Source organism: Ceratotherium simum, chromosome 13 (assembly GCF_057802395.1).
Source record: "Ceratotherium simum simum isolate JZ-2026a chromosome 13, ASM5780239v1, whole genome shotgun sequence".
In the NCBI taxonomy this organism is placed as follows: domain Eukaryota; kingdom Metazoa; phylum Chordata; class Mammalia; order Perissodactyla; family Rhinocerotidae; genus Ceratotherium; species Ceratotherium simum.
The window spans coordinates 32969678-33090253 of record NC_141912.1 but is presented as its reverse complement, the minus strand read 5'-3'; the positions used below and the strand labels follow the sequence as shown (position 1 = coordinate 33090253).

At 52.0% G+C, this 120576-nt stretch overlaps 16 protein-coding genes and 1 non-coding gene across 47 annotated transcripts; 9 read left to right on the top strand and 8 right to left on the bottom strand.

The window, feature by feature from the left end:
* Positions 1-2614: 2614 nt before the first annotated feature.
* Positions 2615-8044, top strand: CLIC1 (CLIC family member 1). The gene is made up of 6 exons (XM_004424349.3): positions 2615-2939; positions 5031-5140; positions 5340-5465; positions 5595-5701; positions 6533-6714; positions 7716-8044. The coding sequence occupies exons 1-6, from the start codon at positions 2904-2906 to the stop codon at positions 7875-7877; spliced, it is 723 nt and encodes a 240-aa protein (XP_004424406.1). The 5' UTR covers positions 2615-2903; the 3' UTR covers positions 7878-8044.
* Positions 8045-8401: 357 nt separating this feature from the next.
* On the top strand, positions 8402-11720 carry DDAH2 (DDAH family member 2, ADMA-independent). Of its 5 annotated transcripts, none has more exons than XM_087438366.1 (8): positions 8402-8609; positions 8997-9057; positions 9455-9813; positions 9931-10030; positions 10158-10231; positions 10407-10526; positions 11063-11212; positions 11402-11720. In XM_087438366.1, the coding sequence occupies exons 3-8, from the start codon at positions 9517-9519 to the stop codon at positions 11516-11518; spliced, it is 858 nt and encodes a 285-aa protein (XP_087294492.1). In that variant the 5' UTR covers positions 8402-8609; positions 8997-9057; positions 9455-9516; the 3' UTR covers positions 11519-11720. The 5 variants fall into 5 exon arrangements, with proteins under 5 accessions (XP_087294492.1, XP_087294491.1, XP_087294493.1 ...); XM_087438365.1 differs by having other exon boundaries at positions 9451-9813; XM_087438367.1 differs by lacking the exon at positions 8997-9057.
* A 325-nt stretch (positions 11721-12045) lies between these two features.
* Positions 12046-15870, bottom strand: MPIG6B (megakaryocyte and platelet inhibitory receptor G6b). Of its 3 annotated transcripts, none has more exons than XM_087438369.1 (6): positions 15199-15870; positions 14707-15051; positions 14450-14549; positions 14043-14083; positions 13830-13928; positions 12046-13701 (listed from the first exon to the last, which is right to left on the bottom strand). In XM_087438369.1, exons 1-5 carry the CDS (start codon positions 15257-15259, stop codon positions 13858-13860), a joined length of 618 nt encoding a protein of 205 aa, XP_087294495.1. In that variant the 5' UTR covers positions 15260-15870; the 3' UTR covers positions 12046-13701; positions 13830-13857. The 3 variants fall into 3 exon arrangements, with proteins under 3 accessions (XP_087294495.1, XP_087294494.1, XP_087294496.1); XM_087438368.1 differs by having other exon boundaries at positions 13830-13909; XM_087438370.1 differs by lacking the exon at positions 14450-14549.
* A 435-nt stretch (positions 15871-16305) lies between these two features.
* LY6G6C (lymphocyte antigen 6 family member G6C) lies at positions 16306-19482 on the top strand. Its single transcript, XM_004424356.3, has 3 exons — positions 16306-16670; positions 18060-18170; positions 18641-19482. Exons 1-3 carry the CDS (start codon positions 16472-16474, stop codon positions 18850-18852), a joined length of 522 nt encoding a protein of 173 aa, XP_004424413.2. The 5' UTR covers positions 16306-16471; the 3' UTR covers positions 18853-19482.
* An 86-nt stretch (positions 19483-19568) lies between these two features.
* On the bottom strand, positions 19569-29232 carry LY6G6F (lymphocyte antigen 6 family member G6F). 2 transcript variants are annotated; one of them, XM_087438362.1, is made up of 6 exons: positions 29160-29217; positions 28331-28660; positions 27985-28248; positions 26840-26995; positions 21518-21649; positions 19569-20424 (listed from the first exon to the last, which is right to left on the bottom strand). In XM_087438362.1, the coding sequence occupies exons 1-6, from the start codon at positions 29215-29217 to the stop codon at positions 20198-20200; spliced, it is 1167 nt and encodes a 388-aa protein (XP_087294488.1). In that variant the 3' UTR covers positions 19569-20197. The 2 variants fall into 2 exon arrangements, with proteins under 2 accessions (XP_087294488.1, XP_087294489.1); XM_087438363.1 differs by lacking the exons at positions 19569-20424; positions 21518-21649 and adding exons at positions 26449-26473; positions 26601-26667 and having other exon boundaries at positions 29160-29232.
* Positions 22965-24918, top strand: LOC106800913 (lymphocyte antigen 6G6e-like). The gene is made up of 3 exons (XM_014782993.2): positions 22965-23479; positions 24226-24351; positions 24478-24918. Exons 1-3 carry the CDS (start codon positions 23428-23430, stop codon positions 24699-24701), a joined length of 402 nt encoding a protein of 133 aa, XP_014638479.1. The 5' UTR covers positions 22965-23427; the 3' UTR covers positions 24702-24918.
* A 1822-nt stretch (positions 29233-31054) lies between the features above and the next one.
* Positions 31055-44525, top strand: ABHD16A (abhydrolase domain containing 16A, phospholipase). Of its 2 annotated transcripts, XM_004424359.3 has the most exons (20): positions 31055-31241; positions 32242-32298; positions 33011-33077; positions 33321-33407; positions 36001-36086; positions 37749-37822; positions 38009-38131; positions 39532-39646; positions 39744-39845; positions 40811-40874; positions 41310-41359; positions 41746-41869; positions 42353-42457; positions 42692-42755; positions 43168-43224; positions 43365-43427; positions 43581-43657; positions 43741-43839; positions 43939-43985; positions 44193-44525. In XM_004424359.3, the coding sequence occupies exons 1-20, from the start codon at positions 31110-31112 to the stop codon at positions 44274-44276; spliced, it is 1677 nt and encodes a 558-aa protein (XP_004424416.1). In that variant the 5' UTR covers positions 31055-31109; the 3' UTR covers positions 44277-44525. The 2 variants fall into 2 exon arrangements, with proteins under 2 accessions (XP_004424416.1, XP_087294481.1); XM_087438355.1 differs by lacking the exon at positions 31055-31241 and having other exon boundaries at positions 32243-32298; positions 37930-38131.
* A 4325-nt stretch (positions 44526-48850) lies between these two features.
* LY6G5C (lymphocyte antigen 6 family member G5C) lies at positions 48851-53025 on the top strand. Its single transcript, XM_004424360.3, has 3 exons — positions 48851-49056; positions 50435-50602; positions 52862-53025. The coding sequence occupies exons 1-3, from the start codon at positions 48939-48941 to the stop codon at positions 53023-53025; spliced, it is 450 nt and encodes a 149-aa protein (XP_004424417.1). The 5' UTR covers positions 48851-48938.
* A 178-nt stretch (positions 53026-53203) lies between these two features.
* On the bottom strand, positions 53204-57961 carry LY6G5B (lymphocyte antigen 6 family member G5B). 2 transcript variants are annotated; one of them, XM_004424361.3, is made up of 3 exons: positions 57181-57961; positions 56928-57056; positions 53204-56644 (listed from the first exon to the last, which is right to left on the bottom strand). In XM_004424361.3, the coding sequence occupies exons 1-3, from the start codon at positions 57236-57238 to the stop codon at positions 56244-56246; spliced, it is 588 nt and encodes a 195-aa protein (XP_004424418.2). In that variant the 5' UTR covers positions 57239-57961; the 3' UTR covers positions 53204-56243. The 2 variants fall into 2 exon arrangements, with proteins under 2 accessions (XP_004424418.2, XP_087294479.1); XM_087438353.1 differs by having other exon boundaries at positions 56928-56999.
* Positions 57962-58101: 140 nt separating this feature from the next.
* Positions 58102-62466, bottom strand: CSNK2B (casein kinase 2 beta). Of its 2 annotated transcripts, none has more exons than XM_004424363.3 (7): positions 62298-62466; positions 61604-61686; positions 60547-60649; positions 59856-59971; positions 59331-59406; positions 58996-59185; positions 58102-58335 (listed from the first exon to the last, which is right to left on the bottom strand). In XM_004424363.3, exons 2-7 carry the CDS (start codon positions 61673-61675, stop codon positions 58245-58247), a joined length of 648 nt encoding a protein of 215 aa, XP_004424420.1. In that variant the 5' UTR covers positions 61676-61686; positions 62298-62466; the 3' UTR covers positions 58102-58244. The 2 variants fall into 2 exon arrangements, with proteins under 2 accessions (XP_004424420.1, XP_087294478.1); XM_087438352.1 differs by lacking the exon at positions 62298-62466 and adding an exon at positions 62018-62111.
* Positions 62467-62652: 186 nt separating this feature from the next.
* On the top strand, positions 62653-65868 carry GPANK1 (G-patch domain and ankyrin repeats 1). Of its 3 annotated transcripts, none has more exons than XM_014782965.2 (4): positions 62653-62932; positions 63490-63729; positions 64001-64703; positions 65233-65868. In XM_014782965.2, the coding sequence occupies exons 3-4, from the start codon at positions 64093-64095 to the stop codon at positions 65675-65677; spliced, it is 1056 nt and encodes a 351-aa protein (XP_014638451.1). In that variant the 5' UTR covers positions 62653-62932; positions 63490-63729; positions 64001-64092; the 3' UTR covers positions 65678-65868. The 3 variants fall into 3 exon arrangements, with proteins under 3 accessions (XP_014638451.1, XP_014638450.1, XP_087294475.1); XM_014782964.2 differs by having other exon boundaries at positions 62654-62932; positions 63998-64703; XM_087438349.1 differs by having other exon boundaries at positions 62654-63133; positions 63998-64703.
* A 916-nt stretch (positions 65869-66784) lies between these two features.
* On the top strand, positions 66785-69387 carry C13H6orf47 (chromosome 13 C6orf47 homolog). The gene has a single exon (XM_004424365.3). The coding sequence runs from the start codon at positions 67728-67730 to the stop codon at positions 68616-68618; it is 891 nt and encodes a 296-aa protein (XP_004424422.1). The 5' UTR covers positions 66785-67727; the 3' UTR covers positions 68619-69387.
* On the bottom strand, positions 69131-73952 carry APOM (apolipoprotein M). 3 transcript variants are annotated; one of them, XM_087438351.1, is made up of 7 exons: positions 71641-73952; positions 71093-71247; positions 70731-70804; positions 70538-70636; positions 70260-70358; positions 69801-69869; positions 69648-69710 (listed from the first exon to the last, which is right to left on the bottom strand). In XM_087438351.1, exons 1-6 carry the CDS (start codon positions 71752-71754, stop codon positions 69844-69846), a joined length of 567 nt encoding a protein of 188 aa, XP_087294477.1. In that variant the 5' UTR covers positions 71755-73952; the 3' UTR covers positions 69648-69710; positions 69801-69843. The 3 variants fall into 3 exon arrangements, with proteins under 3 accessions (XP_087294476.1, XP_087294477.1, XP_004424424.1); XM_087438350.1 differs by lacking the exon at positions 69801-69869 and having other exon boundaries at positions 69131-69710; XM_004424367.3 differs by lacking the exon at positions 69648-69710 and having other exon boundaries at positions 69738-69869.
* Positions 73953-74338: 386 nt separating this feature from the next.
* BAG6 (BAG cochaperone 6) lies at positions 74339-85399 on the top strand. Of its 15 annotated transcripts, XM_087438333.1 has the most exons (26): positions 74339-74418; positions 74890-75010; positions 76143-76260; positions 76376-76572; positions 76810-76863; positions 77025-77099; positions 77730-77968; positions 78487-78616; positions 79343-79540; positions 79737-79989; positions 80335-80412; positions 80525-80632; positions 80755-80867; positions 80978-81065; positions 81271-81554; positions 81990-82269; positions 82438-82607; positions 82794-82847; positions 82976-83078; positions 83170-83294; positions 83467-83613; positions 83714-83773; positions 83886-84029; positions 84114-84221; positions 84767-84913; positions 85215-85399. In XM_087438333.1, exons 2-26 carry the CDS (start codon positions 74903-74905, stop codon positions 85308-85310), a joined length of 3477 nt encoding a protein of 1158 aa, XP_087294459.1. In that variant the 5' UTR covers positions 74339-74418; positions 74890-74902; the 3' UTR covers positions 85311-85399. The 15 variants fall into 15 exon arrangements, with proteins under 15 accessions (XP_087294459.1, XP_087294460.1, XP_087294461.1 ...); XM_087438334.1 differs by lacking the exon at positions 74339-74418 and having other exon boundaries at positions 74896-75010; positions 80981-81065; XM_087438335.1 differs by lacking the exons at positions 74339-74418; positions 76810-76863 and having other exon boundaries at positions 74896-75010.
* Positions 85400-86566: 1167 nt separating this feature from the next.
* PRRC2A (proline rich coiled-coil 2A) lies at positions 86567-102661 on the bottom strand. 2 transcript variants are annotated; one of them, XM_087438332.1, is made up of 31 exons: positions 102355-102661; positions 99727-99901; positions 99044-99221; positions 98581-98680; positions 98203-98275; positions 97721-97864; positions 97408-97559; positions 97136-97215; positions 96852-96994; positions 96448-96538; positions 96115-96331; positions 95211-95685; positions 94569-94756; positions 94035-94332; positions 93426-93636; positions 91369-93234; positions 90731-91002; positions 90397-90527; positions 90012-90141; positions 89817-89902; positions 89381-89614; positions 89104-89244; positions 88913-88984; positions 88626-88793; positions 88356-88438; positions 87967-88177; positions 87776-87874; positions 87424-87636; positions 87217-87311; positions 87026-87116; positions 86567-86906 (listed from the first exon to the last, which is right to left on the bottom strand). In XM_087438332.1, the coding sequence occupies exons 2-31, from the start codon at positions 99836-99838 to the stop codon at positions 86766-86768; spliced, it is 6495 nt and encodes a 2164-aa protein (XP_087294458.1). In that variant the 5' UTR covers positions 99839-99901; positions 102355-102661; the 3' UTR covers positions 86567-86765. The 2 variants fall into 2 exon arrangements, with proteins under 2 accessions (XP_087294458.1, XP_087294457.1); XM_087438331.1 differs by lacking the exon at positions 102355-102661 and adding an exon at positions 101994-102154.
* LOC147915674 (small nucleolar RNA SNORA38) lies at positions 99412-99542 on the bottom strand. The gene has a single exon (XR_015554204.1). It is a non-coding gene; the product is annotated as a small nucleolar RNA SNORA38 (small nucleolar RNA).
* A 4053-nt stretch (positions 102662-106714) lies between the features above and the next one.
* On the bottom strand, positions 106715-108546 carry AIF1 (allograft inflammatory factor 1). 2 transcript variants are annotated; one of them, XM_004424369.3, is made up of 6 exons: positions 108398-108546; positions 108147-108208; positions 107993-108059; positions 107584-107625; positions 107226-107388; positions 106715-106919 (listed from the first exon to the last, which is right to left on the bottom strand). In XM_004424369.3, exons 1-6 carry the CDS (start codon positions 108420-108422, stop codon positions 106835-106837), a joined length of 444 nt encoding a protein of 147 aa, XP_004424426.1. In that variant the 5' UTR covers positions 108423-108546; the 3' UTR covers positions 106715-106834. The 2 variants fall into 2 exon arrangements, with proteins under 2 accessions (XP_004424426.1, XP_087294480.1); XM_087438354.1 differs by lacking the exon at positions 107584-107625.
* Between the last annotated feature and the right edge of the window lie 12030 nt (positions 108547-120576).

The window sequence follows — 120576 nt, the reverse complement described above, 5'->3', positions numbered from 1 at the left end:
TTTTGGAGGGAGGAGATAAGCAACATTAATTCAACCCCTGCCAACAACTCTTAAGTTAATATTTGTACCCTCTGAGTTAATATTTATAAAGAGCTTAGAACAGTGCCTGACAAATAGTAAGAGCTACGTGTTTTAAAGAAATAAGCAGAAATAAGAAGCGAGACTCTTATCTCAGCCCTCCTTTGCCTGTTTCCTGAGTGCAAGAAATAAGGGCACTACCAGCCCTAATTTATAATTTCTACCTCCCAAGAGGAGGTGGAAGCATTTAGAATTACACCGAATTCTGGCAGAGAGAAGTAGACCCTGACAAGAACACCTACATCCCTATTGGGATATACCCATACCTCTCTGCGCGGTGTACACTCCTCCCCCCCAAAGACGGAGGCTTGTCATTCACTCATTCAGCAACTGTTTAGTGCCTACTCTGGGCCAGGTGGTGAACTCAAAGTAGTGAACATAATTAAGTCCAGGCTCCATGAAGCTTACTTTTGAGTATATGTGTGAGAGGAGGAGAAGCGAGGAGATTGTGACAGAGACAGAAATAAAAAAATATATACTCAGAAAAACAGATCCCTTAAAATACATCTTCCTCCCCAGCTTTGTTCTGGGTACCCTGATGGGGAGATTCCACCCAAGAGGTTAGGAAAGATGGTGGGGGTAACCTGGCTGTGCTAAAAAATGATTGGAAAATTCCCTCTAGCAAGAAAGGTGGGGGAGCAAGTTAAGGGTAAGTTAATGGTTACCCTTGGCAAATTGTTGAGCAGTGGAGCTATGGAAACCTGGAGGAGGCCAGTGACAGCTCTAAGGAGTGTCAGGGAGGGACACACCTTCCAGTCTGGGGTGGGAAGAGATTAGGGACTGGTTTACCAAGCTGAGAAAGGGGAGAGAGTGGAAAGAGAAGCCTGCCTACTGGGGAAGGAAAGAGGTGATATTGAGATAGGGGAAAAGCAGGGGCAAGGAGATGAGAGGGAGGGAAACTTCCCTGATGCAGGATTTGGGGGTGCAGCCCCTGGCTTCAAATCCATAGGGCACTGCTGGATGGTACCAGGAGAGGGCAGCATTACTTGTCTTCTGGGAAATGAAGGAAAAATACCTTGTGGGTAGCCAAGCCAGCCAGCCAAAGTCAATATTGATGATCAAGGCAGCTCCAGCTATAAAGCTGTAGGAGGGAAAAAAGAGGCCGGGGAGAAGCTGCCAAACCTGTTTGAGCTCAGGGCTGGCCCTATTTGCCTGAGGCTTCTCCTAGAGGGGGGATCTTTGTGGGGCAGATTCTCTGGTGGACACTGACCAGCTGGAGCAAAAGAGGACCCCAGGAAGTAGGGCTGCTTTGACCTCCCTTCCTCATTTTGTGTGCAGATTTTGAGGGTCACCCATGGAAGAGATTCCCCCCACCACACACATACTCGTGGAACCATTCTATGTCCTTATAGGATGTTACAATCCAGGGGAGCAAACACCAAATATATCCCATCTCTGGGCAGGAGAGAGATAGGCCTTCCCCCAGCGGGGAGAAAACCCACAGAAGAGGAAGCATGAGAGGAAACCACTAACTGCTGGTTTCCAGCAGCACAACTAGTCACTCTACCCCACTCCTCCCCCAAGTCTCTCCCTTTTTTTTTTTAAGTTTCAAGCCCTGTTTTGCTCCTGTGTCCATGCACTCTACCATGCTTTTCTGGAACTGGAAGTCTCTTGTTAGATAGAGGGTTGTGAGGAAGAAAGAGAAGGGATGGTTGGATAGATGAGAGAATCAAGATGTGGAGGCTAGAATATGTCCAATTTGGAGGCCATATTCTTGGCCTATTTTTCAGATCATGAAGAGTTTGATAGAACCTCCAATATCAAGGTTACTGGGGAGGGAGAGAGTTACTCTTCCTCTGTCCTCCCTACTTATTCATTTGTGTACCTAAGGACTCCACTCACACTATTCTGTTTTATCTGCCCTTTCTGCCTTGATAGGACAGCTACCACCACCCCCTAGAATCAGTGTAGCTCTATCCTGGGGCTACCGTAACCCCACCCTTCCACCCCATCTCCAAGGCAACCAGTCAGTAAGAAAAGGGCAAGGGGCACAGGAAGGGGCCCTGGATGGGGGGTAGAAGTGGAAGCATTAAAACTGACCAGGCTGAGGGGGGGGGGGGCAGGCTAGGGGCCCTAGCAATGAGGCCCCTTGGCTCAGCTTCCTGTTTCTCTAGCCCGCTGCCTGCTTGTTTCTCTTCCCATCCCTTGCCCTACCTTTCACCACTCTCTTCCCCCAATCCCAGCTTCCACTTCCAAGTCCCTCTCCTGGACGATGATCAATCCAGAATTTGGACTGGAGTCCGGAAGGAAAACAGAAAAAGGAATAAACAACCACCTTTCCGTTCTAAAATTCCCTCTCTGGATCCTCCTGGGTGTGCCCAAGCTGTTGGTATCAAGTTTCTAGCGTGAGGGTGGAGTGGGAGTGTCCTCTGACTAATGAATCAGAGAAACTGAGGCAGAAAAAAAGTCCTGTGTTCAAAGAGACTGGCTGAGAAATAAGGAGGTCCCCAGGATTCCCTCCCCTTATCACTCCCCTCCCCATCCTCTGGGAGACCTGAGGATCTCCCCTCCGGACCCACTCCCTAGATCGTCGGGTCCCGCCCCCCTCCTGTCCCCTCCCCAGGTTCAGGGCGGGGCCGGTCCGTGAGTCAGCGGCTCCCTGATCCAGCCCGGGAGGGGACAGAGCTGGACGAGCTGGGTGTGGGGTACGCTGGGCTGGTAGAGAGGCCGTGTCCGGAGTGAGCGGGTCTGATCGTGCTTGTATTTTGTTGAAGGGACAGCCCTAGGTTTAGGGGAGAGAATCCCTGCCTGTGAGACCCGCCCTCCCTGGCCCCGGCCCCTCCCAATTCCCCCAGCGACAGCCGCTTCCTGGACCGGTCGCAACCATGGCTGAACAACCTCAGGTCGAATTGTTCGTGAAGGTAAGAACACCTTCTCCCTTCTAGGCCACCCTCTGGGTTCCTGGAAGGCAACTCTCTCCTTTCCCCAAGCTCCAGCCTGAACTCCCCAGTCCCTTCCTTCCTGGACCCCCACTCCCAACTCCACGTGCAATCTTTGGTGTGCGTGTGTTGGGGGGGTGGTTTCGGAAGAGGAAGACAATTGACGTGTGTACGCGTAATGACAATTCTAGGCTCAACCCTGAAAAGTTTGTAAAAGTGCAAGTTTCCGGCAGTCTAAAGGACTGGAAGGTAGAGAAAAGGGAGGGTTCCCAGGAGTTGGGAAGATTGACTGGGGTGGGGGTGGGGGGACAAGCTGATGGAAGGACAGAGAGAGAAGAGGACAGCAGGAGCCCAACAGGGTTTGGGAGAGACAGAAGGAAACATTGGACATGTAGCCCTACGAGGGGTGTAGTGGGGGAGACTTGGAGAAGTGTGTGTGTGTGTGTGCGCGCGCGCGGCGGGGAGGTTTCAAGGAAGAGGGTGTGGTAGGGAGGCCAGGGAGGTCAATTGGGAAGAATTGGTGGGGTGGAAGGAGCCAGGGGAGTGGGAGTAGAGCTCAAGAAGCAGGGCTGGAGAGGTGACAGATCGAGACCGCGTGTCCGGGCACCTGGGAAAGCGAAAGAAAGGGAGGTGGCGAGGAGATGAGAGTTTGGCTGTAGCTACCATGAGGAGAGGTGGGGAGAAGATCAGGAGGAGGAGAGCTGGATTAGGGTTTGGGCGTTGTAGAAACAGGAGAAAAAGAGTCGCCCCAACTCTCTCCTTTCTGTGTGGATGTGGATGAGGAGAGGTGGTCCCATGGCTTTTGGCTATCAAAACCCAGCAGCAGCCTTTGCTGTTTCTGCCCGGCTCCCCTCCCCGATAGCTGCATTCTCTCCACTCATCTCTGCGCCTCTCCCTCCCTCCCTCCCTCTGGCGGCCTCCCCCTCTGTCTATGTCTCCTTGTTTGCACGTTCTCCCCACTCCTCACTTTCCTGCTTCCTTTCTCTCCACTTCTCCCCTTTTGTTCCGTCTTTGTGTGTTCCTGTCCCTTTCTCCCTCTCCTTGATGCTCGGGCTTCTGCCTTTCCCTCTCCCTGCACCCAGCCAAGTACAGCCCAGCCTTCCCTGGGTCCGCCCCCCTAGGTGTGGTCCCCACCTCACTCTCACACTCGCCTCAAGGGCTATTATATTTTTACTCCTGGGTGAGGCTGTGCTGCAGAGATTCTGGCCTAGGGTCCTGTGTGAGGATTATCTGGAGCCAGGAGACTTGGCTGGGAGACCCCTGCAGGCAGACAGTGTCAGGGGAAGAGGGAGGTGGCTTTTCGCTGCCCAGGCCTCAGCCTCACAGGTCCCTGCCCCCACTCCTTGCCAGGAAGGAAGCTGCTGAGGCCGAGACACAGTGAGATGAATCACCCTCAGCCTAGGGGGAGGTGTCCCTGAGGGGATGAGGTCACCGCTTGCCAATTAGAGGGCAGCCCCCCTCTGTAAGGGCCTCCACATCTCTAGGGCGAGGCTCTGAGCCCCTTGACTCCCCTCCCAGCTGCCAGAAACAGGTTGGGTGGAGGTATAGAGAACCAGAACTCTAGCTTCCAAAACCTGCCCCACCTCTCCTGTCCTCAGGCTCGACTCCATTCAGAAACCCAGGAATCCAAGCCTCTAACCTACACTCTGGCCTCACCAAAGTCCCTCTCTAGGGATGATTTCGTGGGTTGATGTAAGAATTAGATGAATTTTTGTATGTAAAGTGCTTAGAATAGCACATAGAAAACGAACTACATTACTGTTAGTCTTCCCTCTCTAGGGTCCAGATCTTCCAAGTTATCCAAAACTCCTTCCCTCTGTCTACCTCCCACCTGTCCTCAACTCTCTGGGGAACCAGAAGCCTACCTTTGCAGAAAATGTTCCCGTTGATCTGCCCTAGGTTTGACCCAGATCCCAGGGTGGAGAGTGGAGTTCTGGGGGGAGCTTTTAGTGGTGAGACTGAGTGTGTGTCATGACTAGGCAGAAAACAGGTCTGGGAGTAGGAGATGCAGAGAATGGCCTGGGGACAGGTGAGGTGCACCAGGCCTAACTTTGGGTGGGGGTTGCTTTTCAGGCTGGCAGTGATGGCGCCAAGATTGGGAATTGCCCCTTCTCCCAGAGACTGTTCATGGTGCTCTGGCTCAAGGGAGTCACCTTCAACGTCACCACCGTTGACACCAAGAGGTGGGCCCATTTCTGTTCCTCTAAACACTCCTTGTGCACACACATGTGCATGCACACACTGTCACCCACCCAAGTCCTTTCATCCTGCACCTTTTTCCCCTCCACCTGGAGCCCCTTCCTCTTCCCACATTCCTCCATCTCCCCTTTCTGGTTCTCCCTGACCACCTTTTCCTGTCCTGATGCCTGGCCTCTTCTCCAGGCGGACTGAGACGGTACAGAAGCTGTGCCCAGGAGGGCAGCTCCCATTCCTGCTGTACGGTACCGAAGTGCACACAGACACCAACAAGATTGAGGAATTTCTGGAAGCAGTGCTGTCCCCTCCCAGGTATAAGGGCACCCGGGGAAAGAAAGAGGTTGAAGAAATGGAAAACAGAGATGATAGTGGGGCCGGGGCAGGGAAGCTGAGACTTCTCCCAGGAAGATATCTTATCCTGCTTCTCCCATTGGCTCTCAGGTACCCCAAGCTGGCAGCTCTGAACCCTGAATCCAACACAGCTGGGCTGGATGTATTTGCCAAATTTTCTGCCTACATCAAGAATTCAAACCCAGCGCTCAATGATAGTGAGTCTTGTGGGTTGGAGGCCTGGGTCCTAGGAGGAGTGGGGAAGATCCAGGGATTGGGAAGGCATTAGGGGCACTTGGAAATTCAGGTATCAGGGAGATGGAGCAGATGTCAGCAAACCTTCACCACCACCACCACCCCACACCACCTCATTTTTGCTTAACCCCCATATTTCCTTGCATTCTCATTGGCCGTGACTTTTAAGCTTCTCTCATTTGTTCCCTAGCTTCTCCTGCGCCAGTGGGTACATTAGTGGGATTGGCTGCTGGCCTGTTTTCTGGAAGAATAGGGTTGTGCTTAAGAACAATGACTCTAGATCCAGACTACCTGAGTACAAATCCTACTAGCTGTGTGACTTTGGGTAATTCATTTAACCTCTCTGTAAATCCATTTCCAGGTCTATAAAACGAGGATAACAGGGGGCCGGCCCCTTGGTATAGTAGTTAAGTTCAGTGCGTTCCACCTTGGCAGCCTGGGTTCAGATCCCGGGAGTGGACCTACACCACTCATCAGCCACACTGTGGTCACCACCCACATATAAAAAAGTAAAGGAAGATTGGCACAGATGTTAGCTCAGGGCGAATCTTCCTCAGCAAAAAAGAAAAAAAAAATGAGGATAACAATACCTATTTCATGGGTTGATGTGAGAATTAAATGAGTTTTTGTATGTAAAATGCTTAGAATAACACATAGAAAACTGACTACATTAGTGTTAGCTATTATTATTTTGGACTGGCCTCACCATTAGTATTCACCCCCCTCCCTTTGGGCCTTCTTGGACTATGCCGATCTTCTCCTGATGTTCTGACCAATTCCCCTCTCTTGCACAGATCTGGAGAAGGGGCTCCTGAAAGCCCTGAAAGTTTTAGACAATTACTTGACATCCCCCCTCCCAGAAGAAGTGGATGAGACCAGTGCTGAGGATGAGGGCATCTCTCAGAGGAAGTTTCTGGATGGCAATGAGCTCACTCTGGCTGACTGCAACCTGTTGCCAAAGCTCCACATAGTACAGGTGGGTAGTCATTGTGCGAGGAGAGGATGGCTACTGGGATGGCTCTTTAAGGAGGTCCTGCACAGGCTTCCCATGACAACCACTCCAAAGGTGGTTTCTTTCTTAGGGTGGTTTTCAATAGCAGACACCACCTCCTTCCTTCTCTGCAGTCATTGCTGGCAAGACCACTGCTTGAGAGAATTACATTCCATGATATAAGCCATGGGTGCAAACAGATTGGCCGAGAATGTAACATCCCAGTATTACTTTCAAGAATTCTCTTCCCGTCTCCATCACTGGCAAATCTACAGATCAGACAGAGCAGGCTTTTCCTAAAACCAAAGCTTTAACTCTCTTTATAGCTTCAGTCTCCACTTCCTCTTGTGGAAGATGAAAACTGCTGGTTCCCATGTTTTTGTCAATAGCCTCAAAGCTACAGTTTAGTTTGTGAACCACGGGCCCAATGTCAGTCTCCCACAGAATTGTGTACTGAACATCTGTGTCCTAGGTACTGGAAGACAGAAAGATATAAGGTGATTGGTCTTTGCCCTCAGAGGATTTGAAATCTAGCTGAGAAGATAAAACATTCACATGAAAGTTAATAACACATGATTAAAAGCCAAGTGAAAAATAGAGACAAAAGTCGCTGTGGAAATTCAAGAAAAGAATTTTATGGTTTGTGGATTACATCTCAATAAAATCAAGAGGAGAAAAGTAGCACCATGGAATGGGGTGGTCTGAGAAGGGGCTGGTTGTAAATGGCTAGGGTTTCAGTAAGTGGAGAGGAAAGGTGAATACGTTACAAGACAGTGAAGAGTTAAGGAATTTGATTGGAGAAGATGATTCATATAGGAGATAAGAATCATAGGAAGAGAAGCCAGATAGTGGAGGTTCTTGAATGCCTGGGCAAGAAGGCTGGATTTTATCACGTAGGCCTTGGGAGAAGGAAAAGATCAACAGTGTGGCAGCCAGTGTGGCTTCCCTGAGGCTAACATGTCCGTCGTCCCTACCCCCCCCCCCAGGTGGTATGTAAGAAGTACCGGGGATTCTCCATCCCCGAGGCCTTCCGGGGAGTGCATCGGTACTTGCGCAATGCCTATGCTCGTGAAGAGTTCGCTTCTACCTGTCCAGATGATGAGGAGATCGAGCTGGCCTACGAGCAAGTGGCCAAGGCCCTCAAATAAGCCCCTCCTGGGGGCTCCCTACCCCCTCCAATTTCTCCACATGGCTACCCAATGGACACACTCCAAAATGGCCAGTGGACAGAGAATCCTGGAGCACTTGTGCAGGGCTGGCTGGGGGAGGAGGGATCTGGGTGAGATTTTTATTGTGGGGTGGGGTGGGTAGGACAATGTATTTCAGTAATAAAATACAGAATGAAAACCTAGTGTCGTTTTTACACAAAGAGGACTTGAAGTGTGGGTAACAAGGAATGTAGGGTCAGTGACCTTGAGCTCAGGGCAGAAGCCAGGAATTTAGGAGAGAGGTGCTTGTGGTGGGGCTGCCATTTTTAGTGCCGGTCCACCATAGCGCTGTTTTTACATCCATGTCGCATTTGCAGTCCAGCCGCCAGGGCCAGCCAGATCTGGGTGGGCCTGGGCAGCGCTCGCGGGGCGGGGCCGAGTTTAGAGAAGGGGGACGCAGTCCCTGTGGAGTGGGCGCGGCATAGCGGGGCGGAGTGGGTGTGACCTCGAGGAGCCCCGCCCCGTCCCGCTTAGACAATGCCCCGGAGCCGCCAGACCGTCGCGCCCCCGCCCCACCGTAGTACTTGAGCTCGCCTACCCAGGGACCCCACAAAGCCAAAGCTCCAGTCCCCGAGGCTTGAAGGCTAGGACTCTTCTCCACCAACTCTGTCCTCAGGGGGTGGGGCCCCAGCCAAAATCACAGAGCGACAGGAGTGGGGGTGGCCGCTGGAGGTGAGTCTGGGGTGGGAGGTGTCCCCTGGACCGCGTAGAGGCCGGAGTTTGGGGGTGCCGGGCCCGTGCCTGAACCAGACAGAGTGCGTGGGTCGACATTTGGGTGCGGAGCTGAGTGGCATGGACTTTGGGGAAGGTGGACCGGGAGACCAGGGAACCGGGTCCTGGAGCCCGAAGTAGCGCCCGTTCCCCGGAACCACGCCCCCCGTTTCCCCGCCTCTCGGATTTCGTTTTAGACCTCTCCCAGTCCTCCGGGACTCGGTCTGGTTTATACTGGGTCGCGCTACGGGCAGATTGACCGGCCGGGGTGGAGAGAGGATGTTTAACTCCTTAGTCTCTAACTCCTCCCTCCTTGCCCCTCTCTCTCTTTCTCGTTCGGACATCCAGGACTTCCATCCCCCAGGCCCTGACTCTCCCCCCAGCTGTCTCCTCCTGTCCCATAACCCCTGTGGGTCCCTCGCCGCACATCGGGTCCCTACGGCAGCGAGCAGCTGAGGGTTAAGGGGGCGGGGCCGCTGCATTTTTGGGGAGTGAGCGCATCCTAGCGGCTGCCAAGAGGGGCGCCCGGCAGGGACCTCATTAAGCCCCCAAGCAGGGGCAACAGGTGTTTCGGAGATGAGGGATCCTGGACTTGTTCCTCGGACTCTCTCTAAAGAAGCAGACCCGCGAGGGTGCGGGGTGGAGTGGGGTCGGCAGGAGAGGAGGTCTGGAGGGGGTGGGGCGGAATGGGAGGGGCGCCTGGAGATGGCTGGAGGAAGACCCGGGCTTTCTTAACCACCCCCCTACGCCCTTCTCTGCATGTCTCTTTCTCTGCCTCCCTCCTTTCTGTCTCTTCTCCCAGACAGGTGAAGTAAAAAGAGAAAACTAAGAAATCAGCGCGGCCGGAGGGGGCGTCTGTGTGAATGGGATGGGGACGCCGGGGGAGGGGCTGGGCCGCTGCTCCCATGCCCTGATCCGGGGGGTCCCGGAGAGCCTGGCGTCGGGGGAGGGTGCAGGGGCTGGCCTCCCGGCTCTGGACCTGGCCAAAGCTCAGAGGGAGCACGGAGTGCTGGGGGGTAAACTGAGGCAGCGATTGGGGCTGCAGCTGCTAGAACTGCCTCCTGAAGAGTCGCTGCCGCTGGGACCGCTGCTCGGTGACACCGCCGTGATCCAAGGGGACACGGCCCTAATCACGCGGCCCTGGAGCCCCGCCCGCAGGCCGGAGGTGAGCGCCAGGGCGCGGATGAGGGTAGGGGAAATGGAGGATCTGGACGTCCGCGGCTTTAGGGAAGAATTGAGGGTGGGAATGTCTGAACTCTGCTCTCTCTTCTTCTGCTCTAAGGTCGATGGAGTTCGCAAAGCCCTCCAGGACCTGGGGCTCCGAATTGTGGAGATGGGGGACGAGAACGCGACGCTGGACGGCACTGATGTTCTCTTCACCGGTGAGGCTGCGGTGCCTGCATCCCTGGGGCTTGGCACATGGAAGCAGAGTTAGGGAGACTGGGCCATCTCGGGCCTAGTTTCTAACTCATTCCCGCCCTCAAACCTCCGCGGCCTTCCTGGGCTCAGGCCGGGAGTTTTTCGTAGGCCTCTCCAAGTGGACCAATCACCGAGGAGCTGAGATCGTGGCGGACACGTTCAGGGTGAGGAGCGGGGACCAGCGTTGGGCGGGGTGAGCGGGGAGCGGATGGGGGTCGGAGGGGCGGGGCGGGGGCTGAGGGGGGGGGGCTGCGGAGGGGGGGGCAGAGAGCAGCCTGTGTTTGAGGGTATCCCCTCGCCCCTCCCGCGTCCCTGAATACTTTCCCTTGTTCCCCCTAGGACTTCGCCGTCTCCACAGTGCCGGTCTCGAGCCCCTCCCACCTGCGCGGCCTCTGCGGCATGGGGGGACCCCGCACTGTGGTGGCGGGTAGCAGCGATGCTGCGCAAAAGGCTGTCAGGGTGAGGAGGGGCGGGGCTTGGAGAGGACAGTTGGAGCGCGGCCCAGGAAAATGGGCGTGGCTCCGGGCCGGCGACGCAGGGAGCTGGGAAGCTGGGAAGCTCAGAAAATTAGCTCCAGCCCCTGCCCTCACGGAGCTGTCCGTCTAGTGTGAAAACACGTGAGAAAACGAGAAGTTACTATAGCAGGACAGGGAGCCGGGAGACTGCAGAACAGGAGTGATTAACACCGTCTTCCTGAGTTTCAAGAAACTCCCCAAAGGTGGCATCTAAGCTGTGACTTAAAGGATGGGACTGACAGGTGGGGGCTGGAGAAGGGGTGAAGAGGGTTACAGATGGAAAGAACTGCATTTGAGTCCAAGGTAGAAATTAGCAAAGGTACTAAAGTGCTTAGAACGGTGCCTGACACATAGTAAGCTCTATGTGCTTGCTGTCATTATTCCACAAAGTATTCTACTGCCCTTAGGGGCGGTAAGGCAGCCAGACTCAGTTGAAGACCAGCTCTGAGACTTGAATGCTTCCTCTTTCCTCTCCCCCAGGCAATGGCAGTGTTGACGGATCACCCCTATGCTTCCCTGACCCTCCCAGATGACGCTGCCGCTGACTGTCTCTTTCTGCGTCCTGGGCTGCCGGGTGTGCCCCCTTTCCTCCTGCACCGTGGAGGCGGAGACCTGCCCAACAGCCAGGAGGTGAGAGAAAGCAGGAGCCCCACCACCAACAACAACCAGAGAAAGGAGTCTCAGGCCTTCCTAGTGGGAGGAAGGAGGAGTACCTTCTCTAGAAGCCTGGGTGGGGCCACTCTAGGCTGGCTAGAAGCGGGGCCTGGCTGTGGCCTCGGGGTCTGACTCCGCTCTTCGCACTCCATGTCCTCCCTGCAGGCACTGCAGAAGCTCTCTGATGTCACCCTGGTACCTGTGTCCTGCTCGGAACTGGAGAAGGCAGGCGCTGGGCTCAGCTCCCTCTGCCTGGTGCTCAGTACACGCCCCCACAGCTGAGGGCCTGGCCTTGGGGTCCTGACTGGCCAGGGGTAGGGCAGCATAGGGAGCAGAAGGGGAAGGAAGGTTACATAGATGCCGGTGAATAGGTGGTAGTGGGGAGAGAGCCCCAAGATGGGGGGAGGACATAGTGTGGGAAAAACCATAGATGCCCTGAGTCAGTCCTTCCCCAGAGCTAATAAAATAGAACTGACCTTTTAGACTGGGCTGTGGCTGGTGTCTTTACTGAGGCAGAGGGACTGGGGCAAGGCTGAAACCTGAGGTTGGGGTCCGTGGTGGGAAGGAGATCTCTTTCATTCAATAACCTCTTATTAGGCACTTACTGACTCATGGCCCAGCCCTGTCATAGGTGCTTGGGCACTAGATAGACAGGATAGAATTTCTATTGTGGGAAACATGTACAGGCAAAGAGAGAATATTTGTGGATTGCTCACTGGATTTATCTAAATGTCAGATGATTCTGAGACTGGTACATTACCAGCCGACCTGTAGTTGATAGAGAGAAAGAAATGACACTTCCAGGGACATTCATTTTCATTCACTCATTTACTGAGGCTTAGCAGTGATATAAAAAGGGTCAGTCTCCTGATATCAGGGAACTCACAGTACATGAAAATTTCTTACAAATTGAAATAGAGGTCGTGATGGAACAATTCACAGGACACTGTTGCTATGAGAGAAATAAGGGCATCAAAATGTATGCAGGGTGGGCAAAGAGGGTATGGCTTCCCAGAAAAGGCTACACTTGAACTGAGGCCTGAGGATAAATAAGAATTAGCCAGGAAGGTAGTGGGGAGGAGGGAAAAGCATAACTCAGGAAGAAAGAATTGCACTGGGCAAAGGTATAGCTGGGGCCTGGGGAGAACTTCTCCAAGGCTGGCATGTTGTGTGCATGTGGAGAGACAGAGATAAGCCTGGAGAGTAGACAGAGAGCACTGTAGCACCTTGTACCCAAAACCAAGGTCCATGGGCCCAGAGCTGAAGGTTAAGGAAAGAAATACTTCAGTTCTGAAATACAGGCTGTCAAGAGAAGGTGAGCATTTGGGGAGGATCTCTCTGGCTTCATGGAGGAGGGCAAGGGCAGGATGAGGTGACACTACGGGTAACCCAAAGAGGAAATGAGGAGAGTACATTCAGGTGGTGGCACTAGGCGTGAAGAAGGGTGTGGATTTGACAGTGACATTAAAATAAAGACAGAACTTGGTTCATTGTGTGGGAGTGAGAGGAAGGACATCTGCATGACTCTCAGTTTCTGGCTTGGGCAACTGGGTTGATCAAGAGAAAATGCAGAGGAGGATTAAGTGAGTGGCTTGGAAGATGATAATGAGTTGGGTTCCGGATGTGCTATATGCAAAATGCCTAGGGCCAGCCAGGCAGGGATGTCTGAGGGACAGTTTAGAAATCCCTTAACTGAGATCTGAGCTGGAGAGAGTTCTGGGTGTCATTTGCAGCCGTGAGGACTGAGGACTGGCTGTGGATGACAGCTTCCCAGAAGAGGAGGAAGGCAGATAAAGAAAAGGACAAACCTAGAATGGGTGCAAGGGAGCAAAGAAGAGGAGTCCAGAAGGAAGACACCAGCATAAAAGAAAAACAGAGCTTAAAGAAGAGAGTAATCAAAGGCCAAGCCAGATGTATGCTAAAAAATGGCTACTGGTTGTGGCCATTAGGACATCACTGACCGCTTCATGGAGAGCAGATGAGCAATGGGAGTGGAGTGAAGGAGAAGAAAATGGAAGAGACAAGTGTAGGCCCTTGGTTCAAAGAACTTGACTGTGGAGGGAAGGGAAGAGACTGGGCAACTATCTAGGAGTTGATGTCTTAAGATGGGGAGACAGGGCTTGATCGGGTTTAGGGAGAACACCGCTGGTGGAGGAGACATGGAAGTTATAGGAGAGATGGAGGTAAGGAAGGAGCAAGATCAGTGGCAGAGATAGCCTGGAACCCAGGCCTCCTGACTCCCAGTCTAGTGCTCATTTCTACCCCATGGCGCCTTTCCCAGGTGAGGGGCCAAGAAGGAGATGGGAGTTATGGAGAGCTGGGAGCCCCCCGCTTGTGAGATTTGGAGTAAGGGCTTCCCTTCAAACGACAACCGCATAAATGGTGGAGGCATCACTGGAGACCACTGGGGACAACCGGCAGGGCCTTCTGAGGGCCGTATGATCCAGGTCTGCGTAGAGCAGGCTCTGAGAGGTGGGGAGGAAGGCAGGAGGGTCTCAGAAGTCTGACTCCCTTGGAGATCCAGGCCTCTGTCTTTCTTGGTCCACTTTCCTCAGGGATTCTGGCCAGCCCCTTCCCATCACCAAGCCCTTACCGGCTCCTGATCCAGATCCCCTGCAATCTTAGGCTCCTCCTCCTTTACTGGCCTCTGGGGCTCGGCTTTCACGAGTGGAGCTACGTGGGGGGGACAGAGCTGAAGGATTAAGAGAAGACCAACTTGTCTGCTCCCAGCAAGGGCTCAGACTCAGGAATTGAGGGGTGGGGAATGCGCGGGTAGGAAAAGGAAAATGGGGTGACGTTGTCTCACCAAATCTGGGTAGTGGTCCAGGCGGGTGCGGGGGCGAGCGCCTGTAAGGGAAGTATAAGAGTCTTTGTGAGAGCCACCAATCTTGTCTCGCTTGTTCTCGGCCGCGGACCGCGCCAACCACAACCCAGGAACTTACAGGCTCTGGCCCGCAAAACAACTTAGGCTCCACCCCCACAGATAGTTCCGCCCACGCTCAGATCCTGCTGCCCCCTCTAGCTTCACTTCCCTAGCCAAGGCTCCACCCACCAGCCTGTGGCCTCGCCCCCAAATTCTGACCTCCAGCATTCTTCTTCAAACCACACTCCGGGGCTCCAGATACCTACAAGTTTTCTCTCCGAAGGTTCTGGTCCTGTCCCTGCCGCCTCTGGTCACGACCCCTCAAGCCAGACCCCGCCCCTCGTGCTCACCTGCACAGCCACCAGACCACGCCCAACGCTCCGAGTCCCAGCACCAGCCCAGCGCCCAGCAGCGGGATCACGAACTGGGGATACACGGATCCTGGGGGAACTGTGGAGGGATGGTGGTGGATGTCGAGGTCAGGAGTGCGAGGACAGGGAGCTAGCTCTCCCGCTGAGGAACCCCCAGCCAAGGCCGTCTTCCCTCCCTCCCGGGAATGTGTGTCTGTCTGAGTTAAGTCCTTCTCTGCGCGAAGGCCTCGACCTACCTTGGGTAGGCCCCGGAGCCCTGCAATCGGCCCCGTCTCCCAGCACGTGAAGTGCCGTACGGCTCTCGTTGTCGTGGCCCTTGCAGTAAAAGGTGCCCGAGTCCCCAGCGCTCAGCAGCAGCTCCAGCCGCCGGATACCAGGGTCCAGGGCACGTAGGCGGCCAGCAAAGGGCTGGACGGGCGACACAGTGGGGGTCCCGCTCGACGAGGCCCACAGGATCCGGCGGCGTCCTTTGGACAGACCCTTGCAGGCCGGGAAGCTAGGCGCCCAGGTCCAGCGGATAGGATGCGAGACGCTTCCGCAGGAGAGATGCACCCGGTCCCCGGGGCGGCCGTCCAGTGAAGCTAGGGGAGGCCGGGGGCAGTGGTTAGAGCAAGTCCACAGAGGGAGGCGACCGCGCACTCCTGTGCCCCCCCCAAAAAGCCACGGTCGCCCCCTCCCCCTGCCTCAGTCTTTCCTGGCCCATCCGGACTTTCCTAGGGATGGCTTACCCGTGGGGTCCCCCTGGGCCCTCGACAGCAGCAGCGGTAACAGCTGCAAAACCAGAGCCATTGCTGGGATGTGGTGGGGAGAGGAGGCAAGTGAATCAGCTGAGGAGACAGGAGGGAAACTGGGGGAGGGCGGGCAGGAGTCTGGGGGCTCTGATAAGAGCTGGGCGGGGCCACCAGCGGCCCGGATCCCTCTGGCTCACAGCCCTCAAACAATGCTCACTTAAAACTCATGCTCGGCCCTTTACACAAACACTTTCGCATACTTTAAGCTCCCTCGTACTTGGACTCCTGCAGCGGAGCAGTGGGCAGGAGCATCATAAAGTCTGGAGCCCGGCTGTCTGAGTTTCAATTCTGATGTCGCCATCTACTAGCTGCGTAGTGTCGGCGAGTTGCTTAATTCCTCTGAGCCTGTTTGCTCATCTGTAAAATGGGGATAAAAGCACCTACCTCATAGAGTATTGTGAGAACTAAATGAAGTAATACGTAAATGGCATAGAACAATGTCTGACACATAGGAGCTCTAAGTGCTTCTCATCATTATTACTATTTCTATTCTTATTTTAGCTTCTACCTCACCTCCCTGTGCCCATGCTGTCCCTCCAGGCCTGCAGTGCCCCACCCAAACTGGCTGGTTTCGGCTGGGGAGGCGCTTTGGAGCAGGTGCACGCCTCCACACCCAGGACTTCATCTGCCCTCACTGGACTGGAGCAACTGAGGCCAGGCCAAGCCCAAGTGGAGCCAGGGCAAGGGCCAGAGAACCTTCAGGGGGCCTAAGGCAGCCCTTCCTTAGCAGGCAGCCTCTGCCCATGCCTCTGCTGCTATGACATCACAGAAACCCTTGGTGACATCACAAATCCTACTCTTTCATCCTGTGCTGAGCATGGGTTGGGAAGACCAAGTGAGGGCTGAATACAGATTAATTTGGCCCCTTCCATCCTCAATTTCTGCCCACATGCCCCTACCAATGCCCCCCAGGGACCCAAATTTGGCAATCAGCTTGGGTCACACCCCGTTGTCCATTTCCCAGGAACCAGCAGCCACTACCAAGGCCACTGCAACATCACAGGGGCCTTTGGTGATGCTTCCTCAGAGGACTGGGCAGGCAGGGCTGTCAGCTGGGAGCCAGGAGGGGTGTCTTGGCCTGAAACCAAGAACCCAAATGGAGTTGGTCACTAGTGCCCTCCCCTACCTCTCTCTCCCATCCCCATTCCCCCACCCAGTCCTGCTTAGCCCCTCCCTACCCCTGGTCTTTTCCTCTGGTCCTGCTGTGTAAATGGGGAAGGAGGGGCCACCAGAGGCAAGGAAGGGAGGGACTATTGGGAATATAAATTCCAAAAAGGTCACTCAACTCTCAGAGCCAGATCCCCGAAAATCTGCTCTATCAGCTGCTGCATTTGCTACCATTATCAGGACCCTCACCATGAAAGGCCTTCTGCTGCTCCCCCTGTCTTCTCTGCTCTGCTGGGTCTCAGGTGAGCACCTAGGGGCCCCAAGGACCTGGTTCACCTGGTCAGGACTTTTACACCCTGCCTCACCCACTGCCCTGCACTACTCACGACTCAGGATCCCAAGCACCCCTGGCCCCAACAGGCTCAGCAATCTTGTGCCTCCAGGACCAGGCCTCCCTGTGACAGGGTTCTTGCTCCATTTCTCAAGGACTCATGTCTCCATCCTTCAGACTCCTCCCCACCTCCAAGACCCCCTCTTCTAACCTGCCAGGGCTCCAAGTCCCCTCTTCCCCACTCCAACTTCTTGGAAAATCTGATATCCAGTTCCCTTGCCAGCCCCACTCCAAAACTCTCCAGGATCCAGCGTACCTGCTTTCTCCTCTCACTACCTGTACTCAGCAGGGTGTCCTCCCAGAAACCTAGGCATCCAACCTGGGGCTTCTTTTGCACTCCACCCTCCCCATATACTCCATCAGGGACTTTGTGCTCAGTCCCTCAAGCAGTGGCCTTTCGTAGCTCCCCCCTCCTCCTCCCTGGGGTGCATACCGCTAGGGACACAAGCTTTCTGGAGGGTTCCAGTGACCTCTTAGAGCCTCCCAGGGAACCAAAGAGATTTCCCAGCCTTCTAGGGAGGGAATGCTAGGGCTGCTCACCTCCAGGGTGAGGTGGGTTTCACTGAGGTGCAGTGGCCAGGGTCCTCCACCCTTGGACCAAACCCCTCCTTCACCAAACCTTGAATGAGCTGAGGCAGGAATTTTGGGGGTGCCACCTTCTGCACCCACCCTCTCCATTTTGGTAAGATGCCCAGACGGAATCTGATGATTTGTCTCCCAGATGTTATTCCTTTCCGTCAGAGAGCTGCTGGAGTGAGAGGATTCCATTCAGGTCTGGTTCCTCTTCCCATGCTCTTGGCAGCCCCAGGAGGTGAAGACTAAACTGCTAAAGCTGACCACAGGTGGCTTTCTTGCCAGCCTCAAGTTCCAAGCCATTTCTGCAAGTGTTGTAACCTCTATGATTTTTATTTTTAATATTTCTTCCTGTTCCAAGTCTCCATCTGTGACCTCTTCTGAATTCCTTCATCTTCTCCCCCGCCTCCTCCGTTCTTTCCCCACAGTACTCTCACATTCCATCTATCACCAGCCCTCTGTTTTTCTGGTAGTTCTGCCTTTCTTGACTCATTCCCAAATGGGGTGGAGTAAAGGAAGATATTTAGGGTATGGGCCACTCACAGAGCAGCAACTCCACCCTCACCCACTTCTACTTTTTCTGTATCACTCACCTGCTCTGTCCCTACCAGGCCAAACAGGTCAGAACACCTACTTGATTTGCTCTTCTCCACCCTACCCCCCAGCTTGGCTAGTCTCCAGGTGAGTCAGACACCCCATCACCTCAGCCTGACTTGTGTCTTCCCAGCGGACATTCGCTGTCACTCCTGCTACAAGGTCCCTGTGCTGGGCTGTGTGGACCGGCAGTCCTGCCGCCTGGAACCAGGACAACAATGCCTGACAACAAATGTGTACCTTGGTAACATCCTCGTCATTAGTGGGGAGAGGGGACCAGTGGGAGACTGTGTGGCTGGGGCTGAGGCCTAGCTGGGGCTAAGACAGATGGAACAGAGAATTACAGAAATGATAATATTTGGCCAAGGATAATATGCACCAGGCACCATTCTATATCTTTACATGGATTGTTGCAATTAATGTTCATGACAACCCTATGATGTGGGTGCTATTATTACACTGAGGAAACAGCCTCAGAAAGAAAGTAACAGGTCCAAGGCCTCACAGTGAGCAAGTGATAGGACCAGAATTGGGGTGAGGGGGCGGGGTAAGGAAGTACAGGAGGAAGACTAGCCTGAGAAGAGATAAAGAAGGGGAGGGCCGGGGCAGAGCTGGGAAGGAAGAAAGCCTGGGTGGGTGCATGGGCTGGGGAGGTGGACACAGGCCTGCCAGGTGCCCATCCTGGCTGACCCCATGGCCCACTCCTACCCGCAGGTAAGATGTGGGTTTTCTCCAACCTTCGCTGTGGCACACCAGAAGAGCCCTGTCGGGAGGCCTTCAACCAAACCAGCCACAAGCTGGGCCTGACCTATAACACCACCTGCTGCAACAAGGACAACTGCAATAGCCTGGCCCCCCGGCCCACCCCGGCCCTGGCCCTTGTCCTGACCTCCTTGGCTGGGCTTGGCCTCTGGCTGCTGCACTGAGACTTACTCCATGGCTGCCCCTCCTCCCACCTGCCTCACCCTGAGCCTCTCTCCCTGTGTCTTCGTATCCCCTGGCTTCCCACAAGTTTCTCCCTAGCTCCCTTTGCACTGAAAAGCATTTCTCCAGACCCATCACATTTCTTTAATTAGACAGTGGTCTCCCTCTCCATCCTTCCACTCCACACCCTCCAGTCTGCTTTTCCCAAGTCCCTTCCCATTTCCCCCCAGACCACTCCAGATCCTCCATTGGCCCCTAGAAGGGCTCCCCAGTTTGCCTCCCACACTCTACTGTGCCCTAGTTGGGGAGGGATTGGAATCTGGGCCTGAAATGGACCTTCTGTCCTGTCCCTAATGAAGGCTCCCAGAAGGGACCTGATGACCTCACTGTATGGGGCTGATTCCCCAAACTCTGGCTCCCATACGTACCCCATCCCCATGCCCACCTCTTTCCATTTTGAGTAATAAATGTCTGTGTCTGATTAATTGTGTGTTTATTGTCAGAGGCCCCGTCCCAGGAAGTAGCACGCTCAGCTCCTTCCCTCATCCAAGAATCCTTCAGGGAGTTTCCCTGGCAGGCAGAGCTGAGGCAAATGGAGAAACAGGTTTTTCAGGCCTCCTGCATCCTCCTCTCCAGTGTCTGGGGGTGGCACACAGGTCCCAGTGTTTGGAGAAACAATCCTTATCACAAATTTAGGCCACATCTCTGATGTACTTCCAAGAAGGCGGTGCAGCCTGGCTTGAGGGCTCCCCAGAAACGGTAGGCGAGTTGCATGGGGATAGGACCTGGGACCCTCTTTCCAGGCCTCAGTCCCTCAGGTTAGAGTCAGAGGCCTCCCCCATCCTGGTTACTAAGTGGACCACCAAACAACCCTCTTATCACAGTGCTTACATTTCCTTTCTCAATTCAAAATAGCCATATTGGGAGCCAAGTTACAAATGGCAGAAAGGGGAACAAACCCAGACAACTAGGCTCATTGGTCCTGGTGACCCCCACTCAGCCCAGAGCCTGTTCCCCTCAGTGATCCTCTCTGCTAAGGAAGATTCTCCCTAGCAACAGGATCCAGGAGTCACTTAGGGCAGATTCTCCACTGTCCTTTGGGGTTTAGTTGGTTAAGAAGTATACCGTGTTACTAAGTCCACTGAGGCTTGATAACCTCCAAACTAGAGCCTGGATGCCCCCATATTACTCCTTCAGCTCTCCCATCAACAAAAGATAGATGGAATTGTCCAGTCAGCTCTAGACTTGTCAATAGACTTTAATGGTTCACAGAAGAGTGTTTGTCTTCTCACCTCAAATCTCCTTTGTTCCCTTGCTCTCTTGCTCCCTTCCCTTCCCCTACTCCCACTACCCTCTCCACAGTTCTGGCATGAGCCAGGCTAGGGCGGTGGCTGCTGCGGCCAAGATGCACGCCGGGGCCCCAGTGCTCGCTGCCACAGCTTTGTTGCACAGGTCTCCGACGCAGCAGTCCCTGTGGGTTGTGTAAGTCACGTCTCCCACCAACTCTGTTTTCACTTGATTGCAATGATGGGCCGCCACGCAGGCTGGATGGTGATGAATCACAGTCACTGAGGCTGAGAGAGAGAATGAGACTGGGGTGTTGGACTCCTAGCTTGAGGATTTGCCTTCTGAGATAGAGTGCATGTGATTTCAAGGACCCCAAAGGGATTCTCTGCCCCCTCCAAAAACACCTCCCTGAAACCAAGTGATCGAAGTTAATACATTGACATTGCGAACCCCCAATGCGATGCATTGAAAAGAACCAACATCCCTTCTGTGGCATTCTTGCCCAAAACTCATGACTTCAATCTAATCATGAGAAAATATCAGATAAAGCCAAACTAAGGGACACTCTTCTTTTTTTGTGTGAGGAAGATCAGCCCTGAGCTAACATCCATGCCAATTCTCCTCTTTTTGCTGAGGCCGCCAGCAGCGGAGAGCGCGCACTTAACCGCTAGTGCCATGGGGCAGGCCCCTGAGGGATATTCTATAAAATAACTTATCAGGACTCTTCAAAAGCAGCAAGGTCAAGGAAAAAAAACAAAGACTGACAACTTTCACAGATTGGAGGAGACTAAGAAGACATGGGATCTTGGTTTGGGTCCTGGACCAGAAAAAGGACGTGAGTGGAACAACTGGCTAAATTGAAGAAGGTCTGTAGATTAGTTATTAGTATTATACCAATGTTATTTTCTGATTTTGATAATTACACTAAGGTTATGTGAGATGTTAATGTTAGAGGAAGCTGAGTGGAGGATATATAGGAACCCTCTGTACTATTTTTGCAACTTTTCTGTCAATCTAAAATTATTTCAAAATAAAAAATTAAAACATACACACATACTTCCTTATTCCTTAGCTGATGCCTGGAAGTTGAAGTTTGATTTAATATTTTGGACACTGCCTTCAAGAGACAGAGCTTTTCCTACCATTTGTGACTGAATGAGCCTATGAGATGAGACAGAGAGAAAGAGAGGGAGAGAGAGAGAGAGTAGGAAGGGGAGGGAGGTGGGACCACACAGACAGCGGGCTTCTGAAGGGCTCAGTGCCAGGAGCCAGAAGGGGCTACAGACTGCTCTACTCTGACAGCGGCACCATCTGCCCAGAGCCAGACTGAGCCTGGAAGGTTCTGGAAGCAGGGAAGGGCTGAGGGAAGAGGGGACTCACGGTTTCCAGATGGCTTGCTCCAGGGTTTGTGCTCCAGGAAGCCACAGTGTTCACCCTCACCACAGGTGGTCTCGGTCTCTTTGCAGGAGCTGCTGGGGCCTCCACCGCAGTCATAGCACCGCATGCGGTTTCCTGGCAGGAGAGAGAGGGCGCTGGACCTGGGCTCTCAGGGGAACCAGCTGGCAGAGGCGAAGGAGCCTGTGTGAGAGCCACCTGGGCTGCCTCCTTACCCAAGGCAGTCTCCAGCAGGGTGCCAAGCAGCATTCTGACAAGGAGGGGCTTCATTGTGTCTGCCTGTGTCAGTAGCACCTCTCCCTCCCACCCACCCCCCTCCCTGGCCCTGCTCTGCCAGCCTTATATCCCCCTCACCTTGGGCTTTATAGGGCAATAAAAAGGGAGGAAAGAGTCTCCCCCAGCGGGCACTGGGGGCCCCAATGGGGACAGAAAGGGGCCCCCAAGGGAGACAGAGCTCTCAGCATCCTCTGGAGTCCCCAAACTCCTCCATCCTCAGCAGTGGTTCTAAAACTGTGACCCTAGAATCCTGGGGGTCCCTAAGACCCTTTCAAAGGGTCCTCAATGATCTTCCTTTTCCAACTACATATCTGTGTGAGGCTGGAGTTTCTTCATGTACTTCAACCAAAACAACATATCTCAACAGACTGAATGCAGAAGCAGGTATGAAAAACCAGCCATCTCCTATTAAGCTTGACATTAAATAGATTCCCCAAAATGTAAAGCAATACCACTCTTCTCACTGTGTTGTTAGGAAAGAAGTCATTTTTCACAAAATTATGTTTTGTTAACATGCAATAGGTTTATTATTTTTATTTTTAAATGAACCTATTTAAAATGTTCTCTTTTGTTTCTAACACTACCGTATAGTAAATATTGATATGACTCACACAAAGAAAACCCTCTTGGGGTTTTCAGTCATTTTTAAGAATGTAAAGAGGTCCTGAGATAAAAAAAGTTTTGGAAAACTGCTGCTCCATGGATCCCTGTGTCTCCTCTGTCCCACCCCACCCTCACCCCCAGTCTTACTCCTTCTGGTACATTCCTGCCCTGATTCCCCAGATGTGGCTCTCCTCCTCCCCAATCTGTTAAACTCCAGTCTTCCAGACTCTACCATCCCCCCTAAATCTTATCCCTGCATTCCTTCCTAGTATTTCTGACCCCCCTCACCACCCCCCCCTGCCCTGGTGGAAACACATCCGGCCCTCTGTCCCCACCCATGATTCTTTCCTCCAAGGTAGTAAAGCTGGGAGGGATAATTATGGGGTAGGAATGTTGAGGCTTGAGGGAATCAAAGGGATCTGAAGTTGGGTGGGGTCCTCCCTTACGCAGCTGGGCTTTGTTTGCATGTGGTGCGTGGGTGGGTGGGAGGGAATATTGTTGATTCCACACTCAAACTTCACACTTAACCACCACCTCACACAGATCTGGGCTAGGGCTGTTTAGGAGGGTGACCTTGAGAGACTTAAAGGCACAGAGGGGGAAAAGACAGCAAAAACAAAGACAGGGAGAGAGTTGAGAGAGCAGAGAACAGCTTGAGACAAGTGGAGGGAGGGCGAGGAGTAGGAGGGAAGGTGACAGACACAACTCAGGAGCGGCAGATGCAGCTAAGAGTAACAGAGACAGACACTGAGAGAACAGAGAAGACCCTTAAGGCAAGAGCAGACTCAAGTAGGGGGCAGGGAGGATGTGAGAGATGCGGGGCACAGGAGCAGAGGGCCAGGGCCCTGTGGCTCAGGCTGGTGAATCTGGTCCCCATTCTGCCTCCCAGATTCACTCCCTAGGTGTGTTTGTTTACTGGTCCCTCCCTGTCTGGCTCTGATGCTCCAACTCTCCAACTCTCAGGTTCTAGGGGTGCAGATCACATTCCCTCAGACTCCAGAATCCCGGGCTCAGCCATGGGCTCTTCCAGCACCTTCCTCTGCATCCTGTTTCTCTGTGGGGCACTGGGTAAGGGTGAGCTGGGGAATCTTGGGGACCCCTACAGGCGCCTGCCCAGAGCCCAGCCCTAGGGGAAGGCGCTGGGGCAGGGGCTTGTGGAGGAGCCTGAAGGCTGGTGGGGAGAGGAGACTGAGAGATGCCAAGAAGAGAGTTCTGGGAGCTTTAGAAAGAAGAGCTACTGGGAATGGCCTTGGGCCAGCCTGATCAGGTGCAACAGGAAAAGTTTCCTTTCAAGGGCGTTTGAGAATAACTGTCTCTTCCTTGCAGCATCTTTGACAAGCCTCTGTCTCCTGTCCCTTGTCTCACCTCTTGCTTCTTTGCTGGGCCCCTTCGTCAATGTCAGTTCCTATTTTCTCATCTGTCTCTGGCACCATCTGCTTAACTTCTTCACTGCTTCCCCACACCCCCACCCCCCACCCCCCACCCCCTGGCTTTTTTATGTCATTCTCTATGATCATCTCTGAATCTCTTGGCTTCTGTTCACATCTGTGCATCTCACAATTCCTGTATCTCTCTTGCCTCTGTGTCTTTCTCTTTTCCTGAATTGTCTCCCCTCTCCTCTCTGTCTCTTTTTTTCTACTTCTGTGTGTCCTTCTCCTTCCACTTCATTGCTTCCCTCTCTCCACTCTCCCCACTTTGTGTGTCACCTCGCTCTGTGAATCCGTGTCCCGTGAATCCCTGTCCCGAATCTGGACTTGGCCTCTCACCCGACCTGTTTGCCCTTCCTCTCTGCTCCATCTCCACCGACCCCACAGATCTCACCACTTCCCCTGCCCAGGGGTGGCTCCGCTGTTACACCTGCAGCTTCGCCAAACCCTGCTACCCTGTTCCCACTGATTGTCAGGATGATGAAGCATGTGGCATCAGTATTGGCACCTCAGGTAGGACTCTGGTCCAATGGCCCTTCTCCAGGTCGTTCCCCGCCTCCATCCATCCTGCATTTCCTGCTGCCCATGGCCCCTGCCTCCTTCCCGCCCCTGCCTCAGCATTCCCCTTTTGTCCCACAGAGCAGAGTGAGATCATTGAGCAGAAAGGCTGCCTCCCAAGGACTGGGTGCCCTCTGCCAGGCCATGCCACCTACTGGTCACGCTCCTACGCTCTGTGGTACCATTGCTGTGAGCAGGACCTGTGCAAGTTGGCCACCACACTGCAGTGGCTCCCCACCCCCCTCCTCACCACTCTGTTCCTCCTTGTGGCCAGCTTCACCTGGGGAGGCCACCTCCTCCACTAGCCTCTCAAGATCTGCAGCCCTCAACCCAGGACTCCTCCGCCATCACTACGGCCCTGGAAACATCTGCACAGACACTTTTGAGATACGCCCAAGAACCTGTTTTTGTACAGAGACCTCACATCCCCGGCCCAGCACCTTCACAGACCCCTCCCAAGACCTGACTCCTATGGGTACCCCTCCCGCCCCTACAGGCGCCTGCCCAGAGCCCAGCCTCATTAAGAACACTTGTTTGATGTCTTTTGTCTTTTCTAGATGCCTGTTGCTGATGCCCTGTCTCAGCCCCAGGTCTCTGGCAAGGCAGGCATATGATGGAGCTGTGGGTCTCAGGCAAAGGGATTGAAGGGGCACCAGGTATGGTGAGGAGGAGAGTCTTGCTAGGAAAGATTAATTTGGTAGGTCAGGAACTCAGGAAGGAGGGCTTGGGGAACTATGAAGAGTAAATTTAATAAAAGTGCTATCTGAGAGTCTGGTAACACTGCTGTGTGTGTGTGTGTGTGTGTGCGCTCTCTAAAACCAAACTAGAGCTGCTTGGTGAGTTGGGCTGCGGTGCTGGAAGCTGAACCACAACTCTCACCTCATTCCCTAGTTGTGTCATTTGCGTCCTTCTTGCCAATAGCTTAGCTTAAGCCACTACAGCGTGAAGGCTTTAGGCGAGACTTCGGAGAAAGCCTTTCTCCAGTGAGGCACAAGCTTGAGCAGATACACAAAAGGGCGCCTGGTGGAGTTGCTTGTGAGGGTGTGGCTGGAGTCCAGCTCATTTCTGCCTGAGACTGCAGAATGAACGAGTTAGGAGCATCAATGCCCCCTCCTGCTTCACCAGCCCAGACTTGTCCATGGTTCACAGACACGCAGGGCCTGATTACACACCCTACTGGGAAATCCGCCCACCCCCTGCTGTGGACACTCGCTCTGCACAGGGAGACAGTGTGTGACTCCAGGGGCTCCCGGGATGTCAGGGTGACAAAAAACTGCTCACTGCTCTGGATGCCACGATGGGGTACCTAGGATAAGAGGGTGCCCCGTGGTAGTGGCTGAGCCCAGGTACCCCCATCCTGACTCAGTTCCCTCTCCTTTCATCTGAGGATGTCTGGGGTCTGACTAAAGGTACTTGTTCTTTCTCAACTTCTCTTCATTGTAAGGATGAGAAGGGGTCGGGGCGGGACGTCTGGCTTAATTCAGAGGCAACTTAAGTCTTCTTTCCATTCTCTCTGTCCCTCAATCTTCCCACTGTGTGCTTCCATTTTTCTGTCTCTTTCTGTCCACCTCTTCCCTTACTCTGATTTGAGTCCCTTCCCTTCTGTTTTCTTCAGTTTCCCCCATTTGTCCTGTGGTTCCCCCATAACTGTTTCTCCACCATTGCTCAAGTCTCTGGATCCCTCTGTTTCCTCTCTGCCCATCCCCACCCTCCTCATCCCCTGCCAGCTTCATCAGGTTCCCCTCAATCCCAAGGTACTGTGGGCTCAGGGCCACCCCCCACTGGCTGCTACAAGACAGGAGACCACACCTTTCATAGGTGACATCACTGAATAATGTTTCTCCTTTCCTTCGGCCCCACCCCCACCCCCAACACACACACACACACACACACACACACACACACACATAGAGCTTGGTGACTGGACACCAGCTGGACTATGAAGTAGTACTCTCAGCCCCTTCCCCCTTGCCAAGGTTTTTCAGGGAGTCCTTCAGGTGCCAGATGGCCAGAGAGACAGCAGGTCACACTTCCCAGCAGATGTCACTGAGATCATCTGGTCTTGGGGGCAGGTGGCCTTTTGCGAAGCAGAAAGACAGATTAAAGATATTTCCATTCTCCACCTCCTCAGGAACCAGCACCCCATCCCCACCCCAACCCCAGTCCCCCTGGGATTTATGCCTCGCCCCCTAGTTGTTGCTCACCTCAGATGGGCCAAATGAATGTTCTCATAGACCTGGACTTGGGGTTTGAACTGAAGAATCGAGGCATCTGGGAAGAAGGAGCCATATGGGGTGCGGCAGAGAAGTCATCAGATAACTCAGAGCTATATTCCTTACCACCCTCCTCCCCGAGAGAGGACAGAGTGTAGAGGCAAGATGTGAGCCCAACCCTCTCCCTCGCACCCACATGCTCTTTTTCCCTCTGGGAGGGAGGGACTCACCTCTGCACTGAGCCCTCTGGACCCTCCGCCTCCAGAGCATGATGCTGAGGACCAGGATGGCAATCCCTTGGCCCACTGTGAGCAACAGCATCAGGATCCAGGACACACTCCAGCCCGTGGAAGGGGCACAGAGGGCAGGGGAGGCATCCATGGAGGCTGCAGTAAGGTCAAGACAAAAGGGATAAGGAGGGAGGCAGTGAGGGGGTCTGTCTCTGTGCCCCAAAGAGAGGCTTCCTCCCATAGCCTGGTGGGCTCTTCCAAAAGACTTCATAAGCTTCCTCGCCCCCAATATCCACCACCCCACTTTGCCCCCTTCCAGGCCTCTCACCCTGACTCCACGAGCCAACATCAATAGAGAATGGCAATCCTCCCCTGCCCATACATGGACAGCTAACTCCAGAGCAGACCACCAGCCATAACTGTGATTTTTCCTCATACCCTTCATAGTAATCCACCCTTTCAAGAAAAAAATAAAGTGCCTTCCATTTATTCATTCTTTCATTCATTCACTCCATAAGCATTCGCTGAGTGTCCACCACATGCCAGGCACCATATTAGGTGCTGCGGGTATAGACAGAAATAAGACCCAGTCACTGCCCACTAACCGGCCTTTGCTTACCAACATAATGGCCATTTGCTCTTCCCTCCTGCCTTACAAATGAGTTATTCTACATCCAGTAGCATTCTTTCTCTGAATAATAGACTTTTTATTGTAAAACATTTATATTTTTTTCTCCTGCCTTCACTATCAATGGGCCATTATAACATCATTGCATATATCCTTTCTTCAAAAGACAACTCCCTCAGCAATAATTCCTATTTTCTTCCTCTCTGCTATGGGATATGCCACAAAAACCATACATTACCCTATTTCTAAACAATGGTATATTCCACCAGAATCCTTCTCCCTCTTGGCTGATTGTCTATTCCCTCAGATAGCTGGCTTACACAACCTCCTTCTCTGTTATGGATTTAGTCAATGAGAAAAAAGCCCTCCTCCTACAGGCGATGGTCTGCTCCTTAAGAAATCACCCACCTTGACCTGGCCAATAACAGATTCTCCTCCTATCTCACCTCCTCCCCTAGGCAGCAGGTGCAGGATGTGCCAGAGGCAACATCCCTTCCCATATCCTCCCTCAGTTTACCTGCCAGGCTAAAGCTGACCCCTTTGTTCTGAGACATGAGGCAGCGGATGATTCTTGGTCTACGGCCCTTGGGCTCAGGAAGCTCCTCCCCAGGACACACCAAGAGCAGGGCAGCCCCATCGCCCCAGAAGGACTGTACATGGCCCTTCACAGGACCCTTCCCTTCCAGCCAGGTCACAGAGTCCAGGCGTCTGGCGGGGACCACAGAGCACAGGAGGACAGAGCAGGGGGATCCATCTGCAGCCCTCGCAGATAACTGGGATCCTGTGGGGAGAGAGGGACCCCTTAGTTCTTTGCCTGGGCTTCCCAGCCCCTAGTGGCCCCTGGTTTGCATGCTCCCACTCACCTCTGAGCACGGAGACATCATACACCCTCCAGTTCTGGTACCTGTGTTGCTGACCCAGCACAGCACACCAGTACCGCCCGGCGTCGCCCTCCTTGGAACCTTCCAGCCACAAAGAGTAGTTCCCCAGCAGTTTGAGCCGGGATTCCCTTCTGGGCTTCCCAGGGCCTGGGACTGGCCTGGACACTTGGACTTGGGCCACCAGGGCAGTGGAGGAGGCTGCTGCAGGGCTGCGGAACCAGGACAGGAGTTCGTCCCCATGCAGGGTGGGTGGTGCGGGACATGGCAGCTCCATTGCCTCCCCCAAGGCCACATAGATGGCCTGGATGCTGTCTGTGGGGAGAGGGTTATGTGAGGCCAGAGACCTCCATCAGATCAACAACCCTCCACTCATCCTCCAACCCCTGGCTTCCTCCCCTTCTGAGGTCCCCCAGCACTGCCTGGCTGAGCACATTTCTCAAGTGAGAGCTACAAAAAAGTGAAGTGGAGAAAAGAAGGTAGGGGCTTTCCTCCCCTCTCCCCCAGTGAATGAGGAAATCTGAGGGCAAGAGAAAAAGGGCTGGAATAGTCACCAAATGCCTGTATCTCTTACTCTTGCTTCTCCTTTTCTGGAAGCATTTACTTATCCGTTCTTATGTTCTAAAGGAAACTGTACATGACCTGGACCTTGATTGTCTCTGGGTCTTCCCCAGTATTAGAGGCAGGGGGAGGTCAGCTGGGGTAAATTTATCTTCTTGAGTCAGATGCCTTCCCCAGGCTCTGAAGGAGAAACAGCAGCAGTCCCTCCCGGCCTCGCGAATAGCTGACGAATCCCCCACCTCCTGCTCCTTACCTGCAGCAGCCTGAGGGGGCCCACATAGGAACAGAAGGAGGAGGAATAAGACCGCCATGGGGAGAGCTTGCCAAGTTCTCTTGCCCAGGACCTGATGTCCCCAGGGAGGAAACAGAGCCCAGATAAAGGCCCACACTCCCTGGTCTGGAGTGACATGGGCTTCTGGAGGGGATGGGAATGCTGGGGAGATAAAGCCCAGCTGCATGTCTACTGGGGAAAAAGTGACCACAACCTTTCTGTCCTGAGGGGGAAAAGACCCAGTCCAGGCAGTTCTGAAGACGACCTCCTCGCCCTTCTGACTCCTCCTCAGCTGAGGGACTCAGATCAAAGACCTTCCATGCTATGACGCCTGCGCAGAAGGGTCATGGCTGTCCACTTCCTGTCAGTCTAGAAGTACATTCTCTCTTCTTTCCTCCACCCCTAAGAGATGCTGGCCATGAAGGAAGTAGCTGAGTCTTCATGTTGGTCTCCTTGGAACCCAGCAGGAGACTGCACATCCAGTCAGTACTCCATAAATGATTTAGAATGACTTTCCCTGTGGCTGCCTGTCACACCACAGACCTCTCCAGAGCCCCTGATGAGTGTATTAAGTTATTACTCAAGGATAAGGATAACAGGGGCTTGAAGAATTCACTGATTCATCCCTTTGCCCCAGGCAGGACTCTCAAGGCACATCTTCACGTAGCTCTAATAGTTTTTAATGTTATTTATTTTTAAAGGCTATTTATTTTTAAAATTGTTTTTGATGAAATATTCCATGCATACCAAAGACTGTATCTAATGTACCACTGTATAACAGCTAAATAAACTGTAGTATATTCACACAATGGAACACTCGACAGCACCGAGCATGCACAAACCACAACGACAAGCAACAAGGTTGAATCTCACAAACATAACGAGTGAAAGAAGCCAGAAACAAAGGGTACGTATTGTATGATTCCATTTATACAAAGTACAAAAATAGGCAAAACTAATCTATTAGGTTAGAAATTAAAATAGTGGTTACCCTTAGTGGGGCACGTAGCTACTGGTAGTGATTCGGAGAGGGTCTTCTAGATGTGGTAATGATGCGTTCTTGGTCTGGGTGCTGATTACATGGATAATTCAGTTGGTACACTTTTCTATACATGTGTTTACTGCAATAAAAAGCTAAAGAGTTTATGTATTATGTAGGTGTAAAGTACAGAGAAAAAGAAAAACCTGTATATCTATGAAGAAACAGAATACATATTACCATTTCAGTCAAAGATCCTCTGTGCTGTGCAACACTATTCTAAATTTGCTCTTTATCTTTTACTTATCATTCAATTTTATGTGTTTTTGAATTATATACAATGCTGTCATGTTGTATGTCATCTTCTGTGGCTTTCTTTTTTCCACTCAACATTATGGTTTTGAGATTTGTCCATGCTTAAGAGCGATAATTCATCCATTTTCTTTTTACCAGTATTTCACACATCGTAACAATACTGAGTCTTTCTATCCATGACTATGGTGTAGCTTTCCATTTATTCAAGCTTTCGTGTATCTCTTTCAAAACTTTTGTAATTTTCTTCATATAATCTTGTATTTTTGTTAGATGTATTCCCAGACACCTTACCACCTTTTTTGTTGCTCTTGTCAAGTGCTCCTAATCTTACTACTCGTTACTGTCGCTCGAGAGTCTGCCGATATTAAGAGATAGAAGAAAAAAAAAGATTTAAATGTGCCTGATAATTTTCTAACGCTCCGCGTTCCAAACGCCTTCAACTAATTTCTGACCATCGCTGTACCCGTAGGCCCAACTGCGCGAAACCCTTCTCAAGAAGCGCTGAAAATGCCTCGACTCGGCACGGGGCGGAGCCGGTACGTGCTGACGTCAAGGGCACGCAACACCTTAGAGGCCAGGGGAGGGCGGGGCCCGCGGGGGGACCTGCTGCTGGAAGAGCAGCGGCCCGAGCGGGGGTCATGGCGAAGCTGCTGAGCTGCGTCCTAGGCCCCCGGCTCTACAAAATCTACCGGGAAAGGGACTCTGAAAGGGCCCCGTCCAGCGTCCCTGAGACTCCAACTTCAGTCACTACTTCCCCTTCCAGCTCCTGGGTGAGTCCAGTTCTCCCCTGGTCAGAAACATGGTACGGCCCAAACCCCTTTGCGGCCTTTGCTCCCCAGAAGCCCCCATTACTGGAAATCGGGGGAGCCCGCTTGTCAAGCCAGTTGTCCGCAAAGTCTGCGCTCTTTGTGCTTCCTGGGTTAAAGTCACGACTAGGGACCGGCCGCTCCTTTATCGCTGTTTGCCACCGCCTTCTCATTCCGACTACCACTCCTTGCTTTTTCGTCTCTCGACCCCCAACCCTGTCTGTCGTGATTCCTGCCGGTCCCAGTTGATTCAAGTCCTGGAAGAGACACTGCGCGGATTCGGGAGCTGGATGATTTTGCCGTCCAGCTCGCTATTTCTTCTTACTGTGCCTCCCCGGTTCCGTTTTATCTTCCCTCTACCCTGGCCTTGAATTTCAAAATGACTTCTTCAACATATCATGTGTCCGCCACACCTCACCCCACCCCTCAACTTACCCTGGAGACCCCAGTGTCTTTGCATTCATAAAAGCTGGGAGTGGTGGTAGGCTGTGCCCCTGAATTCTCTTCCTTTTTCTCAGTCGTCTCAAATTATGTTTACTGTCCCCTACAAACTGCCCACCCCCAGCCACATTCTCTTCCATAATCAACCTATTCTTATTTCTGATGCTCCTCTTTCCCTCTTAAAGTTGTTATGGTGTCTTTCCTTTCTTCTCTAACCCCTCTCCCCATATGCAGTTGCCCACAACCCGTTTGAAACTGGGTTGTGAAAAAGGAGCAAAAGTAATCCAATGCTGCTTTCACTTTTGTTTCCAAGTCCAGCCCCCTGTGTTTGTTTTCATGGTCTAGGGTGGGAAATCATGTTTGGAGTGGGGCTGGGGAAGAGGGCTTCTTTGAGAGCCAGGGATGTCTCAGTAGAGATAGCTTTGGAGGCTAGAACCAGAGGATACACATCAGGGCTTCCAAAAGGGAAGGGGAAGGACTTATCAATTGCCAGGGTCCTTAATGCAGCCATCTGTTTTGGCAGGAAACGTACTATCAGCCCCGTGCCCTGGAGAAACATGCCGACAGCATCCTGGCGCTGGTATGTCTGCCCTAGCATCTAGGACTACTGCATCTTTTCAGACCCAGCTGCCCTCTTGAACTTTCTCCTCCCCAGCCTGGGAGAAGGCAGCAGCCCCGGGGAGGGGGATGCTCTGGGCTCTGCAGCAGACCGCTACAACACACAAACATGGACATGCTCTCGTGCACGCATACCTGGCACTCCTTTTTGGCATGTGCATCGCTTTCTCTGGGGCAGCCTGAGCCATGAGGACAAAGTGTTTACTCTTGGGACCATCCGCAGGTGCTGAGTCCTGCAGTCCCCAGTGACCTGTCCTCCCTGGCAACTAACCTCTTTGGCTGCAGAGACAGCTGTTCTCTCTGGCAGGGTTCCTGTGGTGACGTTTGTGCATCTCTTGGGGACCAGGCCAGGGGCTGTCCTGAGCAGGGCTGATTGAAAAGGCTTGATTAACTTGAGCAGAAAGAGAGACTGGCTATTACATGTGATGAAATTATGTCTGGAGATGATAAGAAGAAGAAAATAGTCCTGTACGTAGTTTTCCCAGCCTCTGTTATGCTCTGACACGTTGCCTTTCAACAAATATTGAGCACCTACTGTGTGCATGATGTCATGCACAGAATAGGTACTTGATATGATACCCCTCCGGTTATCCACTTTGCTCAGAACCTAGGCCTGGAAATGGCAGACCTCTGTGTGTGTGTATTGATTGCTTGTCCCTGTCTCTCTGCTGCAGGCTTCAGTGTTCTGGTCCATCTCTTATTACTCCTCTCCCTTCGCCTTCTTCTACTTATACAGGAAAGGTCAGTGTGGTTTCAAAGGTGGTGGGACAAGAAATGGGCAGGTTGTTGGCAGATGAGCCGACCCCCTAACGAGGAAAGGGGACCTGTGAGGATGGCTTGGCTTCCCTCTTCCATCAGGCATCTTCTTCCTCAGAGGGCGTGGCTGTCACAAGAGAGGGTGTGGGGTGGAGGATGGGGCTGAACTGGGAAGAGGAGCTGAGGGGCATTGGGGAAAGCTTCTCACATAGTCCTCTCCCCTCCTAGGTTACTTGAGTTTGTCCAAAGTGGTGCCATTTTCTCACTATGCTGGGACATTGCTACTGCTGCTGGCAGGCGTGGCCTGCCTCCGAGGTAGGTGGAGACGGAGCCTGGTTTGGATCTATCCATCATTGGGTAAATATTTATTAAGTACCTTCTGCAAATACCATTTTGTGTTGGGCTCTGAGGGGGAATAATTGAGAGTGGTCAAGGCATGATGTTTTCCTTAAAGGGCTTGAGTTGTAAATATGAAAAGATAAGTTGCAGAAAAGTTTGCTATTATCTGGAAGAGATGCATATACCCTACAATAATTCCGTATATAGCCATATATGTATGTTTCTAATAATCCTAAACTGGAAACAACTCCATAGCCACGAAGGGTAGTAGGAAGGATAAGTACATTGCGGGGTAGAGTCCTACAATGGAACACAATACAGCAACTCAAAGGAACAAACTAGAGCTACACTCAGCAATGCAGATGAATCTCACAAACTTAATGTTGAATGAAGGAAGCTGACCACCAAATAATTTATGCAGTATTTCCATTTATATGAAGTTCAAAAGGGATGCATATAGGGGCTGGCCCCGTGGCGTAGCGGTTAAGTGCGTGTGCTCGCTGCTGGTGGCCCGGGTTCGGATCCCGGGCACACACCCTCACACCGCTTGTCAGGCCGTGCTACGGCAGCATCCCACATAAAGTGCAGTAAGATCGGCACGGATGTTAGCTCAGGGCCAGTCTTCCTCAGCAAAAAAAAAAACAGAGGAGGATTGGCGTGGATGTTAGCTCAGGGCTGATCTTCCTCACAAAAGGGATGCATATATAAGTGGCAAAACACTAAAGAAAAGCTCGGGCATGGTTGTCTTGAAATTCAGGATAGTGATTACCTGGAAGGGGGAGGGAACAGCATGGGGAGAACTCTTGGTGGGAGGTGACTTTGTTCTCTTTCTTGACCTGGGTGATGTCACGTGAATGTTTGCTTTATATTTTTTAAACTGAATGTATGTTTTATGTACATATGTTATATCTCACAATTAAAAAATGAAGAGACAAACCAAATCATTGTCCCCTGGCGGGTGCACATGATGAAAACAGGGTGGGGGGATGCTTTGAGAAGGAGGTGGTGGGGTCGGGAGCTGGTGGCTGCAGTTGAGTCTAGTTCAGGGGGAGGACCTTCTGCCTCCTGATCTCCACGGGGCTGGGCTCCCTCCTCAGAGAGACCTTCTCTGACCACCCCATCTAAAAGTAGCTCCCACTACTCCGTTTTGTCTCAATATTTTATTTTATTTATTTTTAATTTGGAAAAAAACTAAATACAGAAAAATCTAGAGAAAAAATATCAAAAAGAACTAAAATGCTTAGGTTTTGTGATATATGCTTCAAATACCTGTTGTCAAGAAAATACTAAATAAAGCATTACAGATAGAGTGGGTGTTTCCATTGGAACCTTCCCCAGTCCCATGTTCCTCTTCCCCCAGAAGTAACCATTGTCATCTGGTGTGGTGTTTTTCTGGTCCATATTTATATACTTTTATGAAATATATACCTCATTTCATCAAATCTAAGCTGCTATGAATTGTAAAATGCATACTGATTTCAGAGTTTTCAAATGTGAAAAAAAATCTGCATCTTAGAATCTATGAAATATGGTAAGTATAAACAATATGTAGCATTTTTTTGTACATTTTACATTTTTGGCGCAAATAGCATCGCTCTATGCAAATTATTCTTCAGCTTGCTTCATTGTTTGGGGGCTCTGCCGTTGATGATACATAGCATTCTGGTTCATTTTGGTTTTATTTTCTTTATAGCACTTACCCCTCTCTAAAATTTTCTTGTTTACTTGTTTATTGTCTTTCTCTAGCCCCACCCCCCACCTCACCCAAAGTGCCAGCTGTCTGACAGCTGGGACCTGTGTGTCTCGTTTCCTACTGTCTCTCTCAGGTTAGAACAGTGCCTGGCACATGACACCTGTCGGGTCAGTGGAATCAGAGAAGTCAGGGTTTGAGACTCCTGGGCAGGGAAGGGAGAGCGGGGCCAAGTGAAGAGAGAATAGAGCTCAGTGTTGAGAATGGCTCTCCTTTCAGAGAGAGAAGTAGAACGGAGGCAGGAAGGAGCAGTCCGGGAATTGGAAGGAGACAATGATGGACCCAGGAAGCAGAGGAAAAAGGAATCTCAAGGATTCTTCGAGGAAGGGTGCTAAGTGGCACAGAGGACGGAGGAAGGGTACTCAGATTCAGTAAGGATGTAATTATGGGGCAAAAGCAAGAGGCTGTGGAACCAGGTGGCAGGAGTTAGAACATGCAGAAGAGAGAGAAGCAAGCACTGGAAAAGGGTGGCCGCAAAAAGAAGTGAAACCCAATGTTCCCAAGGGTGAATAGTGAGGTTTTGTGACAGTGTTTTAAGACTGGGGAGAATGAACATTGTGGAGAGTGGAAGGTCGATAGTCTATAAAGAAACAAAAGGAAGAAACTTAGGGAGGGAAGAATGCTGTAGCCAGTTGCTGGATGTGGAGGAAGGGGGTCTGCTCAGGTCTCCTATTTCCCCAGATCCTGGGCCCTCCCTTCCTATTCCTCTCACTTCTCCTTCCAGGGCCTTCTCCTTGCCCACCTCCAATTCTCTTCCTAAAACCTACTCATCTTGCTTGTTAGTTTTCCTAACACTGTTTCCTATCCTCTCTCCTCCAGGCATTGGCCGCTGGACCAACCCCCAGTACCGGCAGTTCATCACCATCTTGGAGGCAACACATAGGAACCAGTCCGCAGAGAACAAGGTGGGAGTTTCCAGGAAAGGTGCCAGACAGGTGCCCTGGCAGCAGCTTCCTCGGCTGTCTCCCCAGGGCACTGGACACCAGCTTCTGCCAGGGGGAGGAGGTGTGCTTTGCCACCCACCACACTAGGTGTTTGCTTGCACATTGCTGTGTCCCTTCTTCCCTCCACAAGTGAACTGTCTGCCCGAGGGATTTTCTCTCCCTACCACTTCTGATGGAATATTCATCTAGAACAATTCACCACCCCTCCACCCTCCATCCACAAGAATTGTCTAGACATAGGAACATTCCACAATGTTTCTTAGATGGGGATTTTCTCTCTATCACAGCAGCTCAGTTCTGTAAATGTTTGTTTATTTTCACTGTGTGCCTTGAACACCATGCTAGTTTTGTTTGGGGATGGGACAAGATGAACAAGTATGTCCACTCGTGTGCCCGGGAGCACAGTGTGGTGCCAGGAGGGAGAAAAGCCAGGGCACAGTGTTCTTGGATTTGGGCCAGCCCAGGCAGTGCTGCAGTGTGATTATCTTTGAGAAGGGGCTTTGGGGCCCTATAAAGCTCTTTTCTGTCACAGAGGGGTTTCTGGGATCAAACAGCTATGACCACTATCATCATATTCCTGGTTGCTCCACACTGCCATTTATGGAGCTATGTAATGATGCTCTACCACACCACTGTCTGAGGCGTTTTGCATACACCCTTTCTAATCCTCACAACAACCACGTGAGGTTGCATTATTACCCTCCAGTATACATCTGAGGAAACAGAGGCAAAAAGAGGTTAAGTGACCCCGGCAGAGTCACAGAGCAAGGAAGTGGCTGAGTCTGGATTTGAGTCCAGGTCTGAACAAAGTCTGCCTGAAATTTGCTTTTCTTCATTTTGTTTTGTTTTGCCATTTACGTTTTTGTACAATTTTTCTATTGCTCTCTCTTAGTCAAGTTATTTTTGAAAATGTCAAAAGAATTTCTATGACAGAAAATAAAAAACAACTCTCAAAATAGAGTGCTGGGAGCTCTGGGCGTGGGGGAAGGAATACAGCAGAGCATAAGACACCGCTCCCACCGCCCTCGAAAGGCATTGACTCCATGGGGTGACCAGAGGCACAGATGGTCTGGGTGGCATCACCGGCCCATGGCTGCAGGAGTTGAGGGAAGGGAGGTGGCTGTGAGGATGGAACAGTCAGAGAGGGCTTCATTCAAGAGGTGCCCCTCGTGCAAAGGAACCACTTCCCTCCTTCCCTCTCACCCAACCTTGAGACAGTCATTGTGATCCTCCAAGACAGCATCATGTAAAGGACCCAGGTGAGGAAGGGAGTGTGACCAGCCAATACTTCCCCCACCTCCTCCCTCAGAAGCACCAGCACTTCCAGCCACCTCTTCTGGGGGTGGGTCAGTCTTAGATTTTGGAAAAGCAAAGAGTGTTGGGTTCCTCTTCTGGAAGAAGGCAGACAGGCCAGTCTTGATACCTGATAGGTTGTCCTCTCTTGCCTGATTTTTCTGGCCATGTCAGAGCTTTCCATCTGAGAACTGAGAGGGTTTTTGTCTTCCTGTGATGTGTGGGGGCCAGTCCCCTGGATGATGAGGGTGTCGAGGGTGGGTAGGAGGGCCTCCCCGCTTATCAATTCCCCTTTTCATCCCCTCCTCTCTCTCTCCCTGCCCACCACAGAGGCAGCTCGCCAAGTACAACTTTGACTTCAGGAGCTGGCCAGTTGACTTCCACTGGGAAGAACCCAGCAGCCGGTGAGGCCCCAGTTCTTTTGCTCCATCCCTGCTCTGCCCTATCCTCAGCCTCCATCCCCCTCTCAGGCCCCAGTGCCTGCCTTCCAGCGCCCTCTCCTCGTTCCTAGACCCCACCGTCCTCCGGACCTCAGATGTCCAGCTTGCTGCTCCTGACCCCATCCTCCCCTGCATCTTTCCATTCCTCAGGAAGGAGTCCCGAGGGGGCCCTTCCCGCCGGGGCGTGGCCCTGCTTCGCCCAGAGCCCCTGCACCGGGGGACAGCAGACACTCTCCTCAACCGGGTTAAGAAGCTGCCTTGTCAGATCACCAGGTGGGAAGTAGCAGGGAGGAGAGGCCAGCTGGGGCGGAGGGGACATGGGCCAAGGTCTCTGGGACTGGGGGCTCCATTGTAAGACAGCTGTCATTTGTTGGGCCTAGTACGAGGTACTTTGTATGTTTGTGGCAGAATTGTTTTTATCCACATTTATGTGTGAAGAAAAGAGGCTCATAGAGGTCCAGAGTCTCACAGGTGGTGAATGAAGAGCTGGGATATTAACACAGTTCTGTCTGACACAAAAGCTCGTTCGATGAGGCTGAGAGGGAGGAATGAGGCTGGGGGTGCAGAGGGGACGCATAGCCTTAGCTGGAGCAGGGTCTTGTGGTAGCTGTGTGCCTGTCCTGGCCCCTCTGCTCCTTGGTTATTCCACCTTGAGTGAGCTACAATTTCTGCATCCATAAATAAGCCGCTTCATAGGCTTGGTGAGATTAAGTAGGGTAACATAATCTGAAGGGCTTTCACCTTGCCTGGGGGTGTGAGAGCACATGGCAAAGCCCAAGTAAATGGTAGTTGTGGGTACGGTGATGTTAGAAGTCACAGCAGTAACCATTCGTATCCTACTCTGGAGCAGATGCTGTGGGAATTTTCTATTGCTGGGGGCTAGGAAGCAGGTTCTAGAATACCAAGGAAGTGGGTGGACTTAGTGGTCGGTTGTTGACAGTGTGCTGATGGGTCAGAGGGGCAAGCCACATTTGGGGTTTTCAGGGGGATGCTGGATGGGGTTGGACAATGTTGTGCTGGGGACAAATCCTACTTCGAGATTAACTGGAAGTGGTCAGTCGTCTTTTTCAGGAACAGCACCTACCACATCTTATCTGTCTAGATTAGTGCATTTATTCAGTAAATATTTATTAAGCCCCTGCTTTGCACCAGGCTCTGGGCACCTACTGCGTTGCAGATATCAGGCATATCACAGTGAACAAACAGCCAGGTCCCTGCCCCAGGGAGTTTACAGTCTAGTTTGGTGTCTTTCAAGCTACAGATCTTGACCCATTAGTGAATTTGAAATCAATTTAGTGAATTATAACTGTCATTGTTTTAAAAGTATTATTTATTTGGGGACTTTAAATAAGTTGTATTTATACATTAACAGAATCGTATTTGATGATAACTTTGCTTTTACTTATTGTATATAGAAAGTATTATCTCATAAAACTTCCGGTATTATATGTGCATATGTGTGTACAGGGCCACAGTATCTTACAAAGGTTGCAGTAAAAAAAGTTTGAAGAACACCACCCTGGTACATACATTATTTCAGTAAGTCCTAAAAGAGGAAAAGGAAGCTGTGAAAGTCAAGGCTGAGGCAGGCCCCAGAGTCTATGAGTGCTAGGGCTGGGCGGTCCCTGGGCCCCACTGGGGTTGAAGGTTCCTTAACCCCACATTCCCCACAGCTACCTGGTGGCACAGACCCTGGGGCGCCGGATGCTATACCCGGGCTCTGTGTACCTGCTCCAGAAGGCCCTCATGCCTGTGCTGCTGCAGGGCCAGGCCCGGCTAGTGGAAGAGGTGAGGCTCCCTTGCCCCCGTCCCCGACGGCCCTTCTCTCCCTGAGGGATGTGGCCCTCTGCCCCTCACACCTGGGCATTGCATCTCTCTCCCTCAGTGTAACGGGCGCCGGGCAAAGCTGCTGGCCTGTGACGGCAACGAGATTGACACCATGTTTGTGGACCGGCGGGGGACAGCTGAGCCCCAGGGACAGAAGCTGGTGAGAGGGAACAGGGTGCCCAGAAGTAGAATGTGGGGAGGGCAGTGGAGGTTCTGGGGATCCCAATTCTATAGCAGCCCTAAGGAAGCACAGCTGGGGATAATCTCACCTCCCAGCTCCACCAAAGACCTATTGGTGTAGGGAAACAGATGAAGAAGTAGGAGTTGACATTCAAGGACCAAAAAGTAATCATTGTAATAGTCACCACCTAGATGGCACTTACCATGTGCAAGGCATATATTGAACCTCACAACAACCCTGTAAGATAGGTACTATTTATATTAGCCCATTTTACAGGTGATGAAACTGAGGCACAGAATAACTTTCCCAGATCACACAGTTAGTAAGTGGTAGTAGAGCTGGGATTTGAGCCCAGGCCACCTGGCTCCAAAGTCCCCCAAAGCAGCCCTAGAAAGGCCCTAAGCCGGCAGTCTAGGGAGCTGGGTTCTAGTCTGGCTCTGCCTGACTGCTATGAGAGTCCATCCAAGTCCCACCGTCTCTGAGCTTTGGCTTGGGGCACCATGGAATTAGAGTTTATCTGACGATAAGAGTGGAGCCCAGAGAGGGAGAGGAAAGCGATTGGCATACCACACCAAAGAAACAGTCACAGAAAAAAGAGACCCCAAACTAGACAGGAAAAACATATCCATAATGCCATTCCTGAGAGATACCCACCTGGTGGTCACCCAAGGAAAAATGGATACTGTGCTGGGTGGTTGAGCAATTCAACTCGAATCATGCCTCTTCCTCTGAGGGCCCAGTTTGTTAATAAGCATTTGCATCCACTCTGCTCCTCATCTTATGGACCTTGTGTAATGAGAAGTTTCCATTCCCCTGGGAGAGAACAGGAACGTGCCCGTTCCTCTTCCCTGCAAAGCTCCCACAGGCCACCCTCCCTGCCACAAGGGGGCTCTTCAGTCCCAATGTGGCTCCTTCCCAGCCCTTTCTCCTGCCTCCTTCCCTAGGTGATCTGCTGTGAGGGGAACGCGGGCTTCTATGAGGTGGGCTGCGTCTCTACGCCTCTGGAAGGTAGGCCTGTGGCTCAGCCCTCTTATCTCTGCCCCTTGGAATGGAATGTCCCCACTTTCCCACATTGATATGACCTCCCTGGGCCTGACCATTTTCTCACCTCAAAGGTAAGGTTTGAGACCCTCACCTTTGGGGAAAAGTCCCCTCCCCATTTGCTTTGCTGACCTTACATCCCCTCCCCGTGGGCTGTGCCCCTAACCTAATTATGCTTTTCATTCTGCCCGCCCCCACCCCCAACCCAACCCCCGAAATCACATCTCTCCCTTCTGCTGCCACAGAACCTCTCGTGTCATCTCCCCATTCTGGGATGGCTTTGAGTTATTTCCCTCTGAGTTGGGGGGTGGTAAGAACCCCAGTGTCCTGCTGCTCCTTCCCCCAGGGCTGGGGAGTGGGTGTGTGGGCCATGAGGTCATAGCTCCTCCTCCTGTGTTACAGCTGGATATTCAGTCCTGGGCTGGAATCATCCAGGCTTTGCTGGAAGCACGGTGAGACCCTCTCTGGAATCCCTTCCTTTTCTTGAATTATGGTCTGTCTCCCTTTGGTCAGCCACTGAGTGAGGGAAAGGGGTGTGTATTTCTGTGGGGGCTCCCACTCACCTGGGACCTGAGTGCCAAGGGCAGGGTAGCCACGCCCCCTCCTCAAACAGGTGGGGGGGTGGGGGTGGATGGCAGGAGGGAGGAGGTGGATCTTACTGTAAACAGCTGGCTTCTGGAGAGAACAGTCCCTCCCACGGCCCTTTTCTTCCTTTTCTTCTACACCTCCTGTCTGTTGCAGAGTAGCTGCAGGAAGGGTCCATGCTGGGAGGGTTTCGGTGGCCAGTGAGCTGGCTTTTGGCACTGACCCCTTCCTGCCTTTGCCCTTCCTCCTGCAGGGGGTGCCATTCCCACAGAATGAGGCCAATGCCATGGATGTAGTGGTCCAGTTTGCCATCCACCGCTTGGGCTTCCAGCCCCAGGACATCATCATCTATGCCTGGTCCATCGGCGGCTTCACTGGTACCAGCCTCCCTCCTGTCCCCACTATAGGCACATTCATGGCACCCCTCCTCAAGGAGAGGTAGGGAAATGCCCTGGTGGCCCAGGAGTGGGGCGGAGACTTAAGGAAAGAGAGGATGGAGGTGGGATCTCTGAGTGGGTCTGAAAGAATGTATCCTATTTGTATACACTTCACACTTCTTGTATACACTTCACACTTCCTTCCACCCTTGTCCCTGATTATTAAAAGAAGCAGACCAGGGTTCTGGGGTGAGGAGATCAGGGAAGTGAATGTTTCCTCTGCGTATTGTCTTCAGTGCACTTCGATGTTCTTTCTCCATCCTCTCCAGATAGTGCTCTGGCCGAATGAAGTGAGGGGTTAAGAAGAGACCTGAGGCTAACCTAGTAGGGAGGATGGGGTCAGCCTATGGGGTCAGTGGGATGAGGGGGGGTGGTGGGCAGGAGCTCCTCAGTTCTCACCCTTCTTCCTTGTCCTGGTACTAGCCACGTGGGCAGCCATGTCCTACCCAGACATTAGTGCCGTGATCCTGGATGCCTCCTTTGATGACCTGGTGCCTTTGGCCTTGAAGGTCATGCCAGACAGCTGGAGTGAGTGCAGCTCCCAGGCCTGCCCATCCAGGGAAGGGGTGGGCTGGAACTGGGAGCTGTTGTAACTGGAGATGGTTCCTTTTCCGTGGGTGGGGAGTGGGTCTCCTTATTGTTGAGAAGCAGGAGGATTTCCCTGTCTGGGGGCCTCAGTTTTCTCTCTCCATGAACAATGGGGACCTTTGTGTTGGGCAAGGGCTTTGTCTCTGCCATCCCTTCACTTTTGTCCCGCTCTAGGGGGCCTGGTGACCAGGACTGTGAGGCAGCATCTCAATCTAAACAATGCGGAGCAGCTGTGCAGGTGAGGACAGGCCAGCGTCCAGCATATAACCCCCTTTCCCCCGCCTCGCCCCCCATAAAGGCTCTGCTGGGTGTTCAAACGCTGAAATTAGTACTAAAGTGCAAGTTGGTAAATAGTCACTGCCCCTGCCACCACCCCAGCTGGCCCAACCCTGCCCAGGTTCCCCGGGACCCATGATCTGGCAACCAAATGGTTAATGCCTGGCACAGCAGGGATCTCCCAGCAAGGCCTGACTGAGCAATGCCCAGTCTTAAATATTCTGACTCTCACCCCTGGGTGAAGGGCTAGCCCATGGGGCCTTGCTACAGCAGGGGTGAAAATGCAGCCTGGGGTGGGGGTTGCAGGGGTGGGCTGGCCAGTTGTCACCTGTCTCCCTCTGAGCTCTCCCTCCCCACTATGCTGTCCTCTGAAGGTACCAGGGCCCTGTGCTGCTGATCCGCAGAACCAAGGACGAGATCATCACCACCACGTGAGTGCTGGGAACCTCTGCCCTCCTGGATCCCAGAGAGAGCTAGGAACTTGCCCCTCCCACCTCTGCCCACAGAAGCCCAGGTATCCAGACCCTTCCTCCCCAACCTCCAGCCCCCCAGTGTATATTCTCACCCCCAGGGTTCCTGAGGACATCATGTCCAACCGAGGCAATGACCTCCTCCTGAAGCTTCTGCAGCATCGGTGAGAGCCAGTGTGTGTGTGTGTGTGTGTGTGTATACACACATGTGTACACAAGTGTACTGATACCAGCACAGGGAGGGAGAGGAGGAGGTGCAGGGATGAGGAGTGAAGAGAATTGGGTCTTGACCTCTAGTCCTGGCACTCCCTCTGTAGGTATCCCCGTGTGATGGCGGATGAGGGTCTTCAAGTGGTGAGGCAGTGGCTGGAGGCCTCCTCACAGCTGGAGGAAGGTGAAATGGGATCTGGTGAGGCCTTTGGGTGGGGGCCTGGGAAGCCAGGTTGCTGACGGACCCTCATCTTTCTCCCTGACCAGCCTCAATTTACAGTCGATGGGACGTGGAGGAGGATTGGTGTCTGTCAGTCCTCCGCTCCTACCAGGCAGAACATGGGCCTGACTTCCCCTGGAGTGTGGGTAAGGAGGCCCTGGGGCAGCAGATGGGATTGGGAAGAGCCCAGGAAAGGGATGAATACTCAGCTGCGTGGCCCGTGTTTGAGTGCCTCTTCTCTGCAGGGGAGGACATGAGTGTAGATGGAAGGCGGCAGCTGGCTTTGTTTCTGGTGAGTTCAGGAGTGGGGAGCAGGAAGGGGGTTGCCTGAATGGCCAAGAGGTGCATGTGGGGCTTGGGGACAGGGGATACCCTGTAAGCATTGGAAGTAGCAGCTTTTACAGAGTGGATGGTGGGTTCAGAGGGTGTGTGGTGGTGTCTGGTGGCTGCCGCTCACTGCAGTGCTCTGTACCCTACCTGTTCTGCCCTCTTTCCTCAGGCTCAGAAGCATCTGCAGAACTTTGAGGCCACACACTGCACCCCTTTCCCAGCCCAGAACTTCCAGATGCCCTGGCACCTCTAGGGACCATACTGGGACTCATTCTGGAAGAATGGGATGGGAGGAGACATGAGGAAGGACCCTCTTATTTGTGATTCTCAGTGTTCATGTTGCTGTTTATAGTTTGTGGAAAGTGGGGGATCATCCCCCTTCTCACTGTTCCTCTTGCACGTTTCCCCTCATCCATCTGGCAGTACCTAACCTTCCCCGACACACACCCTGCATTAAATGAATGGATTATTCCTAATAATTAATAAAAAGGTATTTTTTCTACCGGCTGGCTAACTGTGTGACTTCCCAAGTGTCCAGGGAGCCAGAGGCTGGTAGTGGGGAGATGAAGCCCCAAAGGGCTGTGCTTTGGGAGACCCCAACTCCAGATAGCCAGTTTAACCTTCCCCATCTCTGCTGTCCCCCCAGGCCTACAGCCCCCAACCTGAGCTGTCCTCCTGCGATGGGTCTCCAAGCCTCAGCCTTGCCTGGCATGCCTCGTATCAGGCTATCACCACTGTGCAGCCTCCCTAGCCCCTGCCTCAGTCCTTCCAGCATTTAACCCCCCAGGAGCCCATGGCTGCCCTCTCTTGCTTTCAACTCATAAGCTTTGTTGTTTACAAAGTGCTCTGTAGTACCTGATTTCACCTTCTCAGCTCTTCTACCCATTTGCACGTCTAACCTGCATGGTTTCACCATCAGTACCCCTGATGTTTGTTGCTCAGCTCTTGCTATTCCAATGGGAGTGAGGAACGCCCTGCTCCCTGTGTCTTATGCAGCAAACCCTGCACACCCCCTCACCATGTCATCAAGTCTCTCTCCTCATTCCCCTTTTACAGTTCAACACACACAGGGCCTGCCAGGGACTGAGGGCTGAGTGCCAAGGACTCATGTCCTCCCAGAGCCACATTTTGCCTCTTTGGACAGCTGTTAGAAGAAAATCCTTAGGTTGAACCTGAGGAAATTGGTTCCCTGTAATTTCTGTTTTATTTCCAATCCTTGGACCTCATGGAACAGAATGAGTCCCTCTCCCACCTATTAGCTGCCTGGCCACCTTCCCTTGGAAATCTCTTTTGCAGGTGAAACATCCCCTGGTTTACCACCCTTGGTCCACTGATTTGAACAAGATGCTTAATGTGGGCAACAATGTTCTGATGTCCTAGATACAGTATCTGGCTAATTTCAATGTCTCCTCCAACCCCAGTGCATGAAGCTTCTCTGCAATCCCCAGGGCAGAGGCTGTCCGCCCCCACGAGCTCAGCAGCTCCTTAAAAGGGAGCCATACTGAGTCTCTGCTGGAAGGGGTGATCTAGGACTTGTCAGGTAATATGACACCTGATATTTGAGTTTAAAAGAGAGGAAGTGGCCACAGCTCCAAAATGCTCCACTGTTAGCAAATACTGCAGAGCTGATACTGGCACTGTCCCAGGGGGCAAACAGGGTGGGGCGTGTGGAGCATGAAGCTGTGCGACCAGCTGCATGGTTCTGAACCTCACCCTCCCAGATCCACCAGGACAGTTAATCCCCTGGAAACCAAGTCTTTGTTTACCCCTGGAACCTCCTTAAATGCAAATAGGGGGACCCAGCTCCACCTCCCACACCCTGGAGACAAATGACCCTCCCTTCCTGGCCAGGTGCCGTTAGGAACTCTGCTGACTTGCTTCTACCGCCACTTCCCCTTCCCCCTTTTTCCTGCACATACTTATCCAGAACAGTGGATGCCATAAGAGACCTTGCATACCTGAAGTGGGTGGGGAGAAAGGAGGCTCCACATGTGCATTCTGGACCACCCCACCCATGGGCCTCAGTCTACCCCCTCAGATTACTCCCCACCTGATAAAGCTCACAGCAGCTGTGTTGGTTTTCAGAACCACCCCCTACCCCAGGGTGGGACCAGCTCCCTGTCCACTCATTCTGTATAGCAGGCCTCCAGAAGTCTCAGGGGAAGACCAGCTGTGATGCAGACCTCACAGCTGCTGGGGCTCTGGACCTTGCTGTACTGGGCACCAGGTGAGGCCTGGACAACCAGGCGTCTCCAAGGAGCTGGGCAAACTGGGAGAGGATGGAGGCTGGGAGAAAGGAGAGTTAGCGTCTGAGCAGGAAACCTGGCAAGAAGAGGTGGGCCCCGGTCTGGGCCATCCTTTATTTTACCCTATCTCACTGGCCCAGGCTCCGCCCTGCGCTGCTCCCAGTGTGAGGTGCTGGGCTCGACTCTTGGGCTGCCCGTCGGGTTGAGGGTTTGCTCCACGCCTCTGGAAGGCGCATCTGTTTCCCGCACAGCTGTCGCAAGTGAGTGAGGGCCCCAGAGTCGGGAGAGGCCAGGCGTCAGGGATAGCCAGGATCCATGGATCCGTGGATCCATCCATCCATCTATCCAATCATCAAGCCACCCTTGCTCCCTCAGGAACCCAGTCATTCATTTTTTCATTTATATTCGAGTTAAAGATCCCCTCTATAGTTTCTTTCGGGACTGCGGTCTCGGGCCACTTCCGCCGCTCAACTTGGCTCTCGCCCAGACCTATTATCTATAGCTCCGCCCCTCGTTTGCCCCGCCCCATTCCACTAACTAGCATTCTGTCCTCAGGCCCGACCTCCTTTGTGTCGTTCGGCTGCTTACTCCCAGGTATCCCTTGTCCCGGGGGAGGAGCATTCAGCGTGATATCGTCATCGCTGCTGTCACCATGGCGACTGTTGCAACGCCCCGCCTCTTCACCCCAGGAAAGCCTCTGAGGAGCCGTCACCATGGCAACGAACTCTCGAGGCGCCCCGCTGCGCTGGCCGCACCCTGCCGCGCGGACAGGGCAGGAGCGAAAGGAAACAAGGGCGGGATTAATTACCCTGAGGCCACGTCCCCTCCGAGGATGTCCCTGCCCCAAAATACCACCGCGTCTTCCCTCCTGCTACCCTCAGGGCCATGGGCGCTGTAACTCCACAGCAAGTCGTCCCGGACCTCTCAGGGCGACCCCTTCAGGGAGCCCAGCCTCAGCCACCCACAACCCCCTAGCCCTTGGCCTTTTAGTTGCGGTTACATTCAAGAGAGAGGTTCAGAGGGCGCTGAGAGATTCCCTTCTGCCTCCCCTTTGCCCTCTTCGCCTCAAGAGGAGCCCCCGCCCTCTGATTCATTGTGTCTATCACCCTGTCATTCATTCAGCAGACATTTATGTCGGTGCCAGGCGCTCCTCCCCAGTTCTCCATTACTCTGCCTTTTCTCTAATACAATTTTCTTATTTCATTCATCCCAAGGTCCTTGGGGGGCGCGCATTGGCGTGCTTTTCCTCTCCTGTTTCTTCTTTCCCGGCCTTCTTTCTTGGCGCGTGTCTCCGTCCGTTTCTTCCCATCTTCCCCATCAGTATTGAGACCAGATGATTCTTGGATAGTCTGGGATGGTAGCAGGGAACCCTCCTGCAGGACCCCGCCCCTAAACTCCAGACCGGACATCGGAGCAGATGGTTCCTTCCCGGACGCCGAGAATTTCCCATAGCCCACCGACCCTTAAAGTAAAAACCCTGAGTCTCTCACAGACAGACTGACCTAGCGAGGTGCGGACAGAGCGGGCAAGGGGGGTAACCCAGCAGGCCCCCATTGGAGGAAGTGGGCGGAGCACCTGGGGCCGCTCATTGGTTGGTTGGCGGTCTCCGGAATCCCGGCCTGGGAGGGATGATGGCGCCACAGCGCCACCTTCCGGGGAAGCCGCGTAGTGCTCTGGGTGTCCGCTGGGGCCGGATGCCTGGGTCCCAACGCCGGGCACGCCTTTCCCAGGTTGCCTCCCCGCCGCCCGGCGGAGAGCTGAGCTTGGGCTGGGGGCCGCCGCCGCGTCCTGCCCGGAGCTCTGAGGTGCAGTCAGGCGCGGAGAGCGAGAACACAGAGCTGGAGCCTGTGGGCGCCGGAGATCAGACCCACTGACCTGCAGCTGAGCTTAGGCTGGGCGGGGAAAAAGGGGGCGTAGGGAAAAGCGCTGGCATCCCGGACCCCACAGGAAGCGCTGGACTGAGTCACTCTGGACGCAGGTGGCCTCGCTTGTCGATTTCTGACAGTCCACGTCTTTCCCATCTTGGAAAATAGTATCAAGCACCCTCTTGTGCAAGCCTATCCCCCTTCCTCACCCCACACTTCAGTCGAACTCCAAATCTGTCCAATCTTCCTTCTAAATGTATCTCAAATTCATTCACTTCTTGGCTTCCCTGCGTCTCTTCTGCTAGACCAGGCCGCCATCTTGTGACTAGACTCAGGAATAGCTTCCTAACTGGTTTCCTGGCCTCAGTAATCTTTTATGGACAGAAATCTGATCATGTTAATCCTCTGCTGAAATCCTTTGGTCAGTGGTTTCCACTGCCCAGGTGCTCTGGGAAGCACTCTGCCCCCTACCCTCCCCCTCATCGTTGCTTGTTGACTTATCTCTCCCACTAGACTGTGTGCTCTGTGAGGGCAGGGACTTTGTACAATCAGGGACCAACACCTGATGCAGTGATTCAATAAACATCTGTTGAATGAACATGAAAGTTCCCCCCTCATTCCCTTGCTGCTGGGCTCCTGTGCCCAAGCCAGGATGTAAGGCCCCAGAGTGGCTGTGGGTGAGGACACTCTGTCCCTGGCTGTTCTGGCATTGATTTCCACCCCAAACGGGTGTTGCCTCTCTCCTTCCTCTTGGCCAACTTCTCTTCCACCAATATAAGCCAAACTGGAGGCTAGTGAGCACTCATGCATTTTATGGCAGGCCCTGCAGGTAGCCGGAGTCTGGGGCCCCTGGGCCTCCACAGCACCCCTGAAGCCCAGTACTTGGTCCTCTTAGTGCTGGTCATGATGAGCTTGGTGTTTGGTAAGTGGATCTAAGGGGTGAGAAGGGTCTTGTGGTTTGCTGGATGTACCAAGTGTCTGGGTACATCTTCCCAGGATGCTCAGGTAAACCCAGGCAGGAGGAAAGATGGGATGGGTGGGCTTGGTGGGATAATGCCTGGGAATTGATAACGGACTGATGTTCACTCTGAGGGAGATTTCTAGTGACCACCCCAGGGCTGTCTCACTCAACAGCAATGACTTGAATGGAGATACTGATTGGAGATACTTGAATGGAAGTAATGAAAGAGATACTTGAGGGGCAGGCCCAGTGGCGCAAGTGGTTAAGTGTGCGCGCTCCGCTGCGGCAGCCCAGGGTTCGCAGGTTCGGATCCCGGGCGCGCACGGACGCACCGCTTGTTAAGCCATGCGGTGGCGGCGTCCCATATAAAGTAGAGGAAGATGGGCATGGGTTAGCTCAGGGCCAGTCTTCCTCAAGGAAAAAGGGGAGGATTGGCATCAGATGTTAGCTCAGGGCTAGTCCTCCTCACAAAAAAAAAAAAAAAAAAAAAAAAAGATACTTGAACAGAGATTTGAAGATTCAAATCTGAGGGCAACACAGAATAGAGAGGGTTCAGGGAACATGTTAGATGACAGCACTAGGATCCACAGGGTAGAACAAGGCTGAATCCAGACTGATAATCTCCTCACTTTGCTGCAAACAGGACATAGAAACAGGATTCAAAGTGTTTGTTCAGTATCTGCCTCATGCCCAGTGCTCTGCTGGGTCTGAGGAGTCATTAACGTGTGGTCGGGGCCTGGGACCAGGAAGAGGGAGATGTATGTACATGTAGTTGGGGAGGGCTTTGATGGACAGAGTTTACTATGAGTCTGTTCAGTGATAGGACCACCAAAGAAGGTGGCCCTGGGCTGCTTAAAGTCTCCTGTCTGCACAAAACAGAGATTCTTCCTGACCTGTGCCGATGCACTCTTTTTTTCACTCCTGAACGTTACTGATTAAGAAAGCATATTCAAAAGAGAGTCCAGCGGGTGGGGGACTGTGAAACCAAGTCCCAGAGGAAGAACTGTCCGAACAGGGCTGCTCAAAGCTGGAATGGGCTGCCTCGGCCTGACTTTTGAACTTAGAGGCTTGCAGAGTGCTGGGCACATGTTAGTCCCTCAAATACATGTTGAATGAATGAATGAATGAATGAGTTCCTCATTTTAGGAGGTATAAGAGCAGAGAATGGGGATTTTTAACGAGGACTGAAGCTTCTGATGGAAGATTAAGCCAGATAGTTTTAAAGAACTGGTGATTTTATGGTTTTCTAAGATGGGGAGGTAGGAAGAGAACAGTGGGGTTGAACAGCCTGGAAATTAGGTGGACGGAGGTTTGGGGTCAGTGCCTCTATGTGTTTTAGGTAAGTTTGATCTTGTCAATCAAGAACCCCCTCATCCAGCTCAGTCCCCCAAATACCTGCGCTGCTATCGGTGTCTCTTGGAGACCAAGGAGTTGGGGTGCCTTCTGGGATCTGACATCTGCCTCGTCCCGCCTGGCAGCGGCTGCAGGACTCTCTTCATAAAGAACAGTAAGCTGCCTTTTCCCATCTGTCTTTGGCCCAGTGCTACTCCCGAACTGAGTATCTACAGCTTTCTAAGCTGCACCCCAAGTCTGGTTCCCACAACACTATGATACTGTTCATCACTGTCTCTCTCTTTCCTTTCCTTCAGAGCCGCTCTCTGTCTCCACTTCCGCCCCGCTTCCCTCTTCAGTCCACAGCTGACTGGCTTCCACTCTCCTCACAGCACCCAGCCTTATAGGGGACCCTCGAGGTCACCAGATCCACTGGCCTTTCCTCAGGCTGCCTCTCCCCATCTGTCAGCAGTCGTTCCTGCCAGCACCACTCTTCTCCATCTTCCACTGCTTCTTCCTAGTCTCCTTTGCTGCGTCTTCTCTTATTCCCCTTGACCTCTAACGGTTCGTGTTCACCAAAGTTTGGGCCTTAGCTGTCTTCCCACTTCACTCTCCCCAGAGAATTTTTTTTTTTTTTGTGAGGAAGATCAGCCCCCGAGCTAACATCCATTCCAATCCTCCTCTTTTTGCTGAGGAAGACTGGCCCTGGGCTAACATCTGTGCCCATATTCCTCTACCTTATATGGGACGCCGCCACAGCATCGCCTGACAAGTGGTGCATCGGTGTGCGCCTGGGAGCCAAACTCGGGCCACCAGCAGCGGAGCGCGCACACTTACCTGCTATGCCGTGGGGCCGGCCCCTCCCCAGAGAATTTTGTCTGCTTCCTTGGCTTCAACCAGCAGCCACATACTGCTTTCTCCTGAATCTGAATGTGAGGCCAAACTGTCATGTCACATTGCCCTCTGGACATCTCCACCTCATTTTCAACTTGCCAAAAATTGACCACAGCAGACCTGTTCTTCAGGTCTGCTCTCCCATCTGATCCCTCACCTTTTTCTTTCTTTTTTTTTTTTTTAATTTAATTTAATTTATTTATTTTTCCCCCAAAGCCCCAGTAGATAGTTGTATGTCATAGTTGCACATCCTTCTAGTTGCTGTATGTGGGACGCAGCCTCAGCATGGCCAGAGAAGCGGTGCATCGGTGCGCGCCCGGGATCCGAACCCGGGCCGCCAGCAGCGGAGCGCTCGCACTTAACTGCTAAGCCGCAGGGCCAGCCCTCCCTCACCTTTTTCAAGTTAACAAACACATAACACATACTGTGTGACAGGCACTGTTCTAAGCACTTACAACCCTCTGAGGTAGGTATTATTATTATCCCCATTTTACAAGGAGGAAACAGAGGCACAGAAAGGTCAATACCTTGCCCAATCTTCTAGAGGCTGAGCCGCCATCTGTGGTGGCTCCAGAGATGGTGCTCTTAAAAACCACTGCACGAAGCTGCCTTTGTTCAAATCCTTTCATTACACTTTTTAAATGGCTGATGGGCATAGACATGGGTCAATATCAGAGTATTCAAGGGTGTCTGAGAAAAGCCTCCCTCCCACTCCTGGCCCAATCCACAGATCCAGGCATGAACAACAAAACCACTCTCTTTCCTTTCTTAATTACCCTCTCTGTGATCTTTTGTGCACATCCCACCCTATACAAATATGCTGTTTACTCCTTTCTCACCTCTTTTTTCCCCCCACAGACAGTAGCATACAACTGTAAACACTGTTCTGCACCTGCTTTTTAAACTTAACACTTATGGGAGGTTAATGTTTCCATATCAGTGTGTAAACAGCTTCCTTGTTCTGTTGACTGCTGCTTAGTACTCCGCGGCACGGGCACATCAGAGCTGATTGATCCATCCCATCCGAAGCTGATGGACCTTTACGTTGCTTCTAATTTTTCTCTCGCTCAAGCAGGGCAGTAGTGAACATCCCTGCACATGGGCACAAAGATTTTTTTCCCTTCTAATATATATAATGGCAGCAGAGATATCATCTCTTACTTTTTGGTCCATAAAATAAACAACAAACCCCTCCTCTCTACAATCCGGCCTTCAACACATCTACCAACTTTTTCTTACATGGTCCTGCCCGAAGTGCTGGTTTGCTCCACTTTGCTCCACAAGTCCCAAGTCAGCCCCCTCTGTCACTATATTTCAAATGCATCTTTCCCACCAACCTTCCACGGGAAACTTCCGCAGAGTTCATGGCTGGTGACTCCCTGGTACTCCCTGCCCCTGCCCAGTGCCAGGGATCTTTGCATTTTGGGGGTCCAGGGCAGGATGTAGGGGCAGTGATGATAAGTTCTTGTGGGGTGAGGGGATGGGAGGGTTTGGGGCTTTGCCTGGGCAAATATCACAGGTTGCTGCTGTCCCTCCCCAGGCAGTGGTTCTGACATCATGGTGAGTGACTGTCGCAGCAAGGAGCAGCTGAGTGATTGCTCCTATACCCGCCCTTCTCCGGTGTTTGGCTTCTGGATATTCTCTCAATGCTGCTTCCTGGATTTCTGCAATAACCCACAGAACAGAGCGTTCTATATTCCCTAGAATGTCTGCAGAGATCTTTGGAGTAAAATCCTGCCAGGTTCCAGCCATCCTCCTGATCTCCACCTGGGCTCAGCCAGGACAACTTCCAGTCCCTCCCAGCAGCTCTCCCTGCCTCCCTCAAGTTACCGGACCCCAGCCCCATCTGCCCCTTGGTTGATGCCCCTCAACATCCCTACTCTCACTCTGCCCCCCTCCTCTAGAATTCTCTGGAGTTTTCCCTTCAAGTCCTCACAGTCCGACATCTTTCCTCCTCTCTGCTCCCACCTTTAGGCTGCTGCTTTGTTCTGTTTTGCTACTTCTCCCTTTCTCTCACCACAGTCTTCTCTCACCCCTACTTCCCAGATGTTCCTCCAAAATAAACTGGTGTATAAATGGTATGGTTTGTTGCTCTCTTCTCACAGAGGTGGAGGCTGAGGGAGGTGGTCCTGCCTTACTGCCCCATCATGGGCGCAGGTAAGGGGCTCCCAGATCTGCTGAGCTCTGCTCCTGCCCTGCCTCAGCGTCTCTGATTCAGTTCCAGAGCTGTGTGGGGATTGGAGGGGAGGCCCATGAGGGGGTGTGTTGGTGGGAGTAGAGTGTAAAAGGCCCAGGCCCAGGGAGGAGGGAGTGGGGAAGGATGCTCTGTGGAAGAGATGGCAGGCCTAGAGGAGCCCTGGCCTCTGATCCACGGCTCTGCTTCCCTCTTCATGGGCCGTGGCAAGTTACTCCTCAATTTTGGACCTTGGGTTTCTCAGCCTCTGAGGCTGTCTTCCAGTTTGACCTGCTAACGCTGTATAAACCTGGGCTTTTCTATCTTATACTGAAGTCACAGGTCATGGGGAAAGGTGGGCCCGGCAAGAGGGGGATACGCTGAAGGTTTATACCTCTTTGTACCTCAAACTGCCTCATGACCTAAAAATTAATATTGGTGTCTCCCAATGGCCAGAGCACAGTCCATTCAAGGGGCCACGGAGATCTGTTAATATGTGTGCAGAATGCTGTGTAGCTAAGAGTAAATACTGCATGATGCCATTTATACAAGCACACAGACAAAATTCGTCTAAGCTGCTACAACTCAGGACAGCGGCTACCCCTGAGAGTTGGGGGGAGTGCCTGGGAGGGGACATGAAGGCAGCTTTGGGTGCTGATAAATGCCTTTATGCTGACTTGGGGACTGGTAACACAGGTGTATAGTTAATAAAAAACCATCTTAAGATATGTGTGAGCTTCTGTATGTTTTGCCAAAAAGGTTTAAAAATAAATAGACCACATCTGTGTGCGCTTGTTTCTTTGCCAAAAAGGTTTAAAAATAAATAGACCACATCTGTGTGCGCTTGTTTCTAAGGCACATCTTTTTGAGGCCCTAACTTCCACCTGTGCACATACATTTACATGCATTCTCTCAATCCCATGAGGCACTATCCCTACTTAAAGGCGACCAAAGTGAGGCTGAGAGAGACCAACTTACCCAAGTGCCAGAGGAGCTGGGATTGGGCCTCACAGCCACAGGCTGCACTACTTTCCAGAAAAAGGTTTCATAACCCCAGCACTGGGTTGCAAGATTTGCAAGGAGGGACACCTGGCTGCACCCATCTGCGAGTCCTGGTGCTTAACTCCAGGCCTGGCACAGGGCAGTGTGTCGTGTTTACTGAATGTATGGGAAAGGTTGAGTTATGGATATTCATTATTGCTCTCTATGTGCTTGCAATCTTTCAAACATAAAATATATATTTTTTTGTGTGAGAAAGATCAGCCCTGAGCTAACATCCGTGCTAATCCTCCTCTTTTTGCTGAGGAAGACCAGCTCTGAGCTAACATCTATTGCAAATACTCCTCCCCCTTTTTTTTTTCTCCCAAAGCCCCAGTAGATAGTTGTATGTCATAGCTGCACATCCTTCTAGTTGCTGTATGTGGGACGCGGCCTCAGCGTGGCCGGAGAAGCAGTGCGTCGGTGTGCGCCCGGGGATCCGAACCTGGGCCACCAGTAGCGGAGTGTGCGCACTTAACCGCTAAGCCACGGGGCCAGCCCCTAAACATAAAATATTAAAATGAAAGATCCAACCACTGCAGCCCCACCTGTACTCTCTGCATTTCCCCCACCACCTAGGCCCCCATAGAAGGAGGGGGTCCTGGGTGCCAGGATCCTGAAAATAACTGAGGATGGGCAGAAACCCAAGCCCCTCAGGATCACGTGGCTCTGAGATGCAGACCTGGGTCCTCTGGTTTGCTCCTGAGTCTTCCTAGTTTAAAGCGAGTTTTCTCTCCTCTCTTAGATAGAAAAACCTGACATCACCTAGGTTTAACTTTCTAGGTTTTGTAGGATATGTTTAAGGCTGGAAGGAGTCACAATCTCCATGCTTTGATCTCTAGCTGAGCAGATGGTGGAACGGATGCCAGCCCTTTGGGACAAGCCATGAGGAACTCACAAAGGCCAAGTGGATTGGGCAGGTCTCTGAACGCCACACCTAATTAACTTTCTTTAACCTGCCTACACCTGCCCACACCTGAGTCTGAGCCCATAAACGACGTGACACAGACTTAGCCCAGTCCATTTATTGTGGAGGGAAACCGAGGGACATGGAACAGAGCAGAACAGACCCTCTCCTCTCCTCTCCCCAGGCAGCTATGGAAGTGGGGAAGTGCCTCAGTGATGTGAAGTGGGGCTGAGGAGGCAAGAGACTGGGACAAGAGATGAGAGGATGCAGCAGGAGACCAGGGTGGGAGTGGGGGTGGTGGAGATAGTAGGGCAGGGACATCAGAGTGCTAAGTTAGGAAACCTGCATAGAAGTCTACCCCTCATCCTTCTTGCTGCAAGTTCAGTCTGGCATTGGATCTTAGAGATAGACATAGGATAGGATATGGAGCTAGATCTGAATGGAGGTAGCAGGTGACCAGATAAGAGGGGTTTGGGAAGAGGATGGGGGTTGGGGGGTGGTGTGGAACACTCAGATGATGGGAAAGGGATGAGGAAACCACTATGCCTTTCCCAGGTCAGCCTGGGCAGAATCTGCACTTGAGATTCTTTTCTAGGAGGAAGAAAGAAGAGCACTGGAGGCAGTGCCAACTGGTTTCTGGGGAAGAAATTAAATCAAAGCCCTATAGATACTGGAAGTACCATGGAAAGGAGACCTAAGAAATTCTAGGCCAGAGAATGTGGGTGTTCTGAGAGGGCAGTGTAGGATGCTTGAGTGTTAGGGGAGAGATGCTGGAACAGAGTAGAATCCGGGAAGGGTAAGGTGTCAGGGTCCAGCCCGAGGAAGAACCAAAAGTCCTGAATTGCTGAGAAACAAGTATATGTGGCGCAGCTCAGCAATAGGCAAGCCCAGGTTCAGGGGCAGGGCGGCCAGGGGGTCCAGGCCTTCAGGTTCCTTCTCAGCATGGAAGCTGGGCAGGGGCAGCGAGAGGTTCAGGGCCTGGTAGAACTGCTGGATCTGGGACTCCGACAGAGGTAGGGCCAGGGACCTGTCAGGGGGCTCAGGCAGGGAGCTCTGGAGCTGGGGGCTGGACCAGGAGTTGCAGTAATCATACTGGCAACATTGGGCCTGGTACCAGTACTCCGGGAAGTAGGTATTGCGTTTTTCTTGGCAGCGGTAAGAATTGTACTGTCCACAGCCTCGGATGAAGAAGCGGACCTTGGTATCTGGAAGAGAGGGAACAGCTAATAACCCCAGCTGCTTCCCACAGTCCCCCAAACTAGCATCCCTACCACTGAGTCTCCTCATCCCTCCCCTAGACCCGAATTCCATCCCAGGCTCCTCCAGAAGAGGCCAGAAAAATTAGCTTAGTTGGACCCCCAGAACCCTCCTTCCAAGATCCTCCCCTTTTCTTCTTGTACTCCACAGCCCAAGCAGCCCTCATCTAAGAGAGGAGGCGGCCAAGCCATGGCTGCCCCACCAGCAGCCCCTTCCTGGTACCTGACTCACCACGATAGATGGTGATCACCATGCATGGGGATGAACTGCTGATGGTGCACTTCTCCGAGCCTGAAATGCAACCTACAGAAGGGTCTCCTAAGAGGCAGAAGTGGCAGGTCCGGACTTCAGGAACAGGAGCTGGGGAAGTGGAAGGCAGGAAGGACGGCAGTGTTGGCTCACTCCAAGTCCCCTGCCCTGCAGGGAGCCACACATCCAGGGCTCCAGCCCCACCCCTTCCTCCCTGCCCCTGGGTTGCACTTACCCTTTCCCACTGTGAAGCCCACCATGATCAGCACACCTACAAGCATCCGGGCCTGCATTATGGAATTCTGGGGAGAGAGGCAGTCCCTGAGGGGTGCCCACGCTCCTTGATCCTTAGCTGCAGGGTGGTTTTGACAGGCAGAGTCTGCGCAGGAGCTGCTGTAGGTGCAGAGCTATATTCCTGCCTGGGGCAGGATCCTGGCTAGAGGAAGTTATTAACTTGGCAGGAGGGACAGTGTGTCCTCACCCATGAGGTCTGGTTCCTGAATGTGGGAGTAGTGGCCCAGACAGGGGTCCTACTTGGGCCTTTATCCAGCTGTCTACCTTTGTCCTGCACGCCCAAGGATCTATTCCCGGCCCTCAAGGGTCCATGGATTGGCATCTGTCTCTGGCACCACCTGTTGTCCTTCCCACACAATAGGGCCAGTCCCTACCACGCTGGGTGAAACTCTTGCCAGGAACCCAGCATCCCCATCCTTCTGAGATGAGCATGTCTCAGCTCCCCCAGCAGGGGGCACACAAACACCACTGAGCAGCAATTCTGGAATTGTCCCTCCTCTCTCCACCCCTTACAGTTCTGTTTCTTTTAGGACCACTTTCCCTGTAAAACCAAAACTGAAAGCATTGCTGATGACCTCCTTTACAGTATAAACAGACAGCCATAGGTGGCCCAAATAGAACCAATATTTCTCAGGTCTTTGAAATCTGATTTTTCTCTGGGTCTTTTCCTTGAGACCTTGTACATGCCCACACCCAGCCCTAGGAATTCTGCTCTGCTGTCTACTAGAAACATCCCCAAACCCACTGGGCACAAATCTGTGCCAGTTTTCAACTTCGGGAGGGGGGGCTGGGCCATGAGGGCCCCTGGGGTCCAGCACACCACCACGCTCCCTTCCCCAACCCCAAGCACCAGCAGACTAGCTCACGGCCTTTTCTTCCACTTTATTTCATTATTCCCACCACAATAATGACTCCTTTAATTTAAACTAAAAACCACAGGGGATTCCTGAAAGGGTGGCAGCAAAGGAATGGAGGTGTCAAAGGCAAGGGAGGTGGGGTGGGGAATCAGCGAATCGTCTTGACTGGGCTCTTGAAGTTGCTGGCGGCTTGGAGCTGCAGCTGGTAGGCCATTGGATGGATCTTGAAACCGTAGAGCCTAGGCCGGGGCAGAGGTCAGAGAGGCAGCATGGTGAGCCCCATCCAGGCCCTGCCAGTGGCCTGCATTCCCACCTCCCCACCCCAGCTCCTCCACAGGCCTGCTCAGTGCTTAAGGGCAGTGTTCCCAAACTCCTTCCCTCATGAATATTAGGGAGCATATCTTAAATATCCATTAAAACTCAAATTCTAGGATATACATGTGTATTTGTATAGATATGTGTGTGTGAATATGTATTTATCAGTACTTGTTTCAATATAAAACTGAAATTTTCTTCCCTACACCTGAGTAAAAATGATGCTCCAGGAAGGTTAACCACACTTGAACCATGGCTCTGAGGATCTTCTGGCAAAAGCTGAGTACCCAAGATGGTGGCAAGAACAGCTATCATTTAAATGATGCTGCAAGCGCCAAGAGTTATTCTAAGCACTTCACGTAATTAAAAACACCCTGTCAGGCATGTACTGTCATAATCCCCATTTTATGAATAAGGACACTGAGGCAAAGGCAATCCAAGAACTTTCCCAAGGTTCCTCGGCAGGGAGAACCCTGGCTTTGGGAGAAGCAGGCCTCAAGAAAAGGACCATGCCCTGTCTTCCCTTCTCTCTGGGGGTCCCGGGCCTTTCCTCTGACCCTTGGTGACTCTGTCCCTGCTCCCACCTGGGCACAAACTGGTTGGCGGGCCGCTTGGGCCGGTACTCGGGGTGCACCATGAAGAGCATGTGAGGGAAACCGGTGCCGAAGTAGGCGCCATCCGTGTGGTGGTGCCTCGATGACTTGGGTGTGTACACGTCCATGCACTTGGGGCAGTAGAGCTTCACCATGGCCTCACCTGGGATGTCCGAAAGGCCTGGGAGACAGCCAGACTCAGCAGGCCGGGCTCCCCCAACCTTGCCCAACCTCCCTCCCGGACTCAGCCCCCAACTTGCTGAGCCCCGACTCATTCCCAGAGGACCTGCCATATGCTGCCCTCCTTTCCCTTCTCCGACACTCACCGATGGGAAGCATTGGCTGGTTCTCACAGTACACACGGGGACAGTAGCCAAAGTCTCCCTGCTGGTATTTTTCCAACTGAGGTGAATAAAACGGAAGAGGTTGGTGGGCAGGCGTGAAGAGAAGAGGCAATCTCCTCCTCAGCTCAACCCACATCACTGTCCCCCACTCCTCCTGTCTCTCTCTGTCCAGAGGCCCCTTCTCTGGCCCAGGCTGGCCCTCAGACTCCTCTGCTTCCTTTCCTCCAGTTAGGCAGGCTGTAGACCATCAGAACCATCTGCTGTTTATTCCCTGAGGAAGAGGCAGTCTGTAACAACTTCCCATCCAAGGTCGTGTCTCCCCCCCTGAAAACGCCCCCTTCACACAACCCCCAACCAGGATTTCATTCCCAGGCCCAGGTTCTGGGGTTCTTCCCCTCTTCTCAGCTAGACTCCTTGACAGGGTTGAAACACATGACTTCTTGCTGTGGGAACCTCTGTTTTCCTTATTGCCTCAGAAGGAATCAAGTGGGAGCAGAGAGGCCTCACCATCTGGGCGATGCCACGGTTGGTGAGGATATAGCGGGCGTGGATCAATCCATAAAGCATCTCAGCTGCCTGCTCAATCAGGTCACTCTGGTTGGGGTTGTCTTCCAGCTCTTCATCTGAAACATGGCCCCGGCCGAATGTAACCACTTGACTTACAGCTTTTTTAAGATGCCCTGCCCACCCCAAGGGGCTGCTGCCTACTCACTTTGCCCAGCACCCACCTTTGAGCCTCACCCCACCCATCACCTGGGCATTTGACCCAGAAACCTGGGCCTCTGACCCTTCCACCAACCCAAGGCAGCTCTGCCTTCTCTCTACACCTCTTCAGCTTCTGCTCTTTTCTCTCGCTCCCAACTCCCTCCTCAACACACAAATGCAAAGATGTCACTGCAGAATATGAACTCCAGACCAGAAGGTGCAAGGCAGGAGAAACAAGCAGAAAATGAGACCCAGGGGGAGACCAGCATTATGCAATAGAGCTGAGTTACAGAATCAGAGTATGGGAATAAGTGGTATAAATCATAAAACTAGGCAAGAGTCAGGTGGGGGATCAAAATGAGGTAGGGGATTTTGGGTTAAGGGAGTCATAAAACCAAAAGGAAATTCAGAAATTCAAGAAGCAGGTGAACAGGAATTTGAAATGAAAAAAAAAAAAGCCTACACACACAAAACAACCCTGAGGGTGCCTCACCAGGTTCCAGGTCCAAGATCATGTCTAGAGCTTGTCGATAGTGAGGCACCTGCTCATTGAGTCCAGTGAGATTGAATTTGTCCTGGATGTAGTCTTCATCCACCTGTCAGGATATGGAAGTCAAGAGGGAACCTAGTTATAAGGCAGTTATAATCCCTTATAGCAGAACGCTCAGCTTTGACCTGGGCAAGTTGCTCAAACTGATGCTTTATCCTCTACACAACTGCTTCTATTCCCCTTGTGACCCACTCTCAACTTGGCAGAAGGACCTGAGACTCTCTCCTCAGTTTACACACACTGCCCTCCCATAAAAGCTTTGACTTTTCTTCTTTTTTAATTTTATTTATTTTTTTCTCCCAAAGCCCCAGTACATAGTTGTATGTCACAGCTGCACATCCTTCTAGTTGCTGTATGGGGGACACAGCCTCAGCATGGCCAGAGAAGCGGTGCGTCGGTGCGCGCCTGGGATCCGAACCCGGGCCGCCAGCAGCAGAGCGCGCGCACTCAACTGCTAAGCCACCAGGCCGGCCCTGGCTTTTCTTTTCTAAGGATAAGCAATCTCTTCCTCAGAGAGACAACTCCTTCCAAGATCCCTGTCTCTGCTCCTGCCACATCTCTAGGAGCCAGTTCTGTCCTCTCCTTAGGGGCAGGTGGCTCTCTCAGGAACGCAGAGGCTGAACAGCTTAGGTTCTAAAGATAGTTACAATGCCTTATGTTAACACTTAGCTTTGCATATTATAAAATATCTTAATATGCAGTGTTTCAATTCTCCTAAAAGTCACCGGAGATCGGTACTACCAGCACCACTCTAATAACAAAAAAAGGGAAGACACAGGTTGACTTGTCCAACATTACATTGCTGGAGGGTGGCAGGGTTGGGACTTGGGCCCCAGTCTTGCCACTTCATCACAAGTTAGTGGGGGTTACCGAGAGGACTCTTCCTCGACAGGAAAAAGTTTCTACAGAAGCATCTGAGTGAAGTGTGTGGAAGCTAAATATGCGGGAGGACATCTGGCCAGACTATAAGTGAAGATGTGCAGGGGGATTGAGAACTCACTTCGCAAAAGAACTCATTGCCACGGAGACCACAGAACCAGGAAATCCAGGATACCTCCTCTGAGCTGCTCATCTTCACGTCAGCTGCAAAAAGAAGGGCGTTAAGTAGAGTCCAAGCTCTCCCTCCCTGCTTCTGGTATCTTCCCTCCTCCCACACTTTGCTCTCCAAACACGAAAGAATTTGGGCCACCTTTTCTTAAAGGATTCTAGACTCTGGAGCGCCTCCCTTCAGTTCCTCTGGGTTACACCTCAGCCTATCTTATCCGAGATTAGAAAATCTTTGAGGTCCCATCACTTGCGAGAAACGCACACATCCTGACCCACCAAGTCCTACCCACATCCCTGACGCTCCCGAAGGCCAGGCTCCTCTGCCCTCCGTATCAACTCCCACAGGCCCTCCGCTCGGGCTCCCTACCCCCGCAGATGTCTGCATGCTCCCTGGCGCTTTTCCCAAGGGTTTCCAAGTTTATCCTTTTCAAGCAAGAGCTGGGCCCCCTCTTTTCTCACGGCCAGGGGTGACCGTCAGGTCCCTTTCACCGGAGTCCCCACATCCCGCCTCTGCCCCTCAGGCCATCCCTCCCTCCCTCGGTGCCGGACCGGGTCACTTCCTTCTCCGCCTCCACATTAAGGAGCGGAGACCCCATGTGCCGCGCCCAGGGACAGGGGACTCGGTGCGGCGACGACCTCAGACTCACCGGGTGGACGAGGGCCGGGACCAGGGTGGGGGAGGGGAGCTGCTGCTTCCAAAGAACCGCGGCGACCGCTACAGCGCAGGCCGCGGACCCGACCGCGGCAGGCGAGTGGGGCGGGGGGAGTGGAAATCGGGGAGGGTGGGGGAAGAGGGCAACGCGCAAGCGCCAAGAGTCGAGTGCCCGAGTGGACGCCGGGAGACGGAGTCCTCGGTGGGGAGAAACTGGCGAAACGAGGGAAAGGCGAACTACGAATCCCAGGATGACTCTCACACGACCCTGGTGTCGCGAGGCCGCTGAGGAAGACGCTTGGGGGCGGGGCGCAGTGAGGCGCCACCGGAAGAGGAAGCCCAGTACGGCGTCTGGGCCAGGGAGCTTGGGAAATATAGTCGTGTGATCCGGGGACCGAGGGGCCAAGAGGGGGCGGGGAAAGGAACGAGTCTGGCTGGATCGTTTCCTGCCGCTCCCGTGACGCCTAGCCCCGGCGCACCTTTGCTACCCAGGGGACTACTGACCCCATCTCCGGCCAATCCGCCGAGTCTTTATCGCCTGTCGAGCCCCTCACCCGAGTCAGGCCCGCCACTGGAGACCCCCGATGGGGCCTATGTTTCACCCCGGGCTTCGGCCTCCTGGGACGGGAGGTGAGGCCGGGCTCCGTGCTGAGGGACCTGGGTAGGGTGTGCTGAGCTGAGCTGAGCGGTGTGAGAGCCGGGACGGCCCAGTGCGCTAACCTGAGGTGGTGCCAGCTATTCTGCTGCTTGTCCCCTTGCACTTCTCCATTTCGTCTTAAGGCTTGAAGGGGGCCTTCTGCTGCGGGCTCTAAGTGTGACCTTCGAACCCTGGTCAGTAATGGTGAGGGGCAGCGCGACGTTATTTCATTTCACAGCTTCTAGGCATTCCACAAGTTTCTCTCCGCTTCCTCACGGCCTTTCTTAACCCAGAGAGTGGTTTCCCAACTCCAGAAAATGAGTTCGGAGCGGGGGCCAAGTAGAGGAAGGCGAAGAGCATTCTGGGGGTGTTATGTAAAAGTATGACCCCCCCCCCCTCAACCGACAGATCCTCCTCGCTCCTCGCGGTACCTCGGCACGTGGCGCACTGGGCGCACAGTATTGAAAAGGGTCAAGGGCGGGAAACTGAACCCGTGCTTTGCGCATGCCTGCTCCCTCTACTAATGTTTTTGTTTTTGTTTTTTTCCCAGCCACGCATGCATCCTCGTGTCGTGTGGTTATTTGATTGTGTCAACTCTTTTGCTTGGAGTAGCGCCATTTTGCAGTACGGAAGCTACAAATCATCGCAGACCAGAGCATCTCCCTGAAATCTGCTTCCGCAGAAGTGTTAAGTCTGTGGAGAAGTGTCAAGTCTGTTTTCGTTTGGGAAGAGGATACCGAAGCAGGATCAAGGAAGATTTAAAGGGCCAGGCTGATTGTTTTTCTTAATGGTATGTCTTAATGGGGTGGTAAAGTGGTTTCAGAGAGAGGCTGTTATTTATTGTTGGTGAGGATGGGGGTGGACCGCAAGACCTCTGGACAACTGTCTCATGTTGTTGTCTTTGTTAACCTTTACTAAGGGGCATGGTCTGTTATTATAGGGTTTCCTGTTTTTTCACATGACTTAGGTCCCATAGGCCCTGCAGGGTCCTAGGTTGTGGGGTCATTTTTGGGGCAGGAGGGGGATTTTGACTCTAAGGTTACTTTTCTTCATCCCAGCAGGCATCTGGAGGTGGCTCTGGTCACTGCAGGGCCACTAGGGGGTCGGCTTGCTTGTCTCATCCTCCCCTTGCGTAGTCTGTTTCCCAAAAGCCATGTCCAGGCCCTCGCTCATCACCTTCACCCCGGCCACTGACCCCAGCGACCTCTGGAAAGATGGGCAGCAGCAGTCACAGCCTGAAGAGCTAGAGCCCACCCTGGATGGGGCTGCAGCCCGGGCTTTCTATGAGGCCTTGATTGGGGATGAGAGCAGTACCTCTGAACCCCAGAGAGCTCAGCCTGAGCCTGCCAGTGAGAGAAAGAGGAAGAAAAGAAGAATGATGAGGGAGGCTGCAGCAGGAGCATCAGGAGGACATGGACAAAGGAGATCCCTTGAGGCTGAGGACAAGATGACCCAGTGGATACTGAGGGCAGCCCAGGAGGGGAATGTGGCAGAACTAAGAAGGCTGTTGGATCCCCAGGAAGCAGGGGGAGCTGGAGGGAATATCAATGCTCGGGATGCCTTCTGGTGGACTCCTCTGATGTGTGCTGCCCGAGCAGGCCAGGGGGCGGCTGTGCGCTATCTCCTGGGCCGTGGGGCTGCTTGGGTGGGGGTCTGTGAGCTGGGTGGCAGGGATGCTGCTCAGCTGGCCGAAGAAGCAGGCTTCCCTGAGGTGGCCCGCATGGTCAGAGAGAGCCACGGAGAGACGAGGAGTCCAGAGAATCGGTGAGGGGAAGCCTTAGCCCATATCCGTCTTTCACTGTGTTCTGTCCTTCCTAGCCACTTCACACCAGAGACCCCAGAACAGAGCTGAAGGTTTCTTTCCCCCATCCCCCAGTGTAGGTTGATAAGGCAGTGTGGCAGCGTGGGTATGAATATGAGTTCCCTGGGTTTAAATCTTGATTCTCCTTACTTGGGCAAGCAACCTAATGTCTATGCGCCTCAGTTTCTTTATCTGAGAAATGGGGGTAATAACAGCACCTTTCTCATAGGGTTGTTAGGATTAAATAGGTTAATATGTGCTAGAACAATGCTTGCCACATAGTAAGCACTATATAAATATTAGCTATAATCATTATTATTATTCTTCCCCCGCCCAAGAGCCTGTGAGGCCTGGTTACCATCTCCTCCCAACTATTCCCCTCTGGGTCCCTCATTAGCAGCAAGACTGGAAGGACCCTGTCCCACCCTGACACCCCTCTCTGAGGCCTCAACCCTTCCCTTGCCCTCAACCCTTTCTCTTTTTCCTCTGCAGGTCCCAATCCCCTTCCCCCCAGTACTGTGAGAGCTGTGACGCCCACTTCCAAGACTCTAATCACCGCACATCCACTGCTCACCTGCTGTCACTGTCTCGGAATCTCCAGCCCCCCAACCTGCCCCTTGGGGTGCCCACCTCCAGCCCAGGCTTCAAGATGCTGCTGAGGGAGGGCTGGGAGCCTGGAATGGGGCTGGGACCGCGGGGCGAGGGCCGCGCCAATCCCATCCCCACTGTCCTCAAGAGGGACCAGGAAGGATTAGGCTACAGATCAGTGCCCCAGCCCCGAGTCACACACTTCCTGGCTCGGGATACCCGGGCTGTGGCTGGGAGGGAGAGAGCCCCTCGGGTGATCACACTGAGTCGGAGGGAGGAGAGAAGGCAGGAGGAGAAGGACAGGGCCTGGGAGCGGGATCTGAGGACATACATGAACCTTGAGTTCTGACCTTAGCAAGGTCTGACTCTGGTCTGCTGCTCAAGTCTGAAGTTGGGCTTTTGAACTGGACATTTTGGCTTCTATTTCCTAAGGTCTGCCCAGGTCCTAGACCCTCAGGTTTTGGTCAGTGGGCTCTGCCTTTGGGAGAGAGGGGCTGAGAGTTGAGAAATAAATAAACCTTCTCCCTCTTTTGTGTTTTATTTACTTTTCTGGAAGCTGTTGCAGGGAAGCCAAACAAGTCTGGGGGCCACGTGCAAGTCCCACCTGAGACAGAAGGGGCAGCCCCTCCAGGTGGCATGAGAGGGTCACCTCCCTGCCAGTCTGGTTCACTTCCAGGTCCTAGCCCCTACTTGGAGTGCCCCACCTATTCTTTTACCCCCCTGAACGGGAATTGCCCAGCCCTATGTAAGTCTCACCTCTCCCAGGAAGTGTCCCTGACTACTCTAGCCAATTCAATCACTGATTTCACAAACAAGTTCATATATTTTGTGCTGAGAATAGGAATAGGAGACTTTCCCAACCTTCAAGTTGCTCACAGATGGAGAAGGAGATGCCCATGGGTTCAAATATACTGCATGGTGATAGGGGACATCAGGGAAAGCTCCCAGAGGTGATGAGAGCAAGTAGGGTTTTGCAGGAGGAGGCCATTGTGGTGGGAGGGCCTAAGATTATCCAGGCTGTACGCTGTTAGCTGAGCTGGGATCAGAACTCCGCCCTCCCAAATCTAAACTTTAAGCCAAGGTTCTTCATTTCACTACCTCAAAATTCCTAAGGGTAGGAAGCACATCGTATTGTCTATACTTGTGTTTTCCACACTCCCCTGTCCCCCTCCTCCTGCTGCTCATACCAGGTGCCACGCACGTGAGGAGCTCACTGTTGTCAAATCCAGGAAGTAAAATTTGCATGGAGGGGCAGGGAAGGGCTACTCAAGCCCCAAGACTCTTCTCGTAGCTTTTTTTTTTTTTCCGGAGAAGCCTTTCATGAAGTCACAGACAAGAGGAGTGGTGGGGGGCTAAAGGGGACGCGCCAGTTTAGGGGAGCACAAGCGGCCCACGGGCCTCTGGGCGACGAAAAGGGAGGTGGGGTGGCGTTTACATCAGGCCCTGGCCCTCGCTGACCTGGGCCCCTTGCCCCGCGGTACGGCCGGGAGCGCGGGGGACGGTCGATCCGCAGGGTCCGCCCCTTGAGCTACGGGCTCCGCCCCTGCCTGTCCCTCCAATCTCGGTGCAGCCGCTTCCGGGCTCTGCGGCTCCGGGCGGCTCCGTGAGGCCGCGGTCCCGACGCTGGGCCCGGGAGGGGCCGCAGCGCACAGCGCCCGGGCGGGTCTGTCCCCAGGCGGGTCCAAGCTTTGCCTCGCGACCGGGATCTCCGAGGACATCTTCGGCCTGACCTTCCAGAGGCCGCATTTCAGCTGCGTGCTCAGGGGCCGGTCGGGCCGCGCTCTAGGATTCATAGCCGTCTAAATCAAGAGAAGAACGCCGCTGGCTGGAGTTAGCTGGACACCTCTTCTCCACTCCTCAGCAGGAGACTTCCTATTCCTGAACTCCCTTAGGGCAGCAGTTCAGGGCTCCCCAGATTGGGAGCACCTAGGACCCGGGGCCACCTTCCTTCTTTCCTTCTTGGATGGAGCATTGCCTCCCCAGTTTTTGGGGCACCTTGGGGCTTGGCCTTGGTGAGTGAAACTTGGGGTGCTGCCTGCAGGAAAGGAAACCTGGAAACACAGGGAGGACACTGTGGGGGTGACCCAGGCTGTGTCAGATCTTGAGACTCTTGGAATCTTGTGTGGGGTGGTAGTGGTGAATGAATTTGGATGTGCCTCCCTTCTTTACCTCAAACCTGAAAAGGACACAAGTTGCCTGCCACACTTGAAGCTGCGTGACCATCCAGGGAAGCGGGAAACCACTTCTGAATTCAGGGAAGGACTCACCAAGCAGATACCTGTTCTTCTGAGCCTGAAAAGACCCTAGCTTCTGAGGAGTCCCTCAGCTTACAAACCTGAGAGTCTAAGCAGTGCCAGGAAGCGGCCCCAGAATTTGGGGGCTCATTACGCACCCCAGCCATGTTCCTGCGACAGCTTGGTGGCTGGCTGCCTCGCCCCTGGGGCCGTCGGAAACCAACAAGGCCTGACCTGCCCGCCCCGGACTCCAGACGGGTGGACAGCTCCTCTGAGAATTCAGGGAGTGACTGGGACAGTGCCCCAGAAACTGTGGGAGACGTGGGGCCTCCCAAGACCAAGGACTCAGGGGCACAGAGGAGCTCGGGGGCTGCTGCAGAACCAAGCAAGGAGTCCCAGGTTGAGCCACTGGGGAGCAAAAGAATGGATTCCTTCAAGTGGGACAAGACTGTCTCTAGCACTCAAGAGTCTGGGAGACTGGAGTCTGGAGGGGCCATTCCCAAACTGGGATGGCATCCTGTGGAGTCAGGTGGCACCAGACCCGGAATGTCCCCTGAAGAGGGACTGAACACCCCTGGGCCTGAAGCCCCAGTGGAGAAGCCTGGCCAGCGTCAGAAGCTGCTGGGCTGGCTGCGAGGAGAACCAGGTGGAGGAGCGGGGGCTCCTTCGAAGTACCTGGGGGGCCCAGAGGAGTGTCTGCAGATCTCCACCAACCTGACCCTGCACCTGCTGGAGCTGCTGGCCTCAGCCCTGCTGGGGCTGTGCTCACGGCCGCTGCGGGCAGCCTTGGATGCACTGGGCCTGCGTGGACCACTGGGCCTCTGGCTGCATGGGCTGCTGTCCTTCCTGGCTGCCCTGCATGGGCTCCACGCCGTGCTGAGCCTACTTACTGCTCACCCCCTGCACTTTGCCTGCCTCTTTGGTCTCCTACAGGCCCTGGTGCTAGCTGTCAGCCTCCGGGAGCCCAATGGGGATGAGGAGGCCACTGACTTGGAGGGCGAGAAGTTGGGGAAGGAGGGTGAGGAGCAGAGGGGAGACCCAGGAAAGGGGCTGTGACCTCGGGGTGGGGTGTGACCCAGAGCCTCACCCTCAGTGGGGTGGGAACAAGGGTGAAGACAGAGTGGCCTTTAGGAGGAGAGTCGGGGGCATGACCCAAATTGCAAGCACAGGGACCTCAGGGATGAGGAAGAAACCCCAGAGTATGAGGGCACAGGGCCTCCCTTCACACACAGAGAGAACAGTCTCTGTGTTTATGGACAGTGGGGGCATCGCCCTTGAATTCACCAGCTGTTGTTACTTTTTGCTTTTACATTTTTCTCACCTCCAGGTTTTTTTCCACCTTCACTTTTTAAAAGCAAAAAAAAAAAAAAAAAAAAATGTGGTGGCAGAAAATAAAAACTAAAGGGTCCTTCCCACCTTTCAAAACTCCCCAGGGGTGGAGGAGACCAAAGGCAGGACATACAGACCTCTGGGTGGGGTAAGAGGGTGGCTCAGAGACCCAAAGGATCCCTTGGATCCTGGGATCTGAGCCATCCAGGGAAGAGTGGGGCTGTTAGTGGGGTGGAGTAGGGGGTCTGGATGGGAGCCCACAGGTGACAGGGAGTCCGCAGGGAGGATCTGTGGTGTTCCTGGGGAGCCAAAGGAAGTGGGGATGGTGCAGGCAGTGTGGCACGAGGGCCAGCTCAGAAGGGCTGGCAGCCTAGAGAACAGTGTGGGGAAGCACTGGAGCTTGCAGTTCCCACTCGGGGGCTGGGGGTTTGCTCACTTAGCAATAAATAACTGTGTCACACCAAATCCTAAATATACCACTACAAAGTGAGAGTTACCGCCACTCAGTGTCCTTCCTGACGCCGTCCAGCTGGAGGTTTAGGTGGCAGAAGGTCCAGGGGGAGTATGGAAATGGGAGTAGTGGGATTGATGTCTGGAGACAAATCCCAATGAGACCCTGATTGAAAATCTTTATTGAAATCCTTATTGAAGGGCCGGCCCTGTGGCTTGGTGGTTAAGTGCGCGCGCTGCGATGCTGGCGGCCCGGGTTCGGATCCTGGGTGCGCATCGAGGCACCACTTCTCTGTCCATCCTGAGGCCGAGTCCCACATACAGCAACTAGAAGGGCGTGCAGCTGTGACATACAACTATCTACTGGGGCTTTGGGGGCAAAAAAAAAAAGAAATCCTTATTGAAAAATCATTTTTATCATTCTTCAAAGGGAGCTGGGAGTCTCCAGCTTCTCCTCACCACAATCTCAACTCCCATCATATCCATCAGATGAAGCCACAGGTCAGTTACTGGAGAGCTCGCAGGCCTCTGGTGGGAGGAGGGAGAGAAAGAGGATGGAAAGGAAGGAAATCCAGGGAGATTCCCTCATTCCCTCATTCCCCTGTGTTGAGAAGGGATCTCTGAGGACTTTTTCCCTCCGTGTCTGACCCTCTGCCCCCTTTATCCACGCAAACTCAGAAACCTCTCTTTTGAGTAGCCCAGAGCCCATCCTGGCTCCCTCAGGTGACATCACAGCTCTTGGCCACATCCCTCTGGTGCCATCACAGCCTGTGACACAAATGGAGGGTCAACACAGCCACTCTGATGATATCAGCCTTTGGCCATGCCCTCTGGTGACATCACTTGAGTCCCTTTCATCCAGCACCTGCAGAAGACTTGGTGAGTCCTAGTCCTCTACTGTGCGACTTTACCCCTCACCTTGATTCCTGGGAGTCAGTAAGAAGGCCTTGGAGTCCAGGCAGGAGGTCAGGGACCGGAATTCCTCCACACAGTTCTCAGGAGGGTGTGGCAAGCGATCTGGAAGGGCAGGGCAGGGCCAGGCCCATCAAAGCCCCTGCTTCTTAGCACTGCCCCTGGTGAGGACCTCATGGAAGCACCCAGCCCTTCCTGGGATGATGTGACAGGGCCCAGAGTGAGGAGCTCTCCTGTCCTCCCGTGTTTCCCTCCAATCCTTCCTGCCTGGCATCCCCACTCACTGTAGAGGAGGAAGCGCTGGTAACCCTGGCCCGTCTCTTTCAGCATGATTCCACCTGGGCATGAGCTAGAGAAGAGCTTGGTCTTCATGTCGGGGCGGCCTGTCAGGGTGGGTGGGGAGAAGTGTGAGGACCGAGATGCAAAACCAAGCAAGCCCAGAGGACTTGGGGAGAGTGAGGACTGGAGAGAACCAACCTTCGGTTCTGAGATCTGTGCTCCCCTCAGTCAGGTGGTAAATCCATCTCCGGGGCACACAGAGCCCATTTTTCCTGCAGAGGTGGTGGTGGCAAGTAGGCAAGACTGAGTGACACCCCAACCACACAGTACCAGCCTCTATTTATTCCATCTTATTCCTTCTTGAAGCCCGGGTCCCATTGGGTTTCAAGCTACCAAGGGATGGTTAGGCCCATTTCTCTCCAGACTGAAACTAATAGAGCTGTTAAACTCAGAGGGCCAAGAATTGTGGATATGCCAAAGCACTCAGCTCTTTGTGGGTAGGTGCTCACACTTCAGGCAGAGACCGCACCTACTGGTGCCTCTGCCTCCTCACCACTCACGTGCGGATGGTAGCACGAAGCTGGAGCTGCTTGGGGGCAGAGTCTGCAGCCATGTTGAAGACAATGTTGTCCACAGGGTCAAAAGTCGCCAACTCCTCCTTGGTGGGAGCTGCTCCTGCGATAAAGTACCACCGGCCCAGGTGGGGCTCTGGGAACTGGAGAGACAATAAGGGGAACAGAAGAGGGTGGGTCCCACTACAGGATCCATCCCATGTCTTCATCAGTCAGGATGGCAAGACGTAGAGGTGGAGATGTTGGCTGCCTTTTTCCAGTTGGGGGTTGGATCCATGACAGGGAGTCACTAAATGACTTTTCCTCTTTGCCCCTCCTCAATCAACCTGAGTAACCACCCCACCCCCCAGTTCTACCATGTCTCCACATTGATGGCCACAGTGTTAATATTTTTTTTACTTGTTCTTGCTTTCATCATCACAACACTCACACCCTCTTCCTCCCTTCTTTTCCCAACGTGGCTTCTGGTCATCCTAGGCCACCACTCAAGTCCCTCAGAGCCCCTACCATAAGTTTCTCCCATTCTCAGTCCATACCTCTTTCCCATCCACTCCCTGAGTTGTCAATTGACTGTACTCAGGACACTGGTAGATGGAGTTAAGGAGAATGCCATAGAGGTAGAGGAGAGCTGCCCAAATTTGGTGGAACATCTTCAGGCAGGAGGCAGCTGGTGCTCTGCGTAGAGTGGTGCCTTAACTGCTCTCTTCCCCCGCTGGCTGCTCAGTCCACTCTGCTTCCAGCCCCCTTGCCTCGACCCTTGATCCTTTCACCTGCTAATGAGTAACTTCAACCTTGTTTTCCAACCCAAGCCTGGATTAGTGTTTGGGCCTTCCTCCCCCTCCTCTAGATGCAACCACTCCACAATACACCCTGGCATGTCCAGGGTCTCTCAGGAATTATAAGGAGAGCTGAGCCCTCCAGGCAGAAGCCTGTGGTCTTTCAACCCATATCTGAGCTGGGTATCTGCTGTGTTGTGCAGCATCCCAGAGTGGTGGATTGATTCATTCATTCACTTAGCAAACTGTGTTGAGTCCCAGCTGTTTGCCAGGAACTGGCTAAGCCCTGGGGACATAAAAATGAATAAGACACGGTCCCTGGCCTTGAAGCAGTCAGTCTAAGGAAAACTAGCTGTGTAAACAAATCACTGCTGTACAACCTGGGAAGTGCTTTAGAACAGGTACAAACCACGTGCTGGGGCATGGTGGATAGGAGGCTTCCTCTCTGAAGTTTATAATTCAGGAAACAATATGTACGCTCTCCGGAAAAGTTTCCTGACACATAAGTGAATTCATTCACTCAACGTTTATTACTACAAGAGGCTATATAATCTAGTGGTTGAAGAGGACAGACATTGGTGTCAGGCATAGTGGGTCCAAACCCTAACTCTACTATTCATTAGATTTTGGACAATTTTATTAATCCTTATGCCTGTTTTTTCATCTGTGAAATGAGCAACTCATCAGTCTCATGGGATTAAAAGAGATAATGCACATAAAGCCCTTAGCAAAGGCCTGCACACGGTAAGTCCAAAGTAAATACTCTCTATAATTAATAGTAACGTTTGTAAAGCACTTATTACAGTTTCTGGTGGCTAATAAGTTTTCAAATAGGAGATAAGGAAAGAATTGTCAAGAGGCAGTCATTGGATAGTGCCAAGTGGGTGGAGCAGTTAATGCAATAAAAGGTGGGGCTTCCTTAATAGATTGTTTATAACCCACAGACTGCCAAAAAGAGATTTGTCCTGAGAGGTGAGGCTTGCTATGGGCTTGTGATTGAACAAAATTTGGGAGATGGGTATATCAGGGTTCATTATACTATTCTATTTTGGGGTAATGTTTGACATTTTTTGATAATTAAAAACTAAAATACAACGATTTATTGGGACAGTAAAGTAGAAGTGCTTGACCCAGAGCGTGCTGGGCCTGGATCTGTCGGTTCTGCCACTTACGTTCGCCTAGGTGCACTCACCTATAAAACGGATGTAGTAACTATCTCAGATGTTGAAAGGCTTTTAAATATGACTACGTAAATCTCTTAGCAAATCGGCGGGCGCAAACTAAGTGCTCACTAAACAGGTGCTTATCAGAACTCTTAACTGAAGCAGTACTGGAACCTGGGTATAAACTATAAAAAGGCAGGGCAAGAGAGTCAGGCACCCCGGCAGCGACGAGTCTGGCTGGAAGAGTCGCAGCGCCTAGGGGTCGATGCCCTTGCCCGAGAGCGGGGGTGGGAGAAGAGGGGAGAGAGGTGGTAACTACCCCGCCCCCGCAACCCCCGCCTGCGGAAGCCCCTTAGCAGCCCCTTCAATTCCCCGGAGTCAGTCTTGTGTTTCAGTCCAGTCTGACTCATTTGCTCCCGATTTCCAAACTCGGAAGCGCCCTTTTTTTTGACAAAAGTCCTGAAAGGTGGCAAATCCTTAGCTTCTCCAAAACATGGCGTGTCGCCTCAGCCGTGCACCGCCGGCGAGGAACATGGCGCCCACACTCCGCAAAACGCCCACCGGCAGGACCGAAGTCAGGCCCAACGACTTGATCGCACGCAGGACAGCTCGCGAACCACCTCCAACCACCTACGGAAAGGGTGACTTCCGCAGGCGCCGAAGATTGGCGCAGCGAGGGCGACAGTGACAGGAAGACAGAATCTTAGGTGGCCAGGACAGTGCCGTATCAAATTCTCTGCCGGCCAAGACTTTAATATAGATTAACGAGGCACAATCCCCAGTATCCAAACTCCAAGATCCATAGAACCGTCGGAAGCCTCGCGAGGCAGTCGTAGAGTCCCATCTGGTAATTTTTTTTTTCAGGCATTTACAGTGCCCACCTTAACCTCCTATTGCTCGAGCGCGCGCGCAGGAGAAATGCACAGCTCCAGAGGGGGTGGGGCGGTGCCTAAGTGTGTACGCAGGCGCAGTGCGACGCACGCAGGCGCAGTACGGTCCCCCAGGCGACGGCGGCGGCGGCTCCTCGAGGGCTCGGCTCCTTCCCATCTAGGCCGGCCCCGGTCCGTCTTGCCCCCAGGAACTCACTGTTTGGGGCCGCGGACTTCCTGGTCGTGACCCACAAAAGTAAAGCTTGGGGACCTAGGAAGAGCCGGAAGTACCGCCTCGCGATCCCCAAATACTATCGGGGAAACGGAAGTGGCCGTCGGTGGCAGGTTAGGGGAGACCGGAAGTGACGGTACCGTGGGGAAGTCGGGGGCGGAGCCGCGGAGTGGTGGGTGGGTGGGTGTGTGTGTGTGTGTTGGTTGCGCCGCTCTGCTGGAGCACCGAGGGAAAGCGGAAGAGGGGGGCAGTCAGCTAGCGGGTCTGGCCCCCCGTGAGTGTCGGTCATCTCCGGTCTGTGGTGACTTAGGCGCGTTCGATGGTCGTGGCGTAGCGCGCGTGCGCGAAACCACTTTCTCCGCAGTCTGGCGCGACCTTCTCACTCGCGTTGTTACAGGATTTGCCGACCTTTGGGGCCCTTGTCTTATCGCGACCGGTGATGACACTGGTCTCGTGCTTTCTTCCCTGCTTCCTATCCCGATTGGCCCTCCCTTATTGTGATTGGCATCGTGGAGCCCCTCCCACGTCCCGTTCCTCCAGCTCCTTGTGCCGTCGATCTCCTCCCCTTTGTGTTTCTCTCCCTGTGCCCCGGAATCAGAAGGGGGATGGGGGCGGGTGTGAGTGTGTGTGCTTGTGTGAGAGAAGCCCTTTAGGTATTGGGGCGGAGACTCAGGCCGGGAGGCTTCCGGATATATAAAATCTGTTCTGGGCGACAGCGGGCCTCCCTCCTTCCATTCTTCCTTAGAGAACTGTCGGCCATGGAGCCCAGTGATAGTACCAGTCTCACTATGGAAGAGCCTGACACCCTGGAGGTGCTGGTGAAGACCCTGGACTCTCAGACTCGGACGTTTATTGTGGGGGCCCAGGTGAGACCCCAGTACTTCTGTTAAGACACCTATTAACTCTTCCTCTTGTAGGCCCCTTAGCCTAAGAGAAGAGCCTGATTTTCTGGTCCTCAAAATTTCTTGCATTAATTTCTTTGTTCATATTCTAGGCAGAACATTTACTGATGTTTCTTGTTGAGTGAGAAGGTATGGTTTCTGTTGAATGAGGCAGATTTTGTTCTGTCTTCCTCCACCTCGATAGAACTCAATGCAGAGGGAAATATGGAGGAAGAAGGAATCTGTATGCTATCACCATGAGTGAACCCCAGACCAAGGGGACAGACATGGCTTCTGCCTTTGGGAAGGGAAACAGGACACACAGACCCAAACGCAAGTGTGTCTTAAAAACAAAAATTGGTCGGGTCTATCTTGTGTTTTTAAAGGCTAGAAATCGGAGCCCCTAATGCAGGTAGAGCCCTAATAGACTGTTGAGTGGAATTACTAAGATTTCTGGCATAATTCCTATCTTTTGAGTTTAACACCATGGGGACATGCCATGACTCCTGTAATACTTGGAGACAAAATTGTGAGGAGTTGGTCCATGATTTTTAAAGCATGGTATTACATGTATTTAAGAAAACTGTATAAACTTTTTCAAGTAGATGTATGTAGATAGCCTGGTACTTCCCAAGAGTCAGTTGTCTAGTTAGTAAAACTTTTTTTGTTTTTTGCTCCCTTCTCTCTTTCTTCTTGGTTGAGTCTTCCTTCCTTGCCCTGATTCTCCACCCCATTTTCCTTGTCATTGCTTTTATCTTTGAGATTACAGAATTGTATCATTTTGTGTTTGGGGAGGGGTCACCGGTGTCTTTAGACACACATTCCCCTGGGAGCCAGGTAGAGAAAGAGAAAAGAGAATGTCTCTTGGCTTTTCTGTTTCTTAGCTATGTAATTTTCTGCTAGGTGTATAACTTGAACTTTGCTAAGTTTATTGTCTGTATTTTGACCGCTGTTGTCTTAGTTTGGGGCTTTGCCCAATAATTACTTCACAAGTCAAATGGGTAGTGATTTTATGATGGGATGGTTTTTACCCCTTATCCCCACAAGTCAATTGTCCTTCTGTCCTTCCTCTTTCTTCCATCCCTTGATACCTATTCGTGTCTTTTTTTTGTTACAGATGAATGTAAAGGAGTTTAAGGAACACATTGCCGCCTCTGTCAGCATCCCTTCTGAGAAACAACGGCTCATCTACCAGGGCCGAGTTCTGCAGGATGATAAGAAGCTCCAAGAATACAGTAAGCGGGTGGGGAAGGCAGTTCAGGGGTTGAGGCAGCTGTCCAGAGGGATGAGCTGAGGCTGTGGCTTTACCTGCTCACATAATGTTTTGGTGTGTATCTTTTTTTTCTGCAGATGTTGGGGGAAAGGTTATCCACCTTGTGGAACGGGCTCCTCCTCAGACTCAGCTCCCTTCTGGGGCATCTTCTGGGACAGGGTCTGCCTCAGCCACCCATGGTGGGGGACCTTCCCCTGGTACTCGGGGGCCTGGGGCCTCTGTTCATGACCGGAATGCCAACAGCTATGTCATGGTTGGAACCTTCAATCTTCCTGTAAGCTTGTGTTCCATGTGGGAGAGTTTTTGTGGGGAAGGGTAGTTTTGGTTGTGGTAGCAAAGAGCTCATAAGACAGGTGTCCCAGTCTTTAGATTGGGTTTGTAGGCCCCTGTGGTCTGATAACGGCCTCAGTCTCTGAGGAGAAGAGGGGTGGGGCTCCAGAGAACGAGTTGGAAGTGTGGGGGCCTTAGTATTTGGCTTCTCCCAGAGCAACTTCCCTTACCCTTTCCCCAGAGTGACGGCTCTGCTGTGGATGTTCACATCAACATGGAACAGGCCCCGATTCAGGTATCACGGGGCCTGGGAGGGCCAGGGAAGGGGATCTGGGAGAAGGAGGCCGTGAGGTGGGGGTGGACCTGGCTGAGGAGATAGCTGGGACCTGGTTTGGTAGACGGTGGAGCTCGTGGCTTCATCTCAAACCTGCCCTAATCTTCCCTCTCTTGTTGTAGAGTGAGCCCCGAGTACGGCTGCTGATGGCTCAGCACATGATCAGGGATATACAGTCCTTACTCTCCCGGATGGAGGCAAGTGTGCAAGCCTGGCTGGGGTCTGTCTATCTCTGTCTCCCCATCCTCCCTACCCCTTTTCTCTCACTCTGGGGGCGAAAGCATGACTGGTCACATCCACTGGATTCCTTCTTCCTAATCTGGTCTCTTCTCTGCAATTTTCATTCTTTGGGGCAGAAAAAGTATCTTTGTGAGACTATCTTGTCCCTGGCAGTCCTCTTGATGCCTGGTATCTGGGAAGTTTGTTTCAGACTTGTCAGATAACTTTCATGGCGTCTCTTTTCAATTAAAGAAAGATTCCACACTTTTTAATTTCTTATGTATCATTTTTGATATGGGGATGTCCTAACGTTATTAGTTCGTGTTGCAGGGTCAACTATGGCCTTTCCTTCTCTTCTTGTGGTGATTAGGAAACCACAGTCCTTACTTTTTGTTAGTAATTCACTTACAGGTGTTATAGATATCTATTAAGCATCTAATCTGTGTAAGTCTTATACTGATCGCTAGGGAGTCAAAGATATAGATGCAAACCCCTGCCTTCAGGGAGCTTAGTTGGAGCACTTTCTCCACTCAATCTCCTTTGACCTGAGTGATCCTCTGCAACAGTCTCATCCTGCCTTTGGTATCCTGACTCTCGCCCAACTTCAGTGTCGAGGGGGATCCCAAGCACAGCACAGTCAGCAGCCCCCACAGACGCCGACTGTGGCCCAGGAGCCAGTGGCCTTGAGCTCTCAAACATCAGAACCAGTCGAAAGCGAAACACCTCCTCGGGAGCCCATGGAGGCGGAAGAAGTGGAGGAGCATGCCCCAGCCCAGAGCCCGGAGCTCACCCCTTCTGGCCCAGCCCCAGCGGCCCCAACACCTGCCTCTGAGACAAGTGCACCCAAGTGAGAGATGGAAGGAACCTTTGGGAGGGGGCTTGGGGATCCTAAGGAAGTATGAGGACCAGGAAAGGTATGATGGGAGAGCAAGGATTGCTTGGAGGCCTTACTTGTAAGATTAGTGTGGAGGGGCAGGGAGGGGCTCTAGAATAGGGAAATGAGGGTAGGACTGGCAGCTGAGCCAGAAGCACTGCTCTCTCAGGGGCAAGGAAATCCAAATGGTGCTTCCTAAGCCTGAGCAAGTTTCTCTCCCCTGAGTTCACACAGGCCTCATCTCTTCTTTTAGAGTTAGTTTCTCACCATAGTGGGTACAGGATTGTGGTGGGGAGGGTAGAAGCGTTTTATTTTTCTCTCCCCATCTTCCCACGGGTAGGGGTAAAGAACAGAAGCTCTGTTAGGCCGGGAAGGGGTTGGCCAAGGGTCTGGGAGGCCAGGGAGAGACAAGGCAGATGCGGTCCCTGTCAGCTGTGAGGTTGGGAATCTAAGGAAAGCCTTGGCTCACTGCCTTTTGGGGTTGCCCACAGCCATCCTTCCCCAGCGGAGTATGTCGAGGTGCTCCAGGAACTACAGCGGCTTGAGAGCCGCCTCCAGCCCTTCCTGCAGCGCTACTATGAGGTTCTGGGCACCGCTGCCAGCACTGACTACAACAACAATGTGAGCCCACCCCGGCCTCCTAGCACTCTCTAAATGGAACAGGCTGAAATACAGATAACCCTTTCCCCCCAAAAAAGACATTGTCTGCAACAAAATGATATCTTTCTAGACTTTAAGTAAGTGGTCTTTTCCTCCCTCACAGGGAACGTGACAATCTTTGCGATACCCACTGTCCTTGCATCCCTCGATTACCTAAGTGAATTATTTAGGAAGTTTATAAAATAAGGGAAATTAGTAGATAGTGACTCAGTGATTCACTGTAGCATCTGCTTTATTTTTTTTTTTTTATTTTTTTTTATTTTTTATTTTTTTATTTTTTTTTAAAGATTTTATTTATTCAGCTTTTTCCCCCCAAAGCCCCAGTAGATAGTTGTATGTCATAGGTTCACATCCTTCTAGTTGCTGTACGCGGGACTCGGCCTCGCGTTGGACGGAGAAGTGGTGCCTCCGGGCACTCCCGGGATCCGAACCCGGGCCGCCAGCATCAGAGCGTGCGCACTTAACCGCTAAGCCACAGAGCCGGCCCTGTAGCATCTGCTTTAATAGGAAACTCTTTATGTATAAAATAGAGTTTATTGGTGAAGATTTGGTCTACGCAGTAGCTTCTAAGTATATACCTAAAGGTTTGGAGAATGTGCTGTTTTCAGAAGGCATTACTGCCTTTGTTAGCGAGGTGGATTGTAGCCTAATATTTTCTGCCTTTCTGTGTTTGGCCTGTGGCTACAGCAAGAAGGCCGTGAAGAGGACCAGCGCCTGATCAACCTGGTCGGGGAGAGCCTGCGGCTGCTGGGCAACACCTTTGTGGCACTATCTGACCTGCGCTGCAATCTGGCCTCTGCGCCCCCGCGGCACCTGCATGTGGTCCGGCCCATATCTCATTACACCACCCCCATGGTGCTCCAGCAGGCGGCCATCCCCATTCAGGTGGGCTGGGGGAGCCTGGCCTGATGGGGAGTGGAGGGCTGTGGGTGGGAGGACCCAGGGTAGCTCTCAGGCTTAAAGGAGGTTTTGGAAACCCAGTGATGAAGGATGGGGAAGACTTTCAAAAGTATATCATGGGGTGCTCTGGGTTAGGCTCTTGTGTTTTTTTACTTTTACCCCATTTGTCTGTCTCCTTTAGATCAACGTGGGGACCACTGTGACCATGACAGGGAATGGGAGTCGGCCCCCCCCGGCTTCCAGTGCAGAGGCACCTCCCCCTGGTCCTGGGCAGGCCTCGTCCCTGGCTCCCTCTTCAACCGCTGTCGAGTCTTCAGCTGAGGGGGCTCCCCAGCCAGGGCCGGCTCCCCCACCGACTGCCAGCCACCCAAGGGTCATCCGGATTTCCCACCAGAGCGTGGAACCCGTGGTCATGATGCACATGAACATTCAAGGTGAGTTAGAATCAGTTGCTGGCAGAGGAGAGCAGCGTGGTGAGGGTGGTCGGGGTGCTGTGGTATGAGGGAGCGAGGGTGGGGAAGGGAGAGGCCAGGGCTAACGGTGGTAGCAGAGGGACTAGAGCTGAAGCTTTAGTTGGCATGTATGAGGGGCGGGAGGGACTGCTTGTGCTTGGAGATTTGTTTGCATGGTGAAGGGAGCACCTCCTCCTTGTCAAGGTGGAGGGCAAGGCAGGCTTTCTGGTCAGGGAGTGGAGGCCTGAAGGACGCTGATCTCAGGAGGATACAGTTAGGCCTCAGCCCCGCCTGTCTCAGGGCTACTCTCTCTGTTTCCCTGCCCAGATTCTGGCACACAGCCCGGTGGAGTTCCGAGTGCTCCCACTGGCCCCCTAGGACCCCCTGGTCACGGCCAGACCCTGGGTAAGAGTGAGGGCATCAGAGCAGGCTAAGCTCTGGGTAGAGAAGGGGTAGGGCCGAGTGGGTGGGTTGAAAGGGGGTCCAGGTTCAAGGTTACATCAGACCCGCCCCCCAGGCTCCACCCTCATCCAGCTGCCCTCCCTGCCCCCTGAGTTCATGCACGCCGTCGCCCACCAGATCACTCATCAGGCCATGGTGGCAGCTGTTGCCTCCGCGGCCGCAGGTAATGACCTGGAAGGGGAGGCCTGGGAGGTGGGGCACGGTCCATGGTGGCGGGTGCCGTCGGCTGGCAGGCAAGGGTCGGGCTCTCAGCCCTCTTCGGTCTCTCCCTTCTGCCACCCATAGGACAGCAGGTGCCAGGGTTCCCAACAGCACCAACCCGGGTGGTGATTGCCCGGCCCACCCCTCCACAGGCTCGGCCTTCCCATCCTGGGGGGCCCCCAGTCTCGGGGGCTCTGGTGAGTAAGGGTGGGGGAGTTTCCATGGGGACCATCTGGTGTGGGGGGAGTCCTATGGAGGAACATGGAAAGGGCAGGACTGAAAGCCTCCCCTTCTCCTCTCCCCTTAGCAGGGCGCTGGGCTGGGTACCAATGCCTCTTTGGCCCAGATGGTGAGCGGCCTTGTGGGGCAGCTTCTTATGCAGCCTGTCCTTGTGGGTGAGTCCTTGTTCTTCTCCACCTCAAACTTAAGAGGTTTCCATGGTTCTGAAGGCCAACACTCTCTTCCGAGCCTCCTCACTGGCACTTCCCAGTTCCCTCCATAGTTCCTTTGTTCTTGCTCTGCTGCTGGGAAGACTAGAAAGGAGATGCTGTTTTATCTTGTGTTTCTTCAGATTTCAACAACTTCTTTTGGTCCCTACAGCTCAGGGGACCCCAGGAGTGGCTCCACCTCCAGCCCCTGCCACTGCTTCAGCCAGTGCTGGCACCACCAACACAGCTACCACAGCAGGCCCGGCCCCCGGGGGGCCCGCCCAGCCTCCACCCTCTCAACCCTCCACTGCCGATCTTCAATTCTCCCAGCTCCTGGGGAACCTGCTGGGGCCTGCAGGGCCGGGGGCTGGAGGGCCTGGCATGGCTTCTCCCACTATCACTGTGGCAATGCCTGGTGTCCCTGCTTTTCTCCAAGGCATGACTGACTTCTTGCAGGTGAGTGGCTGGCGTACTCTTCACCTCATCTTTCCTTTCTCTCAGCCCAGCCAGGCACTGGTGCCTTGTTGCCATCACCTGCCATTGGGCTACAGCCCCTGGTGGCATGAGAGTGGGGAGGAACCCTGGGAATTCATTGACTCTGGACTCCCCATTTTGGAGATAAGGAAAATGAGCCTTAGAGAAAGCATGGTAATTAGAGTCACTGCTTTCTGACCTAACCCATTCAGAGTGGGAGAGAGAGTTGCTCAGCATAACTCTGCTATTGAGTAACTAACTACTTGTGTGTACTCTGCTTTAAGGAGTAAAGACCAGAATAGAGCTCCCCATCTTCCAGACCCCTGTTGGTTTGTACCCTTCTGATGCCGTTTTATGTGCTTGTCCGCACTCCCATTCTCTCCTTATCTTTTGTTCTTTATTCCTTCTGTTTGTCAGGCACCTCCGCCCCCTCCACCACCCCCACCCCCACCCCCAGCCCCAGAGCAGCAGACCACACCCCCACCAGGGTCCCCTTCTGGTGGTGCAGGGAGTCCTGGTGGCCGGGGTCCTGAGAGCCTGCCACCGGAGTTTTATACCTCGGTGGTGCAGGGCGTGCTAAGCTCCCTCCTGGGCTCCTTGGGGGCACGGGCTGGCAGCAGTGAAAGTATCGCTGCTTTCATACAACGCCTCAGTGGATCCAGCAACATCTTTGAGCCTGGAGCTGATGGGGCCCTTGGTAAGTAAATGGGGGGTGCCTGGGCCTTCCCCAGGAAGGGGCAGCCAGGGGTGGGTAGATGGCCTTTGTTCAGGGGTGTTGCCAAGGTGGGTGAGGCTGATGGGCTGGTGGTGGTGGGTGGGCAGGCCAGGTGGTAAATGCCACTGCTAACTTCTGCCCCTTCCCCAGGATTCTTTGGGGCCCTGCTGTCTCTTCTGTGCCAAAACTTTTCCATGGTGGACGTGGTGATGCTTCTCCATGGGCATTTCCAGCCACTGCAGCGGCTCCAGCCCCAGCTGCGATCCTTTTTCCACCAGCACTACCTGGGTGGCCAGGAGCCCACGCCTGGTAACATCAGGGTAAATGAAGACCCTGGGTCCCCAGAGCTGTCTTCCTTCTCACCTTCAGTTCCTTATTCCTGACTGTTTATCTGTCACCTAAAGCCACGACTGTCCCAGCCCAAGCCCTGGACTTGTTGCGGGTAGAGGAGGAAGTGTCTTGAGGGCTGGGGCTTGGATCTAAACCTGTGCTGTTCACTCCCGTAGACTGCAACCCACACGTTGATCACGGGGCTAGAAGAATACGTGCGGGAGAGTTTTGTGAGTAACCCTTTCCTGTCCCCTCCTCTCCTGGGTCTAGTCAGGATAGCTACTGTTCTTGCTGCCTCCTCCTGACTCCCAGTCTCTTGGGGTCCCTGATTTTTCGGTCTTTGTGTGTCTTGTCTCAGTCTTTGGTGCAGGTTCAGCCAGGTGTGGACATCATCCGGACAAACCTGGAATTTCTCCAAGAGCAGTTTAATAGCATTGCTGCTCATGTGCTGCACTGCACAGGTCAGGGGCCAGCTGGGCTGTGGGGGAGTGGACGTGTTGGCTGTTTAGGGCTGCCGGGTGCCAGCATTCCCTCCTTATGTCTTGCCCACAGACAGTGGATTTGGGGCCCGTTTGCTGGAGTTGTGTAACCAGGGCCTGTTTGAATGCCTGGCCCTGAACCTGCACTGCTTGGGGGGACAGCAGATGGAGCTTGCTGCTGTCATCAATGGCCGAATTGTAAGCACCACCCAGCTCCAGATCCCCATCCTTTTGTTTCCTCAGGTTTCCGTTCTCTTTGGTATCTTGTAGTTTTCATCTTTCTTCTCCAAACTGCCATCCTTTTACCCTTTGATACCTTTCAAAAGCTGGTTGAAAGTTTTGTGTTCCAAGTGTGCTTTCTGCCCCTTAGCGTCGCATGTCTCGTGGGGTAAATCCGTCTTTGGTGAGCTGGCTGACCACAATGATGGGACTGAGGCTTCAGGTGGTACTGGAGCACATGCCTGTAGGCCCTGATGCCATCCTCAGATACGTTCGCAGGGTTGGTGATCCCCCCCAGGTAAGGGACCTCACGGGCTTTGGGGTCAGGGGACTTGAGGGAACTAGAGAGACCTGAGAGGGCCTGTTGTGGTGTTTTCCTTCTCTGTTCGATTTCACAGCCACTTCCTGAGGAGCCAATGGAAGTTCAGGGATCAGAGAGAACTTCCCCTGAGCCTCAGGTACCAGGGAGAGGTTGAGGGGCCAGATAATGTGGAGTGGAAGGCTGGGGGCAGAAGGGCTGGAGGCTAAGAATTCTGAAGCGTGGATCTTCCCACTCTCTCTGACTCCCAGCGAGAGAATGCTTCTCCAGCCCCTGGAACAACAGCAGAAGAGGCCATGTCCCGAGGTCCACCTCCTGCTCCTGAGGGGGGCTCCCGAGACGAACAGGATGGGGCTTCAGCTGAGACAGAACCTTGGGCAGCTGCAGTCCCCCCAGTAAGTATCAAGAGGTGATCTGGTAGACCAAGGCAGCTGCAAGTTGTGGGAATTACTACTTTCTAATCATCTTTTCCTCCCCAGGAATGGGTCCCTATTATCCAGCAGGACATTCAAAGCCAGCGGAAGGTGAAACCACAGCCCCCCCTGAGTGATGCCTACCTCAGTGGTATGCCTGCCAAGAGACGCAAGGTTGGTTTACCTCTACCCTGAGGATCCCTCTTCACCCAGATTGCCATCGTTCTTACAGTCAAACTCATTATAATGAGCTGGAAGGAATTCTTCTTAGTCTAGTCTCCTCATTTAATTGACCAGGAAGCCTTTCTGGGACTCAGATTTGCTCCCACTTGTTGCCATACAGCTTTATATTGGTCTGTTTGTCAGCAGTCCCGTCATCCCTCAGCTAGCTGCCTAATCCTGTGTGACTGGGGCCCGTTTTAAGGTGGGCTTCCTCTCATGGACTAGCTAGCTCTGAATGCCAGATGGCTTGACCCATCCTGCCCCTCTTATTTTGAAGAGGAAGTCCAGCACATTCAAATGCTGTTTTTGGCCAGAGCCAAAACTAGGAGCCAGACAAAACTGGGAAGGCATTTCTGCTGTCAAAACCACCTCTGAACTATCTCCCTTCTCTTGGGTAGCATGGAGACTCAGTGGTTGATTCATGGAAAGGGTGAGCTGGGTGGTGGCACTGGATCTGACCTTGATCCTCTTTTCCCTCCCCACCTCCTGTCCCCCAGACGATGCAGGGTGAGGGCCCTCAGCTGCTTCTCTCAGAGGCTGTGAGCCGGGCAGCTAAGGCGGCCGGAGCTCGGCCCCTGACAAGCCCCGAGAGCCTGAGCCGGGACCTGGAAGCACCAGAGGTTCAGGAGAGCTACAGGCAGCAGGTGCCCCCACCTTGAAGCAGAATAGGGATGGTCTAGTGGGAGGGGTTGGGCTAGGGCCCCTCTCTCTCTTCCCTGGATCCCCTCAGAGGTGAACTGGTCAGTCTGGGGCTACCACTTGATGTTTTTCAAGTGCTTTTCGCTAGTGGCGTCTGGGCAGACTGTGATGCCATCATATTGGGCTTCTGAGTGTGTGTGGCCCGTGGGAAGTGTTAACTCCTGAGGGATGGACTTGTGTGCTTGCTGGGATCCTAGGGGCTTGGCCAGTACCCCTCCAACCTGCTTGCTCTCTCTCTCTCTCTAGCTCCGGGCTGATATACAAAAGCGACTGCAGGAAGACCCCAACTACAGCCCCCAGCGCTTCCCTAATGCCCACCGGGCCTTTGCTGATGATCCCTAGCTCTTTGCTCTGTGGCCCTCCCTTATCAGGGGACCATTCCCCCTTCTTCCTTCACAGTATTTAATAAATAAAAGTCAGATTTTCCTGGCTCTTTTGTCTCAAAGTTATCTTCGTTAAGTACTCTAAGCCCCTTACTCATGTATGAACTTCTTTTTTAAAATAATCCCTAGGAACCCAGCTATAGCAGACAGCTTTTTAACATCTCCCTGTGAGATGTATGCTATCATGTTTTACTGTTCACGCAGCACAACACTAAAATGTACAAGCCAGTTTTGACAGTCGGCCGTTCTCAAGGAACTTGCACGCAAAAGTGTTTTGCATGTAAATAAAAGACCTGAGTTCTGCGATGGAAGTAACCTATTCCAGGTGCGTGCTAGGATAGGGCTCTCAAACTATCCAATAAAAAACCATTTAAGGGGAAATCAGTTACTGGCAGGTTAGGAAGAAGGAAGCTAAGGAGCAATAGTAATAGGGCATTTTTCAGTCGTGGCTGAAAAATGCTGAGTCATGGCTTTTTGGTTACAAAAATTTAATTTCTCATTACCTAAATACAGTCATAGCATGACTTGCATGCAGTGGTACCACATCTGCGGCAACCAAATTGGACAACAGAGGGAACTGATCTTCCCAGTTCAAGGAGCCCACCGTTTATGTTTTAACGTTGAGTCTATGACAGCTATAAAGGAACTTCCTCTCAGTGTATAGATGGGACCAAAGTGACACGTGGCTACAAATTCTTTGCAACTCCCTTTGAGAGATGCAATTGCCATCCCCTCCCACTTTTAGCTAGATTACTGCTGGACCACTAGAGCGTGGCATAAGAGACATTCTAAGGCCAGATCATAGCTTTGCAGCTTCCACCAGAACCTCTTGGAACACTAGCTCAGACATAGGAGACGTGATGACTTAGAACATCTTGCTGGAGAAGCCACGTAGAGACAGTGGTTGACAATCCAGTGGAGTTATACCTTCCAGATGTCCCCACCACGGCCCCAGACACATGAGGGAAGCCCTGTGGAACCGGCCCAGCTGTCAGCTGCAAACTGGTTACCAAATGACCTCACTGGCACAAGAAGCATATGTGCCCAGTGGAGGTCAGCTCTAATTTCTGGCCCACAAAACTTGAAGATACAATAAACGAGTTAAATTCTGAGGTATTTTGTTACAAGAGATCCCTGGGGGTAGTAATCAATAGTTCCCTGGCTGAAACTACTCTACAGTGATACAAGAGATTGCAAACCAACTCATCCCCCAAATCATTTTGGAAATATTTTTTTAATCCTTTTATTCTTCTTTTTTAACAAACAGCCCCAGGGATAAGGGACCAGGGGAGGGGGGAGGAGGTAAGTGAGGCCCCAGCCCCACAACCCCTCACCACCCACCCCTTTCCCCCTTATATATTTATAATCTATATACAAACCCCGGGGGGAGGGGGGGGAGACAAGGGGAACTCCCTCAGCGGGGTGGGGGCAACCCAGGTTCCTTGTCCCCTCGGGACCCAGGCTCCTCCACCCGTCGGGAAGGCCCTTCTCGAGAAGGTGGCCCTGCCCGCTCCCAAGGCTTCGGCATCCAGCGCAGGGCATCCGGGGGGGAGGCCTGGGGGACAGGTACAAGGGGAAGAGTTAAGTCATTCTAGGAGGTCAGGGATGGAATGACAGGAACTCAAGTGGTAACTCTTGAACTCGGACTTGGGGCCACAGGGGTTTCTCCTTCACCTGCTGGTAGAGGTCGATGCGCTGGGTGCGGAAGACTCCACTGTAGGTGGAAGGTGGGGCCTTGAGACGGGTATTGAGGCTAGAGAAAGACCTAAAGGAGACAGGGTTGTTTAAACTGAGCTTAAGACTTGCTCCCTGGTCCCCAAAGTCCTTGGGGATGGGCAGTCTGCATCCCCATTCCCTTCTCTTGCCTTCCAGCTGGGGGAGTACGTGAAGACCCAGGTGCCCCAAGGTTGCTGCTCAGTTTTCGATAATCCTGGAACGGCTTTAGTTCCACTGGGTGCAGCTAAAGGAAAAAAATTCATGAGTCTCTTGCTTCTCAACCCATTCATCCTGAGAAACTGAATCCCTACCCCTACCTCTTGGAGTTCCCTAGCGCTCCAGTTCCTGTACCTTACCTCTGCTCGCCCCAAGCTAGGGGGGAAGGGCCTGGCAGGTGAAGGCAGCACCCGAGTAGCAGGAGCAGGTGGGGGCCGGACAGCCAGGCTTGGGGGCTGCAGAGCAGGACCCACAGGTAACAGAGAAAGGGGGGGTGGAGCAGGAGGCGGCGCTGCTGGCAGAGAGCCAAAGTTCACCACAGGCAGCTGTGAGTCCACCATGGGTAGAAGCATCTATAACAAGAAATATGGGTGTGTGTGTTGGAGGCAGGGAAGAATGTCAGAAAACCAGGAATAGAATAAAATAAAAAGTAACAATCAAAAAGCCAAACTGAGAAATAGAATGAAGGGAAAGTGGGAGGATAAACGGTACCTGCTGGGCAGGGGCCCCTGAGGGGAGGAAGCCACTTTGGCCACCAGGTTGCAGAGGAGTAGAATAAAATTCTGAGGGGGATGGCAGATCCTGGCGCACCTGTCAGGGAACAGGGAGAAATACGTCACCTCGCCCAAAAGCTTTCTCCCCAACCCTAACTCCCTAAACCTAGCACCTAGCCCACCTCTTACCTGAAGCAAAGGTGGGTCGGGCAAAGGGCTGGGGCAGAAAGCTGGAGAGTAGAGGAAGGAAGGTGGAGGGTAGAGAACTCCTCCAGCTGGCAACTTCCCCAGCTCTGTTGCTTGCAGTGCTGAGAAATCCAGAAACTGGCCCTTGACAGCTACCCCAGAAAGCAGTGCCGAGGGAGGGGCTGGGCCCGGTGGGAGGTACAGGGGCTGTGATCTGAAAAGAAATTGGGACGAGAGGAAGGAGAGATATCACGAAACCAGTCACTTACTCCTTTAGCCTGAGCAATGCCCTAAGTCCACTAGCCTTTGGTACCCTAGAAATATGTCTTTCCCATCCCTCTCCCCTGAAGCACTGCTCCATTTCCTTGAGACCCACAAGCATCTAGTCTTACCTGTAAGGGTGCAGTGAGGGTGTCCCAGGGCGGAAGCCTCCACTGTTGGGATGTAACTGAGAGTCTATGGCTCCCCCAGACACCTGTAGGAGAGCCAGGCTGAAATAACTCGTTTTCCTAGTCAAGAAAAGCTCATCCACCCCACCCATTACAGTAAAAGGAGAAAAACGAAATGACAAAAAATGAGGTTTTAAAGTATACAAATTGGAAAGGCTTGATTGTAAGGGACAGCAGGCAGAAAGGGGTCACGGGATAGGACGCAAGACCTACCTGAGAACTGGGTGGCCCAGGGCTGCCATAGAAGACCTCAGGGTACAAGCGCTGGCCTGAGGAGCTGGGCTCTGGGCCATAGTGCCCAGAACCCAGGTTCTTGGATTGTGGCTCAGCTGAGGCAGAAGCACTGGGGAGCAGCTCCCAGTCTCGGGATATGGGAATGGTCTGGGAAGGAGAAGCCTTGTCAAGAGGGACGTCTGGGCGTGCTGGATGCCCAGGCCACTCCCAGCCGTCTTCTTCAGAAACCTAAGGCATTTCCACCAAACTCTCCCTCTCCCACTTACCTCAGGGACTGATACCGTCAGCTCCTTCTCTGCTTTTAAACTGTCTCCTACCACTAGGCGCAACTCCGAATCCTGTGATCATGAGGCAGGGGAGATGGTGCCATGATTCACATGTGTCCTCCATGTCCCACCTCTAGTCCTTCCCTTCTCTCCAGCCAACCCAAGACACCCAGGATCCAGCCCATGCAGACCTTGTCACTAGTGCCAAACTGGACCTGGGGGCCAGGTCGATGGGATGGCCGGAGGGAGCCAGGCTCTGGGCCTCGATCTGTACGCTGCAATCGTTCTGTGCCAATGGGGCCAGGGGGCAGAAGCTGCTCCCGGGGCAGCTCCTGGGTTGGGGGAAGGAAAGAGAAGCCCAAATCAGGGAATCCCCAGAACACACGGGCAGAGGGAAGTGGGAGACAAAGGCAGGGCCAAAGTCAGAAGTCCCAGAAACATTCCTCTTATCCTTTCTTGGTCTTTTACCTTTCTGTCCCCATTGTGGGGGGCAGGTGGCCGTCTCCTAGGAGGTTCAGAGGGTTCAGAACCAGGTGGATCCTCACCAGGAGCAGCATTCAGGGGTGAGGGGCCTCCAGGCCGCTTGGGGGGCCCCTCTGCTGCCCCCTTGAGTCCTCCATCAGGGGAACTTCGCTGGCTGCAGGGACCTGATGACACCTGAGAATCCCCACTCAGGTCCACCCCACTGTCAGACTGACTCATCTGAGAGGAGTGGAGAAGGAGTTAGTTAAATCAGGGCAGAAAGCACCCCAATACCTGAACGATGTACACCGATAGGTGAACTGAACGAAAGAAACAACTATATGAGGGAATAACCCTAGACTCAACCCAGAACAGGTGGAAAGTATGACCAGTGCTCAATAAAACCCCAGCTCAGAGATACTCCCTTCCCATCCTTACTCACCTCTGTGCCAGCTACATCCTCAAAAGGACTCAGAGGTTCCATCCAGGGCTCCACGGAGCCGGGCCGGTAACTCTTTCTGCTAGTGGCTGGGAAGAGCACCAGCCGAACATATTAAGTTAGAGACGACAGTCCTGAGGCCTGTCTCCTTCTCTAAGCCCTCTAAAATAGTCTTTCCTTCCGCTCAGCTTTACTCACCAGTATGTAAACGATTCCAGATGTGAGGGGTCAGAGCCTCAGTTCCTGCATCTCTGGACTCTCCCTGAGGGCCCGGGCCCTCAGGCTTGGAGCCCAAAAATCCAGAGCTATGAGGTGGCGGCGAAGATTCCTAAAGGTGAGAAAGGCCGGAGACAAAACATGAATGAGGGGGGAACTAGGGAATGTAAGAAGCTGGGACCCAGTGAAATGTGGAGTAACAAGAGAAACATATGGAAAGCAAGCAGTGACTAATTTTGAGAATTTAGGATGAGAACACAATAGCAGGAAGAGAAAAGACATGACTAGGAAAGAGAATGGAGAAAACCTAAGTGAGAACCTTCAGGAGTGAGAACAGTGAAGCACAATCTCAAGCCCCATCCCTCACCTCCTGTAGCAGTTCCGGTCTTCTGGGAGGCCGCTCCCGACGTTTGGGGGGGAAGGGATTAACCCCGGCACTGTCCCGGGGAATCCCGCCCACCCCCCTCACCATCGGCTCTGGCTCCTCGAGGTGGGAGTCTGGGGAAGAGGAGAAATGCACCAGCATCTGCTTGCTCTATCACTGCCCCTAGCCTTTTCCTCCTTACTGCCCCTCCCAATCCTTCCACCCTGTTCAGTGCAGGCATCCAGCATCAAGGCCCCCAGGCTGGAGGCTCTCCCTGCTTCAGCACCTGACCTCTCTGGGAATGGAGACATCTCCCCACTTCGACCCTCCAGCTTACCTGAATTGACATCGTTGTTGTTGGCCCTCTGAGGGTCATATCGGGCTGGGGGCCGAGGGGAGGGGCCTTGAGGGGTTTGGGGAGGCCCAGCCTTAGGCCTTGGGTGCACCCCTGGTGCAGCTGCACTCCCTTGGCGGCTGCTGAGCTGGGCCAGAGCCTGTTGGATGCCAGCGGGGTTGCTGTGGATAACTTGGTCCAGGCGGAAGACAGCAGAACTGCTGGGGGGCGGGGGAGGCAGAGGAAGCCCCGGGGGACGCTCCTCTGGAGGACGGCTGAAGAGAACAGAGCATCAGCTCCAGTATTCACGAAATTGTTTCTTTCCCTACAACTCAAATCTCTTCCAACCTGTCCTCTTCCCTATTAAAATCCAGGTGTTGTTGCGCACTTCTAAGGAATTCTATGTGTACAGGTCGATACACCGGAGAGCAAGGAACAGGGAACACATGGGTATTCCTGACTAGTATCAAGTGCTTTCTGGCTACTGTCCCTAGACATGGACATCTGAGTGCCTTTCTAAGAGCCCATGCGCCCTCAGGTCTCAAACTCCACAGCACTTGGCCTTACCTTTCCCTCAGGTTTTCTCCCCTCGCCCTGTTTCTTAACCTTAGGAACAAACTTAAGATCTTATCCCTACCCACCTTCGGTTCTTGGGAGAGGGCCAGCTCCTCTTGTCCCCTCGCCCTGGGCCGGTCCTCCCTCCAGGACCCCCACCACCTCCACTACTGCTGCCACCGCTGCCAGCCTTGCTGCCTGGACCTGGGCGCCGGTTTTGCCTTTCCATGCCCGGCCGCTGACTCGAGAAACTCCGCTTGCTCAAATCCTTGGCTCTCTGGCTCAGGTCTCCGCGGGACATGGTTGAAATGCCTGGTCCGGCTCCGCCTCCACTGCCTCCAGAACTTCCCACAACTTTGGAGGTCAGCAGTGCTGGCGGGGGAGCCTCCTTGTCCCCCCGGCGCTCACTAGCAAAGTCGCTGCTCTCTGACGCAGTCTCCCATTCCTCATTGGCTTGGTCTGAGTTCTGGTTTGACAGATCAGGAGACTTGGCAGCTGTCCGGCGAGGTGGTGCGGGTACTGCTACTGTAGCGAGGGCCTCCTCGGGTCCAGGAGTGGGGACTGGAAGGACTAGGGAAGAGGGCTTGCCCTCAGCCCCTCTGGCAGCATTCTCTCGCTCCTGTCTCAGCCTCCGGAACCGAGGCGGTTTGTCCTGCTGCTGAGCCCTCCCATGGCGCCTCCTTCGGGGCCGCTCCCCATCTTCCACACCCATGCCCATGTTGCTGCCTCCACCACTGCCTCCGCGGGCCACGGGGGACAGAGGCCCTGGGATAAGCTTTTCTTTCAAAGGCTCCTTATTTGGTGGCAAAGGACCTGCTGGAGGCTTCTTGGGAGCCAGGGACTTGGTTGGAGGGCTCCAGCCTGGGCAAATGGGTGGAGGCGGCCGTCCTCCACCTCGGCCCCGGCGTGAAGGCACCCCCCTGGGAGTGAAGACTCGCCCACCTCGGGCAGTGGAAAAGCGGGCTGGGGCTGGCGAAGGAGGGGTTCCTGATGGTGGCGGAGCAAGAGGAACCTGAGTGAGTACTCCCTCCTTGGGTGGGGGAGCCTCCTTGTCTGAGGGGGCCAGATCACTCTCATGGGTCTCACTGCCTGTTTCCGAGCCTCGCTGCCGGCGCCGCTTGGGGATTTCTTCGTACTCTGAACCCTCACTTCGTGTCTCACTGGCAGTGCGGCCTCGGGGAGCAGGGGGATGGTTTGGTCCCCCTGCCCCCCCTCCACGCCCATCGTCTCCACGAAACTCTCGATAACTGCGGAACTCTCGGCTTCGGGCTCCCCGCCCTCGGCCCCCATAGGTCCCCCGAAAACCCCTCCCTCTGGCAAAATACTCGCCTCTGCCCCGACCCCGGCAAGAGGTAGGACCCACTCTTTCATAGGAATAGTCCCTCCGAAGCCTTGGGGCAGGGGAAAGATTCCCACTGGGTGGGGTCTCCTTGGGGCACCCTATCTTCCCCTTTGCCGTCTTGAGTGGGTCTGGCTTTGGGATCTTGGGGGTTTCATCCCCCTGTTCGAGGGGCTTGGGAGGCAGCTCTTCGACTTTTGCAGGTGGTGGGGGTTTCTTTATAGGACCAGCCCGGCGGGGAGGGGCCCCTGGCTCCTCTGGAGGGATTCCACGACGACTGCTGCCTGGGCGAGGGCCCCACCGGGTTTCAGTGCGGCTCTCTCTGCGAGGTGGTGGAGGGCCTTGGCCCCCAACTCCGCGGGCAGGCTTTCGGCTGGCTTCTGGCCCTATTAGCTGTGGAGTCTCCTCCTTGGGGGTTTCCTTCTTGGGTGGTGGAGCTTGCATCTTGGCCGCCTCGTCATTGCCTGGGGGCCAGGGGAGTGGACGGGGCCCTGGGGCAGTCGGCTCCTCCAGAGGGAAGCGAGGGATTGGGGGCCCAGGGGCTCCATTCTCGGGAAAGCCTGGGTAACTGGCCAGATAGGGTGGTGGGGGAGGTACTGGAGGAGTCTCACTCCTGAAAAGGAAGACAAAAAAGAATGGAAATTAGTGTCTCAGGACAAGGAAAACTGAAACTAGGTGGGGAAAGAGAAGAGGTTATTATGACCTAAATACTCCTTTCGTGTTTATCCCTATCACCTCACCAATAATCCAAACTACCTTTTCTCCTTTCCCTAGGAACTCATCCACTTCTCACTACTCACTCACCTCATCCCCTTGTCATCCTCATCAGCAGCCTGGCGCAGTGGTGAGGTAAGTGGACGGGGGTCAGCAGGTGTGGTGGTGAAGACATCTCCTACCCAGGCCAACTTTGGATCCACTGGTGGAGTGCCCCGATCCCGTAAGAGAGGGGGTGCATGGCGCTCGAATGGCTCTGAGCTTGAGCCCCCACTGTCTGAACGCTCCCTGGGAACTAGACCTGAGAAAACGAAAGAACATGAGAAAGATAACCCTTTTTTATGTGACAGGCCCTCCAGCCCAAAAACCATCTCCTCAGTCTAATCCTGTCAGTCAAGTCAATGTCAGCTCCCCCATCTCTTATTCCCAATAAGTCTTGTGTCTTGCCTCCTTTCCTGAAACAGGGTTATCCACGCAGCTTCCCTAAAAATGAAATCAATCAATCCCAAGCAAATCTTGGCCAATGAAGAGACCACTATCTCTTTCTTCCCCAAGCCCATTCTTATAACAAAGAGCTATCTCAGCAGTGCTAAGCATATCCCCTCCCCACTTCAGTGGCGGCCCTTCATCCCCACAGCAAGATGCTGATACACACTTCCCAGGACTAAGGGGGCCCCCACCCCTCCTTCATCCCCTTACCAGAGGGATGTACACCAGGAGGGTAGAAGTCCAGAGGGGGCCGGCCCTGGAGGAGCCGGGGGTCCACATAAGGAGGAATCATCATCCAGCGGGGATCAAAGTTCATTGGGGGCATGGGTGGGGGCCGGCCCAGAGCACCTGGGTACAGGGCCTTAGGGGGTGGTGGAGGAGCCTGCGGAGCTGGCACAGCCCCCATGGTCACAGGCTGTGGTGGTGATGGGGGCACTGGGGCAGGTGGGGCGGAGCCCTGCTGATGCTGCTGCCACTGCTGCTGCTGTTGCTGCTTCAAGAGCTGCTCCTGGGGAAGGACAAAAGAGAGGATAAGACAGAAATCAAAGCCTCCCCATCCCAAGACAGAAAAAGGAACCAGCAAAGAAAAAAGATTAACACACGGACATGACCAATAGATACAAACTAGGGTGATGCAACGGAGACAAAACTGACAGACAGGCCTAGAAGGTAACTTATGGATAGGGTAAATGTTGAAGCCAGGGAAGGAAGCAGCCCCTAGGAAGGGAAGTAATTCAATCTAACCTGCTGCTGCCGCTGGAAACGAGGCGGCAACGACTTCTGATATTTGGGGTAGCCCAAGCCCTGGCTGGGGGGCTGCCGGGTGGAGCCAACCCCATCACCCTTGGGTTCCACCTTTGGGGCTGGGGGTGTGGCAGGAGAAGGAACCTCTTCTGGTGGTTCAGGACCCTCTTTTGGGGGCAGGTGGGGTTCTGTATTGAAAACAAGACAACAATCAGAGTGGCCTAGTTCACCAAGATAGTCCATGAAAACCCCCATAATTTCAGCTCTCACCTCTAGATCTCTCTCTAAAGATAAGCCCTTCCCATTTAAAACCCATGAAAACACTTCATGGCCTCTCAAGAGCCAATGATGGTGCCATTAACTTCCCATGAAACCACCAAAACAAGAGATACTTTCTTCAGTCTTGCTCCATGCCAGGCCTGTGGAAAGTGGTTTTAGGTGACCACTTATTCAGGGATTCGGGTAGTAAAACCTTCCCCCCCTCAGATATTCATACAAGCAAAAGGTGCTCTTTTTCCTCTACCGCTGATAGTCCAATCAACCAAAACAACTGCCTTCTACTTCATTTACTCCCATTCTTACCAACTGTACCAACTCAAGCAGAGGTCTGACACCTGCTAGTATCTATCTCCATCCCCGTACCTGGACTGGCTTCGAAGCTGCCACTGCTGGTGCTACTGGTACTGCCGCCACCACTCACCAGGGTGGGAGCTGCAGCTACACCTGGAGTGGGGGTGGAATGGGCAGGGGGAGCCTGTGCTGGCTCTTCTGGTTCTTTTTCTGGTGTTGGGACTGGTGCTGGTGGAGAAGCTGGAGGTGTGGGGAGTTCTTTGGGGACTGCAGGTGGTGGAGCTGGGGCAGGAGGGGCAGCAGGTGGGGCAGCAGGCTCTGCTTTGAGCCGCTTGTCAGGTGCCCCAAACTTCTCATCAAGTCGCTTGAGCTTCTCTGCACAGGCTGCCCGGCGCTCCTCCTGCATGCGTCGTTCCTCCTCTTCTCGCCGACGCCGGGCTCGCTCCACGGCCAGGGAGATCTCAGATGAAGACTGCTTTCGCCGCTGCCGCCATGCCTCATCCTCGTCCTCAGGCGCTGGGGGCTTACAGGGAGGGCCCCCACGATCCTGTCAATGCGCAGAGCCAGCAGGGCCAGAGGCATCAGTCATTATGCTTCTTATAATCTCTTTCACAGACTGATCAACTGTCTCTAGCTTCAGGTGCAAGGACCAGGCCTTGGGGCTGATGGCCTTTCTGGGTAAGGACAAACTCATAATCCTGGTCTTTTTATTTTACTGTTTCCTCTCTCCTTTCAGAGACCCAAACACCCAAGCTTCCTTGTTCTTCCTCACTAGCACCCCAAATTTTCTTTTCACACAGACTCCCATATCACCAAGAATGTTTCAAACCTTTTCAGAGATGCTCCACAGCTCTATACTTCCTGTAACACATTTGCAGCCCTCCCTCCAGCTTCCTCTACCATTACTACTTCAGGTACTCAGCTGACACTAATCTCCCACAACCGACCCTCTCAACCCCTTGTTATAGACACTCACTGGGTAGTCCCCAGGAGGGCCCCAGTTCCCGGCGGGGCCCCGGTGAGGTGGGGGTGGGGGAGGCTTTGGTGCAGGAGGCCCCGGCTCTGTCTCTGGAGGCCGAGAGGTCTCTGCCCAGGCCGTCTTGGGAGGGGGCGGTTCGCTGCCGGGGGAGTTGCCCTTTTTGCCATCTGCTTCAGGGGGCCGTTCCTCACCAGCAGCTGACTGGGACTCCTTGCTGTGAGCAGACCAACAGTGCAATTAAAATCAGCTACAACCCAGCTCTTTTTTTTAAGAGTATACCACCACGAGAGAAACTGAAGCCCCTTCTCTCCCCAGAGGGTCCTAACTCACTGGCCCTCAGCTCCCTCCTCATCGGAGTCTCGCCCATCTTCTTCATCACTGAACTTGAGCTTCTCAGTGTAGTCGACCTCCTCGTGGGCCCCTGAGGGGAAAAGTGAAGAGTAGTAGCCCAAGCATTCTGCTCTCCCATCTCAGCTATCTTCCGGAACACAGGAAACGTTCTGGAACTACATGACAGGACACACTACCAATGCCAAACCCCCTCCCCTTGAAGTCTAGATCCACCATGAGTCTTGTCACTCTTGCTCCTTACAGTTCTTTATCAGGACTTAGCTTTTCTCCATATATCTCCACTACCCTTCAACATCCGCTTTTCTCTCACACAACCCCCCATTTTTTCCTCACTGGATTTTGCCTTTTAAACCCAAAATGCTTGATCCTTAACATCCACTTACCTGCCCAACCATCATCATTCTCCTGGTCCAACTGGTCAAACTCTTTGAGATTATCCTCTTTAAGGATGGAAGGCCGACCCACAGGCTCTACAAGGCGCATTGGTGGCCCTGAGCCCCGGGGGCCCGCCACACGGGGGAACCGGCTGTGTATAAAAGGGAAACGGGGTAAGAGACGGCATGCTGTATAACCACATACATGACTAAACCTCCTGGCTAGAAAACCATCTCCTCCCCCAACAGGCTTTCCCTGTCCCCAACCACAAACACAGACCTGGATTACCCACCTGGGACCATCAGGAGTGGGATATCGGTAAGGCCCCTGGGGTCCATAGGGCGGAGGGAACGGGAGATATGGGGGATACATCTGCAAAAGAGCCCAAACAGTAGCTGCTCAGGAGACAAATAGCCTGCCAGCTCCTTAAACCTATCATCCATCCCACCTTCACTGTATGTCATAGGTCCCTGTTTTCTAACTGTCTCCTCCCAACATTAAGTCCTAATTCCTAACTCTCTAGCTTCCAGCACAACCACTCCAAAACAAGATATCCAAACTCACGAAAGGCGGCATCATCCCGCGGTAGGGAGGGAACTGGGGTGGGCCCGAAGGCTGCAGCCCGCCCCGGGGATCATGGCCGTGATGAAGTTTGGAGTCCGGGCCCTCCAGCTCATCAGGGCCACGCCCACCTCCGTCCCTCCAAGTTGTAGAATCTGTAGTTTGCAAAAGGCAGACAGTAAACACAGCTGCAAGTGATGGGCAGATAGATGAGTAAGCCAGCGCTTAGCTCTGAGATAGAACACGGTAACGTCCTGGCCAAAAGGTAACCACTCCTCCTCACCCCCCAACTCACTCACAAATGGCAGCCACTCACTTTGGGGGCGGAGGTTTGGTCCGGGCCCAGACGACTGTTCGGCAGACTCCCTTTCCTTGGCAGCCTTGTCCTGGTCGCCAGCCGCCTGCAGGGTCGGAAATTCCTCTCGAGAGAATCGTGACAGTAGGCTTGATGCCCTTCCACCTGTTGGGGTTGAGGTACAAAGCAGAAAACAGAAGCACATTTACTGAAGACGCAGCATGAAAGTGGAAGGCTCTGACAGGTACCAGATCATCAGGCTCCTGTCTTCAAACTCATCCTCTATGTATTAGGTGCTCATTCCCGTCCCAAAAATGTCAGTGCTGGGACACCCTCCTCACCCTCATATAAAACTGAGACAAATTTGCTCATGTGCCCTATGAAACTGAATATGGGATCCAAAATTCAGTCAGAGAACTGACGACACTTCACTGAAAGTACAGCGCAGGGCTCCTGCCTACCAAGGTGCCCAGAAAGAGTTCCCCAAACAGCCCTGCACTTACCATCTCCATGTGCTCCATGGGTAACGCTGGCTTGTGCCCAGGACTTTACCCCGCTTGGAACCAAAGGAGTGTTCTGGGGAAGCAGAGAGATAACAAATGGTGGTGTGGTTGGGGGAGCTACAAGTTTGTTTTTTTTTTTTTTTGCTGAGGAAGATTCGCCCAGAGCTAACATCTGTGTCAATCTTCCTCTATTTTTTAGTTGTGTGGGCTGCCAGCACAGCATGGCCACTAACAGAGCGGTGTAGGTTTGCACCTGGGAACCAAACCTGGGCCACCAAAGCAGAGTGCACTGAACTTAACCACTAGGCCACCAGGGCTGGCCACTGCTACAAGCTATTCTTGCCCCCACCCTTTCAATAACATCCAGTCCTTCAATACCTCGGGGGCTGCTGGGGGTCGTTTCGGTTGGTTGGAGGCAGGCGTCTGTGAAGCCGGCAGTGGCTGCGATTCCGGCGGCTGAGCGGTTGAGGCATCGGAACTGAGGGGATGGTAGGATGGGAAGGTTATCCAGAGCCTGAGATATGTTCCATACTTCTCCAAATGGTAGAGGACAGGAACTGAACCCAGGCCTATTTGCTGCTGTTTACAAACATTAGGACAAGATACTAAAACCACGTCACCCTCCATAGGCTGTCATCTGTTTCTTCATGCTTTCTTTCCATCAGACAGAAAACTAAAGGTACCACTCCTTGGTCATCTAACAAGAGTCCTGGACTAGGCAGAAGAGGGGCTTCCCTCTTTGTCTCTGGCTCTTACGTGGTTGGGCTAGACCAAGCCCCAATTCATCCAGAAGCTCAAAGTTAAAATACTCGTCACTCTAGGTTCCCCCCCAAGCCTCTACCTCTTGGGGTCGGACTGCTCCTGTTTGCTTGCCCATCCTGTTCCGTCTTTCGGCACTAGTGAAACGTTGGGGTCATTGCCTTTGTTCTCGGCTTTCAGGCTTGGAAGGTTGGCTGGGGGTGGCATACGCCGGGCAATGGCAACTTTCCCAAGACTCTGCAGGCCATGGCGAGGGGCAACTAGAGAAAAGATGGAGAGGGGGTGAAAAATGCCTTACATGGCAGATCTGACAGCGTCCCACCCTAGGCCCCATTTAGACATCCTCAATGTCTTAATTACCAAACTTCTCTTAGAAACTACCCCTTCCTTTGCCCTCAGCAATCTCTGAAACCCTATCTGGAAGGCTTAGATGTGTTCCATTCAATGCTTCTATGTGGGCTGGTTGATCTTGAGCCTGCAGGGAGCAAGCTGGCCCCAGACTTCTCCAAGTCCACATTTCTTTGCCTCCAATTCTTACGTGTCCAAAGACAGGGAACCACAGACACGCCTTTGTAGGAGGGTAACTGGTGTTCACCCAAAGCCCAAAGTCGCCTACAGGACCCAAGATAAAGCTGGGAAGTCTCTAGTGTTCCTCTAGTCTTTTGATATCTGTACTACAGCCATTTCCCTTCAAAGAGCTCTAAATCACATGCCCCATTCATGTCCAACATCCAATAATTAGGAGCATCTTTACAGGACCCTCACCAGCGGGTTTCTGGATCTCTAAGGACTTGCCCTTATACGTATCAAACAGGTTGAGCGAGGAATACTTCTTTCCATCCTTCCCCTTGGCAGTCGGCCCCGAGCGATCGGACATTGCGCTGGAAGCTCATTGAGTACGTTGGGTCCTGCAGGCACCTCCCCCAAAACGTGCCGGAGCCTGTGGGCCAGACACCAAATATTTCAGTCTCTGCTCCCTTTACAGACTCTAACAGAAGCCTAAAAGCTCCCTTTCATTCTCATCAGAGGTCCAGATATGTGGCCCTCTGGTGTCTTTTCCTCTAGCCTATTTAAACTCCCCAGTCCCCTTAAGCAACCATGATCTACTCATCTCCCACAGAGCCCAAATGCCATGTTCCCTATTTCCCCCAGACACCTCTTGTCAAGGAAATCCAAATAAAAATTTAGTCTTCTCCTAGTATAAACACCCGCCCCTTTGTGCCAGTCTATAAAGGCTAGCAGCCTTTTCATTATCCCCACAAGTTATAATCTCTTCTTCCTCCACCAAAATCACTTCTGAGACCTACAATAAAACAGGACAAGTCCAAGCCCCAGAGAAAACCAGAAAGAGGCATACGGCTCCACCACGCAACAGAATTTTAGATTCCCTACTTTTTATTTTTTTTAATAATTTTATTTATTTATTCCCCCCCCCCAAAGCCCCAGTAGATAGTTGTATATCACAGCTGCACATCCTTCTAGTTGCTGTATGTGGGACGCGGCCTCAGCATGGCCAGAGAAGCGGTGTGTCGGTGCGCGCCCAGGATCCGAACCCAGGCCGGCAGCAGCGGAGCGCGTGCACTTAACCTCTAAGGCACGGGGCCGGCCCTAGATTCCCTACTTTTTAGACACCAGTTCCCTAACCGTGCCCCAGGGCCCTGTGCCCCAGGTTCCATTCCCAGCAGCCTCACTCCCATCTGGGGAGGTTTGCAGGAAGGTATGTCAGGAGTTTAAGGATTTTATGAGCTTGCTCAGCCAGACGGGGGACTGGCGCCAGAGAATTCTTCAGGAAACAATCGGGGTTCTACATACTCCCATTTATAGAACCCCAAGTATTTGGAACACCCCATCTTCTCCTACACTTGATCCCCATCAAAGATCTTGAAAAAAATCTTGTCTCCAAATGAAACACTGGTGGACTCTGGCTCACCCTATGTAGACGTGAGAAAAACAAAGAATTACGGAGCCACCTCAAGAACACCCTGTCGGTAACCATGGGGCCAAGACCAGAACCAACTTCATTTTCCTACCCTCAGTGAGAGTGTCCATCAACAGTCATTTATTTCTTTCCCTAATACCCCTTGCTCCCCAAGCAGGTCAAACTTTCCATAGTCAGTCAGCTCCTGACCAGGCATTCATTTATATGGGGGAATGGTGTAAAGGAAAGAGACGAGATGGTGGGAAGTCCAGACCGAACCAGGATGAAGACTAAAATTGGGGAGAACTTTAAGACAGGTTAGATGGTGATGGGGGTTGCCCTATAGGTGTTTCAGGAGGCCAATCTTTGAAAATAAATACACGAAGGAAAAGGGAATAGAAGAGTCGTGGAATGAGGAGATTAAGACTAATAAAAGACAGTTAACGTGAAAGCAGATGGAAAATAATACATGTAAGCAGGAATGCCAGGAAAAGGATGCAGAGCAAAGGAATGGGGCAGTGTCAAGAGACCCAGGAAGAAAAGGGGGGTTGGGGTAGAAAGGAGGGAACAGCAAATAGGAAAAATTAAAAAGTAGACGTGAGATTGAGGAACGTAGAAAGCAAATATGCAGGATAAAAGCAGGGTTCCAGAGTGGGAGTGACTCAACGCGAAGAAGGGCGTCAAAAACGGGGGACCCAAGCGCTGGGTGATGGGAAGGGGACCAATATGGAGAAAAGGAGACCCGCCGAGAGGGCTGTCGGGCGCGGCCCACCCCAAAGCGACGGCGGCGAAGGGGGCCCACAGATAGGGGTGCGAGGCCAGGAGCGCAGCGGAGAGTGGGGAGTTACGGGCCCAGGAGAGGGGGTCGCCCTGTGAAGCCAGGAGGGTGGGTGGGTAACAGCAGGCTATAGACCCTGAGAAGGGCTGGAGGTGCGGGTCCCAGGGTGGGGGTGTCGGAGGGGGAGGGGCAGGCAGGCCCCGGCAGCAGGAGGACAAAATGGCGGCGACTAATGGCAGCTTCTCCTCCCCCCGGCCCGCCACCGCCGCCGCTGCCGCTGCCACCACCGCTCCCGCGCCGGAAAACACCGTTAGCACTCGGCTCGCCCAAACTCACCTGGCCGGGTGCGCGGGGGTCCGGAACCGGGGCCTAAGGGCTCCCCGGGGTGGGATGGCGGTGGGGCGGGGGCGGATGGCGGCGGATGGCGCCGGGTTCGGCTCCTCCCGTCTCCCTCGCTCACTCCGCGGCTGGGCTCCGACTAACGGCCCATCCGGGCAACCGCCGCCCCCGGGAGCGCCCCCCCCACCTCCCACCTCCCTCCGCGCCTAGACACGCCCCTTCATTTGCATAAAGGGCGGGGCACTTTCTACCCTATCCCTCTTTACGTACTTCCAGTGCTGTTCTTATTTTTTTTAAAAAAAAAAAGCAGGGCGTGGGGAACCGGCATAGTTTATTTGCATAAAGAGGAGGGACTTACAGGCGCTAGGACGCCGGTTGGCTGAAGAGGCGGACCCCCGGCGTCGGCCGTTGAGACGTGCAGAAGGGGAGGGAATGAAGCGCCGATCCGCAGCGCTGTTCGGCACAGAATTTGCACGACAAATCGAGGGAGAAAGAGGCGGAGCGTGCGTCGTGCGTTCGTGGAAAGATGGGAGCGGACAGACGTAGGGACGCAGAGAGTGGAAGGAAACGATGCAAGGCCCGTGGTGCTTTCAGCGGAGGAGACCGAGCGAGAGAACCGGCCGGAAGGGATTAGCTGCCGGGCGGGGGTGAGCAGGAGGGAGGGAGCGGAGCTTACGTAACCAGGGAAGAGTCTCAGTTCACGCGTCCGTTCGCGAGAGGTGGAAACACCAGAGGGGCGGGGTTTCCCATTTATTAAATCACGTCATGCAAATAAGGAGGATAGACAGACCAATGCAAGGGTCCCGCGGAGTGTATCACCGGCACCGCGCAGCGTACGTATTCTTTGGGTAGTTCTATTTATTTGCATAATATATGCAAATCATTTGAACAAAGGTAGGCTAGGAATGACCTATTCATCAAAATATCGGCAACCAATGACTGACGGACATTTAATTTTATAACCTATAATTTTCATGAAAAATTTGTGTATCTGACATTATTGGCAATTTGCGTTCTCTTTACAATGGGTTTCATTCTATGAAATGCAGTACTATTTCCTTTGTCTCCTATTACTCTCCTATTACACTGCTTCAATCAGACCTACTGCCCGTTCAGCAAATCCTTCAACAATTATGTTTTTTTTTTTTTTTTTTTTAAAGATTTTATTTATTCAGTTTTTTCCCCCCAAAGCCCCAGTAGATAGTTGTATGTCATAGGTTCACATCCTTCTAGTTGCTGTACGTGGGACTCGGCCTCAAGTTGGACGGAGAAGTGGTGCCTCGGGGCGCTCCCGGGATCCGAACCCGGGCCGCCAGCATCAGAGCGCGCGCACTTAACCGCCAAGCCACGGAGCCGGCCCCAACAATTATGTTTTGAAGGCACCGGAGATATGCACAAAATATTATAGAAGAGGAATAAAAATCAGACCGTGCCTGGGGAAATTAAGAAATATTTCTAGAGAAATGTGACTGTTATTAAGAAATATGAAGAAATAGTTAGAATTTAGCCAAGTTTGAGGAGACGTTGCACATCTCAGGCCGTGAACTGATGAGCAGAGGCGTGGGTTGGCGGACCCGTGCCTAGGCTGGTGTGGCTCAATTAAGGAACTGCCTGTCCATTATGGAAAAGGAGAGCAGAAAAATTAGCAAGAATCGGATAAGATTTTATCCTGAGGCTCATTAAGATAGCTGAGATGACTTCGGTTCTCAAACTTTCAAAATGATTCTCTTGTCAGCTACCACAGCAAAATTTCTTGGAAGAGCTATCCATACTCACTGTCTCCAATTTCTCTCTTCCCAATCTTTCTTTCCCGCTCCAGTCGAGCCTACACCCCCATCCTCTACCCAAACTGGGTGTGTCAAGGACATTAGCCTCATGGCTTGATATGGCATTTATGTGCTGATGACTCCCAAATGTATATCTTCATCAGACACCTCTCTCCCAAACTCCAGACTTGTATACACAACTGTGTACTTGATATCTCCTCTGGGGTATCTAATAGATCACTTCAAATTCAATATGTCCAAATCTGAACATTTGATCTCCGGCCCCTCAAAATGTGCCCTAGCCACAGTCTTCACCATCTCAGCTGATGGCAATTTAAAAATTCCAGTTAAGGGGCCAGCCCGGTGGCTTAGCAGTTAAGTGCGCGTGCTCTGCTACTGACGGGCTGGGTTCGGATCCCAGGCGCGCACTGACACACCACTTCTCCAGCCATGCTGAGGCTGCGTCCCACATACAGCAACTAGAAGGATGTGCAACTATGACATACAACTATCTACTGGGGCTTTGGGGAAAAAAAAATGAGGAGGATTGGCAATAGATGTTAGCTCAGAGCCAGTCTTCCTCAGCAAAAAGAGGAGGATTAGCATGGATGTTAGCTCAGGGCTGATCTTCCTCACAAAAAAATAAATAAATAAAATAAAACTGTTTAAAAAAAAAAAATTCCAGTTAAGCCAAAAAACCTGGAATCCACATTGACTCCTTGATCTCACTCCACATTTTCAATCAGGCAGGAACCCTATCTTGAGAAAATATCCAGAATCCAACCTCTTCACTTCCACTGCTTTCACCTTGATCTGAGCCACCCTTGGCTCTCACCTGGGTTACAGCAGCAGCCTCCTAACTAGTCTTCCTGAGTCTACCCCTGCTCCTACAGTCTTCTGCAGCCAGAGTGGGCCTTGTTTCAAAGGAGGCCTCAAAGGACTCCTTTGCTCAATGTCCTGCAATGCCTCTCTGTTTCTCTCAGAATAAAAGTCAAAGTCCTTACAGTGGCCTACAAGACCCTAGATGACTTGGCCACCTGTTAGGTCTCTAATTCTATTACTCTCCCTACCTTCCTCAAGCATGTCTCACTTTGGGGCTCTTCCACTCCTTTTCCCTCTGAACGGTTGGCTCTTCCCCCAGAAACCAGCATGGCTCACTCCTTTCCCTCCTTGAAGTTTTTGCTCAGTGTTAGTCCCCTTCTCAAAGAGGTCTATCATGATTACCCATTCAAAATTTTAATCTTCCCTGACCATCCTGGCACCCCTGATCCCCTTTAACCTGCTCTACTTTCCTTCTTTTTTTCATAATACTTGTCATCTTCTAATAGATCGTATAAATTTTAAGTTGTATTTACTGTTTACTGTCTGTCCATGTAAACTTCATGAAGGCAGGGATCTTTATTCACTCTTATATTCCAAACACCTAGAATAGGGAATGACACGTAGTTGATGCCCAATGAATGATTTTTTAGATCTTTTAATCAAAGTATAAATTATATATATATATATAGGAAAATATATATTTCGATGAATTTTCACAAACTGAGCAGAACATGTAACCAAAAACAGAACCTTAACTAGCACCCTAGAAGCTGCCCTACCCCAAGGCTAACTACTATCCTGACTTCTAACAATATACATTAGTTTTACCTGTTTCTATGCTTTGTTCAAATGGAATTGTACATTTGATGGTTCTTTTGTGTCTGTCTTCTTTTGCTCAACATTATATTAATGGAATTCATCCACATTGTTGTATGTAGTTGTTGTTTGTTCGTTCTCATTGCTGTATAATAATAGTCCATTGTGGGAACATAACCCAGTTTATTTATCCTGAACTAACAAATTATTTAAGCCCCAGATCCTATCTATCCTCCTTGGTGTCACCAGGGTTGTTGCGAAGATTAAATTAATTAATTTAAATTAATTAAAGCATTTAGAATGGTATCCAGTATATAGTAGGTGCTCAATAAAGGTTAGCTATTAATTTTGTTATACAGTTTTCCGATATTTTATTCAGCCTACAATGATCTCACTCATTTGAAGTCCTATACAGTTACTCTAGTACACTTTAGGATGCCAACCTGGCTTCACCATTGGGAAGGGCCAACATGGGTGGCCTCAGTGGCCTGGTCTGTCCTCAGTACATGAAACAAGCTAGGCCAATTCTTTCCAGGGAGTCAGGAAGTCTGAAATAGTGGCCAGCGACTGGGGCTTGCTAGAGTTAACTCATCTGGACCCCTTGAAGGAAAAGTCCAGGAATATTCTCACGGAAGGCCCGGAGCTCTTAGCTCCTGCCTCCCCTGGGGTTGGCTGTTTAACCATTTCTGCCATCCAGGGATTCTGTATCCCCAGCGTCTTCCCTCAGTGTCCTCCTAATACAAGCCCCTTTTCCTTTCATTAGATACTCATTTTCTGTAGCTTGTCCCCAAAAAGACCTCAATGACTCATTTAACTCTTAAACTATCAGGCTTTATAGTATTGTGAATCCTTTATGCCATTCAATAACACCAGTTCTTTCATCCCTCCATCCATTCACTCAAGTTTTAAACATTATTGAGGGCTTATGATACATCGGGCACTGCAGGGTAGATGATATCATCCCCATTTTCAGATGAAATAGAGAGGCTGAGTGATTTGTTAAGGTCACAAAGCTTATAATGATGGAGAATGTTGGTTCAAGGTAATTCTCGCTCTTCATCGTGGGCCTGGGTGATATTTTTTTATCTGTACATGTCTTTTCGTCCCACCTAAATTCCTTGAGGTCAAGACTATCTTATACATCTGGAATTCTCCTTAGTGTACAAACCCATCTGCTGCAGTAGACACACTACAAAATTGTTGATGGCTTGCTCATATGGGCAAATCCTTGCTGCCCTTCCCTCAAAGATGCTTCACTCCTTCCCAAACCCAGGAAAAAATATCCCCCCAAACAGGAACCAAACTGACTTGATCTGGAGCAGGAGAATAATTTATTTAGTTTAGTTTGACTCTTGCTCACAATTTTCTGTTCCTTTTCCATGTTGGAAGTCATTAGAAACCTCTTCAATCCCACCACATCTCCCCCACCACAAATCAGGGCAACTCAGAGATAGCTTTCTTGGCTGGGGGACTGGTTGGCTTCTCCTGTTCTCTCGCTTTCTCCTCGTACATCAGGATCCTGGTTGAGATGGGAAGAGACATAGGGATCAGGGGACAGTTCTCTCAAGAGAATAAATCTTAGGCTGCTGCAAAAGTCTAGAAGAGGATGAAGCTTGTGAGGGTGGGAGGAAGAGGAGGAAGGGCAAGAGTGGGAGTGCTGGGGGCTGTGGGGACCAGAACTGTGGATGGGGTAGGACCTTGGAAGGGCCCCTCAAAGGATGGAAGAAATGGGTGCTGAGTAATGTGTAGAAGGTAAGCCTGGGGATGGGGTTGGGGGTGGGGACAAAACAGGTACATATAGGGGAGGTTGGAACTAGACCCTCACATTTTTAGGATGGCAGATCTCTTGCCCAGCATCATCCTGACAAAGTCAGAGTAGCTAAAGGTCTCGCCAGAGCCACTGGACACTTCCTTGATTAATTTCTTTAGCTCCAGGTGTGTCTTGGGGACTCCAAGTTTCTCCAGCATTCGCTTCAGGGACATGATATCTGGAGGCAGAGGATGGGGTGAGAAAGGGGGGTGGGCACTTTCTCCTCCCACCCCCCACCTCCACATCCCCATTCCCCTTCCTCCTACTCTGGTAGCTGGTACCCTCCTACTCCCCCACCCTCTCCCAAACCATGGGAAATGGAGCCCTCCCTCTTCTTAGGCCTGCACACTCCCCCAAATCACCCTTTTCTCACCAATATCTCCATTTCCATTCATGTCAAACTCCATGTATTTCTCTGGGTGAAGGGAGAAAGCAGAGAGGGTAAGCGCTGGCTGGAGGGTCAAAGGCAGGGGTAGGCGGGTAGGGGGTTAAGATAGGGGTGCTGACCCAGTGCTAGGTTGGGGAGAAGATGTGGTAGGAGGTGGTGCAGCAGGCAGAGGAAGTGGGGGTTGGGGAGTTGAAGGGCCCTGTTAAGGTGTCGGGAACTAGAGGGGGTGCTGAGAGGAGCAGGCCAGGGAAAGAGACTGCAACCAGGAGGCAAGAGAGGCAACCTCCCTTCTTCTGACCACAAAAGTAAACTTGGTGTCTCTGCTGTCCCCTCTCTGTTCTTGGGGAAATCCTACCCTCCTCACCCCCCTCCACCCCTACAGTTTTCCCCTCACTCTTGAAGGCTTCCAGTTTGGAGGGCAGATCCTCATCACTGCTATATTTGGGATCATCCAGGAATTGCTGTGGGGGGAAAGCAAGAGCCAGAGTAAGGCCCTCCAGGGCCAGGGCCCCCTCCCCCAGGCTCTGCCCACTTAGTTCTTCCTTTACCTTGTTGATTTCATCCAGTCTCTCTTCCTGCTGGGCCTTCAGCAGCCCAAAGGCTTTTCCTCCTGACGGTGCACAAAGGTTAATGTATTCCTAACCCCCCTTCCTCTCCTCACTCCCCCACCCAGCCCCAGGCCATCACATTTCTGCCTTCCTAGGCTAGCTAACTGCCCTCCTAGCCCCCCCACCCCCACCCCAGGTCTGTTCATCTCCTTGCTCGCATTTTAGGCTATTGCCTATTCCACCTTCCCTACCCTGTAAATCCCTCCTTTGGCTCATGGCTCAGCAGATGCTAGCAGAGATGCCAGCGGAGACAGACCAAGCTGGCGGTCTCTCTGTCTGCTGGCTCTCCTCTCCCACCAGCCTGCTTGGAGGCCTCCCTCGCAAACTTCCCCTTTCTCCTCATTCCTCCTCCTCTCCGTCCCAGGCCTCACTTCCCCTCAGCTTCTGCTGACACTAGCACCCCAGGAAGAAGGGGGAGCTGGGTGTAGAATGGGGATGAGAAAATAACATACTCCCACATTCCTCTTAGGGAGAGCCCAGTGTGTGCATGAAAGAAATATTTTGATAAGCCACCGGAGGTCTGGAGGAAGGGCAGTAAGACCCCAGGGGCGTTTATTCTCCAGAACAAATGGTCTTTGAACAGGTCCAGAGGTTCAGGTAACTCTAAGGCCTTGCGTTTTGTCGGGTTTCATGAGTCTGAGCACTCAGATTTGGATAGGGAGCTGAGGAAGGGCTGACTGAATGTTTCTGCGCTGCAGATGGCAGAAGAATCTGAAGTCTGCTAGCGGATCTGGGAGGGAGAATGGGTGCCGGGTCTGGAAAGGGAGAGAAACTTCACTCCCAGCCTGGCAGCTTGAGAGAGGCACTTGGAAATGTGGAAATGTCTAACGAAGGAGTTTTAATTAGTTTGCTTTCGGATGTGCAATGTAACTCCCTCATCATGTCTCCTTTGAAATCGTCAGTAAAATCCACAGAGCTCAGAAATTTGAGAATTTAAGTAGATTCTTTGGAGGAACTGAAAGTGGTGCTGAGAGAGACAGCATTTGTGGACACAAGAGCCAGGGGATGAGGCCAATGTTAGGTTTGTGTGTGTGTGCGTGTGTGTGCTGGGGGGAATGTGCTGGTCACTGGGTTCAACAGAGTGGGTGAGCAGCCTCTGATAAATGCCTCCCTAGGCATGCCCTTTATCTCCTTTGCTGCTCTGTTTGGCTAGTTGCTTCTAGGGCAGGTGAGGACAGCATGTCCCCCTCACTGAGACGCTTTTGTCCAAACGCCCCGCCGCCCAGAGCTCCAAACCTATTTCCCCTTCTGCAGCTGGGAGTTTTCACTTCTCACTGCCCGCTCCCTGACCCACACAGGTGGGGGCGATGCTAGAGGGGACTTGGACTTCTTAACTTCCCTTTATTGCAGCTGCCACTCCCTCTGCAGAGAAAGCTGTAAGCCTGCACTCCCAATGGCCTCAGAGCCTGGTGGGGGGAATTCATTTCTTTATGTATTCATTCAACATATATTTATTGAGTGCTTACTGTATGCCAGGCATGCTTCTAGGCCCAGTGAACCAAACAAATGTAAAGTCTTGTCCTCGTGGACAGTCTAATTGGGGAAGACAGACAATAAAGATAAACAAGTATATTAAAGGCGGTAGGGGGGCCGGCCCAGTAGTGTAGTGGTTAAGTTCCCACGCTCCACTTTGGCGGCCCGGGGTTTGCAGATTCAGATCCCAGGCGTGGACCTATGCACCACTCATCAAGCCATGCTGTGATGGCATCTCATATACAAAATATAGGAAGATGGGCACAAATGTTAGCTCAGGGCTAATCTTCCTCAGCAAAAAGAGGAGGATTGGCAATGGATGTTAGCTCAGGGCCAATCTTCCTCACCAAAAAAAAAAAAAAAGGCGGTAGGTGAAAAACAGTCTGGGAGGGGGATAGGAAGTGCTGCAGTGGGCTGTAGTTTTAAATTGGGTGGTTAGGGAGGCTGCTCTGGGAAAGTGATGTTTGAGCAAAGATTTCAAGGAGGTGAGGGAACAAGCCATGTGGATATACAGGGGAAGAGCATTTCAGGCAGAGGGAACAGGAAGTGCAAAGGTCCTGAGGTGGCAACATGTCTGGATATTTGGAGTATTTGTGAAGCAGCAGGGAGGCCAGTATAGCTGGAGCAAGGTGTGTGAGGGGAAACAGGCAGGAGATGAGGCCAGACTGTGCAGGGCCTTGTAGGCCATTGGGAAGATTCCAGGTTTTATTCAGAGTGAGATTGTCTCCCAGAGTGGCCTTTCCATCAAGATCAAGGAAGGCTTGGCAGACTACCATGGTGAGACAGAGCTTAGATGCTCAGAAAAACTTCCTGGGATAGAGAAAGTGAAAGCTGCTCTGACCATGGGACAAAAGTGAAAAGTAAAGAATATTTAGAAGGGCAAGTGGGTGGAGAATAAAACTTAGCCTAAACACAGATGTGGGGAAAGCCTGCGAAGAACAGACACGCAAGAAGACACCTCCCACCCAAACTCAGGGGTCTGGCCCCTGCACCACAGAGCAGGCTAGCTTACAGCAGTTATGGCTGAAGGGGAGGTGGGGCCTCTGGGCAAGAGTGGGCAATAGCGGCAACGGTGCATTAGGGGGTGCAGCAAGGAATCCACTGAGAACTTGGAAATAAGGGAAGTAGATAACTCTGACAGTTAGGTTGCAAAATCTCTATCTTAGCAGAGATATGCAGGATCTCCTTAAACCAGTGGTTCTCAGTGAGTGGACCTTCCACCAGCATCATATGGAAACATGTTAGAAACACACATTTGTACGCCCCAGCCCAGACCTACCGAATCAGAAACTCTGGGGGTGAGGCCTAACAATAGCTTTTTAGCAAGTGCCCCAGAAGATTCTGATAACACTCGCAAAGTTTAAGAGCCACTGCCTAAAACAATAGAGTGGGTCCCAAGCTTGCAATGCTTGCTGAACCCTGGCTGAAGGGATCAACAGAGCTTAAGCACGGGTCATTGGGGTGGTGGGGCTGGTCAGCCGTGGAGGCAGAAAAAAAGAGGAGTCACCAAGGCAGGTGTTGTTAGTGTCCAGCCAAGCAGGCAGGGAGAGAATACTGAACTGGCTCAAGAAATGACCAGCTAGAACCCCGTGAGATTAGAGGCCGTTATGGAACTGGCCCCTAACTGGTGCTAACTGGCTTGGAACTTGATTCCAAGTTCCCCAGGGGAACTGCCGGTCAGAATTAGGCCCCGTGGAGAGTGCCTACAGGAAGAGGATACACTGGCCAGAAAGCTTGTCTGTGTGTGTGCCCTGGATGTCTTCCATTTGCCCCTCCATTTTCCCTCTCCCACTCTGCTGTCTGCCCCAGGAGACTAACCTGTACAGACCACTTCAAGGGCGCCTCTGGCTTCTAGCTGGTTTTGGCTGATGGGGAGCCTGGCAGGAAAACAGCAGGAGGGAGGACATTAAGTTGAGGGTATTCATTCCTCTGGCAACCTTCCCACAAGGTCACCTCAGGGTGGCCAAAACCTCCACATATGGGCAAGTTTCCTCTCCGGGTGACCTGCTCTACACGACTACCTTCTTTCAGGTTCCAGTAGCCCAGGGAATCGGTCTGTGAACTTGGAAAGGAAAAAATGTACCTCCATTTCTCACATCCAATATTATATGTGTTGCCTTGTCAAAGGTCACGTCACTGTTTAAAGTTCTTCAAGTCAAGCAACAACATCGTTTGCGCTAATGTCTTTTTTATTTGTTTTTATTTTTTAAATTAATTTATTTTTTTGTGAGGTAGATCAGCCCTGAATTAACATCCGATGCCAATCCTCCTCTTTTTGCTGAGAAAGATTGGCCCTGGGCAAACATAGGTGCTCATCTTCCTCTACTTTATATGGGATGCTGCCACAGCGTGGCTTGACGAACCTGTGAACCCTCAGGCCACTGAAGCGGACTGCGCACTTAACCGCTACACCAGCAGCCGGCCCCCGCGCTGATGTCTTTATTTATTAAAATCTAGCTTCAACTTGCCTGGATTTTAAATGTCTTGTCTTTTATTTGATGCAGTAGTAAAGAAGTGTATGATTCATTTTATCACAACATTTCATTAATATTTTGATACCGGGAACTCAATATAATTGGTTTACTTTGTTATATATTTTTTATTTTATGCTTTACTAGAATGCCAAAGAGGTCTGTGGCACAAAATGAGTAAGAATCCCTGCTGTAATCTCTCCCTCTCCTCATCCCTTTGGACCTGAGATAGCAATATCTCTTGTGGTTCCCCTGTACTCGACTCACACCTTTGTAAATAAACTGTCTCTTCAAATTAACCTAATTTGAGGGTGCTGTTTTCTGTTGGGTCCCTGACTGATACAGTGTGCATGTATCTGTGTGTAGGGAATGGGGGTGGGGCTGGGAAGAAATGGATCTCTGTGGCTCTATTTCTTACTGCAAATGAACAAAAGGGCATCCTAGGGTATGCACCCGACTCGGGCTTGGTAAATGAGAGCTCTACCTGAGGCAAGGTGGGAAAACGAGGCAGGATTCTGAGCCTACACAGTGCAGCTTTGTAGAACCATAACCAACTCACCAATGTTGCTGTTGCCAAAAGCCTTTTATTTTCCAAAAAGCCTCCTTGTAGGGCTTTGAGGGGATGGTGGCAGCAGTTTGTTTCTAAATTTCCTTTCTTGTCTCCTGGAAACCATAGAGAGCAATAAAGAGATTGGAAACACACACACACACACACACACACACACACACACACACACACAGGCTACATTTTCAGTGAAGCTAGGAGACACAGAATACCTAAAAACTCCAACTTCTGTGCATGTGTGACCAAATCCCAAGCTGAGCAGGCAGCCCCCAGCAGTGCCTCAGGGAACAGCAGGGAGGGAAGAAGGGTCCCAGTGACAGCTCTTGAAAAACAAAAATATTCCTTCCTGGGAGGAAAGGCCCCACTCTTCCCCTGAGAGGGAAAAGCTGAAGGCAGGGCTGACTGAACACATTCAAATACTGGTAAAGGTGCAGAGAGAATGTTTTCAAGTGCCCAAAGGCACCCAGAGGTGACAAGTCTCAGAAAGTGCCAGCAAAATTCTCCTTCTAATATTAAGTGCCTCACCTTATGTACACTTAGGAGATGGCAGCCCGTGAGGGCTCCTGTGAAATAAGGAAGCCTAAAGTTGAGGGTAAATGCTTGCTTAACTGGCAGAGGGTCTCAGAGGCAGAGGAGGTAGTGGCTACAGGGAGGTGCCAAATTTAAGGAAATAATCCATTGTTATGGCAAAAGAAGAGGAGCGCTTGAATTTGTAAATCTGGAAAGCCATCTTGGGCCTGCTCCCCACCTCCCTAGCCCCCAGGTCTTCCGGCTGATGGTTCAGAAAAATCTAGCTCATTTAAATACGAGTAACAAGGGCCGGCCCCGTGGCTTAGCGGTTAAGTGCGCGCGCTCCGCTACTGGCCACCCGGGTTCGGATCCAGGCGTGCACCGACACACTGCTTGTCTGGCCATGCTGAGGCCGCGTCCCACATACAGCAACTAGAAGGATGTGCAACTATGACATACAACTATCTACTGGGGCTTTGGGGAGAAAAAGGGAAAAATAAATAAATAAATAAATAAATATGAGTAACAAAAGGAAATGAGCAAAGCTTCTGTTCTTAGCAGCGACAAAAAGGTAAAAAAGAGCAACACAATTTATCGACAGATGACAATATACCAGAGGTATATTGCCAAAAGCGAGTGGAGATTGTAGCCCAAAATTCCATCATGAGTTGAAAAACAACAAAACTTAGTGCAGCCTTTTAGCAGTGAAGGAATGCCACACATCAGAAACACAAGTACTCAGAGAAGAGATGAGGGATAACAGGAGGGTATATATGGGAACAGGAGGAAAGATATAGAAGAAAAATACAAAGCCATTTGGAAAATGAACACTAGGGCCAGCATAGTGGTTAAGTGTGCACGCTCCGCTGCTGGCAGCCTGGGTTCGGATCCACCGGGCACACCGACCCACCGCTTGTCAGGCCATGCTGTGGCGGCATCCCACATAAAGTGGAGGAAAATCAGCGCAGATGTTAGCTCAGGGCCAGTCTTCCTCAGCAAAAAAAGAGGAGGATTGGCATGGATGTTAGCTCAAGCCTGATCTTCCTCACCAAAAAAAAAAAAAAATGAACTCTAAGTTTCATTGGAGAATAGAGACATAAAATATACATTCCTAATTTTTGAAGTCATAAATGACTGTTGTGAAATCTTTTCTTTTTCTATTTCTTTCTTTCTTTCTTTTCTTTCTTTCTCTTTTTTTTTTCTGGTGAGGAAGATTGGCCCTGAGCTAACATCTGTGCCAATCTTCCTCTATTTTGTGTGTGGGACATCGCCACAGCGTGGCTTGTTGAGTGGTGTGTAGGTCTGCATCCGGGATCCAAACCCAAAAACCCCAGGCCGCTGAAGCGGAGCACACAAACTTAACCACCACGCCACTGGGCCAGCCCCTTCTTTTTCTATTTTTAAGATCTGAGTCATTGTTATCATGAACAGCTTTTGTGAAATGCTTTTATTGTATTGACTAAGATGGTCATATGGATTTTCCTCCTTAATCTCTTAATGCAGTGAATTATATGAATAGGAACTAGGAATTGCATGACTAGTGAATTGTTTTCCTAGGATAATGACTGCTTGGTTAAGTTGTTTTATATTATTTAAATCAATTCTGGTGTAGGTTTGCTAATATTTTTATTAAGTTCTTTTTTTTCCTTGCGTCTATTTTCATGAGTGAAATTGTCTTATAGTTTTCCTTTCTCAAATTGTCCTTGACTGGCTTTTGTATCAAGGTTATATTAATCTCATGCAATAAGTTGAGAAACTTTTCCTGTTTTCTGATCACTAGAATAATTTTTAGATGATTGGAGTGATCCTTATTTTGAAGGTTTCATAACTATCTGGGCTTGGGATTTTTTTGGTGGTTAAATTTTTAACAACTGATTCAATTTCTTTAGTGGTTATAGATGTATCAAACTTTTAATTTTTTTCTTGAGTCAGTTTTGATGATATATTTTTCTAGAAAATTATTCATCTTATCAAAATTTGCAGTCTAAATATTTACTGTATCTAACATTATAGTCCCTTTAAATTACTTACTTTGTGTGTGTGCATGCCTTTTTTGTCTGCTCAATCAGTTAGGTCAGAGATTTTTAATATTAGTGGTCTCTGTAAATATATATTTGTTTTCTTCTCTATTGTTTCTTTGTTTTCTATTTCATTAATTTCTAAAGGTATTTTTTATTATTTCCTTCCTTAAATTTTTTGGGATTACTCTGTGCTCTTTTTCTGATTTCTTGAAATATCTGTTCAACTCATTGGTTTTCAAAGTTTCTTTCCTAATATGCACATTTGCTTTCTTCCATGAATTGTTCTAACTACATTCCATAGTTTAGATAGGCAGTGTTTTCCTTGTCATTCAGTTCAAAATATTTTAAATTCTATTGTAATGTTTTCTTTTAACATTTGAATTATTTAGAAGTAGGCTTTTAAAGTTTAAAAATACATTAGAAGTGCATTTTTCAATTTTCCAAACATATAATTATTCTCTGTTATCGCTCTTAAATTGTCGCAGATTTTGGTCAGCAATTGTGTTCTGTGATTTTGATTCTTTTTTCTAAATGTCTATGTGTACTTGAAAAGAATGTGTATTTTCTTTTTTCTGTTTTTTTTTTTTTTGTGTGTGAGGAAGATCAGCCCTGAGCTATCATCTGACGCCAATCCTTCTCTTTTTTGCTAAGGAAGATTGGCCCTGAGCTAACATCCGTACCCATCTTCCTCTACTTTATATGGGACGCTTCCACAACATGGCTCGACAAGCAGTGCGTCAGTGCGCGCCCGGGATCCGAACCAGCGAACCCCGGACCACCGCAGCAGAGCACGCGCACTTAACTGCTTGCGCCACTGGGCCGGCCCCCTCCTGCACTTTATATGGGACGCCGCCACAGCATGGCCTGACAAGCGGTGCACTGGCGCACACCTAGGATCCGAACCGGGGCCACCAGCAGCAGAGCGCGCGCACTTAACCACTACACCACGGGGCCGGCCCCAGAATGTGTATTTTCTAATTATTCTAAATTCTACATATTCCCATTATATCAAGCTTGTTGATTGTCCGGTTTCCCTCTTCTATGTCTTTAGTAATTATTTGGCTGTTTGATTTATCAGTTTCTGAGAGATGTGAGTTAAAGTCTTCCTCTAATAATGTAGATTAATTTTTTATTTTATTTATTTATTTACTTGTTTTTTTTTGTGAGGAAGATCGGCCCTGAGCTAACATCTGCCAATCCTCTTTTTGCTGAGGAAGACTGGCCCTGGGCTAACATACATGCCCATCTTCCTCTACTTTATATGGGACGCCGCCACAGCATGGCTTGCCAAGCAGTGCGTCTCTGCGTGCCCCAGATCCGAACTGGCAAACCCCGGGCTGGCGCAGCGGAGCGCACGCACTTAACCACTTGAGCCACCAGGCTGGCCCCTAGATTAATTTTTTAAAATAAAGGATCCTTGCACAGAAAGTCCGAGGGCACTCAGGAGTGATTCCAACCAGCCTGGCAGAGTCAGGGAAGGCTTCTCAGTGGACAGGTGATCTGCCCCCAGGGGGAAGAGGGGAGTGCCTCAGCAGCCATTGGCTCATTCTCTCAGAGAGAAATGGGGGAGAAAGAGGGCGAGAAGTGGGGTTGGGGAAAGAGGTGTGCTGGTGGGGAAAATGTGGAGAAAGATAGGCAGGCAGAAAGAGATGTGGAGAGAGATGGAGTAAGAGAGAGAAGGATGGAAAGATGGGGTGCTTGGCACATGGAAGGTGCTCACTAAACATTTGTTGAATGAATGAATGAGCAAGCAGATATATGTATATAAAGAGACATGTGTAGAGAGATGTGGGGTGTGGATAGAGAGATGGGGGAAAAATAATTGATATGAATAAAGATGGTGAGACAGAAAGAAATATGGGAGATATGAAAGAGCGATAGGAGAGAGATGAGGGAGAGATAAGGAAAGACGAAGATAGGATGTCTGGCACATGGAAGGTGATCACTAAATATTTGCTGAATGAATGAATTAGTGAACAAGCAGGTGTGTGTGTGTGTATGTAGCGGGGTTAGAGAGATGTGGGGAGTGAGATAGGGAAGAGAGATAGGGAAGAATCAAGTGATATGAATAAAGATGGTGAGATGAGAAGAGTTATACACAGAGATGTGAAAATTATGAGAGATAAGGAGAGAGGTGAGGGAAAGAGAGATAAGGGAAGATGAAGATTGGATGTCTGGCCCATGGAAGGCTCCCAGTCAAAGCATTGTTGAATAGATGGGAGAGCATTGATGCTCAGAGAGGGAGGTGTGGAATGGATGTTGAGAAGAAATCACACTATCCACCAGAGAAGCAATTGTACTAGTTTCATCCTGAGATGACGAGGGACTTAAGTAGCAATGAGAATTAAGAGGCAGGGAAAGATACCCGAGATATTTCAGAGGCAGAATGGACAGGACTTGGAGATTGTTTCAATGGGGAAATTGAGGGAGAAGGCAGAATAGGATAAATCCCAGGTTTTTGCCTTAAGTGACTGGGTAGATTGTGTTTCCATTCACTGAGACAGGCAATATAGGAGGCTGACCCGGTTTGGGTGGACACTGATGGTTTTGAAATGCTTGTGAAATACTCTGGAGATGTCTAGAGGGCAGTTATCTGAACTCAGACCTCAAGAGAGAGGCCTGAGGTGAAAGTGTAAACTCAGATGGAGATATGGATTGGGACTCGACAGAGAATAAGCAGTAGTTAAAACTGTGGCTATGACAGGATTGTCTAGGTAAGCCCATGGTAGATGCTCGAAATTTGTTGAGTACAAGTGAGAGAAACAATGCAAAATTCCTCCAACAGGAGAATGGTATGAAAGCATGTGTGTAGGGTACAGAAATCTGGAGGGACTCAGGCTTGACTGCTTTTATGTCCCTGTGAAAGAGGAGGTAAGATTCCAAAAGGAACAGCTTCCATGGTGACAGGATCCAAGGTGCAGGTCATGTAGAGTCAAGGTGATGGTTGGAGTGGACAAGGTGAAGCAAGTGTGAAATTAGTGTATTGTAAAGTCATTTGCAAGATGTGTGCAAGAATGTTCATAGGAGGGCCAGCCCAGTGGTGTAGTGGTTAAGCGCGCGTGCTCCACTTCGGTGGCCCAGGGTTCGCGGGTGCGAATCCCAGGCACGCGCCAATGCACTGCTTGTCAAGCCGTGCTGTGGCAGCGTCCCATATAAAGTAGAGGAAGATGGGCATGGATGTTAGCTCAGGACCAGTCTTCCTCAGCAAAAAGAGGAGGATTGGCATGGACGTTAGCTCAGGGCTAGTCTTCCTCACAAAAACAAAAAAAAACAATATTCATAGGAGATTTATTCATGAGAGCAAAGAAAACAGAAACAACCCTATCGTACATCATCAGGTGAATGGGTAAACAAATTGTGGTACATGCATATAATGGAATACCACTCAGCAATAAAAAGGAACAAGCTACTGATACACGCAACAACGTAGATGACTCACAGACATTATGCAGAATGAAAGAAGCCAGATACAAGAACGCATATTATACGATTCCATTTACATGAAGTTCAAGAAAAGATTAATTTAAAGGGGTATAAATTGGTGGTTGCTTCTGGGAGGGGAGAGGGGTTGACCAAAAAGGGGAATGGGAGAATTTTCTGGGGTGATAGAAATGATCTATATCTCAATTCCAGTGTTGTTTTCACGATTGTGTATGTTTGCCAGAGGTCATCAAACTGTTCACTGACGATCTGTGCATTTTACTGTATGTGATTATATCTCAATGTTTAAAAATGTCATCTACGTGGACATTAAGTTTTCCAGAGAGATGGCAGAGGTTGCAACAGAGAGGTAGCTGGAGAGTCAGGTGCCAGCTCTCGGTGAATGTGAGGGAGATTGGACAAGGACAGCAAGAAGGAGAGATGGAAGGTGGTGGGGTCCAAAGCAATGACCCACAGAGGAGAAGTTGCAGTGAGAAGTTGAAAATATAACCTGGAAACTATTCATTAGCTGAAAGACATTTATAAGAAGTTGGCTAGAGAAGTCACCCACGTCTCACTCCTGCCAACACTGAGAGGAGGAAACACTGGGAGAGGTAGGATCACTTGTGCTGGGATTCCAGAGGCGCTTCTGTGTTTTCACTTCTTTTCCTGATCAGAGCTCTGGGTTGGGAGGTTATTGGCCCTGACCACCCTCAAGCCAGCCCACAGCTGGATGTTGAAGAAGTTAGACCAGAGACGTGTGCACAACCACTTCACAACTTTTCTATTCGTTGCCTTTCCTCCTTAGTCCCTAGTAAAATTTCCTTTTGAAAAATTCCATCCTTTGTCCGCTGAGCTGATGAGCACAGCAGTTCCCATCCCATAGGTTAAATTCCCTAGAGGGTCTCAGAGTTATTGAAAAAGGTCCTTGAATCCACATATATACCAGGATTTATTCTAGATGGACTAAAAAGAAAAAAATCCAAATACTGTCTTCAGAATCCACAACATTTTTGGATGTTGGAAATCTTAGGTAGAGAGAAGAGGTGGAGAAAGCAAGGTACCCTGGAGTTTAGGCCCAGCTATATCATTGGTCATCCTAGCCCAGGGCTGCAGAGGAGCTAAAGGCTAACATACACTGAGCATCCAGTACAGAGCAGTCTGGAAGTTGACAGATGCTATTACCATTTTACAGATGTGTAAGTAGTGGAACCAGGACTCCACCTTAGGCTGCCTTGACTTCTAAGCCACATTGCCCTGGGACAGGGAGTAGTGCCATGAGACGGTGTGTGCACCGGGAAAGTATGGGGTTTTATCCTCAGGCCAGTTGCCCATTCCAGCCCCCCACCCCCACTCCACCGGTGGTGACCTCCCCTCTCTCCTCAAACCACGGGCTTCTCACAGTTGAGTAGAAGAGACAATTTTTTCCACATTGACTCTTTGGGATGGGGATGGGGTATTGCCAGGATGAGGCAGGGTAAAGGACAGGGCAGAAGCAGGAGTTAAGATCCAGTTGAGAAAAGCCACCTATTGGTGCCTCAGGCCTCCCTATGCCCTATGACCACCAGGGGGCAGCCCTTGCCTGGCCGTGGCACCTCAATCCCACATCCTACGGTTAGATGGCCATGAGCAGGCAGCCACTCCACTGATGGAGAAGGGCTGAGTGAGTCCTTCCCTGATTGTGCAACACGTGTGCTTGTCGAGGTGGTTCAGAGAGCTTAAATGATTTGTTCAAGATTATATAACTAGTTTGCGGGAGAGCTGGCATTTGAACCCAGGCTGCCTCCAAGCCAGCATTCTTAACCATAAGATGACTGCTTTTCCAAAAAGAAAAAAGCTCCAGATCACTGCGGTGAAGGGTGGGAACTGCACAGTCTATGAATGTATTGTGAAACAGAGCTAGAAACACG

What these genes read in the sequence shown, in the direction of transcription:
- BAG6 (XM_087438333.1), top strand. Translation starts at nt 74,903, where the DNA reads ATGGAGCCCAGTGATAGTACCAGTCTCACTATGGAAGAGCCTGACACC. An exon ending in GATGCACATGAACATTCAAG is followed by an intron (nt 79,990 to 80,334) that starts GTGAGTTAGAAT and finishes TTCCCTGCCCAG; the next exon opens with ATTCTGGCACACAGCCCGGT. An exon ending in CCCCAGTCTCGGGGGCTCTG is followed by an intron (nt 80,868 to 80,977) that starts GTGAGTAAGGGT and finishes CTCTCCCCTTAG; the next exon opens with CAGGGCGCTGGGCTGGGTAC.
- LOC106800913 (XM_014782993.2), top strand. Translation starts at nt 23,428, where the DNA reads ATGGGCTCTTCCAGCACCTTCCTCTGCATCCTGTTTCTCTGTGGGGCA. An exon ending in GTTTCTCTGTGGGGCACTGG is followed by an intron (nt 23,480 to 24,225) that starts GTAAGGGTGAGC and finishes CCGACCCCACAG; the next exon opens with ATCTCACCACTTCCCCTGCC. An exon ending in CATCAGTATTGGCACCTCAG is followed by an intron (nt 24,352 to 24,477) that starts GTAGGACTCTGG and finishes TTTGTCCCACAG; the next exon opens with AGCAGAGTGAGATCATTGAG.
- APOM (XM_087438350.1), bottom strand. Translation starts at nt 71,754, where the DNA reads ATGTTCCACCAAATTTGGGCAGCTCTCCTCTACCTCTATGGCATTCTC. An exon ending in CACAGATCTCAGAACCGAAG is followed by an intron (nt 70,637 to 70,730) that starts GTTGGTTCTCTC and finishes CCACCCTGACAG; the next exon opens with GCCGCCCCGACATGAAGACC. An exon ending in ACTGACTCCCAGGAATCAAG is followed by an intron (nt 69,711 to 70,259) that starts GTGAGGGGTAAA and finishes TTGCCCCCAAAG; the next exon opens with CCCCAGTAGATAGTTGTATG.
- AIF1 (XM_004424369.3), bottom strand. Translation starts at nt 108,422, where the DNA reads ATGAGCCAAAGGAGGGATTTACAGG. An exon ending in CCAAAGGAGGGATTTACAGG is followed by an intron (nt 108,209 to 108,397) that starts GTAGGGAAGGTG and finishes GTGCACCGTCAG; the next exon opens with GAGGAAAAGCCTTTGGGCTG. An exon ending in CAAACTGGAAGCCTTCAAGA is followed by an intron (nt 107,626 to 107,992) that starts GTGAGGGGAAAA and finishes CCCTTCACCCAG; the next exon opens with AGAAATACATGGAGTTTGAC.
- LY6G5C (XM_004424360.3), top strand. Translation starts at nt 48,939, where the DNA reads ATGCATTTTATGGCAGGCCCTGCAGGTAGCCGGAGTCTGGGGCCCCTG. An exon ending in CATGATGAGCTTGGTGTTTG is followed by an intron (nt 49,057 to 50,434) that starts GTAAGTGGATCT and finishes TATGTGTTTTAG; the next exon opens with GTAAGTTTGATCTTGTCAAT. An exon ending in GACTCTCTTCATAAAGAACA is followed by an intron (nt 50,603 to 52,861) that starts GTAAGCTGCCTT and finishes GTCCCTCCCCAG; the next exon opens with GCAGTGGTTCTGACATCATG.
- MPIG6B (XM_087438368.1), bottom strand. Translation starts at nt 15,259, where the DNA reads ATGGCTCTGGTTTTGCAGCTGTTACCGCTGCTGCTGTCGAGGGCCCAG. An exon ending in GGCTCCGGGGCCTACCCAAG is followed by an intron (nt 14,550 to 14,706) that starts GTAGGTCGAGGC and finishes ATCCCTCCACAG; the next exon opens with TTCCCCCAGGATCCGTGTAT. An exon ending in GTGGTCTGGTGGCTGTGCAG is followed by an intron (nt 14,084 to 14,449) that starts GTGAGCACGAGG and finishes CTTCCCTTACAG; the next exon opens with GCGCTCGCCCCCGCACCCGC.
- PRRC2A (XM_087438332.1), bottom strand. Translation starts at nt 99,838, where the DNA reads ATGTCCGATCGCTCGGGGCCGACTGCCAAGGGGAAGGATGGAAAGAAG. An exon ending in GAGCAGTCCGACCCCAAGAG is followed by an intron (nt 98,681 to 99,043) that starts GTAGAGGCTTGG and finishes CCATCCCCTCAG; the next exon opens with TTCCGATGCCTCAACCGCTC. An exon ending in CGTACTCCCCCAGCTGGAAG is followed by an intron (nt 87,117 to 87,216) that starts GCAAGAGAAGGG and finishes TGTCTCCTTTAG; the next exon opens with GTCTTTCTCTAGCCTCAATA.
- GPANK1 (XM_014782965.2), top strand. Translation starts at nt 64,093, where the DNA reads ATGTCCAGGCCCTCGCTCATCACCTTCACCCCGGCCACTGACCCCAGC. An exon ending in ACGAGGAGTCCAGAGAATCG is followed by an intron (nt 64,704 to 65,232) that starts GTGAGGGGAAGC and finishes TTTCCTCTGCAG; the next exon opens with GTCCCAATCCCCTTCCCCCC.
- LY6G5B (XM_004424361.3), bottom strand. Translation starts at nt 57,238, where the DNA reads ATGCAGGCCCGGATGCTTGTAGGTGTGCTGATCATGGTGGGCTTCACA. An exon ending in GGGCTTCACAGTGGGAAAGG is followed by an intron (nt 57,057 to 57,180) that starts GTAAGTGCAACC and finishes CCACTTCCCCAG; the next exon opens with CTCCTGTTCCTGAAGTCCGG. An exon ending in GGTGATCACCATCTATCGTG is followed by an intron (nt 56,645 to 56,927) that starts GTGAGTCAGGTA and finishes CCTCTCTTCCAG; the next exon opens with ATACCAAGGTCCGCTTCTTC.
- ABHD16A (XM_004424359.3), top strand. Translation starts at nt 31,110, where the DNA reads ATGGCGAAGCTGCTGAGCTGCGTCCTAGGCCCCCGGCTCTACAAAATC. An exon ending in AATGCGGAGCAGCTGTGCAG is followed by an intron (nt 42,756 to 43,167) that starts GTGAGGACAGGC and finishes TGTCCTCTGAAG; the next exon opens with GTACCAGGGCCCTGTGCTGC. An exon ending in CTGAAGCTTCTGCAGCATCG is followed by an intron (nt 43,428 to 43,580) that starts GTGAGAGCCAGT and finishes CTCCCTCTGTAG; the next exon opens with GTATCCCCGTGTGATGGCGG.
- C13H6orf47 (XM_004424365.3), top strand. Translation starts at nt 67,728, where the DNA reads ATGTTCCTGCGACAGCTTGGTGGCTGGCTGCCTCGCCCCTGGGGCCGT.
- DDAH2 (XM_087438367.1), top strand. Translation starts at nt 9,517, where the DNA reads ATGGGGACGCCGGGGGAGGGGCTGGGCCGCTGCTCCCATGCCCTGATC. An exon ending in TCGTGGCGGACACGTTCAGG is followed by an intron (nt 10,232 to 10,406) that starts GTGAGGAGCGGG and finishes TGTTCCCCCTAG; the next exon opens with GACTTCGCCGTCTCCACAGT. An exon ending in ACCTGCCCAACAGCCAGGAG is followed by an intron (nt 11,213 to 11,401) that starts GTGAGAGAAAGC and finishes TCCTCCCTGCAG; the next exon opens with GCACTGCAGAAGCTCTCTGA.
- CLIC1 (XM_004424349.3), top strand. Translation starts at nt 2,904, where the DNA reads ATGGCTGAACAACCTCAGGTCGAATTGTTCGTGAAG. An exon ending in AGGTCGAATTGTTCGTGAAG is followed by an intron (nt 2,940 to 5,030) that starts GTAAGAACACCT and finishes GTTGCTTTTCAG; the next exon opens with GCTGGCAGTGATGGCGCCAA. An exon ending in AAACCCAGCGCTCAATGATA is followed by an intron (nt 5,702 to 6,532) that starts GTGAGTCTTGTG and finishes TCTCTTGCACAG; the next exon opens with ATCTGGAGAAGGGGCTCCTG.
- LY6G6F (XM_087438362.1), bottom strand. Translation starts at nt 29,217, where the DNA reads ATGGCGGTCTTATTCCTCCTCCTTCTGTTCCTATGTGGGCCCCCTCAG. An exon ending in TGATGTCTCCGTGCTCAGAG is followed by an intron (nt 28,249 to 28,330) that starts GTGAGTGGGAGC and finishes CTCTCCCCACAG; the next exon opens with GATCCCAGTTATCTGCGAGG. An exon ending in GAGCAAGCCATCTGGAAACC is followed by an intron (nt 20,425 to 21,517) that starts GTGAGTCCCCTC and finishes TCTCTCTCTCAG; the next exon opens with CCTCAGTGACTGTGATTCAT.
- LY6G6C (XM_004424356.3), top strand. Translation starts at nt 16,472, where the DNA reads ATGGGGAAGGAGGGGCCACCAGAGGCAAGGAAGGGAGGGACTATTGGG. An exon ending in TCTGCTCTGCTGGGTCTCAG is followed by an intron (nt 16,671 to 18,059) that starts GTGAGCACCTAG and finishes GTGTCTTCCCAG; the next exon opens with CGGACATTCGCTGTCACTCC. An exon ending in GACAACAAATGTGTACCTTG is followed by an intron (nt 18,171 to 18,640) that starts GTAACATCCTCG and finishes TCCTACCCGCAG; the next exon opens with GTAAGATGTGGGTTTTCTCC.
- CSNK2B (XM_004424363.3), bottom strand. Translation starts at nt 61,675, where the DNA reads ATGAGCAGCTCAGAGGAGGTATCCTGGATTTCCTGGTTCTGTGGTCTC. An exon ending in GCAATGAGTTCTTTTGCGAA is followed by an intron (nt 60,650 to 61,603) that starts GTGAGTTCTCAA and finishes ATATCCTGACAG; the next exon opens with GTGGATGAAGACTACATCCA. An exon ending in GATCTTGGACCTGGAACCTG is followed by an intron (nt 59,972 to 60,546) that starts GTGAGGCACCCT and finishes GCCATGTTTCAG; the next exon opens with ATGAAGAGCTGGAAGACAAC.